General features: G+C 41.6%; 2 protein-coding genes across 3 annotated transcripts; one reads left to right on the top strand and one right to left on the bottom strand.

Moving 5' to 3' along the window:
* Positions 1-19,625: 19,625 nt before the first annotated feature.
* On the bottom strand, positions 19,626-104,605 carry LIN28B (lin-28 homolog B). Of its 2 annotated transcripts, none has more exons than XM_065632601.1 (4): positions 104,572-104,605; positions 97,342-97,529; positions 56,236-56,420; positions 19,626-19,995 (listed from the first exon to the last, which is right to left on the bottom strand). In XM_065632601.1, exons 1-4 carry the CDS (start codon positions 104,603-104,605, stop codon positions 19,626-19,628), a joined length of 777 nt encoding a protein of 258 aa, XP_065488673.1. The 2 variants fall into 2 exon arrangements, with proteins under 2 accessions (XP_065488673.1, XP_065488674.1); XM_065632602.1 differs by lacking the exon at positions 104,572-104,605 and adding an exon at positions 97,943-97,973.
* A 7,407-nt stretch (positions 104,606-112,012) lies between these two features.
* On the top strand, positions 112,013-115,584 carry LOC135986923 (basic proline-rich protein-like). The gene is made up of 3 exons (XM_065631478.1): positions 112,013-112,098; positions 113,615-113,849; positions 113,983-115,584. Exons 1-3 carry the CDS (start codon positions 112,013-112,015, stop codon positions 115,582-115,584), a joined length of 1,923 nt encoding a protein of 640 aa, XP_065487550.1.
* The last annotated feature ends 16,986 nt before the right edge of the window (positions 115,585-132,570 follow it).

Here is a 132,570-nt window from a genome sequence, read left to right as displayed (position 1 = left end):
CCTATGTTATTTCCCTTTATGAAATAAGTTCAACTTTCTCCTTATCAAAAAATAGACTACTTAATTTGATATAAGCCTTAGAAAGCAAAAAGATCTAACAAAAGAGATGTTTGAGTAAAAAAAAAAAAAAAAATTAAAAGGGTAGCAATGCTGATAGAGTTAAAAGGCAAGGGCTCAGTTCTTCAGTAAACTTCCAGCATCTAGGTAGAGCCCGTTGCAAAGGTAAAGACTTGGAAAGTATCCTCACATGCGGAAAGCAGCAATTTCTTGAGCAACATTGTGCATTATAGACTGTCACAGATACCTTCACAAATCATTTGGCTGGAGGTTCGGGAAGTAAAATTGTAGTGACACATTTTAACATTATTACCGGAATCACAGCAACAGTTGCTTTAATTGTTGTTTCAGAAACGCGGTCATAGGAAGTGCCTCGGAGTAAAATGTTTTTCTGTCTCTCCTGCCATGTTGGTCACAGCTGCTTTGGATTAAAGGGGAATGGGTTCTCAGTACTTAAGGGATTAATAACAGAAGACAAACCATCTTAATTAATTAGCCCTGACATTTCAACTTCCTGAGAGCATGATGATGATAATATGAGAGTCATTAGAGGGTGCACGGAGGCAATACGAAAGCAAAAGTTGCAGGATCTCTCAGTATTGATTGCAATACAGTCCCTGTGCATTTTTTCAAAAAGAAGAGCTCTGCAGACTGGCTCAAAAACATTGCAAAACTTGATGGGCTCTCGTTGGGCAATTTAACAGGAAAAATTGCTTTTCAATTGATAAAGTTGTTATGACTACAGGCAGAATAAAGCATTTTCATTGCACTTAAATATCAGGTGAATTTTAGTTCACCAGAATGTTTATTTAGCACTTAATGAACATAAGTTACAAATCTAAGTAGGTTACAGCCATGCTATGCCTTTGTGTTTGCTAAATACCTCTAGAAGCCTGAGAGATTTCTTTTCCAGAAACCTCTTTAAGACCTATAAGTCAGAGCTCAAGTAGAAATTAGGACTTTGCACAGGGATGGATGTAAATTGTGTTACAATCTCCAGACACCTCTTGCAGCTATTGGATGCCTCAAATGAATACTGTCCAGTCACTGCAATTTACTGTACTTCAATTTCTCCTTAACTTTCTCTTGGGACATTGATATCTGTTATGACCACATCCTGATTTCCTGTGTAAAGTGCTTTTGGGATAACAATTCCCCGTCATCCTTTGTAGCAAAGAACAGATCAAAAGCAATGCCTCTTGACATGCATCCACTTGTATGCTACTGCATCAGTACTGTTGTGTTCACGGGTACTCAAGGCTCTATTATGTGCCAGAAATCTAAGGAAATTAATAATATCATAGACATTGTCCTCCAAAATACTGTGAAAAGAGAAGAATCTTCTACGGTTTTAAATGCTGAAGAAAGCATGCTCTCTTCAATTTAAAAAAGAAAAAAGTCCCTGATTAAAACTCCACAAATTTTATTGTCTGGTCAAGTCCATAGCCTGGTCCCTTGGGCAACTTCTCCATACAGGGGTACTTAGGAGAGCTGGCAGGCAGCACTACTCTTTGGCTGGGTTGCTGGCTTAAATTTAGAAAGGTCTTGTGGCACACCTGCTCCTGGCTAAATGGCATATGAAGGTGCCATTGTCTTTATTTCTAAGGGCTTTGGGATGAGTGTGGAGGCATGAGGTATGTGTTCCAGGGGAACGAGACAGAAACCCTTGGTATTGGTCAGACACAGGACTTTAAAGAGGTCTTTTTAAACATCAGTTAAATGTTAAAATCACAGCATTATTGTTCTGTTCACATTTCCCCATCACACCTCCACCACCATTTTCCTCTCCTGGAACACGCAACCATTCGCCTATGCTGAAGCACTGCTGGGACTGAGCTGGAAGCTGGGGTGGGGGGAGCAAGGTTTTCATCTCGACATGTGGATTGCACTAGGACCAGGGACAACAGGGAAACCCAGGTGGAGATGGCTGATTCATTTGGCTGGGTGTGGGGAGAGAGGAGCCAGCTGAGCCAGAAGGAGAAAATCAGCACATGGGTGTGGTAGAGGTGGTCTCTGTCTTCTTGGAGTTGAGCTAGATCACCTTCTGGGCTTGGGAAAGCTCACTGAAGATGCATTTGTGGGGTGTCCTTGAACTGCTGCTGCTATGGTGCACATCTGTGGTGGTTGTCACCTCTGGGCTGGGGAGAGGTAAGTGATCCTGAGCACAGGGCAAATATCTGTATAGTCCCTGCAGCTTATACCTCCACTGGGTTTGTCCTTCTTAGAAATAAAACTAGATTTAGTCCTGTGTTCCAGCTGGTGTCTCATCTTTGAAAGCGTTAAGAGGAATTGCAATGATGCAACTTGGTTTAAAAACAAAAAATACTTGGTGGTGAGGATGGGAAATTTGAGTTGCTCTTCTGGAAACTCTATAGAGAAATGAAGCTCACACGAGCATTGTGAGGGTCTGGCTCCCTGTCTTTTTTTCTGCTCCCTTCCCTCTTTGCTTCTTTGAATCAAATCAAGCAGTAGGGACAGTTATTGAAGGAAATTTTATTATGCTCATTTGTAGATTTTTCTGTGCTTGCTGCTAAACAGAAAAAAAACCCTGGCATTGGTATCAGTTAGCATTGTATTTGGAGGATCAACTGCCTAATAAATTACTGCTTCATTTTACGTGGAGTTTATTGAATAGAAAATGTCTTTTACGTGCACAACATGAGTTGTAAAACACTTTACAGAATGTGAAAGTTTAATACATATCCTTACTTAAGCATCAAATGGAAATCATACTACTTAAATATAGTAGAAAAAAAGTGGAGTTTGTTAAAAAGGGAGTGGGGAGGTGCCTTTTTTGTGGTGGTTGTTTTGTTTTCCTCAAAAAACCCTCTCCTGGTGTGTCTCAGGCATCCTTTAATTGCAATAAACCTAGCACTATGAGCTCTTCTTGAGGAGGGCAGGAGAAGTAAAAGACCAAGAAAATGTATTTTTGGTGTGCAATTCTTGTAGGACTTGAATTCTTCTCAACATTCTGCAGCGAATATCTGCTCCATCTGCTGCCTTGCCCTAGAAATCGGTGGTCTGAGCGTTGCAGGTGAAAAGCCAACAGACAAATAAAGACCCCTAAATAACCTTTTAAAGCAAATCTATAATAAGATGAGTGGGTTTTGTTTTAGTGGGCTGACAATCCTGGATTTCCTCACAGAACAGACAACAATTCGGGTCAAATATGTAGTCTAAATCCTAAATTGCGCATGGATACATAAATGGTTTTGGTTTGTTTTCTATGAATCTAAAAAAGTCACTTGGAGTTAATTATGGTTTGTCTATACTTACGTTGCATTCCTCTCAAACCAGTTTATTTTTACATTCATTATCTTAACAGATGGAGGCTCTGCTAAATTTTAAATCTTATCTCCACTCAGCACAAGCATCTCAGAAGACTGATTGCTTTCTGAACGTCATCTTAAAAATGGAAGCAGCAAAGAGAACCGAATTGGTAACTGTGCTGCAGGTACCTTGTCAGGGTGAGGGAAGGTGGAGCTGGGAGGCAGCACGATGGCCAAGCCTGTTCCCAAACTGCTTCTAGGTGGCACTCAGCCAGCACAAGTGTTTCTTCCAGCACAGCCCAATGGCATGACTGTAGCTGAGCTCTGATCAAATGTTAGATGCTGTAAGAGAAAGGAGTTATGTGTGACAGAACCCTGGAATCTGCGCTATTTCACTCAGCAGAGGAGAAATCTAAAAGTCACTCATCTTGGAAGACAAGAATGCAGACAAACAGCAGCCTCTACTGGGAGAAACATTCCATGCTTTGTACAAATGCTGTTGCTATCAGTGGGGAAGCCAAAAAAATCAGTTCATTGGAAAGCCATTGATTTGGTAAAGACTGTGGAAGCACATGCAAGCTTTAGGCTTGGTGATCAGCTGGATGAGATTAGCATAGGGCCTATGGTGCACAAAGTAATGGAGGTAACATTTCTCGAGGCTGGAGTGAAGAAGAAGAATAGTTATGATCATAAATTCTGAGGGGAAACTACTAAAAATGAACAGAATTGTTTTGATAATTGGTAGATCTGTAAGCTGCCCCTGCACAACTTCAACAGTTAGCAATTCGTGTTAAAGAAGCACACAGCTACAACAGTGTATCACAGGCGATGGTGGAACTTACCTCTCCCATCTCTCTTCCTCATTCCTGTCTTCCTCTTAGAGATGCTTTCTCCACCTCTCTGAGTTAGATGCAGTAGAGCCTACTGAGGAAAGCGAAAAAAATCAGTTGTGCAATGAGAAATTTAATCATGTTATGGAAAGAATGATCGTTAAGCCATTTGTGACTTGAAGCAGTTGATATGAGCTCTGCTCTTGTCCAGCCTCGCATTTATCATACTATACAGTGCATTTAGAATTACTAAAAAATGCTGACTGCTGAAAGTAATGGAAATCCCCAATAGAGTCAATCTGAAAAAGGGAGATGACGTATGTAAACAGCACAGGAAATATTTTAATGGCTTCTGGAGTGGGGAAAATTTTTTTTTTTTCCAAAGAGGGAAATGTTTCTGGATAATTTCCACTGTCATCTGGAACTTTCCAGCACTAAACTAAACTTCAGTTTGGCAAATCAAACTCTCTTATGTGCTTTCTTACACTCCTTTTGTTTTCATTACCAGCTCTGTTGACTGAATGCTATGTGTATTAACCTTAACACACTAATACCCAAGCCCAGCTCTGGCTTGTACTATGTAGAGAAAAAGATAGCATCTACTGAGCTGTTATTAAAGGAATTTTTGGCATCGGCAGTATGCCTCTTGCAGGGTGAGTGCTGCCCTAATGGCCAGGTAAATGGAATATTTCTCGTCAAAGCCTGCCTCGTTACAATTTTGGTACATTGTGCAGCATAGCAGGGAAGCAGCAGGTTAATTTTGGCAGCTAAAGTTTGGGCAGTCCTAAGGCACTCAAGATCCCAGGCACCTACCCTGCCTCTTTCCAATGACCCCTACCCCTTCAGAACGGGGCAGGGAAGGAAAGACAAACCTGCTTCACCTGAGCTTGTCTGCCTGATCTGGGAATCCCCCTTGCAGGGTCAGATAGGTGGGGGTCCACTGCTCTCCCACTGCTGACCTGCTTAAAACTTCCACAAAAGGAAACCGGGTTTGACGCCTTTTTTTCCCCTCCCCTTTGGACTTGAAGAACAACTGTCTGTTAGTCCCTTTGAGCCAGCCTTCCCTGTAAAAGGAGGCTGCTAAAAGAGAGATGACAACATCTGCTGCTTACAGCCTACCCTCATAGCTGGCTTTTTTTTTTTTTTTTGTGTTCATTGATTGTACCAGCAGCTGTCACCTTATGGTGTGGTACCTTCAACTAGAAAAGCTGCTCCAGCTGGGTCCTCAGCACTGATGCCAGAACAGAACGAGTTCCCTCAGATGTTTGCTTATATGATGTTTCAGTGTGTATCTTTCTCAAACGAGCTTCTTTCAGCAACAATTATATGTTGTTGATACACGTTCAGTAGCTGGCCCATCACAAATTTCCTACTTTTTTCTTTTAGTGCTGTGTCCTCTGGAAGGGTACTGCAACCTGCTTGGCACCATAGAAATCCACCCCACTAAATGTGGATGTTCTTCCTCTAACCCTGTCCTCTACAGTGCCCACAATCATCCCTTTTAGCTTCGTGCCATCTGAGGAGACTTTCCATCCCCCCATCAGTGCTGAGCGCATCAAACAGGGCTGGACCCGTGACAGGGCTTTAGATTCCCACTTGGAGGAGGAAGGTCACTGGTGGAACTACCGTAGGTGAGACGTGGCCCCATCAGAGAATTTTCACTGCTGAATGCAAATCTCATCCTGGACTTCTCACTGAAGTGGAGACGATCTGGGCGTGTTTCAACAGAGGAACTATCTGGAAGAGTGATACAAAAATATATGGATCTTGTAATATTGGTAATTACATGAAAACATGAGGGAACACACCATTGCTGGTTGCCAGCAGTGATAAGGCTGAGAGCATTGTGGAGGAAAAAAAAAAAAAGAGGGGGAGAAAAACTTGCTTAAACATCCCCTCTGCCCCAGCCTTTACCTAGAGCTGTACCTTGAGGTGGCTGGGCTGGGCTTGTCTCAGCTGGCAAGGATAATGACAGCACAAGTTTTGGAGTGTCAGACACAGTTCCTTCTGCCTGGCAGGAGCCAATCGAGGGTGTGAAGGAGGGGAATAATCCTGCTGGTGCTGGCAGACAAAAATTGACTTGGGCCCCTGGGAATCGTGAGATTGGCTCACAGACTTCTTGTTTTGCTATGTAGAACCTCTATGGTCCCAACTCCTCTACTTGAGCTAAATGCTATGAGTCCTTACACTTTCCCAGGAACATCCATTAGATACAGGGGGTTACCCTTCTTTTGGGGACAATTCCTCCTGTAAGCAACATGTACTCGTTCAGGCTGCTGATCTGCATTAATAATGCTTGTAACAGCAACCCTGCAGCTCTGTGTCCTCAGATTCTTTTGCATGAGCTGTGTACAGCATCTGGGCATCCTGCATCCATGGGATCCTGTGAGGTGGATCTAGGTGTGCATCTAAAGTCACACCTCTGAAATAAGCATCTTTGCACAGGGCAGCAAACAGCTTTTATGTAGAATAAATTCAACAGAGCCTCACAAAATCCTGAATGAGTTAAGTGTGTGCCAGAGGCTGCATAGTGTGATATTCTCCTCTTGCTTTGAGCTTATACTAAGAATAAAAAACCACTTCCCTCAAGCAGATAGTCTTGTGCTGGGACTCTAAAATAGAAAAACACATATTGTAACAAGTTAGAGAAGCTGTCAGACCTCTACATGCATGTCCGGCACCAGCTCTAATGTGAAATGGTCAAGTAAAATCTTCCAGACCTTAGAGGAAAAGGGCAATTGCCCATTGACCATTAATAACAACTGCAAAATTATGCACTGAACTAAAAATAATTTAAAGATACAGAGGAGGCGCAGGAGCAGATCTGAAAATTCATAAGGTAAATACCTTGCTGTATAATCTAGAAGAATAAAGAAGTGCACTATAGAGATTTGGGGTACATTAACTGTCCAGAGACTGAACAAGCCGAGTGACCTCCAGAGAACAAAGTGCAAGAGCACTGATTTCCAGGCCACTGGTCTCCTTGCCGTGTCACTGATGGTGTGGTTCACCAAGCCTGCTTTTGCAGAGGGGAAGGGTATTTTCTGGAAGCTGCCAAAGAGCCACTTAAGACATTTCAATCCTTTTCAGGGAAGCAGAGGCTTGTCCCCCATGCTGACCTGTGACCTGGTTGCTGGAGCCTTCCTGAGAGCCAGTGAATAGCAGATGGGGATGAGACCAAGTAATTGTGGCGGGTGAATGGGGAAAATAGAGGTGGACCTCTTTCTTCCTTTTATCTCAAATAGAGGAGCTAATTTAGGGAATTCTACTGACAAAAGCTCACAGTGACCCAAGTCCTTTCCCCTTTGACTCAGTGGGGACAAAACCAGGCTCAGAAGCCCATCTGGAATATGTTAGACAGACACTTTGGAGGTGCCGGGTGATGAGTGCGGGTGGATCCTGGTGGTGCCAACATGGGCCTGGGAAGCTCTGGTGAGGGGTTCGGGTGACCCCAGGAGCCCCACGGCCCTTGGGACCTGCTGGTGTCTCTCTACAGCCAGAGGAAACCAACCGAAAGAGACTCTTGACCTTTTTTATTCTCCCACCAGCCCTTACTTCTTGTATCCTGTCACTTTACTTTCTGTCTTAGGCTTTGTGGTGGCAGTGTTCTAGGAAATTGATGATTTTGTTTTTATTTTGAGGGAGTATAGCATGTACCTGTGTGACTCACAGGGGTGACAAGGTTTTTCTGATAACTACTTGTGGCTGTTAGCTGCAAGCTAATAAATACCTTGTATTACTTAGGTTCGAGATCCGTGCTGATCAGTGTGTTGTGCTTCCCTGTTTTGCTGGAGCTTCTCATATCCACATGCCCATGTAAAAAGAGGCAGGTAGGGTTTTTTTCTCTGGAAAATTTCACCTGGAAATTAGTCCTAAGCCCTGCTTTGTGGAAAGCACTGTCAGTGCTGCTGATTTGAGGAACTACTTGTTCTTGTAGGGAAAAATACCTGTTTAAGCTTCAGAGACAGATCAGCCTATTGCTGTGCCCAGCCCCAAAAACTTACCAGTTGCCTGAGTGCTCACAAAATGTTTGTCTTGCAGCAGAATTGGGAAGAACCCTAGGCCCAGCTTTGCCACCTTGTCAAGTTGAACAATAGGAAATTGTGAGTAGACAAAATATGGGAGGTTTTATGTCATTACCTGTTGAGATGTTGCTGTCTGGTCTAAAAGCTGGAGGTGGGGGCTGGAGTTTCAACCCCTCCTTTGATGCTTCCTGGGATCTGTAGGAGGATCTGTGGATCAGCAGAAGTTTCCAGGAACAGGTTTTTACGTTCCTCTTTGCAATGCATGGCCTTTAACCAGCTGGGATAGTGGCGAGCTGTCATGCAGAGCTCAGTGTCCAGAGGAAGGGTATTCTGCAGAGGTGGCTGTCACTCAGTGATACTGGCAAGGGTATCCTTAGCCTCTCTTGACTTTGGCTGAGAATCAGTTATTGATGCTATCCTTGCCCGTTTAGAAGCCACACACGCTGGGGAAACTTTTGAAACAAAACCAAAGTGCACACAGAACGCACCTACTCCTGTGTAACCTCACCTAGGTGTTCCTGCTCTGGCAGGGGGATTGGACTAGATGATCTTTCAAGGTCCCCTCCAATCCCTAACATTCTGTGATTCTGTGATACTGCTTTGTTACTAGAACCTTGTATGTTTTAAGCTGCCCTTCATAGTCCCAAACAGGAATCTGACATAGCTGCTCTTACCAAAGTTGCACCTTACACACACTCGTGTTTTAGATGCTCTCACCAAAGCCTGGAGTCAGGAAGAGATGCTGGTGGCTCCACTGGGACGGGAGGGAGACTTTTGTGGGTTTGATGCTCTCATGACCACAGCAGAGCTTCACAGAGGAGATAACGGGGTCTGTTCTTTGAGCCAGGGTGGGTTAGTCTGGCCTGAGCTCAGCTGTAGGCACCCTCCTGTAGGTAGTAATTGCACAGCACTGCAGGAGGGAGCCTGGGTGACGATGTTCCCTGGGTTGGGAGCTGCTTTAGTTCATGGCCTGCAATACAGCACAGAGGGGACACGTGCCCTTCACTGCAGCAGTGGATGTCTTTGTGATATGGGTTCAACACATACATAGACATAACAGGTGCAAAATAAAACCTAGCCACGTGAAGTGCTCTAGGGAGCTGCTACAGTGCGTGCTCCAGGGCAGGTGTGAGGCCAAAAGCATTCAAGCCCTCAAGGAAAGAGTTAGACAGAACACAGGGAAGTGGGGTAGGAAATTGCATGTGGGGATGTTCATGGTACTTAAATGTCTGCTAAAGTGAGTGGTTGTCCTGGAGCAGAGCTGTTGAGAGGAACAGCAGGACATGTTCTGCTTCGTATGTATTGCTGCCTGGCATGGGGTTGGCCTGAATCTATAGGGCTGGCCCCAGTGGGGAAAAATATTTCCAAGCCTACGTGCCTCTGTTGTGTCATCACTCAGAACAGTGAGGTGACTCATCCAATAATAACAGGGTGATTTGTCTGGTAATGATGTATATGATGCTTCTGACATAGTTTGTAGATTATTGCATGCGATTTTCTTAATGTGTAACAAACTCTTCTGCAAACTTTTGTGCGTGTTCATTGTTCACTTAGATATTTTTGTTGTTTCATCCAACACTGCAATGCTGAGAAATAATAGCGCAAAAAAAAAAAAGGGTGGCACAGCCAAGCTGATCGAAAGAAGAATCTTGGCCTTTCCCTTCCCAAATGCACTGGCCAAAACACTTGCGCCACTCAAAAAGCTGTACCTGCCCACAGCAAAGTTCCCGCAGTCTAACTGTCCTGTTCAGGGGGTTCAGGAGACCAGCATGAGGTGCCTCAGGGAGGCGGCCTAAATGGTCCTCCTGACACATGTGCTCTCTTTAGCATGTGAGTGTGTGTATTACATCACTTCCAAATATGCTAACGTGGCTAATTCTCTGCTGCCGGCTGAGAATGACTAGGAGTTCAACTAAAATTACTTCAGGGGAACAAAGCTGCAGCTTTTAGTACAGGGGCCAATTCAGGGCCATCACTTCCTCATCAGTCTTTGGGAGAACCAACTCAAGTCCCTGGCCTGGAAATGGAGCATCACTGCAATGGATGGAAGGCGAGCTGAGCCTATTAGCGCTCCTTGAAACTCCCTCACAGGCTGTCCCGAGACTCCAGGAGCTGCCAATAAGCCTATTTTTGCCAGATTCTTTTATTTCCTTTATTTATTTTTTTTTTTAAAACCATCGATGCTGCAATCATATGTCTGTTCCTGTAGTTCTTTTGCATTAATTCTCCTTGGCTTTCACTGACACAGAAGCAGATCCCAGGGCTCAGGGGGTGCTGGGGTGGTTCTGGCACCTGCCCCCTTTCCCGTCCCGTGCTGCAGGTGCTGAGCAGAGGGTCCCTGTGAGAGGAGCCTCCGCTCCTCGCTACGCAGCTTTGTGCCAGACAACCGCTTTTCAGAAACTCTCAGGCTTGAAACTTCACAGAAGCTATGGTTCAGCAGGCTTGACTGTGACTTTTTGTCACAGCTGTCAGTGCAGGTCAAGGAGAGATGAAAGAAATGGGGGCTGCGTGGAGAGGAGCTTGCAATGCTTTGAGCCCCTGGCCTTGCTGGGCTGCCTGGGGGGGAGAGGGAGTATTTCTGCTCTCTTGCACAGGCAGCTTCCAAAATACTTCAAAATTTAACTTATTTTCAGTTACTCCAGTAACTTTCAGCCAGCATTTCCCAAAATGTCTGGTTAGTCTGACTGCCTCAAATATTTTTGATGCTGCAACCAAAGTTGTTTTTTTTTTTTTTTTTCCTACTTGCTTTAAAGAACCTAGGGTGTGATAATTCACATTTCCAGAAGGGAAAGAAGACGAAAGGACTAGTTTTCTAGAATACTGAAGACCGAGAGGGTGGCACTGCAACCAGCTGCCATATAAATCTGTGCAGTAAGCCAGAACGACTGAAAAACCTGACTTTTGTGTAGTACTGCAGGTAACAGATTTACTCAGCAATGGCCCAACAGCTCTGGCCATTTACTCTTGAAGGTGTCAAAGGCAAGAGATCACAGTCCAACTAGACCTGCCCTGTTCCTTGTGAAGGTGATTGTTCTGCTGGTTAGCTATCACTACTACTGGAAATGTCCACTTCTGTCACAGGGTTTTTGCCTTTTTTCCTGCGGGGAGGAAGGCAGTGTTCAATTTCCAGCAGTGGCCCAGTAAATACCATATTGCCATGGCTAGTAGGACTATGTTGTTGGGCTAGTCCCTTAGGTGATGCAACCTTTGAACCAGTCTCCGTGACTAATGACAGGAGGCTGGTTTTAAAGCCAGAGCTGGATATGCTATTCCAGCATCAAAGTTGAAAGAATTTGAAGGATGAGACTAGCAAGTTTCTCAAAATGATGATAAAGGAGGAGGCTATTCCTCATTAAAATACATACATATTTATATATATATAGGGTCTTGTCTATTATTTTAAAAAGAAAAAAAATTGAGGGTTGCATTTTCTTACTGGTGCACAAAGGGACATTTTACTTTAGTGGACAAAGAGCTGGAAGTTGAGGCCATAGGAACTGGAAATGAGGCACTACTTGTTAACAGCAGGTGATTAAAACAAGCTGTCATGGAGCAAAGCATCTCTTTTTTTTCCCAAGAGGATTCAGGCCTGAGCTGAAGCACAACTGGAAAATATGCTTAAAGCAGCCAAGCAAACAAGGCTCCAGTTAAAGCTCAGTGCTAAAATTCAATACAATAGTAACTGCCCTGAATTTAACAGGAGGTTAAACTGCCATGCAGCAGGTCAAACCAGATAAACAGCTGATAATTTTTGGCCTTGAATTTTGGATTATTTGGGGGAAAAAAATGTGTCGTAAGCATCTAAAGCTGGATGGAAAACTAGGCTCAGTACTTGTTAGTCTTTCTGCCTAATACACCTTCTCCTGGCTGGTAAAATGGGAGTAATAGCACCAGTTAATATGTGTTGGTTTATGAACTGTTCGGCTGCTCCAGCCCTGAATATCTAGGCTAAGTGCTGCATAGCGATTAACACTCAGGGCCAAATATTGAATGGTCAGGAAATAGAAATCGATCAGCTGCACGTTAAGGAAGCATCAGCAGCCTGAAAATGCGCCCGAGGCTCGATGGCAACTACTCCACAATCATGCAGTGGACAGTGCTTGCAAAAAAACAACGGGTGCAGAGTAAGCTGCTCTTGAGGTTGTCCTGGAGGTCAACAGCATTTCAGGCAAGAGATGCCACTGGGCACAGCGGAGCGCTTTGCTGAAAAGGACAGGGAACTGCTGGAGAGAGTCCAGCGCAGGGCCACAAAGATGATGAAGGGAGTGGAGCATCTCCCTTATGAGGAAAGGCTGAGGGAGCTGGGGCTCTTTAGCTTGGAGAAGAGGAGACTGAGGGGTGACCTCATCAATGTTTATAAATATGTAAAGGGTGGGTGTCACGAGGATGGAGCCAGGCTCTTCTCGGTGACAACCAGTGATAGGACAAGGGGTAATGGGTTCAGACTGGAACACAAGAGATTCCACTTAAATTTGAGAAGAAGCTTCTTCTCAGTGAGGGTAACAACACCGAAACAGGCTGCCCAGGGGGGTTGTGGAGTCTCCTTCTCTGGAGACATTCAAAACCTGCCTGGACGTCTTCCTGTGTAACCTCCTCCAGGTGTTCCTGCTCCGGCAGGGGGGATTGGACTAGATGATCTTTTGAGGTCCCTTCCAATCCCTAACATTCTGTGATTCTGTGAAAAGGTCTTTAAATTAATTAATCAGGCCATCACCTAAATGATACTAATGAACAGGAGGAGGACATCCACAGAATGAATTCCCTCCTCTCCACCACAGAGTTCCTTCCTGTGCAAGTATGCAGGAGAGTGTCAAGTACATAAGCAATTTGAAAGTACAAGAAATTATTTGCATCTGGAATATTTTTATCATCAGGGAAAAGACTACTGGTGTGGAGGGAAGGAGATAGGTATGGAGCCTTTAAATAATTAAGAGAGCTTTTGCAATGACTGGTTTGTGTAAACAGCTCCTGGTCCCAGCAGATTGCAGGAAAAATACAATTATTTAAAAAAAAATACATTTGTTTCAGTACTTAGGGTTACAGAAAGGCTGGAAATAGCTTGGAAGCAGGAGTCCTAAGACCTACGGAACAGGAAAGGAAATGAAAATGCTGCTTTTGTAATTATTTCAAAGGGCTGCTGTGATTTTGACGTTATCTGTTGACTAATCAGGAAGCTTCAACCCAAGAATTTCTTCTTGTTAGCATGAATCAATGTTGTTGTTGATACCGCGTGGCAGTTACTGCTTCTCTGCAAGGCTGGGAAGGCGAGGTTTGGCTTGCAGCAGTGGGTTTAGGTACTCCTGATGATCTGTCTCTTCTTTGTGCACAAGACATGACTTTAACATGAAGATAAGTTCTTAACTGTCTGGGGAGCTGGTAAAAGGCTGAAGACCCCTGACTTGTAGGTGCTGTGGGAGGGAGGCACATACACATCACAGACTAGATGGGAAGAATTAGGTATTGCTGCTATTTCAGGCGCTTTGGTTTCACCACTATTGGACACTGCTCAAGGAGAGGTTTCTCCATTTCACTTGTCCCCAGGGCTTCTTGCATGTCCAGAGCTGCTCACAGCTCCCCGAGGTGGCTTGCTTCTGCCTGTGTCATTTGTAGGGTGGTGCAGAAGTTAGATGGTGGCATGACCAACATGTCCCCTCCCATTCCCAAAAACACTGGGGTCAGGCAGGCCAGGAGCACGTGTAACATCCCAGTGTGAACTGTGTTCTTCAAATAAGACATGCCTAAGATGTTTTAAAGAAAGCCTTGCTCCTCACAACTGACCCAAGAAGTGGGACGTGTGGGAGATCTTAGGCAAGGAGATTTGGAGACACCTCTTCCCCGTTCCAGGGCAGTGATGAAACCATTTGGCTACAGGTTGGGGACAGGACTGGATGTGGTAGGACACATGTTTGGGACACACATTTGTAACTCACTGTTTTCTGAGGCCATGAATTAGAGGTGGGGGAAGTAAATGAAGTTTTATGTGACTAGAAGAGATGATGGAGTGAGGAGATGGTAATCTTTCATTGCAGACATTTGTACAAATAGAAAAAAACCCTTTTCTGCCTTGTAGAGATTGTTGCGATACAGTGCTCTACACACAGGGGATGAATAGCAAAATTTAAAAGAGGCACATATACATGCCCTCAAATATTTTAAAACACAATGATGAGCTAACACTATCTGATTCACTAATACACTTCATGCAATTTAGAGATGGAATTTCGAGGTAATGGTCGATGACAGCACTTTCATTTCTAAAGAGAAACAACTTTTCAAATAATTTAAAATCTGCATGTAATAGATACATACAAGATTACAGATTATGGAAGAAGTAATAAAGATGGGATGAGACTTAAATACTAAAAGGTTTTCATCCCAGAGAATAACCCAAATGCCGATAACTTTAATGTCCAGTGTATTCTTACAGAGAGTATGTACAAAAGCTGTAATCTTGCAGTTTTATTTTCATAGCTGAATAGAGTTTGGGGTGCAATCTCAGCAGCATTGCTAGTATCATCCAGATGTGCATTAATAATTTATTTCTCCCTCCTCCCTACAACAGCTTACATAACTAAAATTAAATTTTCTGAAGATAACAGCCTAAAACTAAGTGAACGTAGATGCATATGAAAAGTCTGCCCAGTGACTGTACAGTGCTTCTTTATAATGCAAATAAAGAAAATACTGAAGGCCCGCTGTAAATGCCAACGTTATATGTTTTATTTTCAATCAAGTAGTTCTTTTAAACCTCACAATATCCATGACTGACAGGAAAAAAAGACATTAGGCATGAAATGAGAATATAAAATACATGATATGTAGAAAGGCAATCAGTGCTTTAGTCCCTCAAGACAGTAAACAGGTGAATTTACCTTCAAAACTTCAGCTGTCTTTTTTAAAAACATAAAATTCAAGTGATTTTTCTTTTATTTCACCTTGTAAACAACATACAAGTCAAAATGGACAATGAGGTAATCTATACTACAGAAGATAATTTAAAAACACTAGATAAGACACAGTATTAAAGACATATAGAAATCAGTGTTCACTTTGGTCTCTAGTATGGTTATTGTTATTATTACCACAAGCAACACATACTAGTTTAAGCCAGTCTGGTGATGTTTGTCAGCCAGTTGTTTCTTAACTTAGTAATCCAAGAGGTAGTCAAAACCATTATCTTTCATAAACATGGTTGCTCTTACATTTGGTTCCATGACAATGGTAGCAAATACCTTGGTACTTTTCAACATTCTCATAAAAAACACTCCCAAAGCTGCTAATATACAGCTCCGGTTTAGTATAAAAAAAGAAGCGTGTGTTCATAGATCAACCTCTTGTTAACAGTCAACAGTTGTAACAGGGGTAACACAACCAATGGATCTTAAAGAAGAGGCTGTTGATATACTAAAGCAAAATAAGATCGATGCATTTAACAAGGCTCTGCTTGTTTCTAAAACAATACTCAAATCTCATTAAGACTTCTAGAAAATTAAAATCAGTGCATCTGCACATGTACATATCTTCCCAATTACTTTTATATCTAGCACAGGGGAATACATATATAATTTTATGATAAACATTTCTTACAGATAAATTAATTAAATTAAATTTAAGACTCGATGAGATTTCCCGTGTTCTTTTATAATTCTTCTTACAAAGAATGTTTCAAGATCTATAAACACTTTATGGGGCTCTATTCACAAAACTAAGTATGACTAAGCAGGAACTCCAGGATAACACTGGCGCAGAGTAAAACTGGGCTGAAAGAGGTGGCCTGCAAAGGGAAGAGGCAGGACCAAATGTGGTGTTTGGCACTCCCTGAAAGCTGGCTAAAAGCAAAATATTGCCAATGGTATCACAGTGCCAGATTTACCATCAGCCGATGCAAAAGGTTATTTGGCTCTGCCTCCAAAAACAAGTCTTTTTCAAGGCCTAACTTTCATGGCATGTAAATACATGCCATGACCTCTCCTTGGGGACAGTAAAAAATACTTCACAACATCCCTTATGATTAAATCAAATTGAGTATTCTGGAGTGGGGGAATGGGAGGGAGAGATATTCTTGTTCCAGGTTTAACCTTATCTCGGGTATTGTTAAGAGAAAAATACATCTCTCTGAGCAGATATTTGAACTATTTCTACTCCAATGAGTTTTATTGTGAAGTATTCTGGCAAGGACAGGCTGGTGAATAGGGGAAATCTAGGCTGAGCCAATGCTGCAGAATATTAATTTTGTCCTTAGACATGAAGGAAGAATCCTAAACTCAATCTGTGCCTCTTCCTTTAAAGGATTCTTTGCTTATTTGGAGTAGCCTATTGAAGGAGTATAACTAGTTTTTCTGCTGCAGCCTAGTGCTAAGTAGTTACCTGCCGCAGCTTGTGCTGCTATATGTCTAACTTAGGCATGTACGTTTTTGTCTCTTCTGGAGATGTATTTATTTTCATGAACAGTGCCCATAATCCTTTAGACAGAAAAATAAAAACTTCAAAGAAATGTTTGGAAACGTCTCATCATTTCAAATGGATGCTTCATCTTAAGCAAGTATTTGCCATAATGTATGCAGTGGTGAACTATCAGTTACATATTTAGTACAGATAAAAACTATGTACCATAGATCAACAGCCACCTTTAAGGCTAGAGCAGCACAAAGGTGTGTTTATGCAGTAAATATGAGGTAGCATTTTGCTGTAAACAGAGTAATAATTTTATTGTCACCTATGTAAACAAAGTGGACTTGATGCTTTTGTGTTTTTGTTCTTCCCCCTCCACCCCCCGTCCCCCATCCCTCACCTCCCAGAAAAGCCAAGCACCAGTAACTCCAACTGGAAGTCAGTGGGAGCTGTTGGTTTCCCAGCTTCTCTGAAAACTCAGACCCTGTGAACGTAAAGACACAAATGCTCACATAAGCAGCTAGTACAGAATACCACTTTATCATTTCACAGGAACTTATAATACAAAAGGCTGAGATCTGATTATCAGAAATGTAGGTCTATGTCAACTCAGAGGTAGTTACTCATATCAGCACATAATACTTATATAGAGATAAAAAGGTCTAAGACTATTTGGTTTGTTCTGAGTAAGCAGGTCTGTAGACTATTCTGTAAAAAAACCCCAACATTACGTGGTATATTCCCTGAGCAAAGTTCTTTGTCCTGAGTATGTTATGTAATAGTGATAACATTCTAATATATAAAAATAAAACCTTAAGCTTTCAACAATAAGATAGGGTTTGGTATGTGCTCTTAGCAGTTCAGTCTGACTTTGGTGCACACACTGGTTTCAAACAGCACCAATAAAAATCTGCACGTTGAAAATATTTCCTTATTTTCCATATAAACAGGGAATGACCAGTTTTCAAATCCACAATTGCCTATTTCTATAAGGAACTTTGGTTTACATTTTCAAAGTGACCTAAGTTTTGCATCTTTGCTGTTTAACCTGGTTTTTACACCGGCTAGAAGGTTACGCAATGCCACTTTGATTTGTCTACATAATTTAAATAAGTTTACTATCCTTACGTAAGGCAAGGAAGTTCTTCTCTATAGATATATCACATTCAATATCGTCAAAGGTAAGCTTTGCATTAGCATATTGAGAACTTCAGTATAAACCATTGAGATTCTCGCAAACTGGCAAAGAATTCACACAAAATAATTTTCTTGAAATCATGCCCTTCACTGAGGCATCTGATTACTACTAGTTTACTGAAGCAGCAGCAGCAGCAACAGTAAAAGTCTCATCTGGCAGGAAAAGTGGGAAGGGGGGGCCATGTAATGAGCCGGCTGCATACCTGTTGTAACTATCGGCTGCGAAATAGTCACCATGGGTAGGACTCTGGCTTGCTGCAGCCTTTCATGCAGGCTGTTGCTTCAGTTTGATTATCCGAGCTTAAACCTACCTGACTCTTTCAAGCTTTAATAGCCTGTGTTTATTGCCAATGTTAAGGATTATACAGGTTTCTCTAATTAACTTACATCCGCAATGGGATTTGTCAAAGTATGTTATCTTACGTATGACTTGGTAATTCAGAAGTTACAAATGGAAAGCGACTTGAAGTTTTGATAGGCTCCAACTCTATTAACCCCGAGCAAGGGCTGCAGCCCAGGGAGTCTCACTCTGAGGCCACCAATCTTTCTCCTCTTTAATGCAGAAGTGTGTGGTCCCAGCGCACGCTGAACCAGGGCTGGTCAGCAACAGTCTCCAGTTCACAAGAAGCTGATGATGCCCGGTGCTTCCGGCAAATTTGCAGGTTCCCTCACCAACGCTTGCCTGCAGCAGGCAACTGTCCTTCTTGACTATACACGTGCCGTATCACCAGCAAGGGAGACTGGCTGAGCAACTGCAAGCACCCATCTACCTTTACTCTTAAGAAACTATTTAGCCCAGGATCTCATTAGCTTTGCATTTCGCTTTCTTTAAAGCCAAACCAGAAAGCAACAACAAAAATCCCTAGGGAGTTCTCTCCGTGGCATTTCAACAGAAAACATGGGGGAAGTCCCTTCAAATTGAGAGGCACTACTCGGGACCAAGAGAAATTGCTGCTGCTGCTGCTACTACTGCCACCAAGGTCCCCTAAATGTTCACAGAATACAAAGGGTTAAACAGGATGGTATCCTGATACCACTCAAAAGGGTCTGTTCGGTAACCACTTATACATTCTCCCCTACACAACAGTCATCTAAATTACAGTTACAACCATATTAATTTAACAAAACATGTTGAGGAAACCAGCACAGAAACTACACATTCATTGTCTTTTTCTGGAGCCTTAAACTCCTTATCAACAAAGGATGGTGGCAATGAGAGCCGTGTTGAGCCATGACACTGCCCCGAACAGGCACAGGGAGGGGAGGGTTTTTGATACTTTGTGGAGATGAGAAAGAAAATAACTAAAATTGATGGTATGGGGGATGTCTTAGTATCTTTAGTACCATATGGCAGCTTTAAAATATGAAAGCATCCTTTGGTTCACAAGAGAAGTAACAGTCTTAATCTCAGTTCTGTGTGTGGTTTTTCAGGTTCGGTTTGTTTTAAAATGAGAATTCTTGGGTTTTCTTGTTTGTTTTTTTCAGAACGCATTTGGAAATAGGTTCTAGGAATGAGTTCAGGAACGTTTGTGGGTACTGTGCCTATTACTTCACAGTAACATCTTGTGGGAGCTGGAGAGTGGTCTGATGGAAAAAATATATATTTTTAGATATGTACACATACACACACGCGCGTGCACACTCATACACACACATACAGAAGGTAAAACGTAATGCACCCTGCTCAAATGTATTTTGCTTGGAGTGATTTGTCTATCAAAGAAAAAAAAATTCACAGTTCCTCAACAGTAGTTAAAATTCCAGGTCAGCTACTGATAATGACATTATTTCCCCTGTACTTGCATGAGGTAGACATCCCAAGAGGATAAAGAAAAAGGAAAGTTATGACAAACAGTTTAAGTTTTTTTCCTTTTCTGAACAGAAGGCCCCTTTCTGCTCAGTTCTTCAGGCGATACAGACAACTTACTCGACGAAGCCTCCTGCGGTGACCGGCCCGAGCACTCCGAGATCTCCAACCTGCCCTCCTGAGAGTACGATGGAGATGAGTACCCGTGCGTTCCTCCCCCTTCTCTCGGGAAAGCAGAAGTGGAAGGCTGCGGTTCGGCTTCGTGTCTTCCCTGAGAACTAGTGGGCTGCTGCAAGACAGTTTTGTGGGGGCAGTTCGCCACCATGTGCATGATGCTCTGACAGTAATGGCACTTCTTTGGCTGCGGAGGTAGACTACATTCTTTCGCATGGTGGTCAAGGCCACCGCAGTTGTAGCATCTAAAAAAAAAGAAAAAAAAAAAAATAAAGAGAAAGACGGCTCGTTATAAAATGCAGCATCAAACAGCAAGATTTGCTACATCAGGTAAGCTCAGCGTGAGTGTGCACAGAGTCTGCGGGTGAAACAGCAGAGGCTTCTGCACTGATATCCCACTGCGACGGGCTGAGGTAGATTTGAGGTTGTGGGGTTTGTGTGTGTTTTGTTTTGGTGTGGGGTTTGTTTGTGTGTGTGTGGGGTGGGGTTTTTTTGTGTTTTTTTTTTTGTTTGTTTATTTTGTGTTTGTTTTGTTTTGTTTTTTTCCCCCACCCCTCCTTTGTCACACCGGTGCCAACAAACACCTTGTGCTTGGTGCCGAGAATTGTCTCCCCGGGGTCCCGGCTCTCCCCCGCCTGCCGGGCCCGGTCCGGCCCCGCTAGAGGGCACCAGACATTCACGCATCCCGCCGCAGCGAGCACCCCCGTTCCCCCAGGTGTCCGCAGCGTTCAGACGCCGGCCGGCACCCGCGTTCCGAGGCCTGAGAGAACAAACGCCCCAACGCGGGGTGAGGGGACGAGGCGACGCAGCCGCCAGCGCAGCCTCCTCACCCGGAGGGGGCTTCACCCCGAAGTGGCTTCGTTCTGCCCGTCGCCGGGTCTGGCCCACGGCCATGGCGAAACGCGCGGAGAGGAGATGTTGGGGATGCGGTGCCCGGTCACCAGCCAGGCTCCCGAAACACGCGGAGAGGAGATGTTGGGGATGCGGTGCCCGGTCACCAGCCAGGCTCCCCGCACTTCGCCTCCTCCGGGTGGGGGCCAAACTTTTACAATTGCAGAGGGTTTTGTCACGGCACTTAACGGTTTCGATTCAAAAGAAAATAAATAAAAGCCCCGACAAGAGTCATAAAAGGCGGTTGGCTTGTTTTCTCTCCAAGTCCCCAAACTGCGTGCGAGTGGCCGTGCCCTGGGACGCCACCTGCAACAGGACGTCACACGGGCAAGGCCTCCCCAGCTCCCCAAAACTGCTAAAATCCACTAAATACTCTTCTATGGACCTCATTAGCCAGGGGAGTCCTGAAGAGATCTCCAGCAATTCCTTACTGAATCCTCTCGTTTTGTAACGCCAGCCCTTGGATTACATTATTCTAACACAATACGAAGAAATAATTATACTCCTTTTGGCATAAGTGACCCTATGCCCGTCATGTTCACCCCTGAGCTTTCTATTTTGGATATTTTTCTATAGTTTCTGTTTCTTTGTTTTATAAAACTCGCACTGAACGCACAGTTTATTTTATTGTAATTTAACATGCTACTGGAGACAACTAAACTAATAATGATTTTTTTTTTTTTTTGCTTTCCCTTAACCATCAACTAATTTAAAAAACAACTGCACAAATACTTAGGCCTGTTGGAGTCAACTGAAGGATTTAAAAATACTGTAACTATATGTACAAAACAGTGCAATATGTTCTGGCTTGAGCCCACATAAAAATATTTTAAATGTTGAGATTCCTGGAAAGCAACACGGCACTATTTCAGCTAGTATTTAGTGGTAACTACTAGTCTATACAAACCCAAGAAGTCTAGTCCACGCAAAGCTGCATGCGCAGCTGGAGTCTCACCTACAGAATTTGCTTTACCTTCCAAAGAAATGCTCTTGATAAAACCTGTGTAGTTTTTAAAAAGGCTGCAAAATGGCTGTAAACATTTGCAAATCCATTCCAAAGAATAATCCCTCAGCACTTCCCTCTTTGTATCACTTCTTCACTATTAGCAAGATACTAACCATATCTTTATTTCAACAGACAAATGAAAGAACAGAGTATAAGTTGCCCATGGCATGCTGTCATGTCCTACAAGACTGACCTATAATTTAGAGAAGTTAAATTATGAGCAGAACTTCATTATCCTTTCAGAAAACATTGTGATTAAATTGTCATATCTTCCCTGAAAATTAATAAGAAAGAAGAAACCAAACGCATTATACTGAACTCTGCACTTTGATGACAACTGCAGTAACATTCTAGGTAAACTTGTTCCATGTGTATGTCACCACTGCACTGAAGTTTTATGTGATTTTTCAGCGGAATTTAAAGACTATACTTAAACTAGTCTGTCTGCACATACTACAAAACAACACATGAATCAAGAAGAAAATAACATGTGTAAGCCCCATTGTCATTTAGTATTGATTTCCCAAGCACGAACACACTAAATATGATGTAAACTACCAACATCCTAAGAAGAAAACATTAAGCTTTTTCCCCCTATGATTAAAAAAAAGGAAAAAAATGTTTTAAGGTACTAAACAATATCCATCTGACTACTTTTTTCCAAATAATGTTTTCAAATTAGTGACCCCCAGTTGACAGTAACATTCAGTCTTTCTAACTGGCATTCAGCTATGTTTCCCCGACAAGCTTTCTAAACGCTTTCTGGATAAAACAGTAAGGAAGTATAACTCGCAATCAGGAAAACAAAAGAACAGCAACAACAAAAACTCTCAAGTGTTTTACTTTCCCCTCCTCCAATAAATACATTTAAGATTTCACAGATATGGTATTTATTATAATTTAGGTTATATTAAATAATGATGTTTATTATTATCTTCTTCATCAGTTTCTAGCAATGTACTTGTTCCTGGGCTAAGTATAGTATAACACAGTATAACATGAGTGTGCAGACATTCTGGAAATTGTGCGTTCTATCTCAATTCACAACACAGAATTTTATAGCTGTGAATGCATCTTGCTTCCTTCCCTTCATATCACATGTATTTAGAGTGGTTTAAAAAGGAAAGAAGTTTGAAAATAGATTAAAGGGCCTGAGTAGCAGGGTAGCCATGGACAGATCAATTTAATCAGTCACTATGGTATGCACTGTGTTATCCAATTCAGTGAACCATTTCACCTCACCAATTGACCACGAACCTGCTGTCAGGGCCCCTGCTTCCACTCAAGAGGCCTCCATCACCTTTTGCATACATATTTATCAATACATCCTACTTGCAAAATATTGTAATTCCCTGCATTTATTCAAATCACCACTAAAATGTCACCATAAAAGAAAACTCTATCACAAGCGGTTGCGACTAAACTATGATTTAGCTTTTCAGGAATGTTTTTTGTTACCAACCAACTCAAACATCTGGCTAAAGTGTCACATTAGAATATATATGTGCCAGCCGGGGTGTGCCTGGACTTAAACAGGAGGGTGGTATTTATTCAGTTCTTTTAACGATTTATTCATTCCTTGTCAATCACTCTTACCAGCAGAACAGATCACACCCCGCTCTGAAATGCCTTCCCTCTCAAGGGATTTACACCAAAATGGAAATGGTCAGCCACCTCGGAGCTCACAAATGATACCACATGGCATCATCCATGCATATTAAGGTACGGTATTATTAACCCTTTTGTCCAAGATGCTTCAACTCTTTCCTCCTTTCTCCTGTATATACTTATGTTACAACATAATGAAACCTGATAGCACATGATATGCGCACACAAGCTTACACATCTACATCTCTATAGATCTATAGAATGTACAAGCTGACTCCTGCTAAGAAAATTAGCAGATTCTCTTTTGAGTACATTCTCAGAAACTCTAGATTAGTCCAATTATAACAAGTATTTCTTCACTTTAGAAGTGCATGGAAATAATGTATGTTAGCTTAAAAACAACATAGAAGTTTATACATAAATTACATCATGAGATGAATAAACCACAAAAAGCCTTTAAAAGTGCAATTATAGTAAAAGTAACCCTTACAAAAAAGAGACAGCGAGAAGGATTCGTTAAAATAGAGCTGTCTTTCTCACAGTAGCTTCCCATGATTTACTAGGTAGCTTGAGGCTCAAATAACAATGCAACAGAGTAAATAGACAGCAATTATCCTAACGGGGAATCCTTTCTTCACTACAGCGCTGACAGGAAGGCGACTCAGAGTGATTTTTTGATATGAAAAAGATGAACATTTTAATAAAGGAACACTTTGAGGAACTTGCCTAGCATTGTATTTCAATATTTTCAAGAAAACAGTAACAATAATACCTACTAACGAAGACAGAAGAGAGCATATAGCAAGGTTAAAAACCACTTCTAAATTCTCCTTCACTATGGTTTGTGATTTCACAGAACCATATATATTAAAGGCAACATGAACAAGCAAAAAGCATACTGATTCCAACATAAACGATGTTGTTATTAATTGCAATAAACCGATGACTGAAATTCATTAGAAGTACTCGATTTCACAAGCAAATGCAAAATAAAATACTCTCTAGTCTTCTGCTTTTTTCCTTGTCCCAGCGGTCAGCTCCTAGTGAGGATGCACATACTAGGCCTGGTCCTTTCAAAATGGCAATACCCCTGCCTTGCAAATACCCTTGCGACAACGACAGCTCCTGAGCTGAGCAGTAAGGAGGGTAAGCACAACTGCTTGCTTCTTCGTGCTGCTTTATAATATGATTTAGATGATAATCCAATAGATATGACAAGTAGAGAATCGTTTGTGGGGCTCCACACTATTATCTGTCGAGAGAAAAAGCTTTAAAATTACCCTGATAACTTTTTTTGGGGGGTGCAGGGGGGGAGGGGGTGAAGGGGGAAGGGAGGGGTTAACATCTAACAGGGATACTAAGGGGAAGAAAGGCGGTATAGTCAGAGGAAGACTAAAATAATTCACCAGGATATTCCCTACACCACCTCCTCTTTTGTTTTTTCCTTTCTGAATGCTATCAGACAACAAAAAAATGCATCTTGGCTAACAATGCTCTATCTAGCAATGGCAAGGTATTCTAACAGCATGTGCAAGTATGATGTTTTTACAATACTCTGAAGGCCAACTAAGCAGTTAAAGCATAAGGGAAACGTTTAAAACTGTAGCTAAATGTGCTGACTTAGTTAGTGATTACTTTCAAACGTTCCTAAAGACAGGCCAGCTCTTGCAGACAGAACATACAGCAGATCGCTTTCACCACCTATCTATCCACAATCTAACAGAAACTGGGTTCTTGGACAAAATTAAGATGTTTTACTCTTCAAGGGCTTCAGTGACTTGTTTTGATAAGCAGGCTGTGGGAGGGGACACTTGTGGCTGGTGGCTGTGAACACAGAAAAGTTCAGGGAGGTGTGTGCTTGCTCAGGCACCACCTGGGACAAGCGAGAACCATCTCCAACACCTCCGCAGTACTGAAAGAGGCTCCTGGGCTGCCGTGGATCTGCTAATTTCAAATTGTCTTTGAGATAAATACAAGTATATTTTAATTGGTTACTTAAATATTCCACTAGCCAAATTCTGTGTGTCAAACCTGTCACGGCAGCACTCCAAAGACTGACAGGATCACAGGTGATTGCTGTTTAACAGGCACCCCTTGTACGTTACTGTATTATAAAAGGACTAATCACTTCTACTTAATACAGGTATAATATGAAAACCCTTCTTGTTAAGAACCCTACCCTTAAAAGTATAAAACCTGAGTATTTTTTGAAACAGGGCATTACCCTTATGCCCTATAACAGCACATGCAGACCTCATCCTTTTAGAACAATAAATGCTGAAACTAAATATGAAGCTGCAGCCGCTGCAACTTAAAATCAGGCAGCAGCTGTCCCTGGAAAATAAAAAAGTTTGGTCGGCTGCCAGGGCAACAAGCAGCAGGAGCAGCAAGAGCAGCAGCAGCGCGTAGCAGGGGGGAGCGGGAGGCAGCGGGGACCCCCAGGCACCCCACGCCTGCTGGCCGCCCCGCACCGGACACCAGCTCCCCTGGCATTTCACCCTTTCCTCTGTGGCTTTTATCAGGGGATTCCTTTGCAGGCATTCTTTTGGGAGGTTTCTTCCACTCCACCCCCTCCCTAAACCTTTTCAGCAGCATTAAATCCCAGGAGAAATAAAGCCGGCCTGTGTTTTGTTTTTTTTTTTTAAAAAAAAAAAAAAAAAAATCACAGGGAGCAGGAGGGAGCCTTGCATGGCTGTGCCCCTTTGCTGCCAACCGTGCCCTGCCCCCAGCGGGGAATTAACCTGCAGAAACGTGGCCCAGCTTTTCGTCTTGAAAGGATGAAAACGCACTGGTGAGTCAACGAGACAGACACGAGATGCACGGAATGTACGTGCTCTGCCTGTGCCCTCCGGGAGGGAAACTGCTGGAATGTTTCTGCTCACATGCACATTGCTGGGTTTTATGCCATTTTGCTTATCAACCTTGAGTTCTTAAGCTCTAGCTGAACGCAGGGGAGAATGCAGGTAACTTTGAAAACACTCTAATAAGGTATTAGTATGCAAAATACTGAAATAATAATGAAAAAATCATTTAAAGTCAAGTGAAATTATCTTGTTAAATAAACTAGAAAATGGAACACTTAGCGTCTTCATCAGAGCATTTATGGTGTGTCCAGCAAGCAGGGTCACACTAAGGCAGAAAACTTCACTAGCACCCTTATTTATCCATCTGTGGAAAAAAAAATAGTTTAATTTTGAAACTGTAACTATTTTTAGCCAAGTATGCTGGAAAATAGTGTATTATCAATTCAGAAAGCAGCACACCAGGGCCACACTTAGATTCTGGGCGTATTTGCTATCCTGAACCCCTCATTCACGTGAAACACTGTGCAGAGGCGACATGCTGGGAAAGTTAATTGCAGGCTGTTGTTCTTCAGTAAAATTCGCTTTGAAAATTTCCTGTGCTTTACTAGCTTTTTTGAGATTAACAGAAATATCATATTCTAAAAAAAAAAAGACAGACCCAAACCCAAAAACCTAAAGAAATAAAGATGAAATAAAAATGCTCATCTACCTACTTCTCTTTCAAACCCTACAACAAATGATAACGCACCAGAGATCGGAGACTTCCAATTTTGTGAGGAAAAACAAGGTTCCTCCATTTCTTTAAGCTTGCCTTCTTTCGTCTTACAGATAGCTCCAGCTTGCTGACACAAACCCGCTGTCTGCAAGCCTTCCAATAACACGAGGTCGAATATTGATGATGTTTACTCTTGTTACAAACAAATAAATAAAAATGCTCTGTTGTAAACTCAGCAGATTGACTAGTTTTCTGTGGTTAGTTCTAAATCAATCTATTTTCCCTGGTGTATGGCAGGAGTAATATCAATAGGTTACGGTCTTTTGTTGCTTGGGTTTCCCCTCCCCCTCACCCCCCAACAAAGAAGCTGACAAACAAAGTGAGGCATTTGCCTGATAAATCAGGCCTGTTTGGATACTATTTTGCTGAAGTTTGTGAGGAAATGAATTTGTTTAAAATTCACTAATACAATTTTACTGGAAGGTAGATTTTTTTTTTTGAGAACCAAGAAAAACGATGAAACAGAAAGGTGGTTCAAAATGCATAAAATGCAGTCTTTTTCTCCACAAAAATTGAAAGGACTACACAGACAGCAGCTCTTAAAAAATAACCTCGACGATGTCACTTCCATTCTTTCTTCCTTTCCGTGAAACCTTATCTCTGCTATCCACTCAGCCCTCTTTACAGGCATGGAGGAAAATTATTTTTCACATAGTCACATAAAAATCCCTATGAAATGCATCCTCATGGAGTAACGTTTTGGATGTACTTTCATTGGTTACAATAAAAGGGTTTTCTTTATATTGAGAGTTAAGAACTCCTGAAATAACAATTTACAAAGCAAGGTCTTTTTTTCTAAATAACATGAAAGACTGTTTTGCTTCAATAGTATCAATATGGCTTGAAAAGAATGTGTATATTTTAACGGCTTTAACCCATCCAGATAAAGCAGATACAAGATCAGTGATGGAATAAGTCATTTATGTTTTAATCAGTCCTATAGCATGCATTTTGAACATGAAATGTTATACCATGATTTCAAATAAGTCTACTACTATTAATCTTTTTGCATTATGAAACCAGACATACACAAATATTCACAACCACAAATTTCCCTTGTAAGACTTAATTTCTGTGCGAATAATCTTAAACAAAGAAACAAACAAAACACCAACAAACACAAAGAAACCCCAAACAAAACCATTAAAACAGTTCTGTATGCGGTACTTCTAAAACCAATAAGCATCTTCCAGAGTTCATGTTGGTGGGAAGGCTGCCATAAAGATTTGCTCTGGGTATTGCTGCAGTGAGCACCCACACCTGCAGCTTGTTGCCCAAGTTATAATAACTGGGGTGCAGCGCTGGGCAGAAGTGGGACTGGACACAACTACGTAGAACTTGTTTGGCTGTGTCTGAAACCACTCCTGGGTGCCCTTGTTTACAGAAGCATAGTTCAGTAAGACCAGACGCCTTCACAGGGGTGGCTTGAGCCTCCTGGCCATGTGGATAAGGATGCACGCTGCATAAAACCGGCTCAACACTTTCTGGGTCAGTGAGGTGCTGCTCACGAGCTAAGAGGCACGCCTGACCTTATCTGCCTCGCAGCAGAGCCGGTTCTAGGGTTTCCACATCCACTCATCAGCTAATCCATAGATGACATAAAAGGGCGGTAGGTAACTGGAGTTAGTTGTTAAAAATTGCTGTTTCCCTTTTGTTCCTTATTTCGTCACCAACGTTAGCAGCAAATACAAATAACACCAAACAGGAAACAGCAAATGGCATCCTGCTAGTTGCTGGAGCACTGAAGCGAGCAGTGGTAGAGGAAGAGGAGGAGAAAGGCTGCTATGGAAGTTCATAACCTATTCTTCTTCCCCAAATACCAGTTTAGAGTCATATGACTTCAGGTATCCCTTATAAATCGGTATCATGCACCAAGTTTCAGAAATACCTAGCGACAGGAGTACGGACTTGAATCCTGGCCTTGAAATGGATTCTCCAAAGTGTAATAGGATGACTTGCATTAATATAGGTTTCACAAGTGTTAAGGATAGCAGGATTTGACCAGCAACTCACGTCTTCCTTTCATTCTTCAGAAATAAAGGACAGTTACTGTCTGATACACTCGCTATGAGCTATATCTATGGAGATTCTTTCCAGAGCTCAGGGAGCTGACAGAGTATGCCATGTCACACGAAACACACACAGGGCTTCCTTTCCCAACTGTGTAACAAAAGGACATCAAACTTGGTGGCTGCTTTTCCTTGAAATAGCACTTATAAGTTCACAGGTTCAACACCTGCAAGAAGAATTAAGCCATTCAGATGCTCTATAACCACATTTTACTGGCAAGGGAAATCTGTATCACTCTGATGCACTGACTGAGAAAGAAAGTAGTCAGTTCCTAATTCGCTTTTCCAAACTTGCATCTTAACATGTCTAAAATGGACTATCTCCATATACTGACATTATTACTAAATGGCTGTGTTCAGCGTTTTCTATAACACTTTTTTCAGAGGCTTTCAACATCTTACAGAAAAAGTTAATTTTGAAACTTTTCACATCAAAATGCCGAAGCAACAGTAAAGCGTGAAAAGAGGATTTCAGCTGCAACAGGATTAAGCCTCATATGTTAAAGCTTTTAATTCCCACCTGAGGCAGGTAATTCTGTTGTCCCACACTGCCCGAACTCTGAGAATTAAAAGTGAAGTAGTGACATTTTCTACTATTCCGCCCTATCTCACCACCAGAATTATCTTCGTTGTTAATTATCTCTATAATTATGTACATAAAAATAAAAACCACGTTTGTGCACATAAAATCAACATTATTTATTCAAAATTTCCTGCTTCTTTTTTCTTAGTTTGACCTCAGGAGGGCAAATATCATGCACAGGTTTAATACGCCTTTCTCTGAATTCTGTTAATTCTGTATAGAATTAAAAATAATGAAACATAACTGAAATAATTTCATTGTATGTGGTAAACTGGATCACTTTATCCCTCTTGGTTTTGATTATGTAGATTAAGTGATATCACTCCAGTAAAATGGTAACAATGGGGTTAATGTAACTTTTTAAAAATATTGCATCTTCCCAGAAACAGAGCATCTTAATGGTCTTAATTCTGCTCTCAGTTACATGGGTGTAAATCCAGAGCAATTTTGATTACTTCCTTGAGCTTATTCTCCATTAACTTTGTTAACGTAACTGAGAAAAAAATTCCCACTAGGTATGATGCTGAAGAGTCACACTGCAGCAGGCAAGGCTGGCTGAGACAAGCCGTGAGGCAACGCAGCAATGCAGGCCGAAGCCCCTCCGTTCCACCGGTAAATCTGCGTTTACTGGTTGATGTAAGACTTGAAAGCATAACACAGAATAAATCACGAAGTCAAAAAAAAAAGAAAACCAAAGAATTATGGACAAGGTAGAAGAGTGTTTTGTTTGATTCTTCTGCCCATTAATGCTCAGCCATTCGGGTTAAGAAAAAACGAATGAACAATTTCAAAAGTAAGGATGTTTATAGGCCAAGGATCAATTTTCCTGGCATGATGGATGAACTCTGCATCGGGAGATCTAGATAAAACAGGAACCCTAGACTTAAAACATTTGAAAGCAAAGAACCATTCAGATAAGGGCACCACAGTCGTGATCAGTGCAAAGGGACAGCAGGTTACAAGTCAGACACTCTGTGCACTGGCCAAAGAAAAATGCAATGGATATGCCGACTGAGCACAGCACAACCAGCTATCTGTAGTTTTGATCAGAAATGTATACCCAAACCACAACTTCAATTGTGGAAGCCCTGAATTTACAATTTTGAAAGCAGTCACAAAACAGAAGAGAGATTAATATCAGCATCGTGTCTGTGCCTTAACAATTCATCTGTACTCGAAACCAAACAACCCTCCAGTTATCCAGTAGCACTCACTGTGCAAGGCAGGAAAACTGGACGTTAAGCACAGGGAAGCACAAAGGGCAACACGTTCTTAATGCAAGCCCTGAAGTTGCTGTTGAAGGATCAGACCCCTGGCTGGTGGGAGAAGGCACGTGTGTCTCTGCAGCCATTTATGCACAGGCCAGCGCAGTCCCGAACTTCTGTAGGGGGAATGGTTAATTAGTTATTCTATTTCACAGGGCAAATCCCAACTTCTGGCAAAATAAAGGATTACTCAGTTACGCTGGTAGCCTCTCTCTGATCCCAGGCTCTGGGGGCAGGTTAGAAAATATGGAAAGGTGACTGGGACATACTGCAGTGGCTAGGAATGGAATGTATAACATGTCGAATCCATAGGATTTCATTAGCCCTGACTGAAACCTAGTTTCTTCCTGTTATTATTGGCCATACCGCTACAAGGTTATGGAGACAACTCTTAGTATTCATCAAACAGTTAATTACTCCAGTGACAGATCTTCTGCAGGAAAAATTGAGAGCATCCTTCTCCCACAAGACCTTAAAATATCACAGCTGAATCAGCTTGGGCAGTGGATTTGAACTCATAGCTAGACAGAGAACTGGATCTATTTTTTTTTGCCATTCTGGATAAATGCCCGTCGCTGGGTAGCGGGAGCAGGGAGTTGGCTGGCAGGCAGAGTGAGGGAGCCCGGCTGCTCAGCACCAGCCTGGAGCAGGACCCCTACCCCTAGCTCAGCATCCTCCATTTGCGTGAACCCTTCCGCACAGCTGCTCCTGACGGGTGGCATGCAGACGCCACAACCCGCAATCTGTGCAACAACAAATTGTATCTGTGTCAGTTTTAGGTATCTCTATTACTGCACCATTGTAAAAACCACACCACCAACCTTAGGAGCTGCTGTAGGCTTTGTAGCTGAACTCTTCTCCCTGTACTACCCAGAGCCCCCACTGCTGCTTGCGCTCTTCAGGCACAGTCTCCCCACACGTCCTGGTGCTGCTTCCAACCCTGGGTGTAATCCTCTTGGAAATGGTCAGTGACCCCTGCTCCCCACATGAGGAACCCCTGTCTCTTACCTACAATCTACTAATCTTTCTTCGAAAGGCTGAACAACGACCAGCTGGAGATCACAGCAACCTCCTGAATGAGGGAAGACTTGCATCCAAACCTGTCTTTCACACTGAGCAAGTTATGTAGTGGACTCTCAGGGACCCTTTGTGTAGGTTGAAGTGTGCTCACTGGCTTGGGCCACCAAGGCGAGGAGAGGGCTCAGGAGCCAACCTGATAATTTTGTGGGGCTCAGCTGTAAGCTAGAACACCAAGTTGCTGACTGTCTAGTAGAAACCCCAATTGATACAAGACACAGACAGCAAGTAAATTCACATTTTGAGGCTCTTGGCAGCACTCAAACATTACATCTAGGAACCCAACACCATGTGTGTCATTGAAAATAGTAATACCTGAACAGTTTTAGCCACAGAAGACAAGGGACCAGACCTTTCAAATCCTGACACTTCCTACACTATTCCTGGATACTTCCATGAACAAACCAATTGTTTATTAAACCAGCCTCACTCTTGAAAACATGGAAGGCCAGAAAAAATGGCTCCTAAATCAAGATGCCTCTGGTCCTCCTCCTTACAAACCTTCTAATTCTAAATATCCAAAATACTTGAAAATACCCATTTCCAAATAACCGCAGAGTAGAGGGAGACTGTGTCCCATACCTGGGACTCTGGACCTCAAGCACAGCCCACAGATTTCCCTCATGAAAATTCTCATCTTTCCCAGGCTCAGAAGCTGGTGACACAGAGTGTGGCATCACCTTCTGTCACAGGCAGCCTCTGTGATACTGTCGTGTATAATCAAATGTTTACAGTATTTAAATGCCTAAGTCCCACTGACTTCAGAAGCAAGCGAGATCCTCGTAGCTTCAAGGATCTGAGTCTGTGTCCATAGGGATTGTATCTGGTAAAGCAAAAAACCCCCCAAAAAGTTATGGAATTTGTGGTATAGAGTACAACTGTATGGTGATCAGGCCACAAATTAATTGTCATTCACTGAACTAGAGCAGGAATCAAGCACATCCTGGACAATACATAAAATACTTGATTTTGAAATTGTCATCTTTGTTATGGCTACTTCACTGCTGTCCAGCTACTTGGACTGATAGAGAAGTTGCAAAAAGCCATTTCACTTTTGTCTGCAATCCAAACATCACATGGAAAATGAGGGCTATCACAAGCTTAATTGGACTTCTCAAACACAGAAAACCCCTCCATAGGTCTTTTTCATTCCCTGTTGGCAGGAAGCACAAAAATGAGAATCACATGGCAGAAAACACAGTTTCTACATGGTGCAAAAGTCTGAACCAGAATGTCTTCAACAAACTACTGTGCTTAGCTTTCACCCCAGTTTTCGACAAAGCTTTGCACAGCGAGTGCCACCGCTGCTTGCTGTCTTGGCAGCATCGGCAACAGCTCCTGGGGTGCCCTTCTGTTTTCACACTCCGTACAGTGGAACAAGCCAGCAACAGTATGCCGTGCCAGGCGGAACGTGGGGAACTGCCAGGGATCCTGCTCGAATGACGCAACCCATCCAGAACTCCAGCTCTACTACTCTGCATTTCATTCATAGCTTTTCTTTGGTAATGAGAAAATAAATGCAAGATAACCACCCAGTAAACAGCCTCCTTTTCAAGAAGAACACTTCCAAAGATGCATGATCTGCTTTCGAGGATGATTGGTGCAATAACTAAAACTGTTAGCCAGTTCTCAACAGCAAAAGTTTTCAGTTAATTCATCTACTTTTTTTCAGTTTGTAGTGTTTGTTTAGCTTGGTTCACATCACACCTCCAGTTTCAAGGCAAAATAACACACCATTGCATTGGCACAACTGCAGGTGTGATAAACACTGGCAGGAGGTGGGAGGGAGTACATTAAGCAGTGAGATTCCCATCACCCTCCAATACTCTTGCCAGAGGAACTGCAATGTGGAGTCGCACCTCATGTCTGGGGACTTGCCCCTGGTCACAGCACATACACGGCCTTCACATAAATCTATACTAGATTTCTACCTGAGTTCACAAATATGTCAGTCATAATATTTCATTTATCTGATCTGCACCAGTAAGAGTGCGTATGTGAAGAATGGATGAAAGAATCACGCACTGGAAGGTCAGGCACAAGATGCAGATGTCGAACTTAGTTTTGTAAACAGGGTAGCTGTGGCTGAATTCCCTGTCAGTTAGAGACAATGAGCTGGAAGAGAACTTAACTGACCAAAAAGTAGCCAAGTTGGCTGCAAAATGTGCTTTGAGTTAAATACATGCTCAATACAGCACACAAACATGCATATTTTCCCTCCTCCAAGTAAATACGGTTTTACATAATTCTTTTACATATTCCCCATAAAATCAAACATCCCTATTTCAGGTTAACTAATCCTGTTTTTTGTGAACTCTCCCTTTACTCACACCTAGCTAGCTGGGGCATCTCCCACCTTAAGCACATGTAAGTGCTACATGCAGCTGGACAATTTCCCTTCTACCTCCTTCACAGGTTCTGCCTTGCTGCATTATTCTTTCTTCATTTTCCTTCCACTGCAATCCTTGGTGTGGAAGCATTGCACCTGTCAGGACTCAACAAGAATAGCTCTCCAACTATCTTATGATAAAATTATGAAGATAGAGCTTGAGTCAAAAGCTGCAGCTCATAGACAGAGGGCAATCTGGTAGCTACAAAAGGAGATTGTCAATGGTTTGAGACCAATTAGTCATGAGATGACTTCTCAGTTCCTTTTACCTTGCCTGTAGTTACCTCAAACACGGCGAGCAGAAGCCTTTGAGAGGAGCTTGCACAGGTCACCGAGGAGGAGGCGCAGCGTGGTGAGCTGCTGGCTCGGGGCCTTCCTACATGAGACAACTGACATCACTAACTGTTACTCAACGTCTGCTGGTTTTATCGCCCGCAAGTTTAATTGTTTAACTTCAGGAGGAGTATGAAGTTCTACTCTGCTACTGAACCCATGATTTGGGGTCGAAGGCAGATGAGATGGCTAGGTTTCTTGTATTGTATTTGTTCGGTGGCCTGGATCTGTGGATTGCCTTGAGCACCTCTGCAGCAACAACAGATGTATTTTCTCTCTGGAAATCACCTTATATCTTTACCACAGAGTTAAATGCTCAAGTGCTTGTCTTACAGATCATAAACCAGCTCCACAATTGAATCATCAACTTTGATATTCATTCGATAAGAACTGAATTTTTATTCAAGAATGGGACAGCCTATAGGACAGTCAGGTTCTCTTAAAGCATCTCAAAGCCGAGACACAGAGCATGATATCTGCAAAATGCTGTGATACTTCCAATGCTTTATTACACTCAATGGCATAGAGATTAACAGGCTAATGTACCTGTTGATGTACCGCTAGCTCTCTACAACTAAAAAATTTTAAAGGTCATTATTTGCCGTGGTTAAGTATTTTAATGGCTCTGAAAGCAGAACCTTTACAACAGAATACATTTCCATGTATCAATATCCCTTTCAGCTTAAAAGTGGATTTGAGTTTTCAGGTTACCATACCAGCAATGCTGGTGGTAACATTCTCAGGCCTCCAATAATTTCTGCTGTTAGCTGAATCCAGCCAGTTTAATGTACTGATCATATTTTGAGTAAACAATATTTGACTGTAATTCTAATTTATTAACAGGAATTTTTAAAAATGATTTAGCAAAAAAATCTGCACTTTCCAAATAGCACTTACAAATTATCTAAGTGCTACTACTCTCTATCTTTCAAAGAGCATCAATACCAAAAGTGTTTAGCATACATGTTAGGAGACCCTTGCCACGTGCGTTTAGAATGGTGCTCCCTCTAGTCCAGCTCCAGAGTTAAAGCATCTGAAGTGTAAATTGTATGTGACACAGCCGAGGAAACCCACTTTACTTTAACCTTGTTAATGGCGAGGCAGATGGAACCGCTGAGGCCACCCATTGTTCGGGTTTGCATTTTTGTGTAGTGCCATGGTGTAGGTCCATAGGGCCTCATGAATTCCCCTCCTCTGAATATACACTGTGCTGTTAAAGGCACTGAAAGGATCAAGCTCTGCTCTGAGAGCAGCTGGCTTTGTATTTTTTAATGGTTGTTAGCAGCAGCAGCAGGTCCATTCTACTCCCCCATCCTCCCCCTGCCCTTCTTAAAATCCTGATCTGCCAGTTCTTGAGTGAAACCAAGCCTTATGTCCTATGCAGCACATCATACCTTACCTCAGATTTATTCCCCCAAATATTCCTCAAAAAGTCTCAGATTGTCCTTCCCTTGCAGACTCAGGCCATGCTCCAGCAGTTCTTAATCACATGAATAATCATCATGGACTTCATCAACACTCAGGTCATAATTTCCTTCCTGCCAAAGCCAGGTCACCTGCATAATTTTTGTTAGTGATCATTGCTTTCTGAAAATTTGGTCAAATTTCCCTGTCTTGATCTATTTTGTGCCTTTAAGATTAAAATTGAAGCAAGAGGAGTTTTGAGTAAAGATTGCCTGCAGCACACTCCTCTGGCTGAGAAATCCGGGGACGCTTGCAGATTGTTACATGCCAAGACCCATCTGTACAGCACTGGTGATGTAGAAGATAACATCTCGCAATGCCTGTGCCATGATGCAGCAACATCAGTTATTTGCTGATGAAAAGCTGCAACACGCGATGAAACAGAGGTAGTGAAAACCTGACTGGACTACGGCTTGCTGCCTCGCAGGCTTCCAGCTGTGGTGTGAGATACCAGAAGGGGTCAGTGGCTGGGAGAGGGGAATAGTGTTCTCCACGTTTACTCTAGCTGTGGTGTGTGCTGTTTTGAATGGGGTGAGGCAAGTGGCAGGCCATCCCTTCCCTCCTTCTGCCATCAGAAAAGCAAACTGCACCTCACAAAAAGGAGACTGCAACCAGACGTGACTGAATTGCACCACCAAGCACTAAATTGTGTGTCCACCTCTTTGAGAGAGGACCTTGACATACGGGCTCCTGAAAACAATGAAATTAGCATAACTTGCGATGATATTAGTGGGATACTGCAGACAATTAGCTGTTGTTACATGAACTACACAGAGACTTTTGCAACACGGGCTGATAAACCATAATCAGTACTTCAGAGCAAATTCCCTGACCTGTTCAAAGGGACTTGCTTTCGCACTTCACTGGCAGAGTAAGGAAGGATCCCTACCAGATCATCAGGTCAGTGTCTCATCTGGTGTAGGAGACACACTACTCATTGAAATATATTATATTCCTGTCGTTCCCGGCTGGCTTACTTGCCTTTGGGAAGAGGAGCCAGAAGGCACCTGAAGCTCAGCAGTGTAGTGTGAACCTGAATATGGAATCAAGGACCTGATCGTTTATCTTCTTTTCCTTCCCCAAGCTGCTCTAGGCACCCTCAGGAAGAGCATCTTCCCTCTTCCTACATGCTCCCCAAAAGCAGAAAAATGCCATCCAAGCTCCTTCCTGAGGTTCCTATAACTTGACACAAAAGCTTTGGGGCAAGCATGGCTGGCTGCCAAAGGGGAAGACCAATGAACTGGGGAACCACAGGAAAGACACAGGCAGGAGAGGCAAGACACTTTCTCCCCACAGCAAGAAGATCAGTGTAAATTCTGTCCTTTGCCCCTTCATCTTTTACATAGTCAGGTGCAACTTAGGAAAGTTATTTTTAACTTGAATTGTTCTTTAAAGGCTGCCTAGATGCTATGAGATGACTCAGTGGGATACACTGCACAAGGCAGGGCAGTTTTGCACTCACTATTTTGTTAAAAACATTTCAAATTCCAAATCATAAATCACAGGGGAGCACGGGAGGTTCAAAAACAAGTGAAGCTCTAGGGCTCAGTAAACTATTTTTTATCAGTTTCAGAGTTCACATGGTAAAGCTTATTTCAACTGATAATTTTCCCTTGCACACAGATCCCTTTCGAAGACCAGATTACCTTTAGTTCATTTCCATGGTATAAGAAAATAATCTAGTTAGCAAAATACAAATGCTAAGTAAGGTAAGGCATGATTTCCGATTGATGAACTAACATTGCACTTCATCCACTTTTTCTGATTTTTCCAGGTCTTCTCTATTAGTAGGATGCAAGGCTGTCATACATATTTTAAGATCAGACTGGCTTGATTGCTGTTGCCTGCCGTTTTTACGTCCTTCTTTCATGAGTACTCTTTAGCCCTAAATCCATATCCCAAAGCAAAAGCTGTTAATAACCCTGGATGGATGTGACGCTCGGCACTTTAGCACACTAGGATGGAGATTATATGCTCCCCTTGATTTCAGCACGTTAAGCTTCCTTGAAGCTTTGTTTCTTTGAGAGGCAGCTGTCTGCATTTCCATACCTTACCCTGCCTCTTGCCACAAGAGTTAAAAATCACATGTGTATCAGTTAGAAAAAATAGCTGCAAAATTATTTTTCCTATGAAGTCTTGTAGAATGAATTAGCTCAGCTGGTAACTCTCCTCTGATGATGACAACAAGAAAACCTTAAGCTGTCTTATAGGAGGGAGAGTCACCACTAAATCAGAACTTTAGTTGCCAGTATCACACTCTTTGTACAAAAGGAACTCTGAATAACATCAATATCACTGTAGAGCTTTATCATAATTTTTTAAAAAATGAAATGGTTGGAGTATTTTTAACATTTTTTTAAGGTACTTGTTTCACTTTCCTGGTAACTGAGGGCAATTGCAAAAAAAAAAAAAATGCACAACATTGAATTGATTTTATACTGAGTTTCACGAGGTTACTGACACTTATAAATACTTTTCAGCATTAGAGTATTACTGGCTTTAAGTGCTGATTTTATATAACCCTTTCTTTACATTGAGTGAGAAAATTTCATTTGAAGAACTGTCATTAAGACTCTTGAAACATTCACTTCTTGTGTATTACACACACTGTACAATTGATGCATATAGTTAAATCAGACAGAAATAATATAGTTTCTGCTACTGTGTGTGAAACTTATGTTGTTTTTTTTTTTCCTTTGCACAAAGGCAGGTTATCATTTTAGTACATTTAAGTTCCAAAGTAAAACTCTGGAACTGTAACACACTTAAAATAATATGATCACTGGTGAAATAGCAGAACACTACAATAGGAAATGCTAGTTTTAGTACATATCTCCAATTGTCTTCACATCATTCACAGCAGTTCGAACTAATGCAACAGAAACAGAAAAAAAAATGAAATATTGCTTAGAGGAAGCTGGCGGGGAAGGAAGAGCTGTGATTACACCACACGCCACACTCCTCCAAGCCCACTGCTCACATTTTGCAAGTTTTGAGGAGCAGCTGCTGAAAGACAGGAACTGAGAAATGACCACCACATACAAACTGCTCTGCCATACTAAAATGCCAGACCAGAAGTTAATAGTGAATTGAGCCTGATCACTGCAGCTTTTAAGGGTTGCTCTTCAGCCCCAAGAGGAAGTTGGGCACAGAGCTGAGGAACACTGCTCACCTTCCCCATCAGTCGCTGCCTTCCTGCTACAGTACAGTTCAACATACAAGTTAATGGTGTGGTGGCACCAAAGTATCTTAAATAAGCAGGATTTACTTGTCTCCTCCTGTTTTCTTTCCCTGGCCGGGAAAACCACAAGCTGCAGCCCTGCTAAAAGCACAGACCATCATTCTTGTGGGGAACTGGTGTGCAGCAGGATCTGGTACTTCAAGTCTGCACAGCGGTCTGACAGGAGAAGCTCAAATAGAAAAGGCCTGGGATGCTCCTCAAGTATGAATCCAGAGGGTTCTCTGTGAGGTCTTGCTGATGCTCATTTACACCTCTGGCCTTTCGGAGGCCAAACCCAACTCCCCGCTGGGTTTTGTGCTCCTAACGCTTTCCTCCGTTGAACCCTGCCAGCTCTTAGATGACCACCTGCCACCAGTGAGAGCAGACCTTGCATTGCCCCTGCTACAGGGACCACAAAGCCACCGCCACATTGTGGGGAACGTCTCTGCCACACCAAGCAGAGAGTACAACACGTTTCATGCCGAGCTGCCCGTAGGCTGTCATACTCCAGATAAACCCACTGAATTCAGAGCTGCTACCAAGAGGCATCCCCCACTCTGCCACCACCCTGTTTGCTCCCCGGTACCTTTTTTTTTTTCAGGACTAGTTTTTCCTCAGTTACCCTCCCTGAACCGGATCTCTGCAGGATTAGCTCAGCGTCAGCGACCCTGCAGGGAGAGGACCGCAATGCTGGCTGAGGATGCAGGGGGGGCACAGCAGCTGGCTGGCCCCTGGTAATGTGAAACTGCAACCTGGCAGAGACCTGCCTTACAGAGCCAGGAGCAGCAACCATTTATTTTAAAGTCACAGTTCCCCTATAGGAAAAAATAACAAATGGGGATTCAATCTGTTAATGCTGTCCAGCACCTGGGAGATTCCTGTTTCTTCAGCTTGTATAGCACACGGCAGAATAATCAACAAAAAAAACCCCCTAGTATGCTTTATACTTAAAACTAGTGCTGTTCCACTTTCTGAAATTTACAGTATTTTCAACTTAATAGTGTCTCTCTAACAAGCAAAAACACCATGAAAGGCATAATGTATCAGCCACACAAACACACACAAAATCAGTTGGATTGTGAAGCACAGTTGTCAGAGTCTTTGGCGATTGCTGGGGAGAGTTTTGGCAAGCCTGAACCAGACGTAGTTGAACACTAGCTGTGTGTCCCCAGGGGATGTCAGCATGTGACAAGGAAGAGTCCCAAGACCCGGCTATGTATTAATGAACATAGACAGAAGATACAGAACGAGCTGCTGGAAGTTTATGCTCTTGATATTCAGCATATATGATTTACAAGTGCATACAAAGAAAAAAAAATCTCAGGAGCTTCAATGCCTACATCTGCAACAACCTAAATGTAAGTGTTTACTGCATGTTTAAGAACAAAAAATGAAAAAAAATTGTGAAAAAAACCCCTGTGAAATCTGATGGAATATGTCTTGAATTCTCCTTGAGAAAGGGTATGGCCTGGGGTTGTGCCAAGGCCACCTCTGTACTTTCCTCATCTGCTGAGGGGCACATAGCAATCGAATTGCACTTGGTAGGGGAACGCTGACCCGACTAGACTGCAGACTTCATCTTTCTTCTAAAGAGGCTCTTTTCCTCTGTAGAAAGAGCCTGCAGCATAGGCAGAATTAAGTTATTGGCACACTCTGCCAAACAGGTCTCCAGGGCTACATCCATCACAGCATCCTCAGGAGAACTTTCCTGGCCATGTTGTTTGACCATCTCAGCAGTCCCATGGGTGTGCTTGGCAGCATCATGTGTGCTGTCTTCTGAAACACCAGGAGGGGAATTTTACAAGTGCCTGTTTTTACATTTAGCACCATGCAACCCATCCTCTCCCAGGAGGGGCCACCCTGGGACACCTGAGTCTGCTCATCCATATCCCACCCAGCAGCAGAAGCAGCAGCCCTACCTTCGTGGCATCCTTCCTCAAATAGTCCGTGCACAGCCAGGAAAACCAGCCCTCCTGCTCCCCAGGGCTACACAGCAGCCACAGCACACCTGCAGGGAGCTATTCCCCCACCCGAGGACAGCGCAGCCACAGCTGCAGCACATTTCATTTGCGCTGCCTTTCACAGATAATGACACCCCCCACACACAGCATGCCTGGGGCCCCTGGGAGGCTACAATGGGGTGAGCACCTGGCCTGCCCCAGCAGAGAGCCCTGGACACCCCTTTAATCCTGGACCACGAGTGCAAAGCGCACAGCTATGACCTGCGCTGTTCTCTGTCTTGGCCACCTCACAGCTGACTCTTGTTTGGCACTCCACTATCTCTGAATCATGTGAAACAGGCATGTTACAGAAGCTTCTCTTAACTACTCCCCATCTTTTCTAGGAGGGAAAATAGGGGCAAAAGGAAGGTGAACAGTACCGCCTGCCTGGCTCAGGGCAGAAGTGTGCTGAAGACCTGTCTACAGGCACTGGAAGTCATCAGACCACAGAAGGCAGCCCTGCCTCCCTCTGACTGCCGTGGAGAGGTGAGCGTTGCCTACCCACGACTTTTCTGTAATCCAGTCAGCCCCAGTCCCAACAACTACTTAGTTCACATCCAGCAGTAACGTTATCACGTTTCCTCCCCATCTCCAGTTCTTCACACCCCCACATTCACTTCCATCCCAATTCTGCTCATATTTAGCTTTTACACACTGATATGCATGAACCACTTCAGAAGCCACACCTGGCTACTTCAAGGAAATAAGGATTTTTGAACTGGCAAACTTGAACTATCGTTTAATAAAGCAGTGCCTTTTCGTCTTTTAAAAGAGATTTGTTTCAAGTCTTTACACATAAACCTGTCCCTGTGGAATCTTTTGGTTTTTTAATTAAATGAGAATCTGCTTTAAGAAAACAATTCCAAGTTAAATGAAAATGGATTGATATGCCACACGCAAACTGTGGTCCTCCACAGCGTAACAAAATATGCAAGCTTAAGCAAATTTACCACCTGGTACCACAGAAAGGGAACATGGTAGTATCCTGTTCCCAACACAGCATCTCATCATAGCAGCCGGATGTTTCCACTACAGTGATTAGCGTGCATACAGTGTCACAATTAATTTCCAGAACTAATACCACCTTACGAGTCATAAACTTTTTCACTTATAGTCTCAACTGTAAGAGTTTTTGCAGGTTTGTGAAAACTCTCAACTGACCTTCTTAACACAGGCAGGACCGTAGATCCAAAAAGCGCATTTTGTGACATTGTTACTTCTGTTGTTACCTGGCCTAGTGTGAGCAAGCTCACCCAGCTACAGTGGTATGGCTTCATTTTGTCTAATACCTCATACTGCAAAAGGGGAAAAATGTAAAACAGCACGCTCTAGGATGCGCCAGCAGAAAGAACCGGAGAAAGGAGCACACGCTGTGGCCACACTGACTACACAGACATAGACTGGGGGCTGTTCGCTTGTTAGAGGAAGATGCTCTACTAATGCAACACAGGCAGCATCTTTAAGAAGCAGCCAGTCACACGAAGTCTTAGGTACCAGCGACTGCAATAAACTACGCCGGGCTACAAAGCCAGGATTCGCCACGTTCCACAGCATCAGTGTATTGCATGACTCCCTGTACCAAGCTCATCTGGTGGAAGTTTGGAATAGAATGGGAGTATGACTGTCAGCATAAGAAAGAAGCACTAACGAGTTCCTGTCAGCTTTACCTTGCAACTATAAAAACGACGTTTTTATTTTAATTGATGAGGTCATTAACATGTACATCTCACTCTGAACTGATCTCTTCATAAGTCATCTTCCTTTTGATACCTACTTTGTTCAATGCATCTGATGCAACGTTTCATAAATCTATTGTGTATATATTTGTGTATACTATAAATGTGTATACAATACATGGATACAAAAGATTTAATATGTTTTTGCCTCTTCACAATTAAAGTAAATCTTCTGTAAAATGCATCTTAACATTGCACTAGTATAAAGACTATTATTATTCTGCCAAATTCAAAAGCTTTCAAATTTGACTCGTATTTTATGTAAGAATTAAGCAAGAAATGTGAGTCTTTTAAGCAAAATGAGATATAAGATCTTAGATACATTATGATATACTTCTATAGATTGTATGGATAGCTATCACCTGAAGTATCTCATAGACATTCATGTTCACCTAGCAGTTGGAAACAGCTATAACCGCTACTTACAAAGAAAACCAACATGCTGCTTTGCTGGCTTCTCATTCAAATTAGCAGCTAGAAAGAGTGGAGGGACACAAAACCCAATAGTCTCTTCAACAAAAAAGGCCACCAATAATCCACATTTCTGAAACCCTCTGAACTCAACTGCATTACTACAAAAGGTATTTTCTGATGAGTTCTTATGTTGAAAAGTAGGGGGGCAGCGCAGGCTAAACCCTAGAAAGAAAAGCAGGAGAAATCATCTCTTTATGGCAGTTTGTGGTGAGGAAGTGACTCAGCTGAGGCACATGAGAGTCCATTGGGAGACACTGATTCCAAGAGCACTGGGGTTGCAGTCAGAAATTTGGCAGAGCTGCACTGCCAGGAATTTCAACCTTCGCAAGAACATGAGGCTGAGAATACTATTTGCAGTAATTCTGATCAGTTCTGTCTAGCTCTGTAGCAATTTTTTATTGTGAAAAGAGCATGTGAGGGAACCAAGGATACATTCTCTACCTATTTCTCACGCAGATCAAACAAAACCAAAGCAAGGTTCCATCATAAAAAAGTAAAATACCATTTCTGTAACTCAAAAATTGTATTACAACTTCTTTGAGTTTTGAATTCCCCTTTCCTCAAACTGAGCAAGCAGTCTACTCTGCAAGCTACTGCACACAAAACTTGGAGGCATTTCTTAGTACATTTAGAACTAATGCCGCAGAAATTAAGGAATGAAAAAACCTCCAGCACCCTACTCTCCACTAAAGCAGTTTTTGATCCGTAGACCTCAGGTATCTACAGACTACTTTTAAATGTTGGGCAAAAGACAGCTAAGAAAAGCAGGCTTACGGACAGGACGTTTGAATCATCAAACATCATGAAACAAGAGGAGACACACATCCAGCAAAAATCCTGGGGAGCAGGTCTTTTGGACTAAAAAATGTGTGTGTATCACTGCTGTCCAATAATTCAAATAGCCAAGAATCACAATTACTGTTGTAATTAAAAACAGCAGTAATTTTAAGCATTGTCTGGACTAAGGAGAAAAACAATTCCGCATTGAAGAGTGTACCATCTAAACAGACAGAACAGAGGGAGGGTATAGAAAGGGCTTAGGCAAAAAGGAAAGTTATCTTAAGTCACATCAAGCACACTAACTTCGTAGTTGCTTAACTTCTTTCCTTTATTAATTAACAAGTCCTCTGTTCCTTCACAGTGATTCACGTGTTCTCACAAGCGGGTAACCAAAGCTGTTCTGTAAAACAGAAAGAATTAGCTCTCCATTCATTGATCCTACCGAGTTATTTAACCACAGAGAGGGCTGACAAGCAAGAATCGCAAAATGGCTTGTCAGAAGCTACCGTGTTTTACCCCCAGAATTCAAAGGGGGAACAGATCTCTAAGACAGAACAGCCTTCAGGGTTGGTCCTGCCCCTTCAAATGCTCCCTGTTTCCCCCGCGCCTGTGGCACTCCTGGGGATGGAGGCCACGGCTGCTGTGGCAGTGCCACCAGGGATGCTGGGCACACCTGGCTCTTGCCGCGGGTAGAGCTTCTCCAGCCACCCCAGGGGAACGGCAGGAAGGCGGCACATCCGTGCCTGTGTCCCTGGGAACGGTCCATGGGCTGCTCCAGTCCACACCAGCTCCTCCTGCTTTCCCTTCTTTTCTTTCCATGAAGGAGGAAGAAATGTTGGCGATAGTTTTGTTCAATTTCCCCTCACATGCAAGTCAGGGCTAAAAAGCTACAAAAGGGAGGTTTCAGCCTGTAGAGGAATAGTTTGGAAAGGTATAAGCTTGCAAAGGGGTTTAAATCTCATATCCTTCACTATCTAAAGAACAATAATAATGTGTGGAGGTTAGACTTAGGCTTACAGATGGCTGTTTGCCTGAGTTTAGCTCCATTTTATTATACTTTAATTAGTAGCCATACCTATAGGACAAGTACCAGAATACATACACTGTTAGAGCCTGAGCTGTGAGATAACCATGACTCTTCATTTTCCTTCCTGCCAGGTGGGTTTCCATGCAGAAACACTAGTCTGGTTTTTGTATGTGATACTGAAACCACTTTTATTTGCACATTAAACAAGAAAGAAAAAAAATGCTATTGGTTACACAAATCCTTAAACTTGAATAATTTTCACATGTGGAAAGGTGTCCCTCTCTAGATAAAATCATCTTTGAAATCAATTGTACAGATGAAAGATGAAGTCCTCATTCTTCTAAAAACACATACTAATGAATTTTGAACTGTGACAGATAAGAACAAACAGATAGTGCTGTTTTCTTTTAAATCGATTTATAATCTATGAAAGAACATTCCTTGGTGACAAGTTTGCATTGGAAAGGAATTCACATTTGAAAAGCTGTAACAAAAAGAGATGCTTACCAACGTTCTTAAGCATCACGTTCAGGAAATTTTTAATATGGGAATAGTATTTCCCATGTACTGAGAGCACCTGTGTTCTCCAGTGAGAGCCAGGGGTCTTCAGCAGACCACAAACAAGATTCAGGTTCCACAACACTTTATTGCTGTTTGTAAGAAATAGAGCTGATTGAGTGCATACAGGCTGTATGATCAGATTCTGAATTGTTATCCTAAAAAATGCTGCGCAAAAGCATTTAGTATACAAAATAAGTAGCATGTTTATACTGAACAGGCATTGTGTTTCTCCAATTAAAAAAAAAAAAATTCTTCAGTGTTAATGTCCTCAAATAATATAAATTGCTTGCGTCAACAAACACAGTACAATTAGCTTGTTACCCTTAAACTGAGTTTAAAATAAGCAAATTGTTTGATGACTTTGATGTTTTCCACCCAAAATGTGCTGGCTAATTTTTCCATTCCAGTTCCCATTCCAATCTTTTAACTGCCTTAATCTCCTGCCCTCAGATGTTGACCTCCTAAGAAGAGAGGTCATAGGTTAGCACAGACAGACCTCAAAAGATCTGGACTATCAATTCATGCCTGAAAGATTTCTCTTTCACAAAAGAACGACTAAAAAAGCAAATTCCAAAATCCAGCTCCATAGGCTGTGTAAAATACAAACTTGTTGATATGTTACATTCATAAATATTCTAAAAAGTTTGGGTCTAAACAGTATTAATTTCTGCAGGATACAAAAATAAATAAAACCAATGGCATCGACATGGAACAATGACTGAACTTCAAAGATAAAAAAGGAACGCTCTAGACAGGAGAGAATTAAGAGTCAGCATCTTTAACCACAGATACATATGTTGTAAATGTTTCTAATTTCTACATTTGAAAGTAGCGTTTTCCCACATCAGGCATTTTTAAACATGATTTGTTTTCTTGTAAGGGTGAAAGAATGAGATTAGCTGACTCAGAAAATGAAAGAGCACCCATTTATACAAATTTTACTGATTATTAGTGAGACGACTACCTCATTTTCTTGCCATAATCAGCCATAGGACAGATTCCTTGCTGCTTGTTTGGTCAATGAGCGTGCAGCTCTCATTAAAAAAATGCCAGATGTTTCTTTTCTACGCATAAATGAAATGTATAGATTGTAAAGGAGAAAGGTAACTTCATGAGGCTCCAGTGAGTTAAAAATACAGGAATAACAGGAACAAACCATTTGATAAAATTATTTCTGAGCTCCAAGTAAAATTTGTGTGTTACACAATGTGCATAAGGACAAAAATTCTAAAAGTGAAGTGGTTAATGATACTCCCACATTTAATAACATAAAATCCCACTGAACTATTTAACAAAAAGTAAATTAAAACACCCCGTGGGTTCTTTTTCGACTTCGAAAACTGAAGTGCTCCACACTTTTAAAGTAATTATTAACAGGAGATGTAGGTACATATTCCTAGCATTAATTATGTGAGCAGCTAACCACGTTTCTCCAAAAATATATCACAGCGCAAAAACATGGAAAAACAAGCCTGATCAACAAGAAATTAACGATTTCTCATATACTTACTAGAAAGAAGTGTTTTACAACAACTAACTCAGAAAAGAGAATGTAAATAAAATGAAACCTTTAAAAGGTAAATAAGTAGGCTTTTCCTTACATCTGAGCTACATACAATTTCTAATCCTATTGCCAAATACTGATGATTCCCTCTCATTGATGGAAGTAGCAACACTGCATAATTTTGTAGAACGACTTGTCTCATTATGCAGACAGAGACTGACACACACACACACACGCGCTATGTCTTGTTTTACATTATTAGTTTAGCCCAACAAAAAAGCAGAGCTACTAACTTTAAGCACTAGCAAATTTGGAGCTGAATTTGAAACATTGAACTACTTCAGCTTTTTGCACTGGTCAAAAGATATCCATTTATCATGGAGGAAATTAAAGCATTCTGGTTAAACTTTGATGCAAAGGCTGTTGCAACATTAATTGCAGACAATGAAATAAGAGCAGTCTGTGGTTTGCTATTGTTTTCAGAGCTGTTTGAAGTAAATTAAACGCTTAGCACGTAAACTGTCCAACAGCTAAAAGAGTAAAACTCCAAGTAACTTCTAGGCTAAAGAAAGCCATTCAACACAAGACCAGCCCAATTTAAATCAATTTTTGGACTTTCAGCTACTCATTGTAAAAGCTCTAGTGCCAGGACACTCAACACCAGTAAGATTATAAATGAATGGAGACCAAAGAAAATGAATTGTTTAGCTCACTCCCACATTTCATAGTGACCTTTCACAACTCTTCCTCCTTAACGGTTCCACGGGTCCGTCACTGAGCAAACCCAGCTCCCTCTGCTCCGTCAATAATGCCGACCTCGGCTCGCGATTCCTCCAGCTAGGCCATGGCCACCTTTGTCCTCTCTTGCCCATAGACATGCAATTTCTCCTCTGAAACCAGTCCCTTCATCCTCGTCCTACCATGTCATAGTGCAGTTTCAAAGAAAAACTGGTCCAAATCTCCGAGCCTAGCTGCTAGTCAGAGGAGCGTTCAGGCTAATTTCTACCCATTACCTACAAATTCAGCATTCAAAAGAGAAGGAGACAGTCTACACTGTAGTAACAGCCTGTAAATCGATATGCAAATTCTCCTACATGGCCTTTTTCTCATTTGCTGCACGAAACATAAAATAAGCTTTGTATACTACTTCTTTAGCCTACTCAGTTCAAAGCTTGGACTCGCCACTAAATCCAGCTAAATCTTGAACACAGTTATAGAGGTACTGACTTTGGGGGTCTCACTGAGCCATCTTCATGCATTACAAAAATTAATTACTTTGCAGTGGCTCTATGAAATTGTGTGGTTTAATTGGTTTCAACAAAACGCACAGGATTCTGGAGCACAACAAAAAAGTCAAAATCATGTTCCAGAGGAGCCTTATTCTAGGAGCCCAATTTGAAATATTGGAGCCCGTAGAGCCCTTAGCTATTTCATAGCACCTGATATGTTTAGGGCAAAGCTCAAACTGAGCAACTGTTACAGTTGGGAGCATTTGGTGGTTCTGCAAAATGAACTCCATATGTGTCACGTTTATCATCCAGTAAACGAGAAACACACAATAAGCAGAATATTGCAAAAAGTCCCATTTCAGATCAGCCCTCTCAGACCTGCTGGGATCACCTCAGTCCAGGACTTTGGCTCCTTGTGCATCAGCTCTTGACTTGCAGCAATCTTTCAAAGTTTTATTCAATCCCTGTTTGTGCCTGAGCGGTTTCAGGGTTCTCTGTACTCCTGGAAGAGTGCCCTAAGTATTAGCTCTGAGGTGACCATTTGGAGACTGGGAAAACTCTGTACTTCTCATATTGACATGATTTTCAATGGTCTGTCCTCCCCTTCCCAAGCCTTTCTCTTCCCTCTCCTTCCTGATCCCCCCCATGTTTGTGTTTTCATATTCCTGCTCCTTTCCTAATCTCCTCCCTATCCATTGTCCTTGAAATATCTTCCTGTCACGCTGCCTAAGGGACCATGGACATCACGGGAGCATTTCTATTTGAGCTCCACTGTCTCTTCTCTAAACAGCTTCCCGTAACCAGAAGAAGCAACTGCAAAGTCCCACTCAGTCCTGCTGCTTCTGGATGGAGGATGCCACATCGCTATGCAGGGGTGGCTTAAACCGCTACATTTTTCAAAATAAACCTACTTTTCCCGGTGTTAATATGTCCTTAAAGCCATGATGTCTTTCAGGACATAGCCCATGTCTTATTACCTGTTCGAGGAGTGCTCCGGCACATTATAGGTGCACTTGGGGCATGAGGGGTGCGCACAGTGGGCACAGCAGTAGCGTGACTGCACCACCACGACAGAGATGACTACCTCCGTGACACATTCTTCTTACATAATGAGCTGCTGAGCTTCTTGACAAAACAAGATATTGAAGTAAATTCACATTTCTAAATGATTCATATTTAAGTAGGTTTGATCTTTAAGTGTCAAGGACAGAAACATGAAGCTACAGCTAATAAAAGAAACAGCTGTAGTGATTTGGAATTATATTACTGCACGGGCTTTATTAATTTTAAGTTAAAGGGCTCCAGAACATTTATTTCTCCTGAAGAGTTTCAGATTCAGCAGTAACAGCAGTAAATCAAAGGCAACATTTTGGGAATATCCGATTTATCAGCTATGCTATAATTCAGTTTTCTCCAGCTTTCAAGTTCTTGGTATCTTTTTCAGCAGGCCAGGATACATGGCAAATGTTTCCATCATCTGGAGTCACCATGATAATCTCTCTTCAGTGTCACATATTTATTACATGCTTTGAGTATATTTGCTAGGTGATGTTGGAGTGCAACACATCAAGAAAACAAGGAAATGCAAGTGTTTTCCTGTAGTAGAAGAGCTTTGGGGTTTAATGATTTGCACTGAACATTTTTGTAGCAAAATACAGCACAGACTGCGTGCATCTTTTTAAAAGACAGTTCATCCTGCAAGCAGTTCTGCTCCAGTTCATCGATAGCTATAGCACAGCACATGAGCAAAAAGCATCACCACACTACAGTCTGTAGCCTGGGTCAACATCAACTTAAAAATAAATTTCCATGATTGGGGGGGATCTTCCCAAATAATGCCCTCCTCCCTACCACTTTCAAAGCATAGGCTTAAGTATTTACTGAGTGGGCCCTGAAAATGTATGCACTTTTTTTGTTTATTCTTGTCTACTTGAAAGTAGTATATTAGTACAGTAGTAAGAAATTAAATAGCGAGAGAGAAATTTGGAATTTGCATTAAGGAAGAAGACGTAAGTTACATTAGGAAGGTTTTCAGAAACAGAAATGATGTTTTGCAAATTATTTACTGAAATACTTCTAACATACACTTTACTGAAGTTATGCATAATCTATGAAAATGAGCAAAGTTCTCAATTTTTTCTTGCTTCTAAATTCCTTTAGATGTGGGGAATCACTGCTACAGGTAAGACTCCAGTACGATCATTAGGCATCAGTACACCATAGCAAAGGCATGAATATATGCTGGTACATTACTGTAAATGAGGAGTTCTTCCCTGGGTGAAAGAGGGTAAAATACTCAGAAAACATGAGGCCCGTGAAGACATCTGATTAAAGAAAAATATTCTGCATTTTGAAAACAGTATATGTACTTAAGAAACCCATCTGCTGTGCAGCTTTACTCTACATGATGCTACATAAAAACGACACCTTCCTACTCACTTCATCTGTTCCTTGTACATTTTCAGAATTGTATCCACTTACTTTAGCATCAAATTTGGATTTGTTTTTATAAACACTATGAAAAATTTGGGGCCTATCTCTTCTTAACTGTACATACATACAAACAGATACCAAAGACAACTTTATTCAGGCTCTACTCTGTTCTTAGTACAAGCTTGCAATCAAGAAAATTAGGCTTAGATACCACTTGGTGGTATCACTGTCAGCAGGTTCCCAGCTCTTGCTTTAGCACAGAAATTTGCATTCACTTGAAGCGCATGAATAGCCCTATCAGAGGGCACATCTGATGGAAAGGAAGCAAACATTTTTGTGCGTTTTGTTAATTTGCACACCTCATTGAAAAGCCCAGTTCCTGCCCGCACATGGGTGAGCAGGCTGAAGCACCATGTGGTTGTGCAAGTCCACCAGCAACGTGGGCTCGGAAAACAGCCCTTACTTTCAAGGTGCCTTGTGATGAATCTGGTAGTTACATTGCATGAAACCAGAAAATGGCCTTTCAAACTATCACTACCCAACACACTACAGTGTGCCTGGGTACCCCAAAATAACCCAAACTGACCTTGATCTCAGAAGCAGCGCAGCTGGTAAGGGATCAAATTAAGCTTTGTAGCTTGTACCTAACTATGGGCACTTGGCTTTGCAAATTAAACAACGTTCTCTACATTTAAAATTTGGAATGGGATCTCATCTATGTCTTCTGAAAGACAAAACCTTTTATTCTAATACTATACATATTGTTATGCACAATTGTAACCATTTCTGTACCTAGTTTCAACATTCAAATATTGATCTTTCAGCTCACCATCCTGCCTCCTGACTGTTTGAGCTACGGAAACAGGCAGGAAGAGAAATCCATTCTCTTCTGAGGAAGGCAACTCCTGATGCTGTGTCCTGGATCTGGGGTCAGAAGCCAGGCTAGCCATGGCTTGCTGTCTCCTGAGGAGCGAGGCTTTCCTGCTTGGGCTCTCACTCTGGAGCACTCATTGTACCACAGCTTTACACCTGCCATTTCCAGAAGACTGAAGTTTAGCTACACCCTAAGGCTGGAGGTGAAATCATGCCAAATAGTGTATAGTCCATAGATACTGGATGTTTTACACACTAGTCACTGGCAGTTGTTTTGTCTTTCCTTTCTTAAGCCACCTTCCTTTGTTCTTCTGGTGAAGAAAATAACGTGGTCTTGGAGATCTGATTCTGTTCTCATCAGGATGGACAGACCAAGTCCTGGAAGCACTCCGTGTGTTTGGCGTGCAGGAAGGTTGTGGCTGCTGACCTCCCTTAAACACAGCTGGATGATGTAGAGATTTTAACAAATGCTGTTGGATATGAATATATGCAGCAACACTTTTCAGAGGCTTCTAACTTAGAGTTGGATGAGTCTGCACAAAGTCGAGGAAAGATTAACCCCCTGCCCTAGAAATCCATCTCCAAGCCAGCTTTCAAGTCTCAGATCCACAGCACCAAGTGGCAGCTATTTTTTAAAGTTTCCTATTTTTTAACCCTATTAATAAAGCTCTGTAGTTTTATCCCACTCTTTGAAAAACCTGAACTGTTGCTAAACCTTCCAAAAGGTTGTCAGCCTGAAAAAAGTGCAAATATGGAAAACTTTGTCTCTAATGATTGCAGTCTAGCAAAGAGATAACCTTCCTAAAGTATTGGAATAGTGCAAAGCTCTCAGGCTTTTTGGTGGGTTTTGTCCTTTTTATTTTATTTTTTTTTTTAAATCCAGCAGCATTCTGATGCTCCTGTTACGAGCAGTTCATACTAGTTTGGTTGATTATTATGGCACGGTTAGCAAATATCCATAATAAAATCATGTAAGAAAGCACATCTCAGACTGGTGTTTATTGCTCTTCCTAGCCTATTGTTTAAAATAATCTCAAGTTTTGCTAGAGGATCCAAGAGAAAGTTGTGTCCAGCAACTCAGGTACTTAACACATCATTTAATTGTCTTTTTCAGATTAGGTGTTGATACTGAAGAAATGCCTAAAGCACTGATGGCCAGAGATGGAAAGCTATACCTCCCTATTTCTTACAGTCTCTCTTTAAGTACGTGCTCCTGTTGGAAAGAGGACAGTAGGGCCAGAGTGACCTCATTTCACATGGCAGTTTTCTTGTAAGAGAACAAAAACTATGGTGGTCTTTGCAGTCCGTAAGCCTAAGAAGGGTCTCAAACATCACTGGAAAGAGGAACTAAACACCCAACATCAATAGTGTTACTGGGCAGGTGATTAAGGTGTCAATTCAGAGTACTTTAGCTTTTTGCATCAGCTCCCCACTGTCATTCCTAGAGAGCAGCACAGTGTGCTTTTATGCCAGCTCACTGCCAAAGTTGAGCAAAACACAGAGTGTTCAGCAGGTGTTAAGAGCTCCTATGAAGGAAGCCACAACCTGACCCAGTGTAACTTGCTGCAAATTCATCCCCTGCCATAAACCACCACTTCTGAACCCAGCACTTGCCAGATGCAAATCCCAGCTGAGTCTCCTCAGAGAAACCTCCCCTCTAGCCCAGAATACTCTGGACACTGTGAAAAAAAGACATATGTAAGACATGTGGATATTATAATAGCCTAAAGTAAGGTCTGGGAATCTAAAGCCGCAGGCTGCTTATAGCAACAGCTTAATTTCACATGGACCACAAAAGACTTTCTCTTCCTCACTGGGAAAGATGCCCAAGTACTCTGTATTATGGACAGTGATTACAAAGCCCTTCCACCCATGGTATAAAATTCACGTGGCCCACAGTAACCTTGTAGGGGAAATATTATCACAGCAAGGTCCCCACAGCAACAACACTCTGCAAATTACAGAGACTCCATCTATTGTGGAAGCACCATCAATATTTGGTAACCTCAGTCTCATTACTTTTTTTCCCCCTCTCTGCACGTATTGCTGCTTTTCCTTTTTTTTTTTCCCTCACCTTTGCTATCTCTTTCTGCCAGTCTTCCCTGTGTACACCATTAAAAGTGTCATGGGATCTGTTCAAATGGGATCCATTCAAAGAGAGTCAGTGAGGCTCAGTCCTCACACTGTTACAAGGATAACGTAGAAACAGATAAACACAAGAACACAGAATTAGCTTTCATAAATGGAGGCAGTTCTCAAAGTACAACAGCAATCTTCAAGAAACATGTTGGAGATGCACTTTTTAAATTGGCTAAGCGTTCAATCAAAACTAATTTTCCTTTGAGCAAAGACACTGCTCCTCACCAAATTATAATATCAATACCATCTCAGACATTTCAAATTTCAGATTTTTTTGGTGTCTTATGACTTAAGCATAAGAATTTTGAGACAGAAGTTGGTAGGTGTTTTTGCCAATGTTTTCATATTCAAATTATTTCAACTTAATTTTGAATTTTTCCTTCTTTAAAGGTAAGTCAACATGAAAACATTGTCTCATGGATCATCCCTCTGCACTGTTTTTCAGGGTATATCTATTCAATTTTTTCTATGCTACAGCTATAAGAAAACAACATTGAAAGTAGGATTCATCTCACCTAACTTCAGAGCCTTGTAAGAGAAATATCTACAGCATTGGAACTAGGCTCCCTTTGTAGCTCCTGAAGAGAAACAGCCACAAGGTAAGATTCATCCCCCATATTCTAGATGCTTCCCTAGGATAAGATGAATCGTGCTCTGAAAGTACTGCTTCCTCTGCATTGACTACGCTGTGCGCTATGGATATCTACATTCGTTCAAATCCCTGTCTCCTTCAATAGGTAGTTTTTCCTGGTCTACTTGCAACCTGTCCATTTACATTTCAAGGTTTTTGAAGCAAGGACTGTTTTCCTTCATATATATGTGCAACAGTATTGTGACTGCATGGCTGTGGCCTTTATTTGTTGCCATAGTACGAAACTTGAATAACAATGGTAATGATAATACCCTAAGCTAGATTAGTAATTACAGTCCACAGAATACCAATGGTTTAAATAAGAACTATCTTGGAAGCCTAGCTTAGAGGGGGAAGAAAAAAAAAATTCAAAGCCATTGCACACAACACAACTCTGAAAGGCCAGATATGGTGAGCAATCAAAAAGAAAGCTTTGTCCAGCTTACAAAGTCTCTCCTTGTTGTGGTTATGGACTCTGATCTGTTACAGCAGCAATAAATTTTGTTCATGGCCTCTAGCTTTTACAAAGAAGGTGAAAGAGGGACAACTATCATGTTGTCTCCAGTCCTTAATTAAAAAAAAAGGGGGGGGGGGGAGGGGGGGGGGGAAGGAAGCCTTTTAACAGAGGTGGGGACAAGTGGAGTTCATCTGCAGCTAGCAAAGGCTTCTGATCCCCTGTTCCTGGAGGCTGGGCTACACTGCCTTTCCAGGTGAGCCCCTCTTTCCCTGCTTCAGAATTTGCAGCATTAGAGAGTCAACTCTCAGTCATGCCATATATCAAATACTGCAGGCAAAACTTTGCTGTGTGGATGTTCTTACTAGGATCTTTCACAAATGGCATGATTCCACTTAATCTCAGTCCTTACAGCTACTGGGCTGGGCAATACCATGAGTGGAAAATGGGAAATTCACCTAAATACAAGAACTTTTGGGCAGGAAGGCTGTCCTTGGGGAACTAGGTGTAGGTGGCTTCAAGGTGAAGAGGATTACAGAACTTCAAGCCAGAGGCAGAAAATAAAGTGAAACAGTGAAAGTCTGGCTGCTGTGCTTGTGAGAAGTGCAGCTCTCAAGACTAATCTGGAATTTGTAAAATATTATTACAACACTTCTTCAGACCACCAGGCATTAAAACTTCTGCAAACACCCTATACTCTGTTCACTAAGTAAGACTATAATTAATCAAATTATGTACATCTCAACCCTGACTGCACCACCTACACTTTCTTCTGTGTAAAACTACTGATGCACAGTTTAAAACCCCACCGCACACAATAGTCTCTTTAGGATGTACAATTCTCACTTAAACATGACGTTATTTCACCTGTATTGAGACTGACCTCTCTTCTCAATCTAACAGCAATATTTTCAAAATATTACATTTCTTTGTAGTCTCCCTCTAGTTCAATAAAACCTTCTTAAGTGAAACCAACCAAGCAGGTGATTTATGTAGTTGTATTGATACTGCTTAATACATTTAATTAAATTACTAGGCTACATGTAAAAGCCAAATTTACATAAAAGGGTTCCCTTTCACAAATGAATAAATGCTCAAAACATAATTTCAGGAAAAACTTGCAAAGCAAATAAAGGGGAATATCAAAAGAAGGTAGTTACCTATCTCCCTTTGGTTTTCTTTTTTGTACTGTCTTCCCTTTGGGTCGTCTTTCACTTCCTAAGCAGGGGTTCCCACCAGGGCCTGTTACCCGTATTGATTCAAGGCCTTTGGAAGATTTCTTAAAAGTAAATTCCACTGGTTCTCCTTCTTTTAGGCTTCTAAATCCTTCCATGTAAAGCTTGCTCTGTAAATAGGAAAAACACTCTTGGTTACCATTGCCTTAAAAACAGTATTTACATTAATAATCAACAGGACAAATTATTCTGTCTACTGTCCTAGAACACATACAGGTTTAATAAAAAGTTTCCGCTGCGTGAGCTATAGCAGACGATACTACAAATTATAGTCCTATTCACTATTCAACCTAAACAAGTAATAAGAACCCATTTTCAATATCAACAAAACTGAAATAACATTTTCCTTTTCTGTGATGAATGCTCGAGATGTAAGAAGTGGAGAAAGTGCTGTTTTCTTAAAAATCCTTCATAACAGACATTGGGAACTGAAAAGGCTTTTTAAACAAAATAGAAGGAGGGCAAATGTTTACTTCAGAGCTAACTTGTTTATTACCAAAATTATCATAATTCATATTCCTTCTATCTTGGACATGGCTCTGCTGCTCTGAAAGTGAATCAAAGGTACAATGAGCACGAGGGCAGGAGGGAAGCACTGAAGAAAGTCCACTGAAATGGGCAATTCAAATATCCCTTGTAAGCTGCTAAATTTCGGTTCACTAGCCCAAAAATTTTACTTACTTAGCATGATTTATGTATGGATTTGTATTTTCATTCACAGAAAAGGAAATTATCATCATCAGGACAAGTGAAAAACACACTGATAAATCTTTTGATATTACACTGTAGCAGCAAATCTTGGACATGCTGAAGCCAACAGGAGATCACCAGTGATTTTGATGCAATGAACATTTTCATCTCAATTCCTAATAAATTATGTACAATAGGAAGTCTACATCCCAGGACAATTCTGATGAATCAAGCTTAAATAAAATGATTTTCAAGTAAAGTGAGACAAGGTTTTTTTGGAAAAAAGATACAACAGTAGACACTAGTTGCACTACATGTTTATTTTACACATTGTATGAATGAGATCAGTTGGACTCACAGACAGAGAAGATTACAATATCCATCAACTTCCAAACACTTGTAGTTTTTGCAGGAGACTTATAAAACACGTTTTCTTACTTTGCTCATGAACTCTTCATAGCAAAGAGAAAAATGTACCCTGACTGATTCTTTCTTCATTCTCCAGCCTTCACTTGGCCAAATCATGGAGTCAAGAAGGAAATTTCACTGCAGGTGCCATCCCACTCAGTCACAGGTCAAAAAGAGCTGAGTGACACTTGGGTCTGTAAATCACATCTACTACCCTACAAGTACAACTAGGGAACATGTTCAAACCAGATGACAATCCCTGACATGGGCTCCTTGTATTCATGTTAAGGGTATTGGGACTGCAGCAACAAGACACTATTTTAGCAGAGCCCAAGACCTGACACCTACAGGGTTCATAGTTGATACACAAAGAGGGAGCTGGTCTCTTCACAAGGATGCTCAGAGGGCAGGACAGGAGGCCAACAGGTCCAAGTGCTTCGGGGAAAACCCCACGCAGACATAAGGAGAAGTTGCTCACTATGAGAAGAATTAAACAGTGAAGCCCAGAAAAGTAGTATACTTCCCTTCACTGAAAATAGCTAAGACTCAGTTTAACAGGGCACTGAAAAACCTAATCCAAGGCCCTCCTTTCAGCAAAAGGTTGGACCAGATGATCTCAAGAGGTCTCTTCCAACCTAGACTTTTCTGTGATTCAGATATCTTAATCCAGAGCTGAATCACACTTGGTAAGACTGGAAAAGAAGGATTCCAGTTCCTTGTTCTGCAGTAGAGTTACCTTGGGGAACCTGTGTCACTTCTCCCTGTCTTTCTAAACAAAGACACCACTGCAAAGTCCATTTCCCACAGCACTAATAGACTTAAAATTATAAAATAATTTGGAATATTTATTTTTATGAAACCGTGCAAAAGCACATGCACTTTTGCTTCCAAACATCCCAAGTACTGTGCCAGGTGAGTTCTCAAAGTCTACCCAACAGCAACCATTCCTAATGCAACAAGACACACCAATGCCAGTCTGACTGAGAGGCTGAGTTGCTCATAATTTTTCCAGCAGCCAAAAGTAAGCAAGAACGCAGCTCCACTGGTTAGGACAAAAGCTGGTTTTGCTTATCCATTTGGGCAGCTCTCGTACACATGGCTCTTCCACCAAAAGTTCCAACAGTGTGAAGCATGAGACAAACAGCTGATTTTCTAGGTGAGAGGTTGAGCACTATTTAAAAAGGAGGTGGGGGGGACAGTATGCAAGAGGGGCATACACATGAAAGAAGAAATATATAATATCTGTTCCCTGAATCATAAGCTTGGCTGTTTTTTGAAATTAAAATATAAGGTATGAAAATGGAAATACACAAATTTTCCCACTAATACAACTGGAAGACGGAAATTCTACATAAACCAATGAAACAAACCACCCAGGAAGGCAGTATTATTTCAAGAAAGCCCTCCACTTTGAAATGTCTGTATAGCAATACAGGAATCTTTGTCACAACGAAGAAACATCCAAGTTCAGAATATGCCCAAAAAAGACACAATCATGCATCAACAGAAATAACCGATTCTGCCTGTGGCGTGAATCCATCTCCAGGTCCACCCACACCTCTTCAGTCTTCAGCAGCCAACAGGGAAAATCTTGTTGAAAGAACTGAACAACATGTACTTTGTCCCAAACTCAAACATACAGTTAAATGTTCTAAAACCAGACAATCATGACAACACGGATGAGTGCTAATCACAAGGGGAACCTCAAGCAGATAAACATGGGCTTATATTTCTCAGGCATGGACACTTTTGTCTTTTTGTTTAATTACAACTTCATGAAGATATAGTTAAGTCTCAGCAAGACTTACATGTTTTTCCTTTCTGAGTTATAAAACAAACATCAAAAGGTTGACATCTGATACGCACATAACATTATGTCTACTTCAAAATAAAGAAGCACTTACTTAAAAAGCAACTTAAACCAAGCCATTATTAGTACTCTAAAATGTTTTTATTTTTCTTATTTTGCTTTTAGCAACAGAACTTTTATTTCCCAAAAAACCACTATATTTACAAGAAGGATTTTAAAATATATTTAACAGCCAAAGTAATGGAACAATTACACTTTCATAAATCACATATTATGCAAGTGTACATTTTCTGCATGTCTGGTTTTTCAGGCACTTTTAACAACAGAAAAATGTTGACAAAAACCACTCCAAATGACTTGCACAGCACTCTCCTTGAATACAACTTAACAGCTTTTCACTGTTATAGATGGATTTGGTGTCGCCTGACTTATTGTGTAACTGTATACTACCATACTGTCAGCCAACTTATAGTGAGATTCTCTGAGGGCGCAATAACAATTCAAAGCCATAGTGAAAAAATGGCATTTGGAAGCCAGCAAAACAAATCTAAAACCTGAATTCCTCTTAATGTGTCTGAAGAGTTGGACAAAAAAATGTCAGTAATGTTGATAATTTAATGCTGAGAGACGTAGCTCAGTATTTTCCTCACATTACTTAAACAAATAAACCCCACAAAACTAAAAGCAGACAGAGTTTCAAGTCACTGAACCATTTCTACAGCCCTGAATGGAGTGTATGGGCACACTGCCAATGAACAAAGGGAAAAACTTAAAAGCAACATGCTTTTCCTCTTTTCTCTTTCAGCTGTCAGAGACTTTGCTGTTATTTTTTACCAGCAGTCAATACAGTGATTTCAGACAAGAGCTTTTTTATTTTTCTTTTTTAAACTTGACAGGACCGTTTCTATTTTTTAATAGGTACCCTATTATTTCTTGGTATTTTAGCCTATAATGTAAAGCCTCACACACCTCTGTCACAAGCACCAGCTTGGTCCAAAATGCTGGAAATTTCATAAGAGTATTAGCAACAACAAAAACTAAGAGTGGAAAAATTCACAATCCCAGGTTCTTGGAAAGCATTTCCTACGACAAAACAAAAATCAAAACATAAATATAAACTGTATTAGCAAGATGGTCCCAAAGAAAAGTACCATTTCCTGGGCAGTGTCAGGGAGCACTTAGAGCTCTCACCAGGCTCTACAAAAGAAAGGAAGTTTGGAATTAAGGCTCATTACAGGGGCCCGATTGCCTCTGATAGGTGTGCATAACTTTTATTAACATGTGGGGAGGGAAGCGAGAACAGAGTCCCAGTAAGTGCCTCCTCACAATTTCTTTGCAATTTCTAGTCAGGACTGTGAACAAGTGCTGTTGCAGACATTAAATTCTTTAGAGAGGGGAAAAAAGTTATTTGGTGGCATTCTGCTTAGATCGTTTATTTTCTGTATCTCTCATTTCTGCCCCTTTTTATCTAGTGATTGATTGATTGCTCGGTACAATGACCAGATGCCACCAGTATGCCGGGTTTCCCAAAAGAAAACGGTTTTCCCTCCAAAATTATCTACAATTAAATCCAGACATGAAGGAAAGCATATCCTGAAGCCCAGCCGCACTGAAGATCATAAGAAATTCTCTCCAAAACAACGTTGTACAGTTGTGTCAAGAGCCAGCAACCTTTGAGTAAACCAAGAGTACCGAGTAAGAGGACACAGAAGTAAAACAATTTACACTGGATCTATATTAGTGCTCCTATCTGCATGAGGTCAAACCCAGAACTTAACTGTTGTACACTGCAAATGTTACAGGAAGCACTGCAAAATAAAATCAGTTACACATACAAGCCCTGCTGCAAAGACTTCTGCTGCCCACCAAAAGGTCATTTGAGGAGGTTTGTGAAGATCATATATTTTAAACAAACAAAAAATCCACTACGCTGAACAACAGCCCCTCCGAGAGCAACATGTAGCTCTGCTGCACTAACGCAGACTTCGAAGGCGGGCACCCACCCACCAGACAACTCGCCATTGCTCCCGCTGACCTCAAGGGCTTTTTCCTGCTCCTACAGGCTTATCTTGCACCAAATCTGGCACTTCTGGGTCCTCACCATAAGCCAATTTAACTCACTAATCTGACAGGAAACAAACTCAGTTTAAAAAGGTGGGGGGGGGGAAGGATAAGAGGAAGAGGAAACAGGGATAGATTTTTGTTTTTCCAGTGAGCTAAATCTGCTCACTGAAAGGTTCAACAAGCTCCAGGGCATACACAGTGGAAAAGACAACTTCTGAGATCAGAATGTGTTCCTTAATATTTTATGTAAAAATGAAAGATATGCAGTATTACAAATCTTTTTTAAAGCTCAACATAATATAAACTAACTTTACTTAAAAATAAAGCTATATACCACTCTGTTTCTCTAAGATTTTCACTTCAGCTCTTAGGCAAACACAAGCTATGTACACTACATGTATACAACGTTTAATTAGATAGGGTGAGCTACTGCACGTAATTTTACAGTAGGGAAAGAATGGTATATAGGCAGTTACTGCAATACAGCTGGTACACTGCAATTTCACATCCTTATTTACTTGGAATTTGTTTGTCTTAAATCTCCACCTCGACCATAGTCATGTTAATATCCTTGTTCCCATTCATCATCCTGTCGCTGTCCCAACACTGTTACTCTTCTCAGAAGTGTGCAATGGTATTTATTTACCTTTCAAACAAAAGGTTCTCTTTAATTCAAAACCACCCTCCCTATACAAAAGATTTTATTATTTCTCAATTTATTTATACGCCTAAAGAAACTTTTACTAACTGCTTTAACTCTTAAGAACTTAAACAAAATTATAACTCAGCTTAATATTTTCAGTTCTTGTTCCACTAAAACTTCCAGGAAGTGACTTCCTTTCATAATCTACTCCTCCTTCCTTTCACGTTACTTTTTCCTACCAATATCCCTCCCAGGAGAAGATTCCCTGCTAGAAGGATTAAGTAATTCCCCACAATCCTCCTTTTGCTTTATTTGAGATTCGAGATAAACCTTTTCTCCATTTAAACCTCCAGTACTTCAGCTCACCTATGTTAACTAACCAGTTCTAATTCAACAAATGTTCACCTTAAAAAAACTGTTATTGACTTGCTATCTTCCCATTTAACTCAAACCAAATTAATCCAGTCCATGTTTTGCCTTCATTTTTTAAACAATCAGGTTTTCTATAAGGTCAGCAATTCTTTCCAAGTTTTAAATAACACAACTTCTATTCTGAATTACTCTTTTGGTAAGAAAGCTATTGAGCGTCATGTACAGAAATATCATATCGTTATATCATTTATGCTTAAATATAGACCTGGCCTACTACATAGCCCACCTACAATGTTACTATTCCTACTAATATTTCTGTCTCATAATACTGGTATTACAATGTCTGTATATAAATCCTAAACTAGAGGCCTACAACAGGTCTTTCGTAATGCTTTCCGAAAGTGATTTTGAACAGATTCTACTGTGTCCATGCTACTGTTTGTTTCTTTACACGGTGCTAGTTCATTCATGATACCTTACCAATTTTCTGCATAATTTTCAGTATTTGTGTTCAGGCCACAAATACTATTTGACTGTGTTTCCACTGCCTATGTATCTGGTTACACCAGCTGTTCTAGTTTTGTATACTAATGAAATGAGCCTGGATAACAAACATCTCATTTGCTTCTCCTCCCTGACCTCACCTTTTTCTCTCACTATACTATTTTTTCGCTAGTGTAGCACCTACACGACTAGTCTTCTACTACTAGTTTTCACCCTTCCTTTGCATATACCATTTGTGTTACTGAATGTGCAATTCTCCTTTTCCCAATTTTCCTTTTTCTGCACTTTAATACCAGGCCTGAAAATTAAGCCGGCCTCTTCTCTCATTTCTTAGTTTAAATATTTCCTCATCAGTCATGCTAGGCACAACATACAGTTTTTGGACTCAGTTCAGTCAATGCAAAAGGACCGTTCTTCTTCCCCCACCTCAGTCTCATATTGACTCAGGAAGAAAACCGTTTACCTTTTCTTGGTAATGTCACGTTTTCTGCTGTGGTTTTGCTCCTTGAATCAGTTCTATGCAGTCAAAAAAAAAGGGCACACCTCAAAAGCAGCCTACGCGAGCGCGCAGCCATGACGGCGAAGGCTGTCCTGTGCAGCAGCTTGCCAACTCACCGCTTACAGTGCCTCAGTGACCTCCTGAAACCACGCTGTTAATCCCAGACAGTTTGTAATAGCCTTTGAAGTCCACCCATTGAGAAGCAGCATCTTCTCTTGGCAGTCTCCCAATGGTCGAACACCTCCAAGCTCCCTCCTCACAGGCGCTCCCTCGCTACCAGCCAACCACACCGCCTCTGGGAGCCCCACAGGTGCCCCCGGGGTGGAGACCCTTCCCTTCCTTCACTCACCACTGAGCTATTCCACCCTCAGGAGAGCGCAGTCACTTCAGGCAGCTGAAAATGCCCCATTTTCTGCTACAAACACTCTTGTCTAATGTAACACAGTTTTGCAGAAACTCAAAGGTTCTATCTACAAAAATTTGGAACAAATAGACACAACCTTTTACCCAGTCATTAAACAGGGAAGATTATCCTCTTTCTGTTTTCATTGAGAGGAGGCACTATTTTTTTTTTCTTTTTTCTTCTTTCATGAGACGAGGGCCTGAGGAGCAGATGAACAGGCTCTCCAAGGCACCCTGACATTCAATTCATTTTAGTGAAGTGCAAAACTTCCCAGTGGAACAGAAAACCAGCATGGCCAGGCTGTGGGCACGGTGTACCTCTTCCACTGAAAAATTCATGACAACACTGAGCTTCGTACTTTTATAGAGTCCACCTACGTGGAGTATTTTTCAAGCCTCCTTTCTATTAAAAACCCAAACCTCCCAGGCAGAGGCCAAAACATGCCATTCTTGCAGCTCTTTTATGACCTGGAAAAAGGTGCCACACAGAGTCTCAGACCTTCTCCTCTCCCGTGGGCTTCTGGCAAAGAAAAAAAAAAAAAAGAAGAAAAATGAAAAAACTGTAGGCCACCAGAATGAATCTGTTTCTCTCATTTCTCCCACAAGGGATACAAATGCACTGAAATTTGCATGATGAATGTGGCTGAACTCTCTCCTGCCTGGCATCTCATGAGTTAAATGGTGAGGACAGAACACAGTACGGCTGCATTTCACTCATTTTGAAAAATGCGCTGAATATATTGGGACACAGTTCTCCCCTAAGAAATCTAAAAACTAGCTGATTTCAGTGTAGATTGTCCCATGAACACAGATGGAAGCACAAGAGCACAGGAAGGCGCGATGTACAACCCACACAGCTTTCTGCGTTTTTCAAGTACTGAAAATGTACTCCAGTAGAAAGTGCAGTCTTGATGGTAGAGCTATTTCACCTAAACCACAGTTTCCTCCAGATTTGCTACACCTTTCTGGTGTCGTCAACCACGTGTTCAGAAGCAACTGCAGCACCTCTATTTTCCATGCCTGCCCTGTGATGTCTATAAGCTTCATTTCTGTTCTCCTCTATACATCTCCATGTGTGGGAATGACAATCCCCTATGCCAGGAGATGTTTTAGCTATGTAAAGCTTTCCTGTCCACCTCCCTCATCACATGCCATCATCCCAAGAGACTGCATGTAATTAAAAAGAAATTAGGCCCAGATTGCGCTCTGCTAATTCAGGTGTAGCGGGATCTCTCTCTGCACATGCACCTTTCCCTTCTCTTGCATAAAAGTGGCCTGAGAATCGTGTTTTCTTACTGCAGACCCTTAATATCCATCTCTGGGAAGCTGTCCTTAACCTTTAAACTGGATACCAATAATGAAAAATAGTACCAGGAAAATACTGAGAAAGTGGTTCATCCACCTTTTTGCATCCCAGTTTTATATGAGAAAATCGAGTGGTTCACGTCTCATCAGTAAACAGAGGAATGGCTTACACTGTGGGCAACTACAGAAGCCATAGGCTGGGGCTGAAAAAAGGCATTTAATACAAATGATTCAGCAAGTCAGCAGTACACAGTCCTGAACCTGTTAAGACAGTCCGGATCACCCTATTCTCATGGCAAAATACATTCAGATTATACCGACCTGCTTCTTTCTTCCTGAAGTGTGGCAGAACAGGTAGGTACCGAGGGGAACTGCAGGTTGGAGAGAAGGTACTGGGTTGTGTCGGTTGATACAGGCTAATACATACCCAGGACAGAAAAGATCTTACTTGTGAGCAGTAAGTTGAGGTAGGACTGTGTAGTCAGAAGGATGGAGATAAGAGAGAGGACGGTGGTTTGATCATGCTGGAACTCAGCAACTTGGCTTTCTCTTGGGGCAGGTGACAGGGTGGTGGAAGGGCTGGGCCATACTGAAAGACCGGGGGTGGCGGCCTGCAAGTAATGGGCTGGGGCAATGGCGTGGCTGACTTTTGAAGCTAAAACTGATTTGTGGCAAAGAAGTGGCTGACAGTTACAGCGGCTACAGGTTCTCAAAGCTGCAGAAGAGCCAACTGCCCTCTCTTCCCAGGCCATGAGGGCACAGGGAGCAGCTTAAGTCCTGGAAGCAGAACAAGGGTTTACAGCCCAATCCTAACCTGGACTGTGTTAGCAGTCCACACCTGCCACTACCTCCTTTTTTCTTTATCCTTCTCCTTTGGTTGGTCCCAGCTACCTATAGGCTGGAGCCTGAAGAACTCTCCTCATGCCACCACCACCTTTCCCAGGTCCTGGGCTGTGAGACAGAGCCTGCCAGCCCAGCGCAGTGCCGTGACTGCAACCCCACAGGACCTCGCCTCAGAAACCCGAGATCCCTGCTGTGGAGGATGCTTTCTGAAAACTACCATCAGCTGCATTAGCACAAAGCCCTCCATGCTTCAATGACCTCTTCTAATTCTTCAGAGAGAAGAAAGCTGTCTGCTTGAAAGCCACTGCGAGCTGGGGAGTGAGGGAGTAAGTGAGCACGGATGATATTTTAGCCAACAGGGAGTAACTATGCCCTAAGCAACCCCAAGATAAAAACCTATTATCTTGTAAACAGGAACCTCTCTTGAACTATTCTCAAGCTTTTGGGCAAATACTGTTTTTACTTTTGTGGTACAGGTGTCCTTGGCTCCCACCAGGGACCTAGGTTGCACTGTGAAAGGTCCTGCACAAATGATACAAGGCAGCATCATTTATCAACAAGCAATGCACCAATGCTGCTAAATCATTTGGAGGTCAGAACCTAGATTTACTATTTACTTAAAATTCAATTTATTTAAAATGCCAGTATATAAGCGAAACATAAAATAGTACTGGTTAGAATATTTGTTTACTAAAATCAAAGTCACCATGCACACAAAATAAGACAAGAATATCTGAAAATTGGTGGGGTTCAAGGGTCATTGCTCCTAAAGCAAAGAAGTGATAAATATGCTGAATTTCTTATTGGAGCTGGTTTATTTTTAAGTTGTAGTTATTTTCACAACATTATCTATACTGTAAAACCAAAACACTTTTTTCCTTCACTATAAAAGCAAAGTTAAACAGCAGCATTTATATTGTATTAACCATTCTTGACTTATGATTCAAGTTCTCTAGTATTTCTGTGCTTTTTGTTATGATTAATCTTCCTAGCAGCAGATTATACACTTACTAATTTTTTGATTTTTTTAAATCTAGTACTGGATAATCTAGTATCCCATCAGTTCTACCAACTTACAGTCAGCTGTATCTTAATGAGATACGATTTTATCAGAATTACACATATTGATTAGCTATTCAGATATGTGAATAAAAGAACACTTTAGTCTTGGAGAAAGAATGAGCACAAGGTTATTTCATACTTCAAATATTTATCACTTTTTTTTGGAGGGGAGTGGCAGATCATCTAAACACACGACAGTTAAAGTACTAGAGAGCAGTGAACTAGTAATAAATGTCTAACATAGTCTGGACAACATGAAATGAGTGGGTGACTTCAAATTAAATTATTTTTTAGAAATAGCAGTAGAAGGAGATAGTGTTGATGATCCAAAGGTAACTTGAACTTAGCAGCACCTTTCAATTATTATTTGGGAGAGTATTTAATTTGTCCCTTTACTGTGAACTAGTTCTCTAAGCAGCTGTATTTTAAAGGCTGACAGACACAGTTGGTTCAGAGCCACTTCTGCTATCAAAGCATGAGCTATATTCTGTTACAAAGGACGCATCTCATGTTTCAATGAAACACCTCTGAATTTACAGTGATACAAATGAGAAAACGGCATTAAAGGCAAAACCCTTCTAAACGGAAGGCATATTAAAGTGATTTTTATGGAAGAGGACAAAGGATTTTAACTATAAAAGATAAACTATTTAAAACTATTAGCATAGGTCTTGTGGAAGTACTCGGAAATGCTTGAAAACCTTTACTTTTAAAATAGTATCTTATTCTATAGTTATATTTATTGAGGAAGTAGTTGTGAAACTGGAATATCATGCATGCAACTGCATTAATCAAATGTTGGCTTCCACTCAGATTACACAACGCAAGACTACTTAAATATTATTTAAGACTCCAATGTCAAATCTGTCATTTTTATGCCCTAATTTTAGCATGCTCTACTAAAGAATGTAAATGTTTTCCAGGGCCTCCAGAAAGAGGGTCAGACCAGCTGCAGCAGGAAGACACAAAGGGGTTCCTTAAGGACAAGTCCTTTCTCTTACAATCTGCTGCCACAGCTCCCATCAACACTCACAGGGGAGAGCAGACCCTGAAGTATCAGCCCCTTAACTCCAAAATTTGTTTGCTCTTGTGGGTTGGTTACACCTCAGACATGCCAGACACATCTCATTATGAAATAAACGCAGGCAGGAGACTAGTTCTGATGCAGTTACAAGGTGAATATTCCGCAGGAGAAATCCTTCCAAACACACTTAAAGGTTTAGCTGCATCACCCAGTAATATCCTTTCAATATCACAATTTGAGCTGTAGTCTCTTCCCTGTCCTTCTGTCAATACTAAAAGCACATTGTTTTGCAGGGCATCGGTCACACACGTGGCATGCTCAGGTTTCCACTGCCTGCCAGGGGTACAGATCCTGGCTGACGAAGGGAGCACAAACAATGAGTGAGCATCATCTCTTCCAAACACCCTTTCCAGGCCAAGGTATTGCGAGACCAGGGACACTGGCTTTGCAGTAGTTACGTTTTCTTAACTCATGATGAGTTTATTTCTATTGTACCCACCTGTAATAACATTAAAGCAGTCCTCTAGGTAATTGTTTTATTCCTCTCAGTTCTGGCTGAAGACTTTTCCTCATAAAATTACACTTCATATGGGAGAAAAAACTCTATAAAATGGAAGTCTCTTCACTACAACATATTTATGTTTCCACTCAGTCTTTTTGCTGCATTAATGCAATGGTCCAGTCTCACAGACTGCCTAACATCAGTGAAAGCTGCCAACCATCCCCACACCAACAGCTTGGTACCTCCAAAAAACTGAAACTCAGGAAAAACAGAATACAGCCTGAAATCTCCACCATCTATATCACTCCTTTACAGGTCCAATAAAAGTTGCCTGCTCTCTGAGCTGTTTGTTTTTAATACTAGAAGTAAACAAATTCTAGGCTCTGTTTTTACTGGACTGTTTGAAAGAGAAAACTCCAAAGTCTAAGAGCAAACGTACATCACTCAGATGCAAGAAACACAGCTGAGTTGTGGGAAACAATAAATTCTATGTATTATTTTGTTATCTGCACTCATTTCAGTGACATATCTTATGACCATATTCACACCAACATTTATTTTCTGGCTACTATATAAGATGCAGCCATTTGTAGCTGAAAGCACAATACATTATGTTGGGGGGAGTAGTAGGCAATCATAAAATCAAGTAAGTACAAATTAAAGTGAAAGAAATAAAAAGGTTAGATTTGCAGCTGTATGTGCAACTTCAGCTTCAGTGTTTTCTAAGTCTTCTCCTCCTTGACTGTTCAAACTCAGGTTTCTCTTATCACAGTTTATATATGTGTATGTACATGTGCACGCCCATGCAAACGCATATGTCATTTAAAGCCAACTCCATAAGCTAGCTTGATCAAACGGATAAGTCAGAGGCCAAATTAAACACTAGGTCACACTAGGTGCCTACTACAAAGTATAATAAAAGGTTAGCTAGAAAGATCTTGCTAGCAGAAAAAATTATTTGCCAGTAACAAGTTCTGCAAATGCCTCTTGTCCATATCATGCTATGGAGGAACAGGTATGTTCAGTATTTAACCACAAAGGCTTCTACAAATACCTATGGACATGCAGTCAAATTGGAGATGTAGTGAAGTAAAACTTACCGGAAAAACTGAAAAACTATTTACACGTAGGAATGACTCAGCTTTTGGTAAATGTTATCTTGGAAGATGGTACATGAAATTGTGTGTGAAATAACTTGAAAACCTTGAGTAGGAACACGGTGAATCCTCAGGGTCACCACACAGGGAAGACTTGTCACTCCTGTCCTCTGCAATCCCCAAAACACCAAAGCACTTCCCAAAAAGAGAGTAACAGCAAGCAGACTGTCATCAACATGAGTGGCAGTCCCACCTGGAAGGCTGTTAATGTTCCACCTTAATTAGACCCCTGAAAGCACTGTAACACAGAATTAGAGAAGATATAACTATCAGTGGTGACAATACAGAGTAAATGCTGTGCTCTGTTTCCACCAGCCTTGGATAGCTGGAGAACACATTCACTTTTTAAACTGAGTCAGATTTTGCTCAGTCAAAAACTACATCCACCTTCAGGTGAAGACTCAAAACTGCTACAGATAAGACAGGGAATGAGCAGGATCTACTGCTGGTTGTCAGGAGTCATCCAGGCTCCATACAATGACAGGGAGAAAATTCAGATTTGGATTGCGCATCCCCTTCCTGCCATGAGAGAGGAGGCCTGAGAGCCCTGGGGTTGCACAGGGATGAGCCAGGGACCAGACCTGCCTGCCCCAGCCAGATGGGAACATGAACAATGAAGAGTCTCGGTTTCTCTTATAGAACACATGTAGGATTAAAGACATAAATAGATGAGCAGTTAAGAATTTCATTGACTGAAAGACAAAGAAGGTATTGATACCCAAGTGAGGCTAAGGCCTGCTCCGGAAAAAAAGTTCCAGCAAATTTGGATAACGCAATAAATATGTCTCTAATTAGACAGGCAGTCTAAGAAAATGTTCTGTGGTAGAGCAATTCCATTTCTGCTTACTATGCTGACAAATTTAACCAGATAAATCTGCTTTTTTAGTATTCTAAAGGTTAAAAAAAATAACGCTACTAATGGCTGTATCCACAAGGAAGTGGTGCACTAACTCCAGAAGCTGATCACCACCTTACACAGCAGGGAGAAGATGACGAAGCTTTTGCACCACCTTTTCAGCATCAGAGAACTCAATGGTTATCCAAGCGTGGATATGAGTGTGGATATGAGGCTGCATAAAGTACTGCATGAAGCCTTGGCAGGGTGTGTGCAATGTACCCAGCAGGCACCATGACACGATCACAGCTGGTCAGGGGACTGGACACCAGGAGCTTGAAGCGTGCTGAGAGTGCACTTCCACACCCCAGGGAAAAACTGACACACGACAATTATGACAGACGAACAACCGCCTCTTCCAAGATACAGATAAGTAACGTGATCTACAGGACCATGTCAGCTCAGTAAACATTGTGCTTATGAGCAAAACGTGCTTGTGGACAGAGACATAAGGAGAAAAAAAACCCAAACAAACACACAACTTAGGAGACTTTCCTACATCTGTTCAGGTGAACAGATGTGAATCACTTTGAGGCCAATCCTGCATAATCCATCTCACTTTCTTAAACACATAGCCCTTGAATTCAATGGATCTTAGGGACAAATTAGTAAACCAGCTTTTTTCTTTATAGCTACACAGTACTTCTGCACCTCCTAGGCCACTTAGACAAGACCACTATGTTATGTGAATAGTTATTTTAAGAATGCAAGGAAAGCATAAGATTATGTTCATGATTAGTCACCTGTGAAATTTCTGCAATTCATATACCATGTGGGATTTCTTACAGCTGGTTTTGCTCTGTGGACACAGGAATATTCTGGTGCATGTCTGTTATGTAGACAGGCAAGACATTTTTGAGAAATTTTAAAAATGTTAACAAGAAAATAGAAAGACTACACAAAATTGAAGTCAGATTGGTGGTTTGTGTTTTTGTTGTTGTTTGCCTTTTATTTAACACAAATTAGCTTGAATAATCACTCCAAATGTTTCCAGAGAATCAAGCATGAGAAACTTAAAAGAGAGACAGGGGACAGCTCCTGGCAGAGTTGGGACATTTAACTGCACAGAAAAGAGAATCCATAAAAACAGATATGGAGCCAGGAGATGCATGATTCTCCAGAGGCTCGAGACATCAGGCTTCCCATCTGCAAGCGCTGAAGATGCAAGAATTAGCCTTATATCAGTAAAATGTTTGTATTTGCAGTTCAGCTGTTGATTTAGAAGAGAATTAAAGAAGTATAAACCAAAGAGATACACCAGCACATCTTAAGACCTGTTTTTTTTTTTCTCAAATGACATAACCTAAAGTGAATGAAAAGCTTTCTTAGAGAGTAAAACTGAAGATCACAGAATCACAGAATCACAGAATGTTAGGGATTGGAAGGGACCTCAAAAGATCATCTAGTCCAATCCCCCTGCCGGAGCAGGAACACCCAGGTGAGGTTACACAGGAAGGCGTCCAGGCGGGTTTTGAATGTCTCCAGAGAAGGAGAATCCACAACCTCCCTGGGCAGCCTGTTCCAGTGTTCCATCACCCTCACTGAGAAGAAGTTTCTTCTCAAATTTAAGTGGAACCTCTTGTGTTCCAGCTTGAACCCATTACCCCTTGTCTTACTGTTGGTTGTCACCGAGAAGAGCCTGGCTCCATCCTCGTGACACCCACCCTTTATGTATTTATAAACATTAATGAGGTCACCCCTCAGTCTCCTCTTCTCCAAGCTAAAGAGCCCCAGCTCCCTCAGCCTTTCCTCATAAGGGAGATGCTCCACTCCCTTCATCATCTTCGTGGCTCTGTGCTGGACTCTCTCCAGCAGTTCCCTGTCCTTCTGGAACTGAGGGGCCCAGAACTGGACACAATATTCCAGATGAGGTCTCACCAGGGCAGAGTAGAGGGGAAGGAGAACCTCTCTCGACCTACTAACCACCCCCCTTCTAATACACCCCAGGATGCCATTGGCCTTCTTGGCCACAAGGGCACAGTGCTGGCTCATGGTCATCCTGCTGTCCACCAGGACCCCCAGGTCCCTTTCCCCTACACTGCTCTCTAATAGGTCATTCCCCAACCTATACTGGAACCTGGGGTTGTTCCTGCCCAGATGTAAGCCTCTACATTTTCCCTTGTTATATTTCACTAAATTTTTCCCTGCCCACTGCTGTTGCTTGGATGCAGCTTTTAAAAACTAACAATCCCTCTGCCCTGTCTTCCAAAGGGTGCAAAAGGAAAATGGGCATCTAAAAACCTCCCCCTCTCATCAAAGAAAACATATACTGTGAATGTACTCACAGACATCTAAGCCACAGGTATCTCCCCCAGGAAATAACACACTTTTCCAATCCATCTTTCATTCTCTGATACAATACAGAATGAAGGCATATCACACATAAAATCAAAGCCAGTAGCAAAGTCATTCGTTGTCTGGTGAAAGGGACACAGAACTGGCTACATATGATCAGTCAAGTAAGCACATGGCCAGGGCAGTGAGAGAAAGCTCTCCAGCAGTGCTCCACATCAGAACAGCCCAGTAAAGCAGCAACAACTTGGACAAATGCTAGAATCCAGGATGAAGTAACATAGATATTCCGCTCAGAAATTAAAACCCAACACTGAAGAGTTAGAAAGGCCCTTTTCCATGGACAGGGCAGGGTCACTGCTCAGAAACTGGAAAGATGGACTAGTCCAAAGGGACTCCAGCACAACCGCCTAGAGAAACTGGACCTTCTTCAGACCAGGAAATTACACAGCATACCGCTTCATTCACATGCTTTCTGGATTATGGTTTTTAAGATACTTTCCTCTCTGCCGCTTTTTGTTCTCTAAAAATTGTACTTCTGTTTGAAGGTCACTTCTGGTCACTGATTACCACATCACTGCTCTTAAGGGAATAAAATGGCAGCTTATGAGCCCCAGTTGTACTTGCTGGGACTGACAGAGACAGCAGGAGTATCGCAGGATCCTTTCACAAGGGACAGGATGACTCGGGACCAGGAGGCAGCTGGGTCGCGGCTTCAGACCCAGAGAGGCCGGCTACCAGCAAGGCAGCTTGCCTCTGTGCCTGTAGCCCATGACGCTTCCCTGTTTTGGGAGAAAAAATTTGCTTGGAGGACAGGGTTTTGAGTACTGTTAAAAGTTTATGTATATGCAAAGCCCAGAGCTTGCCTGCTGGAGGTCTTGTACTGCAAATGTCGCTATTTTATTTCAACACACAGAGTCCCCTCCCTGCACTGGTCTCTTTGGTTTTCTGCCTTCCCCCTGGCTCAAGAATAAGATATAAAGGTAGAAACACTGTTTTTGTCTATACAAAAATCCAGATAACGCTCAATTACAGTTGTTGATGTCTGAACAACTGTAGGTGTCCAAGCCCTTGACTTCATAGGAACAGCAATTATTTTGCTGGTCTAAATACCTCCTACTTCAAACCAGGGTAAAACTCAGCGGGGCCAACAGGAGCTTCACTCACCAAGTCTCAGAGCCAAAACTATCACTACTGGAGAGATGGCCACTGATGGCATTTTTCTGAAATCTGAAAAACTCTCACCCACCATTATGCATTACTAACAACCTGTTACATATTAAAACATTTGTTGCATCTGTTTTGTGGTCCTTTTTCTAGAAACACAGCAACACTGCATCATTTCTGATACAGCCTGCCTCCCAAGTCTTGAAAACCTTTTGACTCATTCATATGCTATTCCAAGCAGCAGGCATATTTTTAGCTTCCTTAACAGGTTTCAACTTCAGGGCTTAACTGGAATTTCTAATAAACAAATGGTAATATGCCCAACAATATGCTTAGATTCATAATATATACTGATCATGGTTTACGCTGTAACAACCTGTACTCACAATCACATGTAATATTTTGGTTTTGTCCCTGTTGTTTTCTGCTCCATTTCACTTAAAAGTTTCAGAAACCGAGTATTTCTGGAATGACAACAAAACTAAAACGTTAGAATTACTCATATAAACTAATTAACATCATTTTTATTTTAAATTATAGCCTTCTCAGGAAAAGGGAACAGCTCCCTTTCTGCTACTCCCAGCTGCAGATTCCTTCCTCCACCCCGTGTACCTGGTCTGGCATTCATCTGACTCACCACTAGTTCAGGTAGCTATGCCAGTACAAAATCAATTCTAAAAACATAAGGTGAGGGTGTGGGAGTTGGGGGGTTGTTAGTTTGTTTTTAAAACAGGTTTAGCTTGCTGAACTAACTTACACTGAAGCCTGGGCAAGCACAGAAAGAGAAAAGCAGGTAAGATTGCTCCCTCCAATGCAGCTAACCTTAATGGGCTAAACTGTGATGTCTAATCAGTCACCTAAACCTCTAAAAGATAAATGAAGTTTTGTAAATAAGAGCAATTTCAAAATATTTATCTTTGTGGGATGTTTCACTGAAGTAGTCACATACTATGGTCAGAATTCAGAGGGACAGAAATGAATTCTTCACGGAAAATTTGGGATTTGTGACAAAACCTTTCTATCAGTTACTACAAAGACCAGTACAGACTACTTCTCTAAAAAAAAAAAAAGGATTTTTTCAAAGGTAAAGAAATACTTCACTGGGAAGTAAATCTGTTTGCAATAACATAATATACCAAATCTATACAATTCATATCTGATAAATTAATGAACTGACAAGTCAATCAAGATACTATTTTTTTAACCCCTTTCTCATGTCTTCTTCATCCTGCAGTTGATAAATCCATTGCCTCCAAAATAATGGATTAGTAAATGCTAACATACTGAATTAGAGATGGCAACTACTGTTGGAGTAAATCTGGGTAAATAGCTGAGCTTCTTAGTAACTGGGGACTAATATAAAGGAGGAATTGAAAACATTTATGGGAAAAGATCAGGCTTGCAGAGCAGTGCACCACAGGGCTTTAAAAATTATTGCCATGAGATCCTCCCAAAAACAATTAAGTGGCAAGAAAAAATATTTCTACATCAGTATTGGAACTCAACCTACAGAACAATCAATCAAATAAAATGGTGCTATGCACAATGTGCTGATCCCTCGATACCTCACACGGTATTTGGAAAATACATGCAAGGAAACTAAAGCTACCACCCTGGGTAAGTTTAACTTGGACTGTGAATGTGGCTAAAGTTACACACATTATTCGTTCACTGTATCATGAAGAAAATTTTCAGCTCCCTGCAAGAATCAGTAACCCTGACAATCAAATGTGAACCCACATTTTAGACTGTAACTGTGGGCTCATCTTCACTACTGTTAAATCAATTGTACTTAACTCAATTACAATGAGGTAATTACATTAACATGAGTCAGTGCATCTACGCGTGGCATTTGCACATGTTCTTAGTGAATTGCTGTTACCTCCCACATGGCACAAGCACTTCACTCAATCACATTAAACAGTACAACAGTACGCAGCCCAGGACGCTTTCACCTGTGGTTCAAGCCAACATGAGACCACACTGTGGCCAAATGCCTCCGTGCCACTGGCACAGGCAGATCCATAGCAAAGCTGGTCCTTAACCAGGTACAACCTAAGCCCTGTGTGGGTTTACCTACCCACTAATGAGCCTCTCATCTTTTAAAGTTTACTATGTCCTAATCATTTTGGAAAAAGGACAAAAATATTCATCTTTGCAACCTGTTATTATTAAACAGAAAGGTGAGGAGAAAATGAATAAATAAAAGAAATTTCAACAAAACTGCATGGGCTACAGAAATTTCACTGTTACCACAAACATTGTGATTCATGGGCTCCTGACTACATCTGCTGGCAGCCACATATCTACCCATTTCAAAGTCTCTCCTGACACTCCATCCCCCCGTGACTCAGGCTACACACATGTTGCTAATTGAGCAGCTTGGGCATCAATCCCTGGCTCTGAAGCAAGGTGGCACAGCATAACTTAACATCCACCTGGCAAAATTCTTTCCTTCCCCATCTCTACCCCATATGCCAAAAGCCAGGGTAGCTGTGCTCAGACTGCGGACCAGAGTGATGCCACTGGGCATGTGCCCTTCTGCCAGATGCAGTAGCAGTTGCTGTGGGCAGGAACAAAAAAAGCTAAGGAACAACACACTACCTCTCACACAGCAGGGAGGATCACACCCCACTGCCTCAGCCTGCTCCTGACCCTGGTGGATTTATCACCAGATGCAGTCCCAAAGCCCACAAAGTGAGTAGCACTGGTTCGGTTAATAAGGGAGACTTTCTGCTGGTGTTTGCAGCAATTACGTTTACCTGGTCCATGGCATAATTTAAGCAAGAACCTGTGCCCTGGTATCTGTGAGCACGGCTCAGCAGCAGTCCTCTTTCATCTCTGGATCCTGACAGAAATCTCTGCACAACTTTTTAACACAATCAACAAGCAGTTGCCAAGAAACTGAATCCATAGCCAGACGTGCAAAAAGCAGGCCCACAGGTACAGAAAAATAGCAAACTAATGCAACATGTATTTTCTCTTAAAAGACTGTTTAAAAACACTGAACACAGTATTCAGGAGAGTCTGTAATCAGATACTGTATCTATTTTACTAAACTTGTGAATGCCTCCCCTTGTACATGGAGAATCACGACTGATAAACATGCAAATGTAATACTGACAGTGGAACCCGATCCCCAGTGTTAAGGTGTGTGCCATAGTTAACAGACGGTAGTGCTAAAATCCTATCAAAGATGAAAATCAAACTAAAGATGAACATGACTTTGGAGACATAAGGACAAGAGGAATGTAGATTTCTTACGTTTGTCTAAAGCAGCACTTTCTAAAATGCTTTTAAATAGCTTCACCATCTACTCAACTACCAAGGAATAAGCATACTTTATCACAAAAGTACAACTATTTTCTGCTTATATTCTGTACATGAATACACTCTTCTACAAAACACTGAACCTAGAATACTAATGCCAAGAAACAGGTTAAATATGTTAACACACAGTTTTGAAATATCATTATTACAAAACACTAAGTTAAGGTCAACTTTTGAATAAAAAAGTATATTTATGCACAGATCAGAGATGTAATTTCTTAGGAATAGAAGGCATTCATCTGTAAGGACCGATTAATATTTAAATTGTGTCACATGGTTTTCAAGGGGTTATCTTAGGGAAACTTGTTTGAAATGTGGAAAACCGGAAAGGAAATTCATTCTATTTGGTGCTTGCTTGCATTTTTAGACTGAGAGCGCTTTTAACTAGTCCTATTTTTTCTGAATTGTGATAACAAGTCACAACAGAATACAGGTTTTAACAAAATCTATTTAGGGATTTTTTAGAAATAGCTGTGCTACCTTCTAATATAAAATGTCACACAATCTGTACAAAACCTCAAGCCCTGGCTTAAGACTACTGCATTTTTTAACAGATAAACCAGTAGACCTTCACTTTCCTTTTGCTGCCTTTGCAGTCTTTTTCCTGACTTGCGCACTCCCGTTTTAATCCAACAGTGGTATTCTCTGATCTTACCAGTGCCCTGTGTGGCTACAAGCTCACACAGTGGGGTCAAGAGAGAGCACGACCAGAAAACTTGTGAAAAAGGAAAACAAAATGGAGGAGGGGCACCCGCAGAAGATGAAGGAACGCCAGCAGAAATGCCTACAGGGTACACTGCATTGTGCTCAGCTCTCCTGAAGTTGTGTTTCCTTCTCGCTACTTGAGAATTAAAATTTAAAAAGGTGTTAAACTCTTCCTTGGTAAACCTCCCCAAGTTTCCAAGGGCAATTCTGAAACTATTTTTTTACTATGTTATGTTCTATTTGTAAATAAATCAAGAGTTTATGGTAAAATGCTGACCCACAAATGCTAAGCTGATGGGAGAGAAAATAAGTTTATAAACTTTCCCCTTTGTGAAATTAGAGACGTATATATTTTGCCCAGAAAATGTAGATATTGTTTCATTTTGTAAAAATAAAGAAAATCCTGTGCTATGCAAATACCTTTAAATGGAAATTAAATTTACATTTTACAGTCATAAGGTTTTCAACAATTACTTTCACAGCTAATACCCCTGTAAAAATATTTTCTCACATGCAGCTTATTCTTTCTCACATGAAATGTTCAATTTGTTTGCAACATACCCTCCCCCAGCCACTAAAAAAAAACATAAATTGCTTACTGTTTACGTCACTGTGGTAACTTATTATAACTACCTGAAATTTGGAAATCAATAACCTGAAGAACAACCTACAAATAAAGATAAACGGTATTTTGTTCACTTAACTCAGTCTTTGCTAGAATAATGTGTCAATTCAATTTGTTACATTATACCAAATATTGATATCCTCCTTATTTTTATCTGTGTGCTAGAAACAGCCATATCTACTTTGGTCAGTCTTATATTAAAGCAACTGTGTACAGCCATGATCCACTTAAACCGTGTATGTAACGTCAGTGCACAAGGTGCACAAGTTATTGTTTGCGAGAGTAAGTGCCAAACTACTTTAATCAACCATTAATCTATGCAATAGATGAAGGTTACTGAAAAGTGTAATGATTTCTTCACAGTTATATGTTGCAGTTGAATGGATTTTTTTTTAGTAGCATTCAGCAATTTTTCTTTCTAAAAGAAATACCTAGATGCATTTACAAGAGCAGCTATAATTTCAAACCATTTTATATATGAAAGGCAACTTTATCATGAGGATCCTGATCAAATGCTATTAAACATAGAGCTTTGCTATGGGGTAGGTTCCATTCATCAGTGGTAATCTAAGATAAATATTTCCCAAAATTTCAGGACATACTTTTTTCTCCATTAAAAACAGTCACATGCAGCAGTTTCTCTCAAACCACACTGATCCTGCCCAGCGCAGACCATCAGCAGTGCCCTGAAGAGCTGCCAGATCTCCTACCCTCCTATTCTGCTCATCCTCAGCTGCTCGAAGCTACTCACCCCAGCCAGATGTTATGTGTATTTATACATATATATATAAAGGCTCCTTCAATTTACATACAACTGTACTACCTCCTCACCAAACACCCATCGGGGAGAGGGGTGCACTCTAATGCAACATACCGTATCTGTAGTATGGTACACCTTAGCCAACCACAGTGCAAGTTGCGTCAATAAACGATTTCAAGATAATCACCCTTGCATTTTATTAACTATGACATCCTTCTGACTGGTTGGCCCGGAATCTTAGTCAAAGTAGCCACCGAGTTCAGCTAATGTACATTACATAGGGTCTACTAAGAAAGTTTAAATCACAGATACTCTTCAAGGGAGCTTAACTTCATCCTCCTGTAATATTAAGTAAAATGTGTGCCAGGCAAAGGAGATGGTTTAACTACACCTGCTAGTTACATACCAGCAGAGCAGTCTCAAATTAAATGTTGCCAATAGCAATGAGAAACTCAAATATTTCTAGCTTTAAAAAAAAGTTACAGAAACAGACACATCTACTCGTTGCAGGACTGGACTGTTACCATCTCTTTCTAAGGAAATGAAAGCCTGACCAAGCACAGCACTGATACAAACTGCAGTCACAATGAGTGTACGCCAATGATGACGGGGGTTCTGCAAGATGCAGTTGTGCAAAGTCTTGCTCTGATGTTTTTTTCCTAGCTAGCAAGTTAAATCAATGAGACCAAAGAGAAGTTCAGGGAACAATATCTCCCATTTTATTTTGGCTCAGTTCCTTGAAAATTACACTCTATCGTTGTCCTGACACCAAACGCAGCGGTCGCATTCTGCATTTCCTCAGGCTGCACAATTCCACCACTTTCCTCAAGTTAGCTCCAATTTTCACGTAGCAAAACCAAAGTCCTGTCAGCTTGCTGATACAAATGGAATTCAAACACGCAAAATAAATGACTGGTTTTCAGCTCAAAGAGCAAAGGATTGTCATTCCTTCTGCAGCTACGAGGCAGTGCAATCGGCACAGGAGTCCAGGTGGGAACATGAGGCCAGGGTGGAGGAAGGGGTGGGTGGCATTGCCTTTTCTAGCAAAAGTCTACAGTTGGGTGGCTTAAGGCAATAATGAAACTGCAGGGTTATAAAAAGCAAGGATTTTGTCCAGAAAACAAACCTCACAAACACAAAAAAACCCTAGGATGGTATCACATCTTTGGCAAACAATTCTTTCTTCAAGATTAACAGAGATGCCTGCTTAATTTAAAAATAACCATGCAGCCTAATTCTGGAGCTCACAGAAATAGCAATTGAAAGTTTGATGTGTATCAACCAAAATGTCATTAAAGCACTGGTCTCTGAAGCGACAATTATTGGGCTCTCCAAGATCTGTAGTATGTTGAAAAGCATTTCTACCACTTGGGATTGTAAAAGCAACATTTAACATTAACCTTAAAAACAGACAAAGAATTTTACACATCAAGGTTAAAATAAGTTGCCAACCCCAAAGGAAACATTATCTAAATATTCCAATTTTCTGACACATACAGTAAAAAAGCCTGTACGTTTTGTAAAACAACCCTATGTTTAATTGAAAATCCACAGCACATGTGAATTAATCAAAACTACAGAAAACCTGAGACAAAGTTATCTGTACTTGAAATGTGAACTAGTTCTGCTTGACAAACACTTCCAAAAAGCATGTGTTACCTATTTGAAGCTAACGACATGAGCAAAGCAGCCTTTAATCCCTACACTATGTTGAAACAACCAAAGCAACCTTAGGGCTCTGTCAGTACGAATTCTCTTCATAACACATGCATCTAAAAAAAAAGTTTGCAAGTAAAAATGTTTTCAGAAAAAACTAAGACATTCCAGCGATGCTGACAGGGGAGGATGGAGCAACTGAGACAAACATCAATGGCATTACCCCAAACTCATCCCACACGAGAGACTGTCCCAGAGGGGTGAATCATTACACACTATTCACAGCCTACAAGTGCATTTCGTATTTTCAAATGTAAAAAAAAAATAAAAAAATTTTGGTTTAATTATAATATTATAAACTACAGTCAGAGAACTTGTAAAACAGTTTTACACAACTCACCCACATAGGTGGAAAAATCAACAGATTGAAACTTGCATTATTAAATATTGCTTGATTTTATTTCCTTTGCAGCAGAACTGTTGCTGTGGAAGAAATATGTGTTTCATGTACAGCATGTAAGGTGTCTATATATGCAAATACTTTTCTTCAAAGAAAAAAATTAACAGGCTATCAATCCTTTCCTCAATTAAAAAAGTATTTTAAGTAGCGAAACTACAGTTCTTACATAAGGAAAAAAACATCCCATTGAGTCCACACAGAACTTTGCCCAAGGCCAAACTAAAGCAGAAGACCATTTTTAAGGGGTGAATAGTTACAAAAAGTCACATATTTAAGGTTCTAATCTTGAAACCTTTATTTACATGAATAGTTCTTACTTTAAAGAACAAGTGTTTGCAAGATCGGAATCCTACAATCATTAATCTTTTTGAATGACTTTTTAGCAGGCAGGACTATGTTCTCCTTCAAAACAAACAAAAGCAGATAATTCTGCTGAATATTTTGCAAAGCCTTTGTGTTGTCATGCTACAACACTCAGAAGTTAAAGAGAAATTGTAAGCCACGAGGCAAAACGCCGCTGAGTTCTAACAAGTTTAAGAAAAATTATTGGATGTTGGTAAAAAGGTATTCACTTCAAAATTTCAAATATTTCTGTAAATACGACTACTTCAACACAGCGTGTTATTTAGTAGCATGTTTTGCTTGAGCATTAAGGGGGGAAGTCTAGCTGTTTACTGACAGGCCCAAGAAAAACCGCTGAATGTCTAACTTTGTCATGCCCGCATTTAATTCTCCACCCAGTATTCTTCTCCCTCTAACCATCGACGAAGCAAACAACAACAAAACGCAACACTTCGCTCAGGTTTCATATGCCCCGTAAAAGGAGGTTGCATTTGTTTGCAAAGTCGTTTTTATTGTGAAAGCTGGGGGGGACGCCATCACCACCCCCACCCCCAGGCTCTGCAGCCCCGGTGGCCACCCCGGCAGGGGGGGCGGCTCGGCCTGGCCCCGGCCTCCTCAGGAGCTCCAGGGGTGACCGATTACCCGCTGGGAAGGCCGGGGGTGCCCCCACACCGCAGAGGGGAGCGGGGCGGCGGGGAGGGAGATCCCCTCTGGAGTCACTTCACTACCACCCGGTTAGAACGCAAGGTGCGGGCGGGGAACCGGCCGCCCTGCCCGGGGGCCAAAAAGCGGCCCTAGGCCGCGGCTGATCGTAACGGGAGCCCGGCGGGGCCGGAGGCGGGGCGGCTCCGCCGGCCAAGGCCAGGCCAGGCCAGGCCGGGCCGCCCGTCCCGCCGCCATCTTGCTGGGCAGCCCCCGCGCCTGCTGCGGGCCTGGGGCTCGGTGCGGCCACGGCTGGTCCCGCCGCCCGGGCTGGGCCGGGCCCGCCGTGTGGGATGCCGAGATAAGGAACAAAGCGTTGGTGCTCCTTGTAACCTCGGCTCAGTTTTAAAGTGCTTACGTCTCTGATGGCCTCCTGTATAAACAGATGCTACCACGGCGCTAGGCACCGTCATATATAGCGGCAAACCTCCGGGGAAAATGGGAAGTAGTTGTGAGCACGCTACGGTTTATTTCCCCATTCTTTAATTCGCATTTGCTCTAGGTTAATTCGCTCAGTGGCCGATGGTAAGCTGGTCCTCCAGCACGGGCCATGGCGCTCAGCCCCGGCACCGCGGCGCACGGCGGCATCAAATCCACCCGCTCCCGCCAGTCAGACCCCCCGACAGCGATTTCTGACGTATCACTATTTCGATTCTCAAAGATGCTAACGCTTCCACTCCTGCACTGTGCGCTAAATTAACTTCTCTTTTGAACAACGCAGTTTGAACGATATTAAGAGCGCGACAAAACGAGCATCTTCGAATCTTCCGCATCAATCACTTCTTCCTTGGGCCGCAGAGTGAACTACCAGGGCAGGACCGCGTTACAAACGGCCCGAGGAAGCGATAGGCGGTGAACAGCCCTGACCCTGTGGCTTCCCCGGCTGGATCGGAGGGGCTGCAACCTGAGCCGGGAGGGTGCGAATTCCTCCCGCCCTCCGGCCGGCCCAGGCGGGGAGAGGCCGCCCTTAAGGAGGCTCCTGCTCCCGCGCCGGCTCCTCCGCCGGGCCCAGCGCTGCCAGGTACGGGGCTCGTGGGGAACAACAAAAAACCAACCAACAAACAAAACAAAAACACCCCCCCCCCCAAAAAAAAACCCCACCAAACCAAACCAAACAACAACCAACCAACCAACATCTCAAAACCAAACAAAAAACCCACCCCACAAACAAAAAAACCCAACTAAACCCAAACACACCCTCTCCTCCCCCCCAACCAACAAAACCAACAAAAACCAACACATACCTCACTTTCAAACACCAAAATGCCTACCTAAACTCTTCCAAGCTTGGCGTTAAAGCTGGTTGTGGGTTTATCCTGCTACATTAAAACAAAAAAAAACCAAATCCTTCCCACCCTGTTTTGCCACTGGCATGAAAAAGAGCAAAATTGAGTCATCTGCCTCCACATCAACCAATCAATAATCTTAATTTTATAAACTTTATAACAGGATTTCAGATGTTTTGTTCACTACAGTGGTAATGCTTTGCTACTGTTTACGTTCACTGTGATGAACTTAGATAAAACTAGGTGTAAGAATAATAACAAAATTTGGCAATGATTTCATTCATGCATGTTTTAAATGAAGTACTAACAGCATTTATCCTGCAGTCCATTATCAGAGAAGTCCAAGACGACTTTTATATTAGAAGCAACCTGCACTACTTGAATATTGCCAACTTACAATAAATACAATATCTACACAAGAAAAATCGTAGCTCATTCTTTGGAAGACCAGAAGCTTTCCTCCATCCGCACTCAATGTAGCACAGCAGAGAAGTCAATAGCAGACCGGCAAATCTTGTCAGCAAGCAGAAAAAAAATCGAGACCCAGAATCTTTACTTTTGCCCCATTCTAGATGCTAATTATATGGATTTGCAATGCACTGATCCAGAAGGGGACTGACGAATATAAAAAGCATTGTCACAATTGCCATCCGTCTCTGCCATTCCTTTATGCAAGAGAATCCAAACTGACCTACATTGTTAGATGTGTTTCCTAAAGTAGGCATCAATACTGTATAAGATGGTTTTTAATTCGTAATGAATATTTTAATTCATAATTAATATTTTCATTGTGGTTTTGCACGATCTCTAGATTAATTTTGCTAATTTCGTTTCTTAATGTAGCATTTTAATGGTAACATTTTATTGCAACATTGTTACCAGAAAGGCCTTTATAAAATTAGTCAAATACATGGCAACTGGACATTTAAAAATGTGAGCATCTGTTTTTGACAAAAAAAAAAAATTCTCTAATAAATGTATTAAAATTATTTTACAATAATGTAACCGGTATTTTTCAACAAACCAATTTTTAAAGGAAATAGCGATTACTATCTTTCATATATATTTAGCATGTACCCATATTGTTTGATAACTTACTCCCACACAGACTTAATAAAAGGAACTGATTTGCTTTTTTTGTTTGTTATCTTAAAATAATTGGCAATGGGATATGAGTGTGCCCACAAGAACAATGTGATACCAAGACATACAAATTTAGATTAACTTTGTTAAACTGTTGGAATTAACAACAAAAAACAACCCATAATAAACTTTCTACATGTTAAGTGGAGAAAGCCATAGAGAAGTATGTATTTTTATCTTCTTACATATTATCAGTAAATAATATCTGCCAAGTTAGTCCTCTCTTAGACCTGAAATGCCAGAAATTTCAAACTTGTTCACAAAATGGCAAAGCTACAGTTAAATTAATGAAGACCCTGGTGAAAATGAACAAAGGAAGCCAATGGAGTCTTTTCTGCTACATAAGATGTAAATAAAGAGGAGTGACATTTCTCTTAAGGCAAACAGTTCAGCTGAATGTGCTGCAAGAAATTTAGATGAACATTCATCTATCATAAGTTCATACAACTAATACTGTTCTAGAATTAGTTTGGGGGCCATTGTAAAGGTTGCAAAGCACTTAAAACACAGTGAAAACAAGTACACTGAATGACAGTTGATATACACAAAACCCCCTCACATTTATTTAATCAAGCTTTTCTGTTTTAAGTACCTAAATTCCCAAATGAAACTGTCAGAAAAAAAATCCTTGGGAGAAATTGTGCATACCTATTGAAGCTTCTTGACTCCTATTTCACTGATTTCACCTGGCTCAGCATTTCATCTCTAAGTAATATTTGGTCCTGAAAAGGTAGCTAAAATATACTGTACTTTTGAAACACAAGTCAGAGAGAACAGAAACTAGGCTAAAGTTTACCAGTTTTAAAGAATTTAACAAATAGATTATATTCATCATCCTAAACCAGAACTACTAGAACAAAATCAATCATTTTATGCCAATTACCTCAATACTTCTCAAGAGAATATAATATACTATATAGGTGCATTTAATGACACCTATTGTGGTCAGTGCTGGTTTAGCTCCATGTAATGGACACACTATTAATAAAGAATAAATACTAATATATATATGGATAAAAGGAAAACAAATTAGAAATATAAAAACATAGTATCGCTTTATATATAATTAAAAATAGTTACTGATTCCCGTATGAAAAAAACCCTATATTAATATGTAGGAGATCCTAGAAAATGTTAAACATTATTGCAGTATCGAACAATGAACACTACAAATAATTTATCTTTGACAAAAGGACACTGCTTCAACTGTAACCATTTTAACAGCCTAATCTTGCTCCGTGCACAGTTCTCACCAGTTGAAGTATTTCTTCCTTAGATGATCATTTATATCTCTGTGAAAATGAACAATAAACCCATTGAAGCATAGAATGAACTATCACTTTCCAATAAACTATCAATAATTGTCGGTAAAAAAGAAACTACTATATTACAAAAATAAAATAATCTGCCATTTAAAAAAATGTATAATTGCCTAATGAAAATAAATTGATGAAGATTAATGTAAAATTTATTTGGGGAAACTCTATCTACCAATTACATTATTAAACGTAAAGATATTTTGTTGCTCAAAGCAGATTGCATGTTAATTCTGAAAAGTATTTGCTGTCTTGCAAAAATGTTATGTAGTCATTAAATGCAAAGACATAAAATGGAAAATGCCTTTTTTTTTTTACAAAAGTCTGCTAATTTCTATTGAAAATCAAATTTAAAGGAAGACTCAGAATGTTTTGAATTTAAATAATTTTAAACATTTTCAAATCTGATAGATCAGATTTTAGAATGTCTAGCAGCTTTTTAAAAATTCTTGACAAAGATAAAAGACTACAGTGCAGGAGAATTAAGCACTCCTTAGAGAAAGATGTGGTGTTTACTGCTGCATTAAGTGTTTGCAAAAGCATGAAGTATCATCCAGAAAAGCCTATTCAAGTTAGTCTAACCAAAGATTTCTATATTCAGATGTACTATATTTCTGCCTGAAAAACTGAATATGATTTTCATCTTGACAATGCACCTTTAAAATCTTTTGCTCCCTTAATATCTGCAGTTCAAGCCCATAGTCCTCTCTTTGTGACTAGTCCTTTAAAGTCAATGGTGACATGCAAAGTTCTCTTTTGAAGCTCTTAATTTCTGATAGTTGTTTATTCATGCATCTCCTTCACACTCAGATCAACCACCTTACAGGTAAGGTCTATCTTTAACAATTACCACTAATTTCTAAAGCTAATTAAAAACACTTTTAAAAACTATTTTATCTTTGTTTCTAGGTTGCAGTAGTTTCTAAACCAGAGTCACAGACAATGAACGGGATGCCCTGCTGAATGTCCTGTTGGTTAAAATTGGCGTGCATGCTACGTAGGGCCACACAGACCCCTATCCAAGAAACCACGCATTCCTTCCAGGGTTAACTTCTACCTTGCATTTCCCATCCATTAAACAGCTCTTGCAAAACACACTAAGCAGAAACATTATACAAATGCGATTTTGAATCATATAAAACAGCTATTACAACATACTTTCTTTAATTAACACACACAAACCTTCAAAACCAAACAATGAAGCAGACAAACAAAGGTTTGGCACAGCCAAATGAGAATTTAATCACTGTAGAGAAGAGCTATTAAGCACTGTGGTGAAATGGAAACTTTTTGACTAACTGCATTTACAAATATTTGAGGACCATATTATGCCTCCAAATCTGTAAACTATCCACCCTCTCCTGTCTGAACAGAGGGTCGACTACTCCCCCCTCCCTGTAAGTCATTGCTCTCCCTTCTATTTGGGTAGGATCTCTGCATCGCAAATAGAGGGGCCCAGGAAAAAGGCAGATCCTGAAGGACTCTGGAGGAGGATTCCCATCCTTCCCCTACTGAACACAGACATACAATTCTGCAGTTAAAAAGTTTTTCAGAAGTTTTCCCAATACCTACCACATCCTATTACCCCTGCCAGAAACCAAAGGCCCTGTACAGGTGGCCCCACCTGTCTCTAGATCACTGAAGAGCTGTTCAAGATCTCAAGGCATTTTCACTGCAAGGGTGAACTTCATTCCCCTTCAACAGAACCTGCCTTGCACCCATAGTGAGGGGTCTTTTTCACACGGGGAGCATCTTCGACCCGTCTTCCCTCCTGTGAGGGAATAATTCGGGACTGAGCAATGTTTCAACAGAAACATGAAAAAGACCACAACATTATCAGAGTTTTGCATCAAAGCAACCTGACAGATTAGTGGCCAGGCAAATTTAGGTTAGACATTAAATATTACACATCCACAGTACAAAAAAAAAGTAGCATACTGTGAAAAGTATATACAAGTTACATAAAAGCCAAGTTCACGCATACACATGACGTTAAGTTGTATCATTTTAAGTTAACTTTTAATGAAGCAGCACTGACCCAAATCCCAGCTTACTACTCTACATTTTAGGCACTGTCCAGGGAACAAATCAGATCACAATACAGCCCTCAAGTTTTTGAGCACAAAAAGCACATTTACATACTTAAAAAACAAAAGGACGTGAACTACATACTTCCAGTAAGAACATTCATGTAAGATACTTAAAATTCACTTCTAATGCTGATTGCTTTGTTGAACAAGTTTCACAGGTCAGTGAGACCACTTCACGTGAGAAGACTGGGCAGAGCTTGGCCTGTCAGGTCTGCAATATGCCCAGGAAAAGAAGGGATGTCATGCTTTCATTACATTAAGGACGAGTTTTAGTTTAGTATTGAAATCAGTCTCAAATTTCCATTCACCTGATGTACTACTGATTTTAAAATCTGGGGGAGAGAGTAACAAACAGGTTTGTGAATAATTCTTCTTATTCCGCTTTAGTGTCAACAATGGCTAATTTTCAAGATGTGCGAACTATGTGTCTTAGGCCAGGTAACTAAACAGAGTAAGACAGCAATATATATCTGTTAAATACAGGGGCTAGTTTGGGGTCTAATCTAAAGTCTACAGAAGCCAGCTTGGGTCTATTAGGTACATTCTAGATTAGAACTTTTCTTTATTTATCGTATTTCCAATATAACAAGTCTAAGAATATTCAGAAATTACTACACATGGTCAGCAGAGGCTTTCTAAAACACTGTATTTCCACTAAGATTGTATTATTACAAATAGCCCATAAAACCAACCAACACTTTGATTACTAGCTTGCAAAACACAGTTGTAAAATGAAATAAAACTTTTAAAAAATTATAGCACATGTGCATTATTAAGAGATCTTTAAAGACACCTGTACTTTGAAAAAAATACAAGTTCATGCTTATTCTAATCTACTTAAAGTACGCAAGGGCTATCACTTTTACTCTCAGTTTCAGTCCAGGTATTCTTTTGGTGCATGTATTTATGTAACCATAAACAAAGTCATAACATGAATGTTAAAGTAGCCTCAAGTGGCACTATAATAAAAGCAATCTAGGCAAAAAAAAAAAATCCCTCAACGCTGCGTATCTATAAATTACCATGACTAATTAGAAGAGAGCCTCTCTGGGAACAGATTATCTTTGATGGGAAAGCGACTATCAGCTATATTCATGAGACGTATGGATTTATGAATGTAATAACATCAGTGTTTTCTTACAGAGTATCATAGTAGTCATGGAATATTACTCAAATTTTGTAGACAAATTCGTACACTCCAAATACTGATTATACATGCATTCACTCAGATTTTACCTGTTAAACAAATTTAACAGATGAAAATACTAACCTGTGATGCTAAAAAAAACCCCAAAAAAACCCAGCAAAACAAGCTTTTCAGCCTCTCTCCTCCAAAAAATGTAATTCTAGCACTAAATTAGAACTTCAGAATAAAAAGTATCTGTGTGATTTGCTTGGCTCCTGCAATGATAATAGAACAAGGATATTCTACATACTCTCAGACAAATAAGTTTTCAAATGTACTGATGTATTTAATTTTCAAAGTTACACATATGGAATAAATAGGGAGCTATACTTTTCAGATTATCAACAAATTTCACTAAGATCTCATCTATCTGCTAAAAAGATATCCAAATTATTACGAACATGCCCTGTAAATATACTTATGTCTGTTCTGTAGAAGAAACACACATTATTTTAGTGAAATGAAAAGTTATCCTAATTTTTTTTGTTTTATAAATAGTACTGTTTTAAAACTGCAATTCAAAATATTTCAATGCCATAATTGAATTGTAATCAATAAACCAAGAAATACTAAAAAAGAGAAACGTATAAGACTGAAGTGTGACCCAAAATATTCCTGAAACGTTCCACCTCCAAGGAGAGCTCAGATGCTTGTACTCATTCCAATGCCCACAAGCACTTTTTTTTCTTGAAAAGTCACTAACACTTTTGTTGTCTCTCCAGCCTCAGCTCAAGGTAACACCAGTATTCTGCTGTTTTGCATCAGAGGAAACTGCAGTTTCATTCACATTTCTGCTACAGCATCTTCCAGCTCTCTTTCCTCCTACACTGTCCCCTCACCCTGGCAGCTGCTTGTTTGCATCCTTGGCCACCCTCCCATGGTGCCAGCACTGCCCCCTCTTATTTGTGGGGACCATAGGGTTTCTCTGATACAAAAAAAATGATAAAAATCAGATATGAAAACCAAAATTTCCCCAGCTGGGTTTGCCATGCAGCTTCACAAGCATTTATGCTAGCCCAACAGGGAGAGTGCTATAAAAGCTCTCGGAGCTTACTTGGGCAGCAGCAAAGTAAACGTAAAATCATGGCCATAGGACTCTCACCAAGAAGAGTGGCTGTAGGAGTTTCAACCTCCACCTGTTCACCACGCTGCTACTGCAAAGCCAACTCAGCTGCTTGCAAGAGCAGCTGCTGACCTGCTGCACATTACAGCTTTGCATGTTAGGAAAAAAAATCAAAATCTGTGCCAGTTTTCCTTAATACAGCAGACTGTAAAACTTGCAGGGGTTTCCACAGCTGCTCCCCAAGCAGCTGAGCCATCGCTGGAGTGGGGATCTGGAATTCCCTCTAGCGACCTATCTCCCAACAAGTTAACCCCCCCATTTTAAGTCAGGACCAAACAGAATAACCTGAGGAAAAAGGCCTGGACACCAATTTCTCTAACTAAATATGCTCCAGCAATCAGGAGCCCTTCCCCACCTTCCATGCAGAGATGTTTACTGACACTCTGCTGATGTAAAAGCAATTTAAGGATTCACTGCTTTTGCCAGTGACATCCAGCAAGCAAAAGCTAGTCCAGACCTGTCCTGAGCACTCTCCCTTAGAAAGGGCTAAGTATCACATAATTCTATCCATCATAGAAACTTTTAGCTGATTTAACAAAAGGGTAAAAAAGAAAAAAGGACCCTTAAATACAGCAAATGAAAAATGTAAACATTATGTCCTTATTTCTATGTGTTCGCCTGTCTCTAGGCTCCTAGGATCTTACTTAAATTATACCTTTACAGTCACTTTTATACATCTTTGTGGAAACTGATGGGCCTAATTTTCCTTCTGTTGATAATTAGTGGGGAAAGATGGCAGGCTTCTACTAAGAAGGGTTACATACAGTGGATGAATTGAACAATATCTACATGGGAATATACTTTGTAAAGAGCCTAAAACAAAACTCTAGATGGGTCTAAGATATACTTACTACATCAGCAATGTAGTTGCAAACCAGGACAAGCAACAATAACAACATTTTTTCACAATTTGACAATTCATTTCCTTTTAGCTTTGGTTCATGTATCTGCTTTGATATCTTAGGTTTGTGCCCCAGACAAAATATCCTCTTCCTTCCAGTATCCCAACCCCTGTGCTCAACTTCCTCAATCTTGGAGAAAAAGAGGATAGCATGCTCTGGAAAGGGTGTACTTACTGCTCTGCCAAAGAGGGAAATCTCTCTTAAGACAAAACAGTTCCATTGCAGACCTCTGACTTTGGGCCGCCTGTGATTTTTTCTTGCCAATATTTAATGTTTAAACTTCTTCAGCAAAATCTGATCTGGTTCACCACAATTTAGGTTTAATAGGACTTGCCGTTCACTTAAATACTACACACGTCTATTGATAAAAATGCACTGTAATGTTTGGTTTAGATGTAAGTGGATGAAATCTGGAAGGTATTTCCACATATGGTGGCTCCATAACTTAAATACCAAATTACAAGTTTCTTCAGACAAACATCTTAAACCATCAGGCTCTCAGTGAAGTATTTTGCCATCTGTCTATGCATCCACAGGTAGGACTTGAAATGTAGGACTGGGCCTAATTAATAGCCAAAACCAAAAAAGTCTGTATTGCTCCACGCTACAAATCCACAGACCCCATAATTTAAAGTCGTTTTTTTTTCTGTATGCTCCAGCTCAGCTGTTGAGTGCCAAAGCTTGGCTCCAGATCTCCAACAGTTACCCATTACAGATTCTACAAGTGTTGGGGCTGCTGAGCAGACTTTAACACCCACATCTTTAGCGTAGGTCTGATCTCTGCCGGATCTCTGACACACACACTCACTGCAGAGACACGTTTACTCCCCATTCGCTTCCTTCCTCAGCTTCCCTCTCTAAATCCTGCTAGTACTTTTGTTTTGATTAGGACTGGGCTTGCCTGGTCCCCAGCAGAAGTCAAAGATGACAAGTCTGTAATAGCATACTCTGCATGGAGACTTCTGTACTTCAAAGGGGCATTGCTATGCCATATTTAACAATAGGGAGCAATGCAATATTGATCCCACTTGCTTGCCCAGAACTTCCAGTTATCTTGAGCAATTAAGTAGCTTTTTACAGGCTCCTAATAACATGGAAATGGAAGAGATGTGCTAGATGAATTAGCTTGTCCTTGCAAAAGCACATATCACGTGTCACAATATTAGAAAGTCAGCATTCAGCATATCATGCCATACTCAACTTTATACTAGAAAAGGTAGTTCAACTGTGGCTAAAACACTAGGAATTTAAAGAATAAGCATCTGATTCATCATCAAAAAGGATGGTCAGTCAAATTAAGGGGAGAGACTTTTCAGATGCTGCTTACATGTCTAATTTCCCATTTATTCTTTTGTTTACAATTATAACCGAATAGTCTCTGTAATTTCCCCTCCTTCTTTTGTTATAGGTACTTGAACAGAAAGAGGAAAATTTATAATATTTGTCTTTCAATGAAAGAAAACCATCTCCCACTTTTATCAAATCTTATAATAACCGTAACTTGCAGCAAAGAGTAAGAAAGTTCAGATGAAAGTGAAAAGTTTCAAACCAGCCATGTTCCTTTTAATGAGAAAACAAAATACACCAACTCCTGCATGCTGCTCCTCCCTTCCTTCCTCTCCCCATCTCATAAAAGAGTATCCCAAACAAGGATCACGTTTAAGGTCCCAGTTCAGAAATCCTATATCGATCCCTTGACACAGTAAGAATTTTGGACTACAGAGCCAGGTCCCAACAAACATCTTCTAAACTGAACAATCCATCTCATCCTGAAAGAGCACATTACTCAGAAACAGAACATAAAATTATAACCCTTGATATTCACAACCATGTATTGTGTCTATTTACATCCAGCACCCTACCCTTCATTATCATCTTTAACATCTGGGCTTCATGCTAAGTAAAGGAAAAGAGATATTTTTCTAACATGAGTCCATATAAAGCATGTGCAAAGAAGAATCTGCAGCATTTCTGCCTTACTGCCAGCATCCAAAAAAGTTGTATGTATCTAAATTGTGTGTACAATTTTGAACACGCAAAAAAATTTCAACTAACATCATCCTTTTCTCTGATTTTATAAAACTTGAGCTCTTCTTAGTTCTTAGCAATGAAGATATTTTCCCATGTGCACCACAAAAGGTTTCGCTCACTTCACCTCTCCACTTTCCTTTACCCTTGGACAAATAGATCTTTTTCTAAAATTTAACAAGAGCTGTTCACACATAACTATGTGCAGAATTCACATCATAAAAAAGTAGCAAGCTGTATTATTCATTCCACGCTAACCTATTAAAACTCCAAATGACAATACTGAGACAAATTCAGTAAGGCCCACATTCCTTGGATTTAAGAGAGTTCCACAGGACTAACATTGCTACTATTCATTTTTTTGTAAAAAGAAACACAGTGGATTAGGCACACTGCTGCACTGGACATGGCCGGTCTTCAAAAAATTGAATAGTTTTTAGGACTTGTAATTTTTATATGACACTGAATTACTCAAACACATGACTTAAAGATGTAAGTTGTATCAGCATAAAGCTAAAAGGACAAGAATGCAGATGTTTGTAAGTGTACCCTACTTACATTGTGCACAAAACCACAGATGATGGATGCACGTATATAATGGCTGATGTGTTTCTACCTTAAATAACGTATTTAGCTCTACGCGCTTCATTACCAGAAGGGTAACAACAACCTGAAGGTAGATCAGAGATCAATCAAAATGATTAGTGCTGAAGGAAGGACTTAAAAAGTAGAGTTAACAACAGCTGTTTCATGAACAGAACTTTCATTGGGTGAAGAGGATGAGAAGTCCAAACAAAAGGATCATCCTCTAAAAATACATCAATATATAAAATTAGTGAAGCACTGACTTCAGAAAAAATGTGACTATAATCTGCACACGACCATTGTGAAACTCCAAGAAGAAAGCAATATTATTTACTGCAAGCTCTAAAGTCTAGGTATAATGAGCTTAAATTATTACAGGAATTTTGAGTCGACATCCAGTAAGCAAGATCTCATAAACTGGGCATAACCTCACCAAGAAAAGGCAAGATAAGGCAGTAAAAATATTGTTGCAAGGCTGAAGCTAGCTTTGACAAGACTTGGACTAAATAAGATAGAAGCTTCTTTCCTCTGCTTAGACTGTCTGATTCTATAAAATGATACTAGTAGCTACAAACATCGCAGAACAAGTGAATGCATGCAACACTACGTGTACACACTTAAATGACGTGTTTTCAAAGCAGTTTTGAACAGTAATATTTTCTTTCAACAGATTAATAAATAACATCTTTGCCTTGAAAAGGCCTTTTCACATGAGTAAATTTTTCAAATTAATGAAACTAGTAAGAATAGGGCCCAATCACTGGTCAGGCAACACACTCTGTTGTACAAGCAGCACTGTTAAATAACATCACCGATTTAAAGACATTTTTATACTCTGCCTGCTACTGTTATGACTGATCGGCTACTCAGCTTAACACAAAGCATTCTCTATAGAAATATAAATTATCTAAAATGTGCTTTGAAATGAAATAGATACTGCTTTCCCCCATTACATTAAACAGAAAAATTCTGCTTTTGACTGACGGAAAGAAGATGCATCTCATCATGAAGTTCATGTGTATCCCAGATTGCATCAGAAAGAAAAAAGGTGAGAAACATATTTTCTTTGTCGTAAGAGCAATCCATTGCAGAATACTAGTAACTTCACTCAGCAAGACGTATCTCCAAGTAATACTCAAAATGACTGAGGTGCAGAGTTTATGTGCAATGAAACACACTATTTTTCACTGTATTTTACACTGTGATATGTCTTAGAAAGTATTATCAATAAATTGTAGATTATTAAAGTGTAAACAAGCATGTCTAACATTTTCTTCTTGTCTCCTCTTTTAGGGGACACACTGAACAGTGACTTCCAAATTTATCACATACTTTTAAAATTATTTTCTATGACTACTTTTCATTATGGAACAGCACACCTTGTCTAGTATCACTTAAATGTATCATCATATCATGCAGTTCAACACTCCGCTATTTCCACAGCTCTAAGAATAATCTTTGTTTCCAAATGTGTTTTTTTATTAACACCAGTGCTATACTTCAAATGTTTGTTTTCCATTATTTGGGAAGAAAAAAGAATGACATGCATTAACAAGAAATTAGATGAAGAAAAAGGTTTTTTATCTATAAAGTAAATTTACAGAACTGCAAAGAGCAGTTTCATGACTTAAAAAGGTACAAAGAAGGGAAGGGAGGAAAACAGGATGAAGAATGCTCCTTCTTCGGTAAGTATTTCATTCATTTGGCTCTAAAAAGAAAAAGCAGCAGCAAAGAGGGGAGCACCTTGTATACCAGTACAAAGCAGGAAATGTAAGAATTTAGGAAGTTCACTATTGGATTCACTTTACGTAATTCCAAATGCAAGCAGCTAATATTGATGTGCAGGGCCTTAGGCGTAGGGTACATATAAGATAGCAAGATCAGAAATCCAGTCCACTGCAAGGAGCAAGGCAACATGCCACTGCGGCAGCACTCATCTCTCTAAGTTTCAGTCGCGTTTTTATTAACCTCATGAAAGGTGTATTATTAATATTTTTAAAAGCCTGATGAAAGCTACCAGAAAATATGGCCGGGCCATCAAGTGGAACATTAAAAGGGAGTCACTATTTAATCATGGCACAGTCCCCTGCCCCGCCATTGCAAACGTCATAGAAAATGGACAACCACGTAAAAAGTTAAGATGCCTTTTGACATTCCTAACACGGCCCTAGCGAAATCCAAAATGGTCTCTTTACCTGATACCACACTTCTGTTCTCTGATCACAGAGAAGATGGGTAACATTCAAAATAGTGTTGTTGCAACTGGAGACTAACAGAAGGACCAGGGAAGGTCTACACGTGCTCCTTCTTCACAAACCACACTACAGACCTTGGGAAAAGCTCCATCATAATCTTGTATGTATCTTGCACCCAAAACTCCTTTGTGTGAAGGCATTCATACCAGCTTCCACTTTCAAAATACATGTTCATGCTGCTATGCTTAAAAATAAAAACGACAGCCACAGGCCCCTTCTCTCCCAAACAGCCTTACAGAGGCGCTGCTTTTGGTCCGATTCCTTAATCATTCTTTTTTTTTTTTTTTTCTAGAAAGGAATATTTAAAAATCAACCAACCAAACGACAGGCACACTTCAGTGTATCACCACAGGGACACCCTCAGGTCTGAATTACTGCAAAATAACACTATAATTATGTCTCAGTTTCACTAACTAATCTCAGATGAGCTTTTAAAAAGCAATTCGAGGTTTACATGAAAGGCATTTAAAACTCGTATTCAAATGCTATCTGAATGAAAACCGGCATTTATTTATCCTTTTCAGAAATTAATTTTAATCAGTTTCCAAGGAAAGGCATATCTGCTCCTGATCTATCTCATGACAAATAATAGATCTTGTTAAAATGAAGTGTGATATTTGAAAATAAAAGCACAGGAGAAGTTTCTAACCATGGAGGAAGATATAAAGAAACAACATTATCCCTTTGCACAAATCTCCAGCCACAGAGACTGAGCACAGCCTAATGACCTTATTTACTCAAATTGTACACTGCCAACAAAACCACTACCTAAGGCAACTTTTTAATTGCAGATATACCTAAATACCTAGGAAAAATAGGTTACTTCACATGAAACCAGAGTCCCACTGAGCTCAATCAAATGTGGCAGGCTGAGATGGAAGACAAAAACGGGTCTTACTTGGTGTACAAAGACATCAACTGGAGACTCCAAGGGGCTTCCCTCTCGGTTGCTCATGGAGATGAACCCGAATCCCATTCTCACATTGAACCATTTGCAATGGCCGGTTCCGTGCAAAACCTGGGATTCCTCCTCTTCTTCCTGCTCCGGCAACTTCCCGGGCTCGTCTCCACCTTTACTCGCCCCTGCTGAGGAAGAGGGAAAGGCGGGGGGGAGGAAGGGGGGGAAGGGGGGAGAAAAAGAAGGAAGGGGGGGGGAAAGATGCATAGCAAAGAGTTAAATTCTGGTAACATCCTTTTGCCACTGTATACAGGAGTTACTACAGAAGAAACCGAAAAAAAAAAAAAAGGCAAACAAAATCAAAAAGCAGACGGCGAAAAGAGCCTAATTTTTCCTAAATCCTAAAATAAACAACCTTCTCATCAAAATACGTGAAAAAAAAAATAAAATAAAATCACCGGAGGTTACAGAGAGGAAACACTGTGTACAGAGGCTCTCCCGCTCTCTTTGCCCAGGCCAGCCCACGTTTCTGTACATACGTGTATTTTTCCATTTAACTCCATCTTTCAGCCACATTACAGCACGGAACGCGATACTTTACTTGGATATTGCTGGTTTAAGACCGATCCCATTTCTCAACAAAAATTCTCAGCCCAATTAGTCTATCCTCGCAAGGCGCAGGACGGGGTGGCGATGGGGGGAGGCCGGCCGAGGAGGGGTGGAGGAGAGAGAATAAGCAAAATTGGGTAGATTGCACAACTGGTTATTGCACATGCAGCGCCGAAACCACTATTTTCCACCGTGTAGCCATCCCTCCTTGGAATAAACTTTCGATTAAAGTTGGGACAGGTGTACGGCCGTTTTCTCATCCCACCACTGCAACTGTGCTTAATCAAACAGGAACAATTCAAACAATAGCCCCCTGAAAGCTTTTCAAGTTGTGAATCGGTGTGGGCGGTACGGAACAGTTTCTGAGCTGGGTAACAATGGGTTTGGAGAAAGCCCCCTTGCGCGAGCTGCTAAAAAAGGGTAATGCATAGTTGGGTTAAAAGGGGGGTGGGGGGAGAGGAGAGGGAGAGAGCGAGCGAGCGAAAATCATAGTAAAACAATAGAAAAAGAAAATTAACCTTCGGCCATGTTGCCCCACGGGCCCTCTGCTCCAAACTCGTGAGATGAAAACTTTCCCTGTGGATCGAAGTGGTCTTCTGCATTAATCTAACATCCTGATTTTCAACGATCGCAAATTTAGCTCGCATGGTCTAATGTGCTTTCCCTCTTTTGATTTTTCCCCTTCTCTCTCGCTCCGTTTCTGGCCCCCTGCGCACACGTGACTTGCTCAATTACATGCTTTCTTGCTACTAATTTCACATCGGATCCTTAAGGGGTTGGCAGGAGGCAGGAGTAGCCAATCGCCATTTCAACTAGGCTGACACACCAAAATAATTTATGAATGAACAAGAAATTTCCAACGCGGCTTTTTTTTTCGACAGCTAATCTGCACGCGTCTTTACGGGAAATCGAGATGACGTGTTATTGTGGGCTTTCTGCACTCCCGTGCGTGCACAAATACGTAGGAAGATCCGTGTGTTTCTAGATACAGCCCAGAGAACAACAAATATATGCAGAGGCGGATATGCCGATGAGATTATTAGGGTATCTGTGCACGCTCGAGGTGGGGTACGCGTACACGCACGAATGCGAGATGGTTACAAATGAGATATAGACATGGGTACAGACATGCACTACGTATGTTGGCATCAGCGTGTGTTACCGTCTGCGCAAAATACGGGCATATGTATAACCGGATCGCCGCTTCCACCTGAAGAAAAGCCGCCCGAAGCCCCCGCAGCGCTTCTGCCTCTCGGCACCGTCTTCTCCAGGACTGGCCGGAGCTCCTGCGGCGCTGCCGACGCCAAGGCTGGGTCCGTGCCCGGCACAGCCCGCGTCCCGGGGCGAGAGGAGAGGCGGGGGGGTAGATATCTGCCTCGCCCGACCCCCGCGTGTGTGTGTATCTACGTGCGTGTGCCGCGGCTGCCGGGCGGCCGCCACCACTCACGCCTGTGCTGCACGCTACTAATTTCGCATTCAAATTAAAACCGCGCCGGAAAGGCGATATCACCTTAATATGGCTCAGAATGTGCGGAGGTTTAGCGTTTCAAAACATTTCTGGAGGGGGATGGGGCGAGGAATAGTACTTCACAGGTTTCTCCGCCATCTCTTTCCGGGGGAGGGGATGTGATTAATGACTTCCTAAATAAGAGCCCAGTTTTCAAGTCTACTATTGGAGTGAACCTCAATCAGCAGCGATTGTTCCCCAGGAGCGCAGCGGAGAGGGAGAAGAGGAGGAGGACTACTGACAGAGAAAAGGATTTGCTGGAGAGGAGGAAGGAGAGGGAAAAAAAACCCCAAAAAACAAGGGAGGAAGAAGACAAAGAGAGGAGCAATAACGCTGACTGGGGAGTGCTGTTTTAACTCTTCACTGTCAGCGGGAGGGGGGATGTAACTCGGAAAATAAATGCGTTCTGTGTAACGGGCTTAGTACCAGCCTGAGCGCACCCCCTTACAAACGCACTCCCCTTCGGCTCTCGCAGGTACACAGATAACAATGTGCTCGCAAGCCCCTGCTATTACTGCACTTACGGTCAAACGTTTGTTTTAAAAAAAATTTTTTTGAAACGCAAAAAAAAAATCCTAATTAGGTGAGATTCCGTTTAGTGTTTCATCTGTCTCCGGTGGAAAGGCGCAGCTGAAGGTATGAACTCATCAGATTTTGCCTTTTTTGTCCTCACCACCACCTACTCGGATATAACCTCACTTTACATCCAGTATTGTATAACCTTTAAACGTTGCCTATATCTTGTTAAAACCTGGGCTCAATTACTTTCTTGTTAAACCCCCTTCCTCCTCCTTCTCTCCCCCTCACCCCCCGGCATCCTCTCTTATCCTAAGGACACACACAAACAAAAGCCAAGCCACAAACCGACCCGTGCAGGACCTGAATACAAGAGGTTTACGCATTTGCAAAGCACTTGCTGTTGTTTTGGAAGTGGCGTCGATCAGTCTGCCCAATTAAGAGGGACGCCTTTGCCCCGATGGGCCTGTTTACTCTTTTTGTTGCCTTTCAGGAAAGCGTAAATTCCCCTGCGAGCGCCTCGTTTCTGTGTGAAATACCAAGGTGCTCGGTTTGATCGTTTGCTAGAAACAAGCGAGGGTGGGCGAAAGTGTACAAATACAAGCAGCTTGGCAAGTGGAGCAGAAGCAGCTTTAAATCCTGAAATTCCTTTGCAGTCTTCAACCGTAAATTTCCTATAGGTTATTTCAACAGTGGAGGTCGACTTCCTACACTGACCTGCCTTACGCATTCGTGCAACAGACCACTTCTTTTTGCTCGTAAGCTCCCTTTCCCCTTTACGATAGCGATTATTTTACAATATTAAATCACCAGTAATTTTATATGCTTGGATCTTATGACCGGGACGATAGCTAATATATTATAAATGTACGAGATTTTAACACACTTGAAGCCCCACCTATGAACAAGAAATTAAGGTTACCAGAAGAAAAAAATGCTCACACCATTTACTTGAAGTGCCCAAGACTACATTTCTTGTAGCAGAATGGCTTATTTATAAAACACGAGCGCTCTCTGCCCCTCCCTTCAAAAATATCGAAAGTATTCTGTTTAATACCGTTTTAAAGGTCTTTTTTTTTTTTTCAGATTGACTTATTCTACCGACATTTGGTATGAAAATTCCTTAGAGGCTAGAATATTGGTTAAACAGATGCAAACGAGTTGATTGGGTTCATTAAATGGAAAATTGCCTTGTTAGCAAATTTCAGTTGAAAGAAAAGTCAGTATAATATGTTCTTCGATGAATAAATGAAAGACTACAAAACCAGGTAAATAAATAAATGTAAAGATACATGTTGCGAGGTATTTCTTACATTGCAAAATAAATGTAGATTTTGTAAAAGGGAGGGGGACCTGCAAAGGGTCTTTACTGAGATTTTTCAGGCCTCCAGTATTAGTGGAATTAAGGTTGGGGTCACTGGACTGGTCACTGGTGTCAGATGTTATCGACTCATTCATTTCCTGCAAGGGACATCAGCCTTTCAAGTTTTGTGGAAGGTAGAGAGCTGTTGCCAGCTGGGAACTCTCCGGGAGGAGAGGAAAAAAAAAAAAAAAGAACCAACTCACTAACACCCTTCCAAAATTCATTCGCAAAGAATCGGGGAAAGGCGGGAGCCAAGGGGATAAAGGGGGGAAAAGCCCTACAGAACAAGCCAGTTCGTGGAAAAATGGTTTAATGGTAATAATTCCGATACCAAAAAAAGATATTTCTATCCTTACATTTCGCGATTTAGATGCTAATTATGGTAAAGACAATTATAGGATGCTCGATCATTGTTTTTCTACATGCACAGTAAGAGTTCGCTTGAAACTATGTAACCAAAACCAGTGGTGTTGCATTTCCAATTTGTCACCTTCCTAAAACTTCTGAAGTCCTAACTCTAGTTTCGTCTATTCCCCTCCCCCCCCTCAAAAGACCGAAACAAAACAGAAAAAAAAAAGGCCAAACAAGTGACCGACCCGCGTGCATTTGAAACAAAACGCGTGTTTTACACTTGAAAGCAGAGCTCGGGGTGCTGCCGCGACTTCCCATTTCAAAGCACAGCCAGCATTTCTCGCCGACGAGCAGGCAGGAAAAGCAGGAACGGCGCCGAGGAACCCCTGCCCCCCTTCATCGTCACTTGGTGGGGCTGGTTGTTTTGAGCCGCGGCTGCCCCACGCACGACAGCGCCGGCCCACGCGCGCCTCTCCCGCTGATGACTGACTAAGATGCCCGTCGTGTTTCCTACACGGGTTTAGCGAAACCGGCTTTTCCTAACGCGGAAGTGGGGGGGTGCTTTCCGGCCGCTTCCTCAGGGCAGAGACCCCTGGCCTGGGGGTCTCTGCTGGTGCTGAGCTCTTCCCGCCAAAACCCTCTCACCTACAGTTTGGGCGCCAAAACCGCCTTCCCTTTCCGCCGCCGTGAAGCGCCCCGGTCGAGGGCGGGGGTTGCCACCGACCCGGCGGGCTTTCATTTCGGCAGCGGCCGTGTCGCTCGGGGGAGGCGGGGGGGGGTGCGGGGGCGGGGTAGGTAGGGAGAGGGGGCCGTTTCCACTCGCTAGTCGCCCCCCCGGGTGAAAAGCGGGGCGCCCGCCGGCTGTGAGGGCTCGCACACCCGACGGCCGCAGCGGCGGGTCCGTCCCCGCAACTTGTTGCCGGCGGGGGCTTTGCCTTTGGTGGTTTATGTTGAACGTTTCCAGAAAATGCGGTTTCTTTCCACCGGGGAATGTGGCGACATGCTTTCCTGCGAATTTCGGAGAGCAGAGTTGGTCGTCCCCAGCCACCGCCCAGCTCTTATTACTCTCTGTATTATGCCTGTGGGATTATTATATTTTTTTTTAACAAAACACCTTTGGGGAGATTAACTTTAAGTACGGGTTGAGCGAGCCCCGCTGCGACCCAGCTGTGCGCTTTCCCTGCCTGGGGAAGATGAGGGACGGGATTTCCTCGACGTGCATCTCCGGAGTATGAAGTTACCAGGTTTATAACGGTGCCGTCGCACCGCGCCCGTTTCGAACGACGACTCTTTTCGGGAAACCCCGTTTTTAGGCGCAGCGGGCGCCTCTCCTCCCCCACACCCCGCCCGCCGACTGCAACTGGAGCACAATTTTGGGAGCCCCCCAGCAGCTGCCCCAGCGCCCCTCAGCCCTCACACCTGCGGTAGGCGCCATCCGCCCTCACCCCCGCGGGCGCGCACGGCTCCCCGGAGCCCGCATCTGCCTTCCTTACGGAGACGGGGCGGCCCTCGCCGGAGGAGTCACGCCGCGGTTTGCAGGCGCCGCTATTTTAATTGACGGCCGGAGCGTGGATTCAAACACGCGTTTTACTGTCGTTTTGCGCTGAAACGAAGAGCGGCGACTGCCGGTGCCGCACCGGCGCGGTCCACCCCCGCTTCTGTGGACCTCTGCCGGCAGCGCCAGCGGTTTGCGAGGGGGATTTATAAAATACTAGAAATCGCTCTAATCCCGCGCGTGATCCGAGGGCAGGAGGACGCGGGAGGCACCCACTCGGAGAGCTCTGCTGCAGGATGTGGTCTCACGTACATTAACTGTCTCTCAGCTATGGATTTGGAACCGATAGCCACCGCTTCCCCGGAGGATTTAAGGAGACTCTAGCCAGTCGTTGTGAGTGACTGTCCGAAGGGGCTAAAACCCCGCAGGGGTGACCCGCCCTTGTAGAGGCAGCGGCCCCAAGTAACCGCGCCGGCGGCCACTTCACTCCCGCCGCGTACGTGGAGGACGAAGAGCGGGCGGTTCCGCGCCTCAGGTGCTCTCGCTCCGGCCCCTGTCCGCGCCCGGTCTCGGTGCCGTGTCCCAGCGGGGCGCACACGCTTCTCGCTGGGCAACCGCCCAGGCGTTCTCGCCCGCCGCACGGCAGCGTGAGCCAGCCCGGCTGTGACACAGGCAGCTCCCTCCGCCCCAGCACACAGGTAAAACCTGACCCCAGCCAGCGCCAGCTCCGGGCTAGTGACCGCCGCACCGAGCGCTCCCCGTTGCACAGGAGCCGGGGCACGGCTGCCTCACAGGGGTTCGGGGCGGCGGGCCCGGCCTCCCTCCCTCGGGCACGCAGCGCCTCTCCGCGGGGGAGCACCGACCCCCGGCCCGCCGCCCTGCGCATGCGCGGCCGGGCCCGTTGGGGACCGCACCCGCCGCGGCCGGGAAAGCCGGGACGGGCGGTGAGCGCTGCCGGTTTGGGCTGCGCTTGGGAGAAGCGGCGTCGCGATCAGAGGGGGCTGCGTGGCGGTAACGCCCGGCCGGCGCTGTAACGTGACAGCGGCATGAAAGTAACTCGAGGAGTTAAAATTGTAGTCGGGGACTGAGATGTGTACGGCTATCGGTACGCACGGTGTGGTGGCAGTCCAAAAGCATGGACGTGTGGGCTCATACAGTTTACGACAGGTATCTGATTGTAAATAAACTTTCCTTATGTAATTGTTTATTTTTCTTACAGAAGCAGAACACTCAAACGACATGAAGCAAGAATTCCAAAGCTTGTGCACAAAATTAGTGATTCCCCTCTCAAGAATTAAATTCATCTGAGTCAGAGGGACAGAGGTGCTGCAGGACCTCAGTTTCACAGATACTAAGTCAGCCATGTAAGACGCTATAGAGAAGACTGACCTGAGCCTGAGGAGACCTTCTTGAATGACCTCATCGTCTTCTGAGGAACCTAAAATCAGAGAGCTGTAGTCAGTACTGTGCACATTTTACCAGAGTACCATATTTAATTACCTCTTCTCCAGTTTAACGGCTCATTAGAAGGCCATAAAATGTCAGGGCATTGACTCTGTGAAGTGACCTGTAAACTTACTGTTCGAGACTTACCTAGCTCATCAGAACCACAATAAGGTAACCAAGGCATAAGATAAAAATCAGCTGCTGCTTTTTTTTTAAAGTGTCCGTAAAAGCATTGCCCCTTTCATTGGTCTCTTAGGAAAGCTATGCAGTTGATGACAAGAGGGAAAAGACACAGATTTGCAGGATATTGGAAAGTGTTCGTTTCCTTTATCAATATTTAATTGCAAGAGGTAACCTAAGAGCTAGTAAGTTGTCTTTACTACACTTAAATTCTACAAATTAAGCAGTCAGACCTCGTGTATGATTTTAAAAAAAGAAAATGATCCTTCAGGATTCTTTCATGGTGAAAATCTTAACGTGATGCAATAGAAAAATGCTTTCAATTATGCCAGTTATAACACTGCAGAGCATAATATATAATAATATTAAATTCTAGGTCTCAATCTGAACAAAACCAATTAGTCAAAAATACAGATGTGTGACTTGATTGAAACTACATGATAGGTGTACTTTTGATCTAGTTGAGCAAGGCCTGGCTAATTTTGTATAATGTCAATTAAAATCTCATTCAGGAAACAAGCACTGTAGATGGTAGGAAGCATGAAGGGAAAGACCTCGGTTCTGGAGTAAGCTTGTAACTGCAGCTGTCCAGTTTGTTTAGTAAATGAAAGATGGATAGGAACACGCACAAACTCACCTGCTATAAGCCTGTCCTCTTGTCACCCTCTACTGTCTTTCGAATGATCTATTTTAACTAAAACTCATGCAAAACAAACACAGAATTGCACTATCCTCCTGTTTAGGTATAAGCCAAATTTTCTTCTCTTTTAGAGAAACATGAGATTTGTCTTTTTCCAGTTTAAGGGCACATCCTGACAGTTATCCTGCTCTCTTACTAAAAAGATGGGATATTCCACTAGGACTGAGCAAAGCCAGAAGAAAAATGACCAAAGACAACTGGGAATTAAATTTCTCTAACTTCTTTTCCCATACGGTCGGTTATCCCTCGTCCTTTCCAACACCAGGAACTGAAAAGGAGATGGTATAATCTTTCTTTTCAATGCAACAAGCTGATTTAGTTCCTCTTCTTTTGTAGTAATTAAGTTTTCCACTGGAACTATGTGGACTTTTGCCTTATATTAAACCTAACTCTACTTTTACACCTTCAGGCATTGAAGCCTAATCTCTTGTGTCTGCTGCTTTGTTCTGCCAACCTGTGGCTATGTGGCTTTTGTGTCTTTCAGATTTACTTGCATTATTTATGCAACATAATGAAATATGCAAGCATAGAGTAAAGGATCCGTTCTCGGCTTTGACATGCAGTCTGCTTCAGTTTATGAAAGGATTAAAAACAAGTATTTGGGGACTCAAATATTTGGGGTGTTGGGACTCAAAGGGGAAAAGTAGAGTTCTTAAAAGCTGTAGCAAAAAACAGCACAAGCTCAAGTTATTCTTGCTTCCAGTATCATTGTTTCATAACACATTTGTGAACATCACATATTTTAGAGTGTCACATAAAGATATCAGATCATTAAGTAGAAAAAAGGAGATGTAATTTTTTTATACAGTAGTTCTTATAAATGGCTTCCCAATATGATACACAAAGCTTGGCACATGGCACATTAGTGCAGAAAAGCCTGGGCATTCCAATTCTACGAACTTATTAAACTAGAAAGTTAAAATGAGAAACTAATTGGCATGTATTTTTACTGCATCCTACTAAAAGCCATAAGAAATCAATCCCCGACTTAAATGGAAGCAGTTTCAGGCTCTGAAATGGCTCATGGTAAAACCCCCTGTGCTTCCTTATGCTGTACAAAACCAGAAAAAAAAGGCATTTTAGTTCTGAAACTATCAAGACATTTGCATCGACTTTGTAAGTGCAAATAACCAAATAAAGCTGTTTAGGAATTACATACTAGACAGCAAGATGTTTTTAGAGAAGAAGTTACTTGCTTTGAAAGCAATCCTTTTAACTACGCATTCACAGCATGTGCAAGGATATTTTAACAGCATAAAAATAATGCAACAGAACACCATAAGGAATTATTGCAGGGTAGGAAATACAGTATCAGTAGTATCAGTTAAAGACACACTGACAGACATTGAGCAAAGGTAATCCACCTTTCAGTACAGGTAGCGCACTGTCTAATTCAGCTTGCTTAACAGCTTATATAGTTTATTTTTTGACAAACTATTGGTCAGTTGAAAATAATAGTAAGTCTATACCTATTTAAAATGGAAACAAAATATCTTTGATAAGCATTGTTTTGAATTCATTAGCTTGAGTAAGTTTGCTGCCAGAAGATTCAGAAACATAATTTCATTGGATAAAGGTAAAGCAGAAGTACATAGTTACCTCTTATCAATAAGTTACATGCTTTCCTCCAAAAATAAGTTGAAAATAAAAATTCAGATGTTAAACCTGTTTCTTTCAGAGTCACTTGTAGCCAGGGAACTCATTTTTTTCCACAGAGTAAAGGCAGCAGTATTTTTTTGCTAGATACTCTATGATCAGAGTGCAGAAGAACTACAGAAGAAAACCCACCAGTACTTTATTTTACAACAAACAAGTATGATAGTGATGCAAAGGAAGAGGGGGAAACACTCCAATGTTAAAGGAGCTCTTTTAGTTAACTCATCAGGAGTGAAGGCTTAAATGGATGAATGCTGCCAAGTATATATAAAATTTAAAAACTCCCTCTACAGAACCCAAGCATAGAAAGAGCATAAAACATCATCTTTTAAAACATATACACACACACATTGGTCAGATCTATTAATCTACAAAACACATTTTGTAATTAACAAACTTTGCTGTCTATCTTTTGAACCAGTCGGTAAAAATAAACTAACACTTTATTTTTTACAGTTCTTGATTGCTGGCTAGAAGCACTATGCACACAGGATTTTGATTTCCAACATCACAAATGACTGTTGTCTTATCCTCTGAATTACCTTGGTTTAAGAGTATGTACATGAGTTCCTTAATGGATTTAATCCTGAGATGTTTTCATTGTTTTAACTGTCTTTTCCTTTTATTCAGTAAAATATAGTTAGCCTCAAATGCATAAATAAGAAAAACTATTTTTTTCCTGAAAATGTACGCTCGGGTGTCAATGTCCTTATGTAATTATAGAGGGGAAAAAAAAGAAGTTGAAAGCTCTCACAATTTTATTCTTAGCCTAGCCATAATTTTCTTTTTTTCCACACTTTTCTTCTTACACCATTACAATAATTTTTCTAGCAAGATAAAAGTGCATGTAAGATGCCAAAACATTTTTTAAAATGTTGATTCAAGAAAGTTAATTGAACAACTAGCGAATTAATATTTAGTCTTTCTTTACTAACTTCACCCGATTTTCTCACTGATTTGAGGGAGGGCAATTACAGGTTCAAGTAAATAAAATAGCTTGGCAATAGTCCAGGTATGCTTTTCTCAGATACAAAAAGAGACTAGGCATACCTTAGTTTTTAAAAGATGATGAACACATTTTTCAAGATCAAACATCCAGATATGCACCTTTTAACTACTTGTAAGAATGTAATTTGACTACAATGGGAACGGAGAAAAGTAAAATGTGTTTCTGCCATTGTTAAGAATCTGGTTCTTTTGGGCGATACAAAAGCAGTAATAAAACAACCTTATCAGAATGGGAGCAAATGAAAGCCTGTCACCTATTCAAATAGCATCAAAGTTTCTCTTAAAAATGAAATACTATTATTTTATTAGTATACACTAAATACAATTATTTTAGTGTTGAAACTATTTAGGATTTTTTAATATTAAAGCTTTAATAATATGTACAAAAGAACCTGGTGAACAAGACTATTTTTGTTTTAAGTACCAAAATTAGGTATATACAATTCTCAAATTTAGTGTTTTCATTTTAGTATAATCTGTAATTTCATACAGTCTGCATTTGAACATACATATACATATACATATATTAAGCAACTATAATTATTTAATAAAAAACAATGTAAAATACGTATGTTTCAAACACTATTTTGGAAGATTCAAAGATTAACTTTTAAGAATACACAATTAAAAAATAACACATCACCTACCACTACTGTTTTTCTACTTCCTTCATATTTAAAGAATTTTGTTCCCAGTTTACTCTTAGTATGGGCGTATTGAAACTGCCAAATATTAATTTGCTATACAGCAAATGAAACTATGAGAAAACTGCCTTGTGATCTTATAACATTTGTTTTCAGATAAAATACGCCTTCGTATTTTAAAACTAATTAGTATCAGTACTTTATAATAAAAAAAAACTTTAAAAGCCACAGTTCTCACAGCACAGATAGATCAACATATTTTTCAGAGCTTGATCACTGATTTATTTTGTAGTTATTTCTATGAAAAACCACATATATCGTAAGACTTTATTTCCCCACTTGAAAACTGTTTGCAAACAAAACAATGCCAAATGAAGCCCTGATAAGATACATGTTAAAGGTGAAATTAAGAAAGAGCCATTATGGTGACAAGGTGAATTCGATATTTAAGTTTTTAGTTTAAAGAAAAACAAGGGTCTTTTTCCGTTCTCCCTGAGTACACTAAATTGAATGGGTATTGTTTACATTCAATGTAGAGATGTTACATTTTTAATCCAGAATTGTATATGCTTTTTCCTCATTTTACAACCATTATTAAACCAAGACTAAATCTGTTCTATAAACAAATGGAATAAATCACAACTTTCATTTAGGTTATAAAAATACTCTAACTAATTAACACTTCAGCATCATCTCCTCAAAAGTGATGGCACTACAACAAGTTTTATTTTTACATATTCTACAGATTTTTATTTGTTTTTATAACAACTTTGGTATGGTTTGTTCAGACCTCTTTTCTGAGATGTTTTACATTAATCTAATACTTGTTTTCATAGAATGTATACATCTTTCACATACCCTTTCCTTTGCACAGAATTTTTCTTTTATTTGTACATGCCATTTACCTAAAAATCACAGATTTTTTTTCTTTTAATCACTGAATTATTACTTGAGAGTGTTAATAAACATGGAAATCTTTTTATCACTGGTATTTCATAACATGCTTACCAAATATTGCTACGGATATTGTGGATTATAATCAATCAAACCAAAGGTTATAAAAGTAAAACAAAAGATGAGTGTCTGTATTTTAAACACCAATATTCACTTTATTCGCTTTCCTAGAAGTATGGCTAGTACCGGATGTATGACATTTTTCTCATTTTAACTGGAGTGGACAGCAGTCCTGTGTGTCATACCTTCTGACTGAGTCACTGTTTAAAACAACTCAACAAATACAGTAATACAATGGTCATTTTTTTAATAAACTTTAGTGTAGCTAGGTCATTAATTCAAACCAGGGAAAAAGTACACAGGAATATCAGTGATATATAACTAAAAATTTACAACCCCTAAAATAAAAGATTAAAATCTTTAAAATCAGTGCACACATCAGTATTTGAAGTAGGTACAGGAGACACAGTGTCTGAAAGAAATGCAAAAACCTACTGTGTAATAAAAAAACACTAGCGAGTGTACAAATTTTAACAGTATAATTTCTAGGCATTATCCTTAGGTGTTGCAATACTGTACATGGTCTAAATATATATCAAATCTTACCTATAGCATATTTATTAAATACCTTTAGAATGTTTATGAAAATATGGTTTAGTGTAAATGTGATGTTATTAACATCAACATTGATACAACCCCTTCAAATTGTTCAGAAGCCTGAATCTTAATTAGTGAAAGAATACAACACTGAATACAATAAAATTATAATCACATACTAGTTAAACAGTCGTTTTTTAGATCTGTGTAATTACTGCACAGTGACACTGAGAATGCTGCAGACTGGAAGTAGGATTTTTGAGAAGGAAAGTGCTTTGCTAGAAATAGTAAGTATATGCCTGAACACCAAAATGCATGTACCTGCAATTTAACTTAATAGAAATCACAGTATGCCTCATCAGGATAGATCTCTTTTTCCTAAGATCACTGAAAAAAAAAAAAAAAAGCAAAGAAAATGGCTACACTCTGTTCTCTCAGTTTTCGATTACAAATACTAAATACAGATTGTTGATTATTAAATGTTAAATTAAGAAATGTATTTAAATGTTTAGACAGACCTATTTTTATATGAGTAACAGTGGCAGAAATAATTCCATACTACAGCCACATTCAAGAGGGAATTGTGCATAACTACCTCTATTTCTCTGTTAAAATTGACTAGTTAAATATTACAGTCCTCGCTTTTCTGTATAATTAAGCTTTTGTTCAACCATGAAAAAACTAGAAACTGATTGCTTCAAAATGAGCTGCATGACCTTTGTCCTGGTTTGTCACCTCTGACCTTTAATTTGAAGACCCTGCATATCAATTCATTCTATTTTTAGAAGCAGAACGTTAAAGTCCATATATTTTAAAAATTATTATCCTTCCATATGAAACACATCACGTTGTTTTTGTCTTTTTTAGCCTTTACACATCAAACAGAGTAGCATGTTTGCTTTTTATTATGCAACTGCATTTGAAGCACCCCCTGTGCAATTACAGAAAATGAACACTTGTCTCTGTGGTGGAAAAAAGCTTGCTTTTTTTTTTTTTTAATGTACTAGAGATGCTGCAGCGTATTAAAGTTAATTTAGAAAAAAAAATCTTCTGGATTGCACACTTTTCTTTACAAATGTAATCGTCTTTTTTGAAAGAGAGGAAAAAAAGAAAGCAAGCTCATGTCTGTGTTTGTATTGCTGCTAATGGATACCTGTTTTTTCTTGACCCTTCCCCATACTAGCCGTGGTTATTTCGTTCTCAGTGATGACATGCTGTTTTGATATCAGCTTTCAGAATATCCTTTCATAAACTGAATCTGTGGTTAAAAATAGCAAACAGCAAGTTCCTTTCTAGTTGCTGGTTTCAGCTGCACTTCCATTTTATATAGGCAACATTATGCTTCGCAAGGTGTCTACAAAAAGTCTTGCTGGAAGGGCTGGGTTCCTTTGCTAAGAGGAAAGCACTACAGTGTTTCTGCCATTGATATTACTACCAGTACTCAACACCAACGTCATGCAGCATATTACATAAAGGCTTTTGGCGAAAGCATTTCCCTGCCGTGACCCCTTTGTGAACGATGTAAAAACACGCGGGACGGACAAACCAGCAAGGCAGAGCCCGCCGCCGTGTCCGTGACGCGTGACCCGCCGCGGGGCCGCGGGCAGGGCCGGGCCGGGCACGGCGGCCGCCGGCCGGCACCAACATGGCTGGCGGGGTTCAGCACCGCGGCCAGCGGCCGGAGGAGGCCCCGCCGCCCCGGCAGCGCCCGGCCGGCGCTCGGCGCGTTCGGTGACCGGGGCCGCCTTGCGCCGCACGACGACCCACCGGACCGCCCGACAACGCGGGGAAAAATGGTGCCTTTGGAAACCACCTCCCGGCCAGCGCCCTGCTCGGGGCGTCACTTGGAGCCTTGCCCGTTCGCTCAGCGACCGCGCTGCATGTCAGGGGGTTCAGCTGCGACTCAAACAAAACATCGCCACGGAGATACAAAAAAAGAAAAAGAGGAGGATCAGATATTTCAACTGCCTCGGCTTTAAAATTCATTTCCGTGCGGGGATGCGATCTAAACACTGTTTGTGACCTACTGCTGCATCCTAGCAATGGCTTAGACAACAACCATTCAGGCCTAGGAGATAAATGGATTGGAGGTTCCTTCTTCATTTATTTATCACTATTTTTCCTTTTCTGAAGTTTTTAATAAATGCCAGCTAACACATTTTCAGATTGGAGGGCAGGGGGGAGGAGAAGTTTTGATAAAACTGAGATGGCAGCACATGCCCTTTACAGAATGTATTTTAAAACCAGTAGAAGACAGCTATTTTTGTCATACACACACAGGCAAAGTTTTTACTACAGCTGCATTTTGTAGCTACTACACAAGGCAAACATCAGCCATAGTAACTACTTTTGCCATTACATACATGATTTGTTTCACTACAACAAAGAAAACTTGATTTCCCGGTGTATTAAAAATTAAGGTCATAATTTAATTCAATATTGATTCTTACTACTCTATACCGAGGGAAAAAAACCAACAAACTATCTTAATTCTTTAAAGAATTAGGGCTTAGCTGCCTATTTTATAAGTAGTTTTCCAAAGAAGCTTGTCAGCATTGTCTCCTCTGAAGTTTAAATTTTTTTGTGTGTTTTAAAAAATAAATGACTTGTGATTTTGTAAAGCAAAGCACACAGGTATGAATCTAAGAGTAAACATGCACTATTGCATTTTAGTACAATATTATATCCAGATACCTCTAAAACTATAAACAACTATATTTAAATGAACTACGACCAAATTTAACTATAATTATTTTCTTAGTATCTGATGACTTGTTCATGACAGAATATTTCTCTGTACTTGCAATTATTAAGTGTTTCCATGCAAGATGTGAAATTCCAAATTAGGCTATTAGATGGGGGAAAAACCCCAGCCCTGTGTATGGCCTATTTAAAAACAACAGGCAAGATCAGTTATATAGGGAAAAATCATAAATTCTGCAAACAAACTGATATACTATTTCATCCCACCACTGCAAGAACGCCATACATAATTTACTCACAACCACTAATAAGCTAACAAGTGGTAAGAAACAAATAAATGAATCAAATCTCTTTAGCTAATGTTTATCAGATTAAAATGGATAATTCCCTTATGTTAAAGCAAAAAAAAAAGAGAGATGTAAAATTAACCTAGACTTTTCAGATTTATTTAGATGCGCCAGTTTCATATTTTGCAATAGTTCGGACAAAAAATTTACACGCGCTGCTGCTGAGATGTTGGCTTATTTATTAATTTATTTACTAGCTGTTTATCTGATCCGCCGAACGATTCCTTACAGGCTAATCGCTGCAGCCAAGCGAAGCCGCTGGCGTTCAGGCTACACACGCCCACCGAGGCAGCCCCGGCAGCGGCGGGCGAGCCCGCAGCGGGGCCAGATGCCATTGTCCCTCCGGGCAGCCTACCCCCACCGGCCAAACCGACTCCGCCGCCTCTGCCCCCGGGCGTGAAACCAGACAAGGAGAAACGAGGCGTTTTGGAGGCACTTCAGCACTTTTATTTGTTCTCCCTCTCACTGCGTCCCGTCGGCACCGGCAACTCCGCCTCCCGCCCGCACCCCCGCCGGCGGGGACGCACCGCCGCACCTCCACACCGCCCCGGCCCTCTCCCCGCAGCCCCGCCGAGGGCGGACAGCGGCCGCCCGCGACCCCGGCTCTCCCTTCGGCGCGGCAAGGAACCATTCAAAATGGCGGCCCCGCCACCACTCGCGTTTAAACCCCCCCGCACCGCGCACACGGCGCCCGCCCCGGCCCCTCGCCCCCGCCCGCCCCGGCGGCAGTTACCGCAGGCCGGTCGAACCCCGCGCCCTTCGGGGCGCACCGCCGCACACCCATTCTCCGCTCCCCGGCCACCTCACGGCGGACGCGCCGCCCGGCGGGTCCCCTGCCTCTGTCCGTCCACTTTCCTCCCCAGCCTTCCCTTCCGCCGGGCCGCCAGCGCTCCGCGCCGGTCTCCGCCCGCCGGCCCACCCGCCCCCCTGCCCGCAGCGGTTCGCCCGCTGGCCACCGCCATCCGCCGGCGGGGCGCGGGCCGCCCCCTGGCGTCGGGCTGCCGCAGCGTCCCCGCGGCCGCTGCCCGGCCGTTACCTCGGCCCCGGCCGCCGCCGCCGCGCTGGCGGCTCTCGGCGGGGCCCTGCACCCCGCACCCCGCTCGGCGGCGGAGGGAGGCTCCGTCCCTTCTCCCTTCCTCTACTACGACTGCTGTCGTCGTTCGTGTTTGACGTGCGGAGCGGCGCCGCCATCCCCGTCCCCCCGTCCTGGAGCGGGTGCCGCGGCTCAGGTGCTGACAGCCGAACCGGTGGCAGCTCCGGCTTCGCTCGAGGGCAGCGGCTGCCGGCGGAGGAGGGTGCGCAGAGCGGCGGCGAAGGAAAAAAAGGTGCGAACCCGGAAGTACACCCGCCACGCCGCCGCCCGCAGGGAAACACCCGCGCCCAAACACAACAATGCGGAGCCACTTCGCCTCCGCCGCCCGTAACTTCTCCTCCGGCATCGGAAAAACCCGCCTGCCGCTCCCTCCTCGCAGCTGCCCGGGGCCGGCGGGCGGCGGACCCGAGCGCGCCCCGGCAGGTGCGGCACCGGCGGGAGGTCGAGACCCGGCGGCGGCCCCGCCGCGAAGGAGAGGTGAAGGGAGCTCGCTTACCTCCCGCGCGCCATGGTGGCCGGGCTAAGCGGGGCTGCGCCTGCGGCTGCCGCGGTGGGGAGGCGGGCGCAGGGGCTGGGGGCACGCACCCACCGACGGGCACCCCCGCGGGGGGGACTTTGCCTTCCCGAGCCGCTGGGAGGATGGAACGGAGGAGGAAGCGAGCCGCAGCCGGCAGGAGGGAACCGGTGGTCACGCCGGGAAGGCGGCGGCAGGCAGCGAGGAGGGGCGGCGGTGGCGGGCAGACGCGGCCCCAGCGCCGGCTCACGCCGCAGCCGCCGCGCACCTGCCCGCCGCCCTCCCCGCGGGCGGGCGGGCGCCCGGCGGCTGCGCGCGGGGGCGCTCGAGGGCAGCGCGAGCCGGCGGGCGGGGCGGGGCGGGGCGGTGCCGCCCGCGCCCCCCGGGAGCCGCCCGCCAGCCCGCCCGTGCCGCCTGCGCGCCCTCCGCCGCCAGCCCCCGGGCGCCGGAGTAAGCTGTTCGTCCTTCCGCAGGCCTCTTCCTGTGCCCTCCGACCCCCGCCCGCCGGGCCGGTACCGCGTGGGCTCGGGGCGCCTCGCAGCATCTCGGCCTCCCGCTAGCGGAGGTCGAGGGGCTGCTCCTCTGGGAGCCAGCCTGCAGGGCTCGCCGCGCCCCACCAAGCACCTCCTTCTCCGGCTTTCGAAGACACCTCCGTGTCTCCTGGCTGCCTGTCCCGGAGGCCTTTTGGCTCCCGTGATTGCATCTGGCCCCGCCGCCCTAGGGACCGGACCCCCCAGCTGCAGCATGTTCATCCCGCTTGCGCTGCTGCCCCTCCCCAGGTCTGCCGCTGGCAGATGGGGCCTCACTCTTGTGTGGAGGCTCTTGCACAACTTAGCACCACCTTGGCCACTTGCGGCCGTGGCTTGCCGGTGCTGGGTCTCATGATGTGCTGTCCACAACCCCAAAGCAGGCAGGTTTGTAGCCCTACGACTGGCTTATCCAGAGCTTGTGGGTTCCCAGCCGTCTTGCACCATGATGGGATTCCTTTCCCAGCGTGTGAGAATTTATTAGTCCTGCAGTTTCATTTTCCTAGCTCATTCTGATTTATCCAGAGACCACCGCAATGGCAGTTTACATGCCGTCATGTACATCGCCCAAGTGTATATATCATATAGTGCTCTAGAAGTAGCAGAGTTAACAAAGCTTGGTTACCTATGGATTGATGTTACACATTCTTTTTCTACCCATCCCTTCTATGTAGGCTCCAATAGTCACCACTTGCCACATGCACTAGCAAAATGCAGATGGTTCCCAGTGGTGTGACTGGCTCACCAGCTGCTCGTGCTGAGGATTAGCCAAGTGGTAACTGGTGAAGTCACACCATTTTCACTCTGGTGGGAACACTGATTAGCAGTCTTTTTTATCTTATCACTGATTTTCATGATACGTAGTATTTTGGGGTCCTTTATGTTGAGTTTCACTGAAACTGTAAAAAGGGTTCAAAAGTTATTTGGGAGCAACGAGGTGGATAGTGAATGCAGTTGCGTTTTCTTAAGAGACCAAGATAAAAACGTGGCACATAGAAAGGGTGGCTCTTTGAAGTGCTCACTTCCTACTCAGTAGTGAGCCTAGTCCACATAGGTTTCTATTGTTAGGCATTTGTATGCCTGCCTTGATGACAACTTCCCGTTCTTGGGCTTTCGTTTGTGGATTTAATTTTTGAGGCTTCAGTAAGACTTTCAAGAATTTATCAGCACATTTTGAGTGTAATTAAGGGCCAGTCAGTGCTAAAATATTTATGGTGCATAGCTTTTAAACTTCTTTTTCACACACACACACAAACCAAACAAAAACCAAAACCCAACCAAACAAAAAACTTTACATGAAGTTCTGCTATGTGATCTTAGCCTGTGATTAAAGAAGCTATGGAGCCTCTCGAGTCTTCAGATACTGTGCCCTGCTTGGCTGAGAAAGGTTTTATGTTGGACAGAGAAATATTTTCAAGGCTTAGGAGAGAGTCTTGTGCAAGGAATCATCAAATGATGACATACCACTTAGCCCTAGAAAGTTACTTCATTCATGTTTCCCAGATGAGATTTAAGTAGCCACATTTTGCTAATATTTCTAATATTTGACTATATTACCTAAAATTTAGTGTGCACTCTGTGTGTGTATATATATAAATGTGTGTACATAAATATAAATATATATATATAAATGTATATATATATAAATCAATCTAGCCCGATATGTAGCTATATTACCCTAACACAGCTGTAGCTATATTTTGCTAATAGTTTGAGAATGCATGGTCTCTTTTCTGAAAGACAAACAAACAAAACCAAAGCACAGTCAGAACTTGTTTTCTCACTTACTTTAAAAATTTCTTTCTAATAGATGAGGAAGAGTTCCCTTCTGGTCCGTGGTACTTGTGCGGAGATATTTTCTCGGAGAAAGAAACCTACCCACCTGCTTTGTTTTTGTACCTTCAGCATATGACATAATCTAACTTTATAGCAAATTTTTATAAAACAAGTTATAAATGGAATGTAAGCAGAATTGAACTCTTTCAATAAATAACTGAACTGCAAACAGTTTGAAAGGCTGCGAAAACACTGCACGTTCTTTTCTATTACTTTCTGTTTCTCAGCTTTTTTTTCCACTGGGCTTGTTCATAGGGTTTCCCCTGTGAACTTGGTGGAAAATTTGTCTCTTCCTATGCAGATTAAACAGTTCTAGGCATTTTCATGAGGTACAAGATTTTCTCCTAAGGTGATGTGTTAAAGTGGTCTGCCACTCCTGGTGAAAAAGAAAAGGCACTGAAGATATTAAAAAATAAATAAATAAAAAGGACTTGAAAAAGCACTTTTAATTTTTCATGCTGTATGTTCCACCCAAGGCAAACCAAAACATTTAGCCTATTTGTGTTGTGCTGCAACAAAAATAATTTCTGGAACAGTTCATGAAAATGTCATAAAATCATTATGTATAGTATTTTTGTAGTGAGGTCTACTAAAGCTTTTTCATTTCAGTAAAAAAAAATAAAAATAAAAACATTCAGTAAATTGTGCTGTTTTCCGTTCTGTAATGATGTCTCCAACTGTGGGAAATATTAATTGAACATTTGAAAAGAAGGAGCTGAAACACTGATGTCAGGGCAGGAATTTCTGAGGTTCCAGGTAACACCTTCTCCAGTACATTCCTGGGTTTCAGAAACTGGTCCAAAGCCAGAGGTTTTAGACTGACAGTAGTTGCTCCTATTCCACCCCCATTGTTACTCAGACCAGAGAGCACATTTGCTCATTTTATCCCACAGAGAGTTTTCCTCTCCCGCAGCTTTTTGCTGCCTCAGGTTTCCCATCCTTCCACGTTTATCGTCTTGGCATTCTGTTTCCTTTCCCGACGGTATCATCTCCCAATTGCCAGCCCCTTCATTAGTCTTGCTTTATGCTGGCTTAATTGGGGTCTGATTAGGCACTTCTGGAGATTGCGTATAGGTTTATCTGCAATATTTCTATGAACTTTTATTTGTTTGTTATAGGTGGGTGTGTTTGTGTCAGCTATTACTAAAATCGTCTAAATATTTCCCACTGTGACAGTTTTCCAGTTGCTTGTATCTTTGGCAAGCTAGCTCTTTTGTATGAAATTTTTCATGCCTCCTGTTATAGACTGTTTACATTTTTTCGCAGTCATTTCCAGGAAAAAATATTTTAAAAATACATTTAGTACATGCTGAGATACTGTTTTCCGTAAGGTGAGCTAGCATTCCCAACTTTTAGAGCAGGCACTTCAAATCTGGTGTAATGGCAGGAAAAGACCTTCGGTTGTTCATGCGGGTGCCCTGTCCAGATCTGGCTGAGCAATAACCTGTTGCCGAACAGTAGTTTGCACACACCAAGAGCTTAACAGCTAAAATCTACCAAGTCTTGGGTCCAATGAAAACCCAGGTCACTTCCAGCACTGAACACCAAGCAGCCTGCGTGAACTGCATATTTTACAGTGAATGGGTGCAGTTCACACACATACTCCCACTCCTTGTCCAGGCTACAGAATCTCAGGGAAAACTTTCCATGGATGTTTTTAACTGCTCCTTTTCCCAAACAGGTTCTTGTTTGGGAACTAAGAACAAGGAATTTCTTGTCCTTTTAGTGACCTTACTGTTAACACCCTGGAAGCATGAAGGAAGAAGCTGTCTGAGTCAAATGGAAAAAAAAAAAAAAAAAGACAAGACAAATGCCAGGCCAGGATGAGGGGAAAAAAAAAAAAAAAGATTAAGAGGAAGAGTCTCCTGAGATCAGGACTGTTTAAGGGGCAACAAGCTAAGTATAGCAACTGCGGAGCAGAGGCAGAGACTCACTGCCCAAGAGCGTTTTACCTCATATCAGTGTGTTTATTTGCCAGCACAGTGTAATCCACACTGTGTGAAGCACGAGTTGATGAAGACCAGGGTTACTGCTGGCTGGAAGACCTGTCGTGTTATCTGTGGGAAGCAGCAGCATCTCTCCTATTAGTTGTGAGGGGCAGGGACTGGTAGCATGCATGGGGGAGGCTGACTACAAAACCATGAGGGAAGAAGCATGGGAAGTTAGCGGATGAATAGAATACACTAAAAGAAGGAAGAGAAAAAGAGTCTGGGAATGCAGTGGAGAAAGAAAAGAATTATTTAGATGTTTGTCTGCAAAAAGGGCTGGTGTGTGAGGGTCCTGTGTGCATCCTCCATTCTGGGACTCTGGCTACCTAGTCTTGGGGCTGGCTTAGAGACAGTGTATCTGGTAGCCTTGAAGGAAAGAGCTAGAAGAAACCTCAGTGAAGGCCTGCTGCTCCTTCGCCCAGGAGCTGGTTTTAAGCTGAGGCTCTCACTCTTGGTCCTGTCTTAAGCTCCATTGCAGCTGTGCTGCAGCCATGCCCATGCCTGTCGATCTGGACCCTGAGTGGTGATAGGCCTGACCTCGGATCTGCCTCATCCCCATGGGCTTGTCTGGCCACCTGGACTCTTGGCTGGCCCTGGCTGCCACCAACAGGCCTGCTCTGCACTCATGTCAGTGAGGCCCCTGCCCCGCTGGCCTTGCTGTCACCGCTGGCTCCCGGCTCCCCTTTCCCAGCGGAGCGGCCTCCTCTTACTGCCTCTGGCACTGAGGACTCACCGTGCACCTTTCTCTACAGCTTCACATTCCACCAGTGGTCTCAGGAGTAGTAACATAGTAAGACTGCTCCTTCAGCTTTGGAAGGTGCATGCCAGGTACACATCCTAATGGTCTCAAGCCTGGTGATAAGTGATATGACTACCAATACTCTGTTTAGGCCCCTTTTCATTTATTTTTTAAAAACGCATCAAGTGTACTGTAAAACTCAATTAAAGGAAAATTACTGCAGTTGCAAAGCTAAGTGTTAACTGCATGCTGGCAGGAAAACTGATAAAAATGTGCTATAGAAGGACCCTGGTGATGCTCTTGTTTTCTGTTTCCTGTTTTCTTTCCCCCAGAACCACTCATGCCTCATGAAGGCCCAAACTGTGCTCTGTTTCTTAGCTGGCTATGGCTGTATGCGGTTACAGAACTTTCTTTTTTCTCCTTTTAGCCATTAGTCTCCTCCTTTGCCCTTTGGGATTGTTCTAATTTTTTAACGGCCCAATGAAAATGTTAGTAACAGAGAAGTTTCCTATTTTTCTTATTTTCCCCCTATTTCATTTGCTTTTGCCAGTGGGCCCAAAGAAAGGAAGTGACTTTAAGTTAGTTTGGAAAAGCTGTGCCAAAATATCCTGTTCTGCTTTATTTTGTGGCCTTGTGAAAATTATGCAGCATTTTATGAAGCTTTACATTTGAATATAATATTCTCAAGAATCCAGACCAGATATCTAAGCACATGAACATTCAATATGGTTACCAGAGAAAAGTATTTTATCACAAGTGCCCTTTCAGACATTTATTTAGTTGCAGCCAGGTTGATTACATTTCAGTCAAGCCTTTATTACAGGCACACTAAGAACACTCTTTCAAGCTCAGCTGTTGACTTCTGCACACCTTTTCTAAACTAGTATTTACCACCTTCACATGACCACATTTAATTCCAAACTAGTAGGTATTTTGCCTTATTCGAGTGTGCGATCATTTCTGGCCTTGTTTAGTGACTCAGATATGCTAATATGAATGACAGCTGAGGTTATGCTCGTTGGTTAAGCTGGTGCAGAAACTCAGTTGTGCACATCCAGAAACTGGATGTGCATCACCTGGTGATGGGTTGGTCAGGAAGGACCAAACCACAGAGGAAGCTGTGAATCCCCTCAATCAGCGCAGATCCTGCCACATGTGCAACCCCAGAAAAAAGTGGTGTTGGCTCAGGCTTTCCTATTAACATGAATGAGTGTGTCACATGTGAATCACACAGGTACTTGTTTTACATCAAGGAAAAAGACAAATATTTTGCTCCTGACAAAACAGAGTGAGCTGGACTATTGCTTGTGATCTGTCTGTTCCATCCCATCATATTTTATTTCACAGCTGAAAAATCCTGTGCCTGGGTCCTCACTGCTGGTTTTCCTGTACATGGATATGAAGACTCTTTGGCCACATCCAAATTAGGCAACTGAGCAGGGCCAGGGCAAACACCAGAGCACTGGCTGTGCACAGCCCATGAAGAGGTTTTGTGCTAACCAGGCCTCACTGAAACAATCGGTGCCAGGCTGTGGTTGGTGAACTAGCATGGGCCAAAGCCAAGCCCGAATATGCAGGTTACTTTTGGCTTGGTTGCAGAGATAACTGGTTTAAACCCTGTATGGCTGTGAGACGTGCCTGGCCAGTTGGCCACAGGGTCAGAAAACGAGCCCTGTAATGTTTTGTTTGCCAGTATAGACATGGCCTTTGGGTCTTGACCCCATGATGAGCTTGGTGGGAGGAAGGGAAGAGGGGAGGGTTTCTGCTATGAGGACCCCTTTCGTAAGAGACAGCTCCAAAAAGAGACTAATAATTAAATAGCTGCTGGTCTGAATTTCTTCTATATTTTACGTTACACTGTCACTGAAGAAAAAAAAGATAGTAGGGAGCAAATAAGAACTCAGGTCTCTTTGTGTCCAGCTCACTACCCAGAGTGGAGTTTGTGACCAAGTTTTTAAATGTTTGTTCTACTTCTGATTCTGGGATACAGACTCCTGTTCAGTCCAGTTCAAACAGAAAAGTCTGAGCATGTTCCTCTTTTATCTAATGTCCATCAAAAGCAACAGCAAAGAGTGGTGCAGGATGAGGGATTTATGGTGAAGCTGAATTAGTGCAACAGATCTTCGGAAAAACAGTTACTTAAAAAAGACCACAGTCATGTTAAAATCCTTTTTTAGGAATTCAGCATCATATACTTGGTTAACCATTAACACTTTAAAGCTTTTAAAATGAATATATGTATAGCCTTTAAGAATAAAAACCATAAGAAAATGTTAGCTTACCATTAGGAATAAAATTTATTTTATTATGACTGAGACTGGCCTGTGGGTTTTATTGCATTATACTGTATGCAGTTTTCATCGGCTCAAACTGTCTGGTTCCTTATAGCAACTTGATTCGAGGAGTTTGAAATAGTTTCCTTCGGGAATTGCAGCCTCAAAAAATTGAATTGTTAGCTGGTTGGAAAAAATTACAGAACATTTTTCAAAGTATACAGTGGTGAAGAAAGGAAATGATTACTTGGAGTTGGGGGCGTAGACTGAGAGAGTGCCTGCTTTGTGTGTCTGTGGGTGGTAAGCCACAGTTGTTTTATACATTTACTTTGTTTCTTCATCTACCATTGCTCCAATCACAAGAACTAATTAGAGTCATTTAGGTTAGCATTTTTCTATTCTATTTAATATTGAAAAAAACAGGTAGAGAAGTTAACATCATTTAGAAGGAACTTCTCTGCATTTCTACTGGACTAGAATAATATGCAACTAGAATAATAATTTCCAAGCATTCATTATCAGCCTCACTTTTATTGTTAATCACAAATTTTAAGAATGAAACCTTAATTGATAAGCCAGGCTTGAATTGCTCAAAAATATTGTCTCAAAAGATTTTGTTTTACTCCTGGGTTACCTCTGGCTCTTCAGTTTGAGTCAGTCAGAATTCACACATAGATTAATTGCAGAAGGAAACCACATTGCTAAAGGGTGAACAGATTGAAAGGTAGGCAGATTCAAATGGAGACTGGTTTCATACAGGAGAGCCTCCCTTCATGTTTCTGATACCCTTTTGAATAAATGAAAACAAAACCAAAAAACAAACAAAACCAACCACAAAACAACTAAACAAAAAATACACAACAAAACCAAAACAAAACACCAATGGAAATAGTAGCATGGTGTTTTAATAGATTTTGAATTATTTTCTGACTTTTCTTTAAAAGTCAGTATAGTCTAAGTCTAATTGTGCTTGCTATCAGAACTAATTTGGAAAATAATTAGGCAGACAGAGTCCAAGTTAAAATGTTAGTGGAGAAGGAAGCATGGAATGGAGATCTTAGCAAATCCTATTTATTTAATCTTTTAGATATGCAAAAAAGTGACACACATAGCCAAAGATAAAAAACACAGAATGAAAAGAGGAAAAGAGTTGCTCCTTGGCTGAAGTAAAAGCTGAGCTAGGAAGTGAGGGATCAGCCTACTGTGGGAACAGAAAGATCTTGGGACTTTTTCCAACAGATTCTGGAGTATAAATAACAAAGACATGTCTGAGGCTCAAAATGAAGCATGAATCAGTCAGCTACAGAATGGCAATGGGGGCAAAGATTCTCTGTGCAATCAGGGAAGAATTACGGGTGATGAAAAGGAGGACAGAGAAACTGGAGCGTCAAAAATCTGACAATCACTGAAGGACCAAATAGCATGAGTACTGGCAATATTTGGCTGGTTAATGAAGCCACTCATGATAAGACTCCATGCCAGGGCCAGGTGGACATGGGGGATGAAGGGAGGGAGGGCTGACACGCAGCAGCTGGAAAGCTGGGCGGTGAACTGTGAATGTATAAAAAACATCCAGGTGTCTGGCATTTTTCTCTCTCAGGAACAGAGCACTGGCATCATCTGATCGATACTTCGAAGTCATAAGGCTGAATTATATAGGCTACTAAAGTGCAGAGATAAATCCATTGCTACAAAAACTCCACTTCAGGCAATGGAAGTATCAAAGAAATTATTCTGGACCCCCAGCACTGCAATTTATACAGGATGATGCATGTTCAAGTAGCCAAGCGTGTAACTTCTAGCTCTAAACTCCATCCTTTTCCCCAAGCAGTTTGTCTGTACTTCAGCAACACATCCTTCATCTAAGGAGCTGAAAGCTGCTTTTTTTGTGTGTGTTTCTTTAAGCACCATGCTTGAGTTTTCACGGAATAAGGTATCCCGTCCTAATCCTAGCTCTATTTTAATTTCTCAAAACACATAGACCTGAGTGTCCTGTTCCTCTCTTAGTACCAAGAGATGAAAATAGAAGTGACACAAATCACTGGACAGACTTTTCCACCCTTACACATACGATTAATTATTCATACTGGGAATTTTTACCCAATAGGTAAGTCTGGAATAATCTAATAGTTTATGAATTATTTTTATGAAAACACATTCATAGTTCTATTCATATATCATTTTCAAGTTATTTATTAGTAGTGGCTGCTTGTGACCCTAATTAAACTGAAAGTTGCAGGTGACACAAAAGTAACGGAAGAACGACCGTTTCCTGTGGCCCAGTTTCGTGAACACATTATTTTCCTTTAAACCTAGATTTCTGCATTGGGAACAATAACATACTGACAATGTCTAATGAAATCAGCTTCAATTACCATGACCTTTGGTTTACTCAGTGTTTTGCTTCCGTTGTTAATTATATGTGCGTTATAGTTAGTGTAGAGGAGATGATTTGATCATTATTATAACCCCATCAAGCTTGCCTTCTTGTGAAGAGAGGGGAAAAACTAATAGACAAGCCTGGAAAGTAAGAGATAGAGCATTAATGAGGGAGATGAAAAGTGACTCTGTATAGCCTGGAATAGTGAAGAGATACAGAACAAGTAGTGGGTAAGACATTACTAGAAAAAGCAGAAGATATTTGCTGATATACACAGGGTTTATACTTGCTTTGAAGGTTATTTTTCCTGCATTAATTAAGTGTAACACCAATAAAAGATTACAAACTGACAATCCTTTGAAAGATAATCAGATACACAGTAGTTGCAACATGGGAAGTAGCTGGGTTCTTTCAAGACACCAACACCCTTTGGTCCTGACCTAGAGGATCTGTTTTCACAAATAAGAGTACAATTTGGAAGAGGGTGTAGTCTAGATGACATGGTACCTGCCTCAGAGGTAGGTCTTTGTTCTTTTCCCAGACCTGTTCTCTTTTCACAGGAACAGTTTCTCATGCATCATAATTTGAGCCGTTCACTAGGCTGGATGGGGCACTGAAAAAAGTATTCTGCGTCAAGCTGATTCTGGCACAAATGGTGCCTTCCCTCACTGGAAACTGGCCTGGAGAATGGGCATGGCTGAAGTGCACTTTTTTTTCCAGCTAGATACTTTTCGCACAGAGGTGATTTTTTTCAGCTAGATAAGTCCCATGGTTGTGGTTCACTGTACAAATGAACAAGAGTGAGTTGGGTGGGAAGAGGGGGAAAGCAACCCCATCTATCATGTCCGATTTAGTCCCTGACTTGCTGTGTTAATAAGGCAGGAACAGAGCTATAGAAGACTCCTGTGGACATAGCAGGCTTTGAGCTGTGACAACAGCATGAGGAGACAAAGACTTGGGTGAGGGAGTGTTACAGATCTCTCACTTCCTTCTGTCATGATGTGGCTGCTACTCAGTTTCCCTTTTCAAGTAAGGCAGTGTATGTCTGTAGCTTAAAGAAAAGAGGTCTTTGGGGTACCATAAAACTGTTCCTCAGTGCTCAGTCAACAAAACAGCCCCCAAACAGGATCACAGAATAGTTGAGTTTGGAAGGAACCTCTGGAGATCACCTTTGAGCTTCTCCGCTCAAAGCAGGGTCACCTGCTGCAAAGTGCTCAGGGCCATTTCCAGTCACATTTTCATATCTCCAAGAACGGAAACTCTGCAATGTCACCAGGCAACCTGTGCCAGCATCCAACCACCCTAACAGTAAAAACGTTTTTTATGTTTAAATGTAACTTGCTATATTTCAACCTGTGCTCATTGCTTCTTGTCCTGTCAGTGGATAACACTGAGAAAAGCCTTCTCCAAGCTAAACAACCCCAGCTCTCAGTCGCTCCCTGTATGATAGGTGCTGAAATCCCTTAATCATCTTAGTGACCATTTGCTGGACCTGCTCAACTTATTATATAGATATACAGGATGGTAACATCGCAGTGAATAATCACAGCTGCCAAGCACTTTTTAGAAACATATGCCGTCTTACCCTTTCAAATGTACTGATAACCTTCATTGCTTCAGAACCTGCCATATATAAAAGTTAACTAGTGTACTATCTTTTCCAGCTTTGGGTTCTCTCCAAACACTGATTGTTTCTAGGAAAACCTAAAAACCACTGCAAATATCTCTTCCAAGATCTTGGTCTCTATCAAGTTCCTTTGAACCTGTAGGATTTTATCAAAGATTCAGTTTACTTTTGAAAGGAGAAAAGACTTTATTTCCTGACGTCAGTTAGTTCCTCTGTGCAGTGAAAGACCCTTCAAGGCAGATTTACAGTTTTCAACAATCTTGTTTGAAGAACAGGTCATTCTAGGAGTGTATCCCAGGATCGATGTGAGTTGTAAACTTGAGATGCATTCTATAAAAAGGAACAGGCATGAATAAAAAACCAACAAAAATGTCTATCTCTTTTCTCCTTAAAAGTCATGCTAGCTTTGATACAGGTTTTCACCTAGGTTGCTTTCTGAGACAAACCCCAGAAAGAGCCTGCACAAAGACTAAAAAGTGTCTTAGAGAAGTAAAGATGATCTTCAGATATAAGAGTGTTACAAGAGCTTTTTCTTTGCTCTTAGTGCAAAACTGGGAGGAGTCACCCATAGATCACATAAATTACACTGCCATTCAATTCAGAGGGACCTGGATGGCCTGGAGAAATGGGCTGAGAGTTATCCTCTAAGTTCCACAAAGAGAAGTGACAAGTCCTGCACCTGGGGAGGACTAAACCCATGCACCAGAACATGCTGGAGGCTCACTAGCTGGAAAGCAGCTTGGCAGAAAATTATTTTGGGGTCCTGGTGGACACCAAGTTGAACATGAGCCAACAATGTGTCCTTGTGGCAAAGAAGGGTGACAGTATCCTGGGCTGCTTTAGGAAGAGCATTTGGAGTGCTGGGTCCAGTTCTGGGCTTCCCAGTAGGAGAGAGACCTGCTGGATTGAGTCCAGCAAAGGGCCAAAAAGATGAAGGGATTGGAGCATCTGCCATATGAAGAGTAGCTGAGAGACCTGGGACTGTTCAGCCTGGAGAAAAGGAAAGCTGAAGGAGATCTGATAAATGAGTATAAATATCTGATAGGGTGAAGAAGAGAAGACATGTTCAGGTTATTCTCAGTGATACTCAGTGAAAGAGTACCTCAGTGAAGTTGTCTCAGTGAAGAGGCAACGGGCACAAGCAGAAATACTGGGAATTTCATTCAAACATACTTTGACAACGATTGAATGCTGGCAGAAGTTAGCCAGTGAGCTTGTGGAGTCTCCATCCTTGGACATCATCAAAATTCAGCTGGACTCAGCCCTGAATACCCTGCTGTAGGTGACCTCGTTTTACTCCCTGCTGTTGGTGACCTTGTTTTGAGCAGAGGAGTGGACTAGCTGATCTCCAGAGGTCTCTTCCCACCTCAGCGATTCTGTAATTCTGTGATCCACGAAATTAAGCAAGCCGTCTACAAGATATCACAGCAGTTATGGTAAAAATGCTAACCGAAGTGAGAGACAGGATGTTGAAATAAATTTGTTTGGCTCTCAAAAGGTTCATTAAAGAGAAAGGAAGGGAAAGGAAGGGAAAGGAAAGGAAAGGAAAGGAAAGGAAAGGAAAGGAAGGGAAGGGAAAGGAAAGGAAAGGAAAGGAAAGGAAAGGAAAGGAAAGGAAAGGAAAGGAAAGGAAAGGAAAGGAAAGGAAAGGAAAGGAAAGGAAAGGAAAGGAAAAGAGGAAAGGAAAGGAAAGGAGAGGAAAGAAGAGGAAAGGAGAGGAAATAGCAAATGGAGGGAAAAGGTGAAATATATCAAGCTGGAAATACCTAGCAAGGCAATGTAGTAAAAACGGGACTGTTCTATAATAAACATTAAATAAAGGGGTCCTGCAGAAGATGGACAGCAGAAGAAAGTATGTTACAAAACCAGAAATATATAATCATCAGTGCAAGGTAAAAGCTTAATAATAACGAAATATTAACGAAAGTACTTAACTCAGGTGGTGCCTGTCTTCCATAGGTCTACAGGTAGCTTCACAGAAACAAAACCCAACCATAAACATACAGCTGGGAGGGAAGAACCTTGATGCAGAAACAGAGCATTTTTCTAAAGGAAGCTCTACTAAAGACTGTTTTTGGCACTGGAAATAATACATAAGCAAAAAGTGAATTGCAACCTAGAAAACAGAGCTAAGCATGAACATAATCAGAGCCAGCATAAATGGCATAAATCATTCAACATTAAAAATGAAAGATAAACCCAAACTCTGCCCTGAGGGCAGATATCTGTAGCTCAGCTGGAGCTGTACGTAGCTGCATGGGCTCATCTGGGTGGAAGAGCTTTCAAGATCATTCCCAAGGTAAGGCTGTGTCAAAATTAAGAAAAGTGAGAAAAAATTTAGTTCTTTTTGGCTTAGGTTAAGAACACATCTAGCCAAGTCACTTGGGTAACTCCATGCTGACCGAGCAGAGTTTGTAGTGGTAGAATATGATATAGAGTTAGTCCAATAAGAGTCTATTGTGCAAATTGGAGCTGGTCAAGTAAGAAATTATCTTCTGAATTCAGACCATGGTTTTAAACTGGTCTCTCAAACATATTTTTGGGACCAGATGCAACCAATGTGTCTATGTTGTTATTCATATTTCAATTAAAAAATAAAGGAAAATTGGGAAGTCCTTTATTTTCTGCACAATATAGAGCAGAAAGCTTTCAAAAAATTATTGTAATGGAGTAGGAAACAGTTTCCTTCTTCAGATCTGCTCAAATGAAACAGTGGCATATCATATATTGTGGTATATAGATCTAATTTTGTCACCAGGAAATATATTCGTCATATAAGTCCTATTGAAACAGAGAAAATAGTACTTCTCAGGACCAACAAGTTCCATGTCTTCTCATGGATGACGACCTTTCTCTGCCTCTTGGTTGGTTGACTTAGGGTAGCCAAGCCAAGATCTACATTATTAAACTCTTTAGATTTCAAACAGTGGCCAGATACAACCTCATAACTGGGAATTGTGCCCCCCTCCTTGTCACTAACTCCTGAGCCGTGCCCTAGAATTGCTGAGGAAAAAGGTAATTGGCTCAATGTTTGTGTAGATGAGTAAGTTCCTGTCTTCAGACCTATCTTCTGGCACTATTTTGTTTACAACTGTATGTGTATCCACGATTCTCATCACAGTATCTGAGTGCCTCATAGCCATTAATGGATTTTATTTCTTTTGACAGCCATCAAAGAAAAAGAAGTATTTTTCTAATTTTACAGATAGGAGATGTATACTGAAAAAAAGTATTTTCTTGTTGTTGCTGATGGCTACATGCCTGAGTTGGAAAGTGAACTACTATCAATTAATTTTTAGCCTAGTAGCCTATTAATTAGACTATTTTTTCTTATAAAGGAAAACCTTCAAAACTTAAGCAAATTAAATTTGATATATACAAATTTAGAGGTTAATTAGGTCATTAGCAAAGCTGAAACAACTGAACATTTGAAGATTTACTATAGATCACAGAAATCTGAATAAATAAAACATCAGCTTTGAGTACTGCTCCAAGACAACATCTGAGCACATCATGGGTAGAATTTCACATTTGAGAAAGTGTTCAGCTTTGCATTAAGCCAAAGGGAAATTGCAGATCTGACCTGAAAAAATAAGCACAAGTTCCTGCATCTTTCATCACCTTTGATTTTAAAAAAAATTGTGTACATATCTTTAGATGTATTGTTGTAATTTCTACACCACTGATCTACTAAGTCATCACATGCTAGTTCTTTGGGTTCTCTATAGACATATTGTAACATTGGATTATGATCTGATCTGTGGTAAAACAGTATGATATAGTTTTTTTAAAATTGTAAAATTTGCAATGCACTAAACACAAACATATCAAACACAAGGTGCCTTAAATGAACAACAGTGAACACCACTGTAATTATATGAAATAAATATCCTACCTCAAGAAAGCTGGTGTGAATATTTGACCAGTTTTGAAGAAAACTGACGACTTTAAAAAGGTAAAGCATTCCAAAGTTATAGATTAGGTGAAACATAATAGATACACTTACTTTTTCTTGCTACAATTAAGTAAATTCACTATCCTAAGTTCATCACAATTAAGTCTTCATTTGGAGTGCTTCATGGAGTAGTTCAAGAGTCCTTGAATGACTGAAGAATTTTTTTGATGGCTTAAGAAGTTATTTTTTATTTATTGGTTACTGCTATAAGATGGTAATCAGATAAGATCAGTGTTCTCCTAATTGTACATGCTACACTATGTAGCAGTGCTACTTGTCACTTAGCATCCTTATAGTAAGTTACTTTTGGTACTTACAAAGATGTTAGCCTCAATCTAGGGACAGAGAAATTAAGCCATAAAATTGTACAGCATCACTCAGTGAATCACTGACAATATTAAAAGTAGAACCAAATGGAATTTGGGGAATCCATTCCGCCTGTTAAGAATGCTCTCTTCCATGGGAATTGGATTCCCTCACTGTTCCCTTTTTATATAAAAACATCCTGTAATGAAAGACTTCAGAGAAAATAATTTGTTGCAAAATTTGTTAACCACAGCTTTCACCGCCTTTCTAAAAAAATTATTGCCAGTCTGAGGAAGAATCAAGAAAGCCTAGAGAACTATCTCCCTCGGTATGCTCATTTCTTATTGTAAGTGACAAATACGGGGATTCACATACTTCAGCTTTGCGACATGCTGTGTATGCAGCTGAACAGCTAATAGTGGAATCCTCAGAGGAAAATTAAATAGAAACCAAGCCACAACGAGGAGTTTTCTGTAACTCCTTAATAGATATAAATACAGAACACTTCCTACACTTCATTGTAGCCCTTCCTAGGTCTGGATATCTAACTCTGCTTATAAATTCCTCTGCCATTCAACCATAAACTCACACTTAATAAGGGGAGACAAGTCTCATGCAGCTCCGCAGAGCCATCCTATTGTGCTGTGCTAGACCTAGGAACCTCTAAGTAACAGATTTGCTAACACAGCTGGAGGTCTGAGGAAAAAAGGATTCATTTTTTTTTCTTTTCTTTTGTTTAACTAACAAGTCAGCAACTGTGAGGGGGGAAATAGCAAAAATAAGGAAAGGAGGCAATAAAGACTTTATCCCTTCATTATCTCTACGGTCAGAAAAAAAAAGAAGTCGGTTGAAAGCAGAAGGGATTTTCAAGTCAGCCTGCATCTTCCTGCACTGATTCATTCTTTAGGCTCTGCTCATGAAAGCTGAACTGTAGCCATGCAAATCTTCTACAAATTTCATTTATTCAAGGGGACCTAGATCTTAAAAAGTGAGCGGAGCAGGTAGAGAATAGGTGAATTAGATTATATGGGGTGAATTATTTTTCTTGCTTGTTTTTTTCCTACCTTATATCTAAGTGTTGAGTCTATTCGTGTAAGGGTTCATGCAAGCAGAGAGAAAGAAAAAAATACTATCTTCAGTAAAGGTTTTACAATTCAAAATAAGAATGAAGATTGATAAGAAGGTATCAGGAAACAATGAGATAACAGTGACCACAGCACACCAATAATCTCACTGTTGTCATATATTTGCAGGCATTATGGAATATGTGTGGCACCTCCCTGAAAAAGGATAATGAAATGGCCTTGCAGAAGAGAGCCCCTAACTAAGCGTGAGGACCAGCACAGGAAGAATCACAATTTTTTTAATGTCCCCTCCCCGCCCAGTTTTAACTTTAAGAAACGGGCAAGGCAGAGGCTGACCTGAGGCAGGAGCTGACATCTTACCACCAAATGACTTAATCACCACAAAGTGTGTTCAGTGGGGAGTGGTATGAGGAATGGCAGTCGGAGATCTGACAGTGCTGCCCCCTCCGAGAGCCAGCAGCCCTGTCACCTGCTCTCTCCTGCATGAATGCTTCTGCTGAATCCCTGCTGACACAGAAGAAAGTAGACTGGGAGCAAATCAAACTCTTTGAAATGAAGCTGCTCTCTCATTCCCTCTTCCTCCGCCACCCCGAGGCACTCCTGACATCCTCCAAATTTTGTGTAAAGCTAATTGTCCCTTCCCTCCAGAGACTCCATCAAACAATGCTGCCATTGTCTCAGCCTTCCCATGCGTCGACCCCAGGATTTGGCAAGGCAAGTGAAAAGCCTTTCTTCAATGTACTTCGAAGAAACTAAATCATCCTTATCCCTTTCCTACTTACATTTTGTGTTAAATAAAACTGGACATTCTTTCTACCGACTTTCCCTGG

Source organism: Caloenas nicobarica, chromosome 3 (assembly GCF_036013445.1).
Source record: "Caloenas nicobarica isolate bCalNic1 chromosome 3, bCalNic1.hap1, whole genome shotgun sequence".
Lineage (NCBI taxonomy): Eukaryota > Metazoa > Chordata > Aves > Columbiformes > Columbidae > Caloenas > Caloenas nicobarica.
The sequence above is the reverse complement of the archived record's forward strand: the minus strand, read 5'-3'. Positions and strand labels throughout refer to the sequence as shown.

Coding starts and splice junctions, on each gene's coding strand:
- LIN28B (XM_065632601.1), bottom strand. CDS start 104,605: ATGAGGTCATTCAAGAAGGTCTCCTCAGGCTCAG. Junction 97,530..104,571: donor GAAGGTCTCCTCAGGCTCAG/GTCAGTCTTCTC, acceptor CCTCTTCCTCAG/CAGGGGCGAGTAAAGGTGGA. Junction 19,996..56,235: donor AGAAAACCAAAGGGAGATAG/GTAACTACCTTC, acceptor CTTTTTTTTTAG/ATGCTACAACTGCGGTGGCC.
- LOC135986923 (XM_065631478.1), top strand. CDS start 112,013: ATGGCTGGCGGGGTTCAGCACCGCGGCCAGCGGCCGGAGGAGGCCCCG. Junction 112,099..113,614: donor GCCGGCGCTCGGCGCGTTCG/GTGACCGGGGCC, acceptor TTTATTTACTAG/CTGTTTATCTGATCCGCCGA. Junction 113,850..113,982: donor AGAAACGAGGCGTTTTGGAG/GCACTTCAGCAC, acceptor CTCTCCCCGCAG/CCCCGCCGAGGGCGGACAGC.